A 144,179-nucleotide genomic window follows, 5' to 3' on the forward strand; every position below is an offset into this window, starting at 1 on the left:
TTGATGACATCATCATCCCTAACCTCCTTGATTAACTCCTAATTGCTTGCCTAATGACCGCTGATCTGTTATACGGTTCGCTTAACTTTCGTTCTCGTTTATCGTTTGAGGAATCATATCCGGGATCTTATCACTTGGGTTCCCCAAAACCTTCCTCAATATTTTATATTCCTTTTTATTATCCCCTCTTAAAATCCCTGAATTTAAATCCTATTTATCATGTTACCTTATACTCACTTCTTTCTGTATCTGGTGGATTTCCGGGAAAAATCAAAGTGTTCGGAATTGGATTCTAACGATCTTTACATACACTTATATACCATATAGAGTACTAATAAAATCTCAGAATATCAATAACAGAACCCCTACATAGTGTGGCATGAAAAGTTTTCTTATTCAGCATAATCAGCAAAATCATTATTCATAAGGGTTTCAAAAATTCCAAAAATTTGGGTTATTACACTATATGCCTTCCCAACAGCATATCCAACAATGATACCTTTATCAACTTTTGCATCAAACTTCCCATGCTGGTCAGCTTGATTCCTTAGAATATAACACTTGCATCCAAAGACATGAAAAAAGTAACATACAGTGTTGATAGCCTCGGCCCAGAAATAAGTTGGTAACTTTGATTCTTCTAGCATAGTCCTTGCAGCTTCAATTAATGATCTGTTCTTTCTCTCAACCACTCCATTTTGTTGTGGTGTCCTTGGAGCTTAGAACTCATGCATGATTCCATTTTCTCCATAAAACAATCTCATTGTAGAAGTCTTGAACTCAGTTCCATTTTCACTCTTCATTTTTCTAACTTTGAGATCAGTATTGTTGACTTGCTTCATGTGATTGATTATGATTTCACTTGCTTCATCCTTTGATTCAAGAAAATATGTCCATGAAAATTTAGAAAAATCATCTACAATCACTAGGCAATTTCTTATAAATTGACAATACATTGACTGGTCCAAATAAATCCATGTGTAGTAGTTGTAGTGGTTCATCAATTGTTGTTTCAAGCTTCCTTTTGAGTGATGCCTTTATTTGCTTTCATTTTTTACAAGCATCACATAGTCCATCTTTTGAAAATTTAACTTTAGGAATGCCTCTAACAAGGTCTTTCCTGACCAATTCATTCATTATCTTGAAGTTCAAATGAGATAGCTTCTTGTGCCATAGCCAACTTTCATCTTGACTTGTTTTGCTGAAAAGACAAGTGATTGAATCTGCATTTGTAGAGTTGAAGTCAGCTAAGTACACATTTCTTTTTCTTACTCCATCAACAACCACTTTGTTGTCCTTTGCAGGTCATAAAACAGGCTTCAGAATAAGGGGTAACTTAGTTGCCTTTGTCACATAGTTGGCTGACACTCAATAGATTGTGTTTGAGTTCATCAACTAGTGCAAGTTCATCAATGATGATATTCCCTTTTGAAATCAAGCCATATCTCATAGTATATCCTTTACTGTCATCTCCAAAGGTAATGCTAGGGCCAGCTCTTTCCTTGAACTCGGTGAAATGTCACTCAGTGGCTCACCATCTTCAAAGAGGAAGTGTTCATATTGTTCTATGAGCAGTTGCATCTTGTTTTCTCTTACTTGCTCAATTCCTTCACATAGCACTTGAACAGTGTCCGAAACATCCTTAGCAGTTTTACAGTTTATGACATTGTCAAACATGTCTTGATCAATACCATTGAACAAAATGTTCATGGAATTTTTGTCTTTATGAACTGCTTCAATATCTTCATAAGTCCATTCTGATTTAGGCTTTGAAATGGTCTACTCATTTCCAGTGGCATCTTCAACATCTGTTGCAACCCTTTGAGGAACATTAGGTCAATTTTCTATGCACTTGACATAGCTTTCATCTTGAGATAGTAGACGAAGGTGCATCTTCACTTTCCGGTGATGATAGTTGTCTTTTTCTAGAATTGGAATCTTCACTCCAACATCCTTCCTGCTCATGTTGCACTACAAAAACAGAGCAAAAGATATCACCATTTTAACATCGATCTGAAAAGCCACCGATGTTAACAGAATTTTTAACATCGCTTGATTTTTAAATGATGTTAAAAGATTTATAGACATCGATTTAAAACATGATTGTTGTCTAATCTCAATTTTTAAAAAACTAAAAAAAATGGATCCAATACAATTATATACGTTCCCCCTCTTTGAAAATTTTAATTTTCCCCGCCCAAAATTCTATTTCACTTTACCCCTTTCTTTTCCCCTCACTTCACTCCACCCCTCCCAACTCTCTCTCTCTCTCTTTATCCCTCGCTCTCGTCTTGCTCCCTCTTCAAGCCCTGAATTTAACCCTAATTTCATAACGCCCCCCATTCTAAGAATGTATAAACTGTAATTTCAATTAAATACAAATGGAGCAAAATTAGGTCAACGCACCTTCAATTTCTTGGTTTGCTTTCTAAAATTAGGTAAACTCGTCTTTAATTAACAAGATTGGGTAAAAAAATTTCATAGTTTGTATAAATTTTATTCTTTCTCTCAACAAATGTGGGAGTTTATTGAGTTCGGTAGTTGGTTTCTTCTATTAAGGTACGAACTCTATGTTTTTTTTCTATAAATTAAAAAGATTTATAAATATTTTTCACTTTTCCTTCATGTTATATAGAGTTTAAATAATTTCATTTCGGATCCTCATTTAACAGAAAGATACAAAAATAGGACAAGTTCAAGTTTTATCATTTAGTTTCAACTTATGTGAAGTGGTTATCAATACTGATCTTTGAAGTCACTACGCCATAAGTGCTCAAGTGCTATGCTCTTCTGTTGTTGCCTTATGCCCAAAAAGCGTTGCATTTTCAATAATGCATCACCAGGGGGCGTTACATCTGCGACCGTTACATTAGAGGCTTCATGCAACGCTTTTTGGGTGTCTACAGAACATCAATAAACATTTCCTAATAGATGTAATGCAACAGTAAATACATCAAATGCAACACCAAAAAGTGTTGCATCTGACATAAGATGGATATAAGACTCCACGTCAGCTGTGGGGCCCACATTAAGGCCACATCAGCAGTGGGCCCCACAGAAATGACACATCAGCATGAGTGATACGTGGATGCCACGTCATCAGTGGGCCCCAAAGAAGTACCAGGTCAGCAGTGGGCCCCACCAAAAATGCCACATAAGCAGTTGGGGCCCACATGCCATGTCAGCAGTGGTCCACATGCCACATCAGTGGTATGTAATACAACGCTTTTTCTCTTATTTTAGGACAGTAGAATATAATTTAAGGCAACACTTAAATGGTTAATGCAACACCATAATATCTGGTAAAAACAGTACTATTAATTTATAATACAACACCCAAATATCAAATGCAACGCTTTAATTAAAAATTTTGCAAGATAATGTTTGATAATTATATAAGCCCATGAAAATCATCCAACAACCATTCAACAATTCAACTAGCCATCCAACAACCATCATCCAACCCCAGTACAAGTTCCATACACAAAATACATCTAACTCCAACATCATACTAACTATTAAATTCATTACAAATTGTCCAATGTGCGAAAAAAGCACACAAAATCGAGTCTAACATTTAAAAGAAACGACAATCTCTAGATATTAGGTCCAGTGACATAAGGATAGTCTAAATTTCGGTGCCGCCTTGAGTAATAGGAGTACCGTTGTCATCTTGATCACTTGATGCAGTGGCACACAAGTCTCTAATGTCGAACTTAAGACTTGGATTAGCTTCACCTAGCTTTTTCAACATCAAAGACATATTCTCCTGCACTTTTTCGTTCCATTGGCCTCCAAATCAGCTTCAAGGTCTTGCTTTATTTTTGCAGACAACTTCTGCATATACTGGTCTGAAGGAGCAGCAAGAGTCGTGTCATTTATAGGTTTTTTACCCTTTCTTCCCACTAACCAATTTCGTTCATGAGGTTTACCATCATGGACAAGTGCATTGGCCTCAACAATGTTTTCAGCATTCACCAATTCCTGAACTTGCATCTAGAAGAAATGATTATATTAATATTTGAAGCCTAGCATGCACTCAAATGACAGAAGTATAATATAATATTATACTTACGTATTTTGTTCCCAGTTCTTCAGTATCTATCTTATAAGTTCTCCCTGGTTCTCGTTTATAGGTTTCCAAGTATGTTAGATATATTTGAGATGTCATGTCTAATATGTTTCATGTTTAGTTTTCAGATCTTAACAAACAAGAAATATCAGGACTTACTGGAATCAGTACTTACTGGAAGTCAGAAGATAGATATCAGAACTTCAGGTCATATCAGAACTTAAGTGCGGGAGGACTTATAGTTAAGGAAGGAAGCTGATTTCTAGGATAGAAGATCGAGACTAATACAAAAGAAGATATGCATGGAAAGAGTTCGAAGATAAGAAGACTTGTATAAGATATCTGATTGATATATTTGAGGAGACAAAATTATATTCCATATCAATTAGAAGTTATCTTGTAACTGTGTACTATATAAATACAGACATAGGTTTACACTATATGTGTTATCATTATCGAGAAGATCATACATTGTAACCTAGCAGCTCTTAGTGATATTTTTTTATCACTGAGAAAGAATAATTCCATTGTAATAGAGTTTATTCTATTGAATATATATGTTTACTGTTACTTGTGTTCGAAATCGATTTGATTGTAATAAATACTGTATTCAACCCCCTTCTACAGTGTTGTGTGACCTAACAATTGGTATAAGAGCTTATCTGTTAACACACATACAGTAAAGATCCAAAATAATCATGTTTGAAGAAGCAAAAACTCCAACCAAGCCCACTAAAACTGAAGAAACTCAAAAGATTCAAACCCACAGTCGATATGAGACTATTAGGGTTCCCATACTGAGACCTTCTGAGTATCCCATATGGAAAGTGAAGATGGCTATGTTTCTGGAAGCTACAGATCCAGAATATCTTGATAGAATTAATGAAGGACCACATAAGCCAACCAAGCTCTCTGTTGTAGTTGCAGATCAGCCAGCAAAGACCATACCAAAGGAGAAAAGTGAGTATACAGCTGAAGATATCTCATCCATTGCCAAGGATACAAAGGTAAGGCATTTGATACATAGTGCCATTGATAATGTCATGTCAAACAGGGTAATTCATTGCAAGACTGCAAAGGAGATATGGGATGCTTTAGAGACAAGATGCCAGGGAACTGATGCAATCAAGAAGAACAGGAGGACTATACTCACTCAAGAGTATGAGCACTTTGACTCAAAAGGTGATGAGTCATTAACTGACTTATATGACAGGTTTGTCAAACTCTTGAATGATCTGTCACTGGTGGATAAGGAATATGATCTTGAAGATTCAAATCTAAAATTTCTTTTAGCTCTTCCTGAAAGTTGGGATTTGAAGTCTACTACTATAAGAGACAACTATGCTCTTGATGAAACTACTCTTGATGAAATTTATGGCATCCTCAAGACTTATGAACTTGAGATGGATCAAAGGAGCAAGAGACATGGGAGAAAGTCAAGGACAATTGCTCTTAAGGCTGAGGAGGAATCCCCCAAAGTGGATGTCTCAAAGAAAGGCAAAGGAAAGGCTCTCATCATAAAGTCTCATTCAGAATCATCAAGTTCTGATGATGATGATTCAAAAACTGAAAGTTTACCTGAAATAGATGCTGATGAATAGATGATGAAATTTTGTGCGCTTATGGTGAAGGGCATTACAAAGATAGCCTACAGGAAATTCAGAAAGGGAAAGAAGTTGTCCAGGAAAGGTGGAAGTTCTGATAAGAAAGGGTTCAGAAAGTATGAAGGCAAAAGTGCAAAGTCTGACAGAGGAGACAACTCAAATGTCAAATGCTACAATTATGGTGAAAGAGGCCACATATCTCCTGATTGCAAGAAAAGAAAGTGTGACAAAGGTAAGGCACTTGTCACAAAGAAGAAAAGTTGGAAAGACTCTTCAGATTCTGAAAATGAGGTGAATTATGCTTTAATGGCAAATGCTGATGGCAGCCCTGAAACTGCTGAATCGAAGGTACTTCAAACAACTTATTCGTTTCATACTGATAATATTACTGAGTTGAGATTATATCTTAAAACCATGTTTATTAGTTACAGAGATCAAACTTTAACATGTGAAAGATTAACTTCTGAAAATCTTGCTTATAAGAAAAAAGAATGACTATTTAGAAAAGGAGTTAGTTATGTTCCATCAAACTCAGAAAGGAAGAGATGATGATTTTTATGTTAGAGATGAAGTGCTAAAATTGAATCAATCTCTAAAAATTGAGTTAGAAAAAGAAAGAGAAATTATCAGGACTTGGACTAACTCTGGCTGTACAACTCAGAATTTATTAAGTAGTGGAAACTAGAGAGAGGGCTTAGGTTATGGAGATGATAAAAGTGAAAAAGGAACAGAACAAATTGAGCCAATTGTTGTTAAACAAACTGCTAAGCCAAAGGTAAATCCTGTTAAGTTTGTAGCTAAAACTGTAAAGTCTAATTTTGAAAAAGATGAAAGAGTCTGTAGCAGAAGTTAAGGAAAAGTTAACTCCTGACAAATTAGAACAGGATAAACCAGCTGAAGTTAATATAGGCTTAATGACTAAGAAGCAGCTTAAGCAAAAGCTGAAATAAATAAGGAATGTCAACAAGGTAAAGGCAGCTAGGAAAAATAGGAATGGAAAGGAAGGTGTTAGTCCCTTAACAATGTAACAAGAATTACAAAAGGGGGGTTGAATGGAATTCTTGACATTTTTTCTTGAATAAAAATGTTCTAACTCAAATATATATATAAGTGTGAATTGATTAGCAGAATGCCGAATAGTTACTTGAAATGAATCAAAACACAAGTAATTAAAAACAAGAGTCTTTAAAAACTTTCTGGTGGATTTGAATGATTCCACCAGAGATATATAATATATATTGAGAGAACTCTGTGTGCAAAAAGCTCACAACTGCTTACAAAATGATAACAACTAAGAATAAGAGAAATGCTAAGAATGCAGCTTACAAATGTTTCTCTCCTTCTATCTAAGTTTCTTAGTTACAATTCTATTTGCTGCTTCTTGGTTTATATATCATGAGGATTACAAAGTAATAAGATAAGATAATAAAACAAAAACTATCAAGTCTAATATAATGCTACTTCATTACTTTATTCCAGCATCTTTGAATATCTTCATAATAAAATGGAAATGGCAATGCTTCTTTGTTCTCGAAAACCCAGACATTCCATTTGCATAAACTCGATGCATGTGACTGTGTTGTAATTATCAACAGATATTTGAATTCTTTATCCGTCGGGTTCATGATCATCCGTCGAGTTAATGATCATCTGTCGGGTTGTTGATCATTCGTCGAATTCATTGTTGGTTATCCGTCGGGTAGTAATCTGGCACTTGACTTCATTTCATTTATGCAGAATTACAATACATCATCTATGTACAATTAATCAACCTATTCTGCATATCTAGTTAAAGTCAACATGACTTAGGTACTACTATAGATTCTAAACAATGTGTATGCAGAAATATGCTACAGACTTATTGTTACATAAGCTACTAACTCGATGGATAATAAATCATCATCCGTCGGGACTATATTGAGTCATCCGTCGAACTACAATCCTTATCCGTCGAGTGCTACAAAATTCACTAAGTAAAATCTACCAAGGTGTTTTGTTAATGAAATCATCAAGTTCACAACATATACACAACAATCTCCCCCAATTTATGTCTACTGGAATTGTAGCCATAAATTAAGAGAAACTTGATGATAACAAAACACCCTAAAAATACAACTTTAAAAGAAAGTTGATAATACTGTAAAGTGCTTCAATTAACAAAATGTACAAAGTTTAGCTCACAGTCATTTTCAAGATGCTCATCTAGCCTGAGCAGATTTATCTAGTTCCTTGAAGGTCTGGATCTCTTTCCAAGCTTTCTGTTATTTTCTTCTATCTGATTCTGGAGCTGTCTGTGGAATTCCAGTTCATCAGATTCTGAGACACTTAACTTTTCTTGCATCTCCAAGAGAGTCTCATTGCTAGAGATGCTCAATTGGTCTTCTAATCTAAAAAATCTTCTCACTTCTTTGTCATCTTTGAACTCCATCAGCTAGTAGGGCCTTAGATGCACTCTTCTCCCTGTGTAAAGGATAATTAGAGTCTTTGGGAGTGCATCTTTAGCTCTAACACTCCTTAGTTCTTCAATTTTCTTTAGAACCAATCTTCTTGCAGTAACATTGAACCCAAAGTTCTTCTTGAAAGATGAATAAACCTTAATCAGTACAACTTGGCTTTCTTGAAGGATCCTGTGAAGTGGCCACTGAATCTCTTTTCCTCCCTTGTACTTGAACACTAACCTTTCAGGTAGGTTTTTGTATGCATTAATTCCTCTCACTTCATCTAGTTCATCTAGATAGAGGTTTAGATCAGAAAACTCCTTGATGTCACATAAATACAGGTGATCTCCCTTATTGGCTTTATATTGAGCTTTGACTAGAGATTTGGATTTGAGAGGTGACAACTTCACTTTCTTGACTGCTCTTGACTTTGTTCTTTTTGGCTTGCTAAGGATTGGCAAATTGAAGTCAGGAATTGGTATGTTCTCCCATTCTATTGGCTCATCCTAAGGCACAATAGGTTCACCATGAATGTTCCTTTAAGGATCCACCACCTTGATATCTTCAAATAGCACAAAGGGTTTTGATGCTTGAGTTGTAGTTGGAGTGGATTCCTTGGGAAACTGATTCTCCAATTCCTTATCAACAATGTCCAATTTCCTTTTGGTTCTTTTAGCCAATTCCTTGATTCTTGGAGCTTTCTTCTGTTGTTCAACTTGCTTCTTTGGATCTTGAGATTCAATGATTTCAGATGGCTGAGCAGAAATTTGTTGTGATGAATTTACAGCATGTAGCTTGGCCAAGATAGCAATTTACTATTTCTTTTATTTATCCTTTTTAGCATGTAGAGCAGCTTGCTTCTTTTCCTGCTTCAATCTAGCCTTTTCTTCTTTCTTTGCTTCAGCAAATTGAGGATGTCCAGCCACCACACAAATTTCTTTCCCATTCCTGAAAAATTTAGCAATTCTCTTTTTCAAAGCTGAATCAGCTAGATCTTTGTAGAAAGCAATTGACCTTGATAGAAGCTTCTTTTCATCAGGCTTAGGTGTCTCATACACAGTATCCAAAGGGTTCTTCAATGATGATTTTGGATAGTTCACCCTTGGTTTCAGAATTATTTTAGCCTTTGGAGATTTGATACAGGATGACTGTCCCCTTTCCAGATAGTTCATGCTCATCTCATTAAGAGAAATTTGCTTGACTTGAGAGTGATGGATGTCTGACTTTACTGGCTCCTTGACTAGTTCAAACTTCTTTTGTATATCCTCATCAATCTTCTCCCAGTTGATTGGACTCAACTTCTTCTTTTCAGCTGCTCTAAAGTTGGCTGCTGCTGCATTTATCAGATATATACTGTCCGTAACTGGTGGCTTTGAGATAGTAATTGAAGGCACTATTACTTTACTGATTTGAATTTGAAGCCTCTCCCCCTCACTTGGTCCTTTCTCCCCCTTTTTGTTATCATCAAGTTGAGTAGAGGAGGGGATTTGAGCAGCCACCAGTTTTTGAAGTAAATCTGTCTGTTGAGCTTGATGAAGATAAATTGCTGTTAAAGATGCTTCCATGGCTGACATTCTTGTATCCAAGGCATCTATCTTGTTTGTAAGATCAGAATTTTTCCTTAATTGCCTCTTGATGTCAAGCATTGTAGCTTCTGGAAGCTTAGAATCCATCTTTTCTGAAATGGCCTTCTTCATCTCCTCAATATCACCCTTGATGGTGTTTACATCCCTAGCATGTTGGAAACCTTGAATTTGTTGAAGTTGAAGAGAGGCTAGATGTGCCTGAAGGAGCTTCTTGGTGCCGGCATTTGTAGTGGTTTGAAAAGCAGTATTTGTCTGATTGATTAGTTGGATCAGGGTTGTCTTGAAGTAGTGCTCATCACAGTGCTTTATAAATGCCCATGATGGCATACCTGATCTTGAACTGGAACCTACTTCTCCCCCTATGTCCATTGCTTCATCTTCACTATCCCCACTTTCATCACCAAAAAAATCAGCAGAGCCACCAGTCTCATAATCCACATCACCAGCTGTAGAGGGCAAAGCTGTGATGGCATCCTTAGCTCTTATCATAGAATGTATGGTATGCACCAGATTGAGCATCATTTCTGCATTGTCATTGCCCTGTTCAGCTAGAAGTTGATAAGCTGGAACAGGGTGAGTAAATGCCTCAGCATCAAAGGAGGTGGAATCTATAACAACTTTAGGTTGCTGAGATAGTCCCTCCCTGTCTACATCCTGGACATTCATTGACTCACTAGCAATGACATCCATCCTTATAGCTCCAGTACCTGAATTTCTCTCATTTTCTCTCTTTTGTTGCATCAAGGTCTCACCTTGGCTCCCCACCCTCACCTTCACCATCTAAGGTGGGACTCATCTTACTCTCTTTTGCCAATCCTGAAGAAATGGATTGCATAATTTCACTCATTTCCTCTTCTTTTTCCTGGGAGCAACCCAGACTCTCACTCATAACACTCTTCTCTCTCAGTCCTAATAGTGACTGTACAACCACTAATTCTTCTGCACTTGAAATAAATAAAGTTTGAAGTGGTGCAGAGACACTCGACGGATGAGTGATATCCATCGGGAGAGTGGTTTTGCTATCCGACGGATAACTGCTGTTAAGCTTATCCGTCGGGATACAATCACTACTCGACGGATGAGCAATATCCATCAAGAGAGTAGAAATGAATGAACTAGGAATGGAAAATATTATGGACTCTGTGCTGATTGAAGATATTTTGGGCACAGATGATTCAACAGTTCCTGAAAGAATTGGCAAGTGAGCCAACAAATCATCTTAAAGATGATGCTCACTTGCACTAGATTTTGGCTTCCCCAACAAAGTTAAAGACGGGGAATCGAGAATTGATATGTTTATCATATCCACATCCAGAGAGTTTGTGGGTGAGTTTGGTGTTTGAGGTGCTTCTATTACTAGAGATTTTGGCTGTGACTTCATATTTATTGGAACCACATCAAACTGAATTTGTGAAGTTCCAGTGACTGTGTCTTTAGCACCAGTTTGCATAGTGTGTGTACCCTGTGCATCCCCAAGGGTTTTAAATTTCTTCTTTCTAGCATAAGTTGGGGTGAGCTTGTGTCCCTAACCCTCTTGGCCTGTGCTCTTGGTTGAGAGCTTTGTTCAATAACTACATCCTTTTGGGAGGATGCAGCTAGAAATGAACTTTTATCATTTTTAAGCACTACAGTTTGTTGGGAAACTGTAGTGTTGCTAGGCTGGGAACAACTCAACTCTCCATCCTTATCCTTAGGGTTTCTTTTATGTTCACCCCTTCCCTCGCCTGTCTTACCCACCTGAACACTCCCCTCTTTGGTTTTGGTGGATTTTGCAACTGGCATCTTTTGAGAGATACCAGAGGGGGCTTTCTTTATTTGGATTTTGAAATTTTTGCTTGTTTGGTAGCTTGGGTAGGCAACTATTGGGTCATTGACACAGTTGCCATAGCCACACTAGTACTCAAAGAAATTAGTAAGGTTGGAATAGTAGTAGGGATAGATGAACTTACCTCACTTACCTGAGGTGCTTCATTGCAGGAAAATAGAATAGTGGCACCTCCTTGTGATGATTGGCCCTGTTCAAATCTGCAATGATTCTTCTCTCTTGAACCCAACAATCTAATTTGTTGTTTGGGTTCTCAAGCACAATTTTTTCACAGAGGTGGTTAGCTAACATCATGAAAAATCTAGCATAATAAACACTTTTACCCCTCTTGTTTAACTCTCCTAATTTATAGCCCAACTCAAACAGAACAAGGTCACTAAAATTGAAATACTTATCTGTAACTAGCATGTAGAGCATGTTAAGCATGGAAATATTAACAGAATCAAAATTACTGACTTTACCTAGAAAAGACCTTTGTCACTATATCACACATAAAACTCCATTCTTTCCTAAGACCTAATCTCCTAATGTCACTCAACTTAGAGGTAGAAAGAGCATAGTTCATGGAATTAAGCATATTGATTATGTCAGTGTCAGTGTGTGGTGAGGTCACAGTGTTATCAGGAATCTTGAAACATGCTTTTATAACATCACTATTGATACATAATTCCTTACCTTTAATGGTGAGTATGATTGTCTTATCTGTTGAGTTGTATGTAGCAGTGGTCCACATCTCTTCAACAACTTCATAAAAGATTGTGGGTGATTCCAGCATGGCATAACTAAGCTTGCAATTCTTCACAAAGTCCATCATCTTGTGATAGTCACCAGATTGCTGAATACCCTTGTTTACCAGTGCAGTGAAATTGTTTTTCTCATAAATATACCCAGTTTGAGACATAATCTTGACAACGGGCGCCATTGTTAGAGAATAAGAGCTTCAAGAGAAAGAGTAAGTGCTTTGAAATAGAAAAAAATTGAAGCAGTTGATTTGAGAATGATAAAAGAAAAGTAATAGAAATTAAATAAGCTCTTATACTATCTCAAAAAATAACTGTTAATTAAAAATAATAAAGTAAAATAAAGTAACCAATGAAAATAGCCTAAAATAGCCGTTTAAAAATAAACTGTAAAAATTCTACCCATTATCCGTCGTGTCATGCTTACAAATTGTAAGTATACTCGATGGATAATGTTCAGGAAATTAACGGCTGAGATTAAGACAATTCGACGGATGAGGATAAACTGTTATCCGTCGAGTCATAAAATATTCCAGAATAATAATTGATTTTTATTTGAAAATAGTATACTGACGGATGATCAAACTCGATGTATAAAGATCATCCGTCGAGATGTAAATTTTGACTTAGCCAAAATTTCATCCAAGACTGAAAAATCAATTAAATTTCTGGCTGCATGTCAACTTGCAAATTGTCTCATATAGATTTAAGAATAATTAAGTATACCTAGCTCACTTACCAACCTTGAAAAGGTGGATTCATCCAGTGGCTTGGTAAAAATATCTGCATGCTGCTTCTCACTTGGAACAAAATATAGTTCCACAATACCATTCATTACATGTTCCCTAATGAAGTGGTACTTGATATCTATGTGCTTTGTCCTTGAATGTTGTACTAGATTTTCAGTGATGGCAATTGCACTTGTGTTGTCACAGAAAATAGGAATCCTTTCAACTTGCAAATGATAGTCTAGCAATTGATTTTTCATCCATAAAATCTGTGCACAGCAATTGTCAGCAGCAATATATTCAGCTTCAACTGTAGAAGTAGAAACTGAATTTTGCTTTTTACTGAACCAAGACACAAGCTTGTTTCCTAGAAATTGACAGGTTCCTGTTGTACTTTTTCTATCAATTCTACAACCTGCATAATTTGCATCTGAATAACCAGTTAGATCAAAACCAGAATCTCTAGGGTACCAAATGCCAAGTTTTGGTGTTCCCTTGAGATATCTGAAAGTTCTCTTAATAGCTATTAAGTAAGATTCTCTAGGATCAGCTTGAAATCTAGAACATAAACATGTAGCAAACTTTATATCTGGCCTACTAGCTGTTAAGTACAGAAGTGAGCCAACCATGCCCCTATAACTTGAAATATCCACAGACTTTTCAGTAGTGTTTAATTCAAGCTTAGTTGTAGTAGCCATGGGAGTTTTTGCAGATGTGCAATCCATTAGATCAAACTTCTTTAAAAGATCAAAATTGTATTTAGTTTGACTAATGAATATTCCATCACTAACTTGCTTAACTTGCAAACCAAGAAAGTAAGTTAGTTCTCCCATCATACTCATTTCATACTTACTTTGCATCAATTTGGCAAACTTTTTGCAAAGTTTCTCATCTGTAGGGCCAAAAATAATATCATCTAGATAAATTTGAACAAGTATACTAGAGCCATTAACATTTCTAAAGAATAAAGTTTATCTACAGTACCTCTTGTGAAATGATTTTCCAAAAGGAACTTTGATAAAGTGTCATACCAGGCTCTAGGTGCTTGCTTCAATCCATAACGTGCTTTCAAAAGATAATAGACATGTTCTGGAAAATTTGGATCTTGAAAACCAGGAGGTTGACTGACATAGACTTCCTCCTCCAAATCCCCATTCAGAAAGGCACTTTTGACATCCATTTGATAGACCTTGAAATTGGCATGGGCTGCATTGGCTAAGAAGATTCTGATGGCTTCAAGTCTTGCAACAGGAGCAAATGTTTCATCAAAATCTATTCCTTCTTGTTGACATAGCCCTGAGCAACGAATCTAGCTTTGTTTCTGACTACTATGCCATTTTCATCCATCTTGTTTCTGAATACCCATTTGGTGTCTATTGGATTCTTTCCTTTAGGCTTGGGCACCAGCTTCCATACATTATTCCTTTCAAATTGGTTTAGCTCCTCCTGCATAGCTAAAATCCAATCAGGATCCAACAAAGCTTCGTCTACCTTCTTTGGTTCTTCCTTGGAAAGAAAGCTGCTATATAGACATTCTTCTTGAGTTGCTCTCCTGGTTTGAACTCTAGAAGAAACATCACCAATTATTAGCTCAAAGGGGTGATCTTTTGTCCATTTTCTATATTGAGGTAGATTAGCTCTAGATGAAGAGGCCTCATTGTTGTTTTGATGTGTGATTGAGTTTTGATTGTTAGAAACTCCCCCTGAGTTTGTGGATCTTTGATTTAAGAAAGGGGAACTTTCTATAGGTGATCTATCTTGACTTCCTGCTCCTCTTGATAACCCGACGGATGGTGAATTTTGAGTACCGACGGATGAAGCAGGTTGCCTTCTGACGGATAAGGCAGATTGTCTCCCAACGGACGATACATTCTGCAATTCGACAGATGTTGAATTTTGTGCTTTATTGGTAGTAGATTTTTCTGCATTATCCTTTGATACTGTTTCTTGATCACTTTCATCATCACTGTCATCACTAACTATCTCCACATTATTGAATTTGAGGCTCTCATGGTAATCTCCATCTTGAAGTCCCTCAATCTTTTTATCATCAAACACAACATGTATTGATTCCACAACAATGTTGGTTCTTAGATTGCAGACTCTATATGCTTTACCAACAGCATATCCAACAAAAATTCCTTCATCTGCTTTAGCATCAAACTTCCCATTTTGATCAGTTTATTTTCTCAGAATATAGCATTTGCAGCCAAAGACATGAAGAAAATTTAGAGTTGGCTTCTTATTCTTGAACAATTGATAGGGAGTCATGCATCTTGCTTGATTAACCAGGGAAATATTCTGAGTGTAGCATGCAGTATTTACAGCTTTAGCCCAGAAATATGTTGGTAGTTTAGATTATTCAAGCATTGTCCTGGAAGCTTCAATAAGTGATATGTTCTTCCTTTCCACTACTTCATTCTGTTGTGGAGTTCTTGCTGCTGAAAACTCATGTAGAATCCCATTTTCCTCACAAAATGCTCTCATGACAGAATTCTTGAACTCAGTTCCATTGTCACTCCTGATTCTTCTAACCTTGAAATCAGGATGATTATTGACTTGCCTTATGTGATTGATGATGATTTCACTAGCCTCATCTTTAGACTTTAGGAAATATGTCCAAGAGAACTTTGAGAAATCATCTACAATTACTAGGCAAAATCTTTTCCTTGAGATGGACAACACATTGACTGGTCCAAACAAATCCATGTGTAGTAGTTGCAAAGGTTCTTCAATTGTTGAATCAAGTTTCTTCCTGAATGATGCTTTAATCTGCTTCCCTTTTTGGCAGGCATCACACAATCCATCCTTAGAAAACTCCACTAGAGGAATGCCTCTAACTAGTTCTTTCTTTACTAGCTCATTCATGGTCTTGAAGTTTAAATGGGATAGCTTCTTGTGCCATAGCCAACTTTCATCCTGACTTGCTTTACTGAGAAGACATGTAATAGATTCTGCATTAGATGAGTTGAAATCAGCTAGGTACACATTTCCTTTTCTCACACCAGTGAGAACCACTTTGTTGCTTCTTTTGTTAGTCACAACACAAGCTTCTGAGTTGAAAGTTACTGAGTTGCCTTTATCACAAAGCTGGTTGATGCTCAATAAATTGTGTTTGAGACGATCCACTAAGGCAACCTCCTCAATGATGACATTGTCCTTTGAAATCAAGCCATATCCCACAGTATAACCCTTGTTGTCATCTCCAAAAGTAATACTTTGGCCAGCTCTCTCCTTGAACTCTATGAGCAGGGTAGAATCACCAGTCATGTGTCTTGAACAACCACTATCCAAGTACCAAAGATTCTTTCTGTTTCCCTGCACACATCAAAATCAAATCAAGTTAATTTTGGTACCCAAGTTTCCTTGGGTCCTGCCTTGTTAGCTTTCTTTTTCTGTTTCTTAGGATTTATCTCATTTGACTTGGGGATATCAGATTCATCCTTAGTCATTTGAGTTGGGCCTTTGAAACCATTCATTGCAACAGAATTATCATGCATATTATAATCAACAGGGAATGGCATGTTATTAGTGAACATGTTATTCTGGTAAGGCATGCTAAATGGCATTTGTGGCATACTAAATGCAGCATAATAAGGATTAGGTGCAAATGGCGTATTAGCAAACTGTGCATTCATATTCTGTGTAGACATAGCATTCATAGGCATGGGAGGCATGTCATTCGTGTTGGGAAAGTGAGGTGGCACAGACATGGAAGTAGGCATGGCAGATTTACAATTAACAGACAAATGGTTTACACTACCACACTTGACACTGATTTTTCTAGGAGCATATTTATCAGGTGTGTAGTTATTGTGTATGTTAATCCCTACTTTACCATTTCTATTATTTTTCTTTTTAGCCTCTGTTTTTGCCACAATCTTTTCAAGTCTGTCACTTAACTGTTTGACAGTCATGTGACCAACATTAGCCTTTTTCCCTTTCTTAACTTGACTCGATTCTCCTGGAACAAAGTTCTTGGAAACAGATCCATACTTTTCATTTAACTTAACAAGTTTGGCTTTACTGATAGGCTTGCTAACAATCGACGGATGAGGATTTTCATCAGTCAACAGATAACCCTTTTGGTTATCCGACGGATGACCAAATTTGGTTACATCTGTTAGCACTCCATCCACCAAATTTGGTTCTAGTTTCTCCTTGTTCTTTTTCCAGGCTGCATCACAAAAGGACTCGATTCCTTGAACTTTGGTGATTTGAGCATGGACATCTCTAGATGTTTTCCATGCCTTAATCACCTCCTGTTCACGCTCGAGCTGCTCCTTCAAAATTTCTTCTTTCTTCAAGGACTCAGTTAATTCCTCCTTGGCAATCTTACACTCAATTCTTAATTTTTCAAAATCAATGAACTGAGACTCTAGCACATTATTTCTCTCACTTAAAAACAAATTGTTTTCTTTGATTTTAGCATTTTCTTTAGTAAGAGACTTAAGTGTAACACGCAAATAATATAACTCTGTAGACATGTCATTTATAGCATGATTACACTCAGCTTTAGATAAATGTGCATGGTTTGTAGTAATTACCTGATTACTTGAAGAACTTGTTTCTGTTTCATCAGACTTGGCCTTTAGGGCTAAATTGACATAGCTGACATCTTCATCTTCATCCAGACCATCTGTTGCTCAGTCATTTTCTTGTGTAATGAAATCCCTTTCCTTTTGTTTGAGTAGCTCAAAGTATTTTTGCTTATAATCCACAGGCTCAAACTTTTTCTTGCTGGAATATGACTTTCTACACTCACTGGCAAAAGTGCCCTGCCAAGCCACATTTGAAACATTTGAATTTTGATTTATCCACCATGTTTCTATTTGGATTGGCTGCTCCAAAGTTCTTTTTGAACTTGAGCTTGGCATATCTTCTGGAAAGAAATGCTAAATGTTCATCAATGTCTTCCATATCATCTTGGCTCAAAGAATCTTCACTTTCTATTGCAAACCCCTTGCCCTTGTTTTCACAGACCCTTGAAATTGATTCAACAGCTTCCATCTTCATCTCCTTCTCCTTCTCTAACTCAGGAACTAGTGCAATGGACCCTCCTTTCTTCTTTCCTCTCTCCATCCTCTCATCTTGCTCTATTTCAAGCTCATATGTTTTCAGGATGCCATACAGTCTCTCCAAAGTATACTCCTTATAGTCTTGGAGTCTTTTGTCTGATAGACCCTTCCATGCAACTTTGGAGCATTTAGCAGTTTTTGAAACCTACTAAAAATGTCAGGGAGTGACTCACTTTCTTCATTATGAAAATGCTCATATTGCTGAATCAGTAGTTGCATCTTGTTTTCTCTAACTTGCTCAGTGCCATCACAGATGATCTGTATTGTATCCTAAACATCCTTGGTAGTTTTGCAGTGTATAATGTTGTCAAACATATTACCATCAACTCCATTAAACAGGATATTCATGGCCTTTTTATCCTTCCTGACTTGTTCAATGTCAGGATCAGACCATTCATGCCTTGGCTTGGGGACATATGACTCATTTCCAGTTACAGCTCTTATTGGTACATGAGGCCCTCTTTCTATGCAATCCACATAGGCCTCATCTTGAGAAAGCAAGTGAAGATGCATCTTTACCTTCCAATGATGGTAATTATCTTTATCCAGAAAAGGAATCTTGAATCCAACATCCTTCTTGTTCATCTTGCTGTATTGTTTTGATCTTTAAACTCTTTGTTCTTCAAGAGCTTGCTCTGATACCAATTGTTAGTCCCTTAACAATGTAACAAGAATTACAGAAGTAGGGTTGAATGGAATTCTTGAAACTTTTTCTTGAATAAAAATGTTCTAACTCAAATATATATATAAGTATGAATTGATTAGCAGAATGCGGAATAGTTACTTGAAATGAATCAAAAGACAAGTAATTAAAAACAAGAGTCTTTAAAAACTTTCTGGTGGATATGAATGATTCCACCAGAGATATATAATATATATCGAGAGAACTCTGTGTGCAAAAAGCTCACAGCTGCTTACAAAATGATAACAACTAAGAATGAGAGAAATGCTAAGAATGTAGCTTACAAATGTTTCTCTCCTTCTATCTAAGTTTCTTAGTTACAATTCTATTTATTGCTTCTTGGTTTATATATCATGTTAGGTCACACACACACTGTAGAGGGGGTGAATACAGTGTAAAGTACAATCAAATCGAACTTTAATAACTCAAGTAACAGAAAACAAACTTTATTGAAATAATAAACTCTGTTACAGTATGGAACTGTTACCTCTCAGTGATGAACAAATATCACGAGAGCTGCTAGGGTTACAATTAATAATATTTTCGATAATGATAACACTTATAGTGTAAACCCTATGTCTGTGTTTATATACTACACAGTTACAAGATAATTGCTAATTGATATGGAATATAATTCTGCTTCCTAAAATATATCAATCAGATATCTTTTCTTCCAAGTATTCTATTCTTCATAGAATTCCTTCTTTATGCATATCTCTTTTTATGTTTATCTCGATCTTCTTTCCTTTAATCAGCTGATGTCCTTATCTGAACGTCCTTCAGTACTTAAGTTCTGATATCCATCTTCTGATGATTATCTCCTGATAATATAAGTACTGATATCCTTAAGTCCTGACTTCCAGTAAGTATTAATTTATCCTGTTTAAGTAAGATCTAAAAACTAAACATAAATCATATTAGCCATGACATTATCAAATATATCTAACAATCTCCCCCAACTTGTAAATTAGCATAATATACAAGTTTAACAGATATTTGATGATGTCAAAAACATTAAGTACAAATGCATGAGAATTAGACTAGATAACTACAACTTACAGTCCTTAAAACTTTACCAATCTTTAACTTCTGATAACAGCTTAAGTCTGTACAAATATCAGAATTTAATCAGTTGTAGATCTTGACTTGGCTTCATCTTCTGATCTCTCTAATGTCAGGAGTTGTTCTGAGATAGTTCTTCAACAAACATCTTTCAGCATATCTAAGTTCATCAATCATCCTCATATTAGCATCTTTAAGCTCTGCAGTGTCTTCACCAATTTGAAAGATTGCAGCCCTGAGATCATTAATCTTAGCTTTTTTTATATCCTGATCCAGTCTAATCAAATAAGCTCTATCAGACTCAAGATTGAATTCCACAGCCCTGTAACCCAGAATGGTAGTTATAATCTTAGCAGTGTTGGGCTTCATTTCAACTATATCACCCTTGTGATCTCTGTACTTTGGAACATATGTGCTGTCAGACTTAACAGAATAAAGCCTTTTCTGTCTCTGAATCTGATCCTTCAAATAGTTTGCAGCACTTCCTGTCAATCTGTCATTCACTTGAAGTAAGAATAGTACATGCTCCAATTCTTCAAAATACTTCAATGGAATGGAATTTTGCCTTATATGATAAACCCTACCGTCTGTCATGAAGTACAACAAGATGTGTTCTTTCAAGTAGGTATGGTAAACCATTTGTACAGATTCCAGTTGATTCAATCTCTCAGGATTTGCTCTAATACCTGGTTCACTCAAGGAAGTTGGATCATTGGTAGTGTTCTGTATTCTTCTTTCATCAACACTTCCCAATCTAGTTTTATCTCTTGCTTCCTTTCCAGTAACTACTCTTGCTTCAAAACCACTTGCAGCAGTCTTCAAAGGTTGAGTCTGTTTTGCTTTAGTGAATCCTGGTAGGAGTTTCTTTGATTTATCTTCTGATATCAAGTTAACTTGAGCTATGTCAGAGGTTACTTGCTTATTCGAAATATCAGAACTTACTGTCTCTTGACTCTGAACAACTTGAGCCATGTCAGAGGTTGTCTTAAAAACTTTTCTTGAAGTCAGAGCAAGATCATCCTTTTCATCAGTGATTTCTTCATTTACAGGAGGCACATAAACCTTGATAGGTTCACCAACTTTTTCTTTACCCTTGGATCTTGGATCTATCTGCGGTTGTGATTTAGCCAATGTTGCTTCAGTATTTGTCCTTTCTTTTATCACAATGCCTTTGAGTTTTGGAAGTGTCTTTTTACCAGAAGCTTCATATTTAGATGTGACTTTTTCTAATTTAAGTCTGGCTTCTTCTTCCATTAAACTCTCCAAGTCTATTCCTGGATTTTCCTGAAGAAATAACTGTCTTGACATTTCTTCATCAAGATCTAAAAGTTCATCAGAATTATCCTTTTACCAGTAGCAGAACTAATTCTTTTTCCAGTATCAGAACTTGTCCTGTGACTTGTGATTTCAGCTTTTCTTGATGAGAAACCTCTACCTTGACTATGACCTCTACCCATTCCAGAGTTTCCTTGGTCATCCCGTTCATCATCCTTCCCTTTTAGTGTCTTATCAGTCTTGCATTTGGACTTAATTACTTTCTCCCCCTTTTTGGTATCAGCAGGTAATAGAAGAGAGACAAGCAATTCCACTGAGGCTTGGATTTCACTAAGTTGAGATTGCTGAGAAGCTTGATTTTTCAGAATATCATCAATCTGAGCTTGTTGTTTCTCTTGAGTCTTCTCAATATAAGCAACTCGGTCAAAGGTAGGTTGCAAGAATTTTTTCTTGTCAATTTTCAGAATTTGTTCCTGTTTGATGAATTCTTCTTGAATCTTGTGTAGCTCTGCATGAGTAGTTGAATGGAGACCTTGTAGATGTTTAGTACTCAATGCAGTGACTCTAAGATGTGTTTTAAAATCATCAGTATTTAACATCTCATCAGCTTTTGTCAAGTGCTCAGCCAGATTCTTTGCAGATGGAACACAAGTAATTGAGTTCCATTCCTTAGTCCACTCCTGACTAGCAGGAGTTTCACTCCAAGGCACTGGTGCTTCTCTGGTAACAAACTTCTTAACAAGTTCAGATTTAAGAACTGTTTGTTGAGGGGCATGTCCTGAAGGACCTGCTTCATCAGTATCTGCTTGTAGAGCAGCATCACCAGTATCTCCAGCATTTGCAGCATCAGAACTTACAGAATCAGCATCTTCTGACAAAACAATAGTATGAGTAGCAATGGAAGCTTCAGCAGCATCCTCTAATTGCTGATTTGGTTCCAAGTTATGATCAACAACCATATCCTGATGCTCACCTATATTCTGATCATCAGCATCTAGATGCAGAGAATGTGTAGTAGATAATTCTGGAGTTTGAACAGCATCAGTAACAGGTGTAGTTGATGGATTAGTTGTTGTTGGAGCTTCTAAGTAAAGTACTTCAGGCACAACCAAGTTCTGGATATCAGTATCAGCACTTGTGCCTGGGTCAACAGGAAATACAGTCTTAGGAGACACAGATGGTGTGTTGGCCTTATCAGTAGCAGCTTCCTTAGTTGGTGTTAATGGAGAAGCAGTGGCTTTAGCAGATTCTGGTTCTTGTGAGATCAGAGATTCCTGATCTCCTTCCTTAGCTGCTGCTTCCTCATCATCTGAAACTGGCCTTTTTGCCCTCTATTTCTTGTATCTCTTTAAAGATATGGATTCCTTGGGAGTTTCATCAACAGTCATTCGTCTAAGCCTTTTGAGAATCCTAGATCCTCCAATTGCAGAATCCTTCTGAGAAGGAACTTTCTCAGCTTCTTTGACAACAGGTTCTGATGTAGAAACCTGTTCCTCACTGTCAGATTCATCTCTCAAAATAATGCTCCTTCTCTTCTGAGGTGTTTGAGGAACAGTCTTTGTCCTCTTAGGCTTGGAAGATGAAGGCTTCACAGTAGGTGCTGAGGATGAGGGTTGAGCTGTCTGTGAAGTGGAGAGATATGATTTGAGATATGTTCTGAGGGATGGTTGAGTAGTATGAGTGGTATGTTCTGTTGGTTGCTGTGGTGTTTGAGATGTGGTGGTAGGTTGGATATCAGGATAAACAGATCTGTAGGTGTCAGGATCAGCATTTACCAAGATCTGTTTTACAGACTGAGGAATCTGTAAAGGTCTAACCACTGTTTTCTTAAGATCAGCATTTACCAAATCATTAAAGGCTCATTTTGCAATTTTGAAAGGTGCAGTTAAGTCAGTGGTAGGTTGGGGTTCATCAGCACAACAAAAATTATATATAAGCTGACAAAATCTAGCAAAGTAAACAACATTCCTATCTTCTGTCATCCTATCCCCAATAAAACCTATCACCGCATTTGCCAAATCGAAATGAGTTTGGTTAATGAGTGCATACCCGATGTGCTGACTCATTATAGGGATTGCATCAAAGTTGGAACACTTATTTCCAAAAGCTTTAGTGATGCAGTCGAAGAAGAAACTCCATTCCTTTCTGATATGAGCCGGTTTCAACTGCCCAAGCTTTGCCAAACTCTGCTCATACCCCAAACTAGCCATTATTGCTTTAAGAGCTGATTCCTCCGGGGTTGAAAAAGTACATCCTTCTGGTAAATGTAGAGCCTTTCGAATTGTACCAGGAGTTACCACATGTGTAGAATCATCCACTTCGAAAACAATACTGGGAGTACCATGTGTACCACCATTATCAAAGTGCCCAGTCCGCCAAAACGTCATAACTTGTTGGCCGGAAAAGACGGAAGGTTGGGTCAATGCATACCCGATTTCACTGTGTGCAAGAAGATCTTGCACAAAATACAACTCATATGGAGCTTCAGCATGATCGAGAATTGCAGCATAGTTGTTTGGAACAAATTTAGCTCCACCAATGATCAAATCCTTAGGTGTCATGAGAAAAATCGAGATTCAAGAGTGCCTGTTAGGTGTTTGATAAAATGTCTAAATGAAAAACCAACGTCAGGAGTAGAAAGAGAGTAAAAGCAAATAGAGAGATAAAGTGTAAAAGTGAATAAAAGATTAGAAAATGAATAGTTAATGGGCACGGGAAAACAGTAATCATTACTTACGCACTTGCAGTTTTTCAAGGAAAAACCGTTCCACTTACCCAGTAATTCCATTAATCAAGGTAAATCAGTTTTAATTCAAAATTGAAACTGTTTCCACTTATTCAATTATTTTTCACTGCAACACCAATATTCTGAAGAAAAAATTCGAGTGAGAATGACCAAAATAAATCAAGGGAACAAGTACTGATAACATAAAATCAGAACTTAATTTAAATTTAAATTGTAATGGTCATCAAAATATGAATATTTATCAGAATTTATCAATGCATTTCAGAACATCTCAGAGACAAGAACTTGCAAAAAATGAAATTTTATTAATATATTAAGAGAATACATTCATGAAATTTAAATTACATCAGAACTTTTACAAGATTGTCCTAAGCTTCTAAACCTAACATCAACAGCCTTAGTCCTAGCTCAAGAAGCAGGGTAAGGCTGACGATGAAGAAAAACAGGAAGAAGAAAATAAATCATTTCTTCTTCCTACTCTCGACAAACAAAATAGCGAGTCAGATGATTCGCTCTTGCTGGCGGAGAGCTTCCAGCCTTTCCTCCTCCAATCGCTCCAGATGGCGATGGTAATCCATGTAGAAGAACAGGAGGTGGGTGAGTACCTCCTGGGGAACTGAGTCCCATATCTCAATAGGAATGGAAGTGACGTGCCATTCCTGCTGTCAGGCTTCATAGCTCAGCTCCATGTTTAATGTTTCATAGTTCAAAAACATATTGTAATTGACCATGGTGTTTTTGATATAAAGAAAATGAAGATGAGTTTGTGATAAAAGAGTTGATGTGAAGGCTGATGTGAAGTGGTTGTTTATATAGGCAAAAGAATGCCAGGAGACGCAAGGGAATTTAATGATGACAGGTCGAATTAATTCTACCTCGTCTCCCTAGACTGGGAAGATGAAAAAATAGTCATTGGAAGTGTAAGTCAGGGTTAATGCGCACAAGTAACAAGTAAAAATTACTGTACGTGTACGTGAACCACTATCCCTAATGATATTGATTGTTAATATTCTACCCTAACATGTTCTGATTTAAAATGAGACTGTTTTTAGATTTTATCCACAAATAAGTCAAGTAAAGGATCAGAATGTAATATCAGAACTTAGACTTATATCAGAACTTAACAGTTATCAGAACATAATTTCTTAACTCGAAAACTGAACGCCTATCTTAGTAAGTCCTCGCACAAATTCTGATTTAGATTCTTCAGAACTTAATCATCAGAACATGCAATCAAAACTTGTCCTCAGAATTTGTGCAATGTTGTAATATCCGGGATATATCATGTAATTATATTTGCTATTATATAATTATTATGTGTGTTCAGTATCTATTCTGTGAGCTAATTGTTAAGTGTTATCTGTACTTGAATATTCAAGAATAATATTAATTGAGTATTTTGATTTTTATATGTTCAAAATAAATTATAGATAATTGTCATATCTTCCTAATTATTTTTATGTTGGTTTATGGATTTATAAGAATCTTATGAAATTTCTAAAATCTTTTTCCGGGTAATTGAAATCTATTTTATAAAAACGGGAACCAACTGACGTCAACCGTTGTTACGTTTTTGGAACCCGAAACTCTTCCGAGAACTCCTTCCTAACCTAATTGTAATATTCCGAGCATATTCCATGTTTCGACTTTTTCGATCCGGCGTACGGTTTGTCCTGCGCGGGTCCCGGCGCAACATTTTCGATACAATATTCGTTTCGGTAAATCAATAAAACCCGTATTTTCGATAAACGGGAGCTTTTTATTAAACTGTCACAATTATCACTTCGTAATACGTGTAACTAGGCGCTGAGACCAAGATCGCAGTACAAATTGTACTGATTTGGATAATTATCCCAAAAACCGATACCGTTTGGATCAGTTTTTACAAATAAACGTACCGTTTTATATCTGGAATGATCCAACGGGATACTAATTTTCCGTAATTATAAATAGCCTTTTACCGTATTTTATTTCGTATCAAAATCAATTGCAGACAGATAATTATATAATTTTCAGAGAAAAACCCTAATTTCCTAAAACTGTTCTAAGAATCAAACAAGCATTTGGAGGTGTTATTGAATTCGGTTTGGAAAGCTCGAGTAACCAATCTGAAGGTCTTGAAGAGCTCTACCAGATTCTGTAATCCATACACCTGCAGAAATCAAGGTTATTTTTCTAAAAATTTATTTATTTTCGAATTTATTTTATTAAAAATATGAAATTTTTGTTCGGATGATTGTTTGTATGATTTGATGATTGCATGTTGTAGAGCTTGTTTTCCTGATGATTTTCATATGTCATACGTCTGATTTGGAGTTCAATAACATGTTCAAATTTAAGTTTGATTTTGGAATTTTAAAATTAGGGTTTATAACCCGTATGAATGTTCTTAATTGAAATTTGGGGGTTTCTTATTCTGTGATAGATTGATGTTGTGTTATAGTGGGTTGTGTTCTCTGTGAAATTTGTAATCTAGTCGTATAAGTTTCATGAACCAACGAGGTCTGTAGAGAAGGGAGTTGTGTTTTGAAGTTTTCCGATGTTCGCCGAAAACTGGAAAATTTCACGGCCAAATTCCGGCCAACTCAGGGATTGTTAGGTTGTTTTGATTGCATGGTTGTGTTCCTGGTAACCTGAGATGTGATCTGGAGATGTTGGTGGGGTGAGGACGCCGGGAACGTGTTCTCCGGCCACCCTTGTGTTTTCCGGCGACGGGGTGTAAAATTTGCAGTTTGGTCCCTGGACTTTTGGGGACGATACAGTTAGGTCCCTGAAGTTTTCAGACTTTGCAAATTTAGGATTCCTGTTTTAAAAATGTTTAAAAATCATATTTCCTATTTATTTTTATTATAAAAATTCATTTTTAATTTCTGAAAATTCTAAAAATTATTATTTTAATTACGAAAATTATTTTTAATTCACAAATAGATCTAAATTAATTAGTTAATTAATTTCAGTTAATTTCTAATTGATTTGTTGGTCAATTAATTCAAAAATTAATTGATTAATTGATTTAATTAATTATTAATTGATTTTAATTAATTATTTAATAAGATTTAATTATTTAAAAATGATTTAAAAATTCTGCAAAATAGTTTCGAGTTTTAAAATATTATTCTAAATTATTTCCCAGGCTCGATAATTATTCTAAAATTATTTCGGAGCCAGAATTGGCCAACCGAACCCTGTTTATTAACCCGAAATTGATCCAACGACCCGTTTTAATTCCGAAAAATGTTTTAAAAATTATTTTAAATACTAGAAAGCCTATTTATGATCCGAGACTTCTTTATAAATGATATATTATTGATTACATGATGTATTATATGCTATATGTGACTTGTTAATTGACTATCGGTCTATATATTCTGTGTTTACTTGATTATTGCATAACTTTCAATCCGTTAATCGGATTTGGGTAAAACGAAGGGTAGATAGAAGTATGTGTTGAATAGAATTCCATGAGTAAATTATTGATAGATGCTTATGATATGTAAGCAGAAGAGGCAAGGCGTAGGAAAGGGAAACAGTTAGTTGAGGAGTAAGACGATTGTGATTGGAAGCGAGTGCAGTGTAGTAAGCTAATATCAGGCAAGTATTCTGAACTTTCTCGAAATATTGTAATACGTAATAGTTTTGTTGATATTGCAAGTGCTTTGAAGCACTGAAACCTAAACTCTGATTCCAGTTATTGTTCTTGAGCCATGAACCTTATTCTTTCTAGACCATTGATTGTTGTATACCTAAACACTAATCTCAACTGTACGATATTACTCCACAAATACATGTAAACAAAATCCCAAACACTGAACTGAATTACTTATACATTCAATCATTGTATCCTATGCATTGAAAGCCTAAATCTTTGAAACCCTGAAATGTTGATTCCTTTGTTATCCAATTCTTTCATTACCCAGCATCCAAGCTTTTATATTGCCTTATTGATCCTTACCAGGATTGAAACCCTTTCATTGTTAAACATTTATTGTTGTTAATGATTTCGGTTATTGTTTATTATTGCATATTCTGTTATTATGTTAGAATTGGATTGTTTTTATAAAATTGTGGACCAGATTCGTGGTCAGACCATATAATGGTCAAGTTAGGCCAATGTGTGCCTTGGATCCAGTAGTTAGAGCAATGCTGTGTGCCTTGCTCAGGGTTAGTACGTGACTGATCAGCAGCCTAACCTTGGTTTTTAAATTAAAAGTATAATATCCAATTCTAAATCATAATCCAATGTTCACTTGATATCATAATCATATTCACCTGATGATCATTATTCTCAGTTTTGTCATTGTGACTTGCTGAGCTAGTTAGCTCATTTGTGCGATGTTGTTTATATTCTTTCCAGTTAAAAAGGAACCAATTGGTAAAAAAGATCCCCAGTCCAGCGCGAGAGCTAGGGGTTCGGGTTGAGAAAGCTGAGCTAGTAGGCTTCTTTTGGGATAATTTAAGTTTGTAAAAGTTTGTAATAATGTTTAATACTCAGTTTGAGTTTGAAATAGTTGGGATTTGATCGGTTTGTAATATATTAGTGTGTTTGGCTTGTGTGCATACTTCAACCTGTTGTGGTCCGTGGTGGTTGGTAAGTAGGGTCACTGCATATATTATTATTATCTTTATTATTGTTATAAGCAGGTTATAATTAAGGTGTGTGTGTGGACCCCAAACTTCTGACCCGGGTTTGGAGGGCGCCACATGTTTGGTATCAGAGCTACAGGTTATAAGTCACTGACACAAGCCTAGGTTGACGGGAATGGGTACAGGGGTAGGATTAGAAGTAAGGTATAGGATGATAGAACGTCGAGAGGTTGAGTGTTATGGTATACCCGGTATTAGTATAGTTGCGTCGTGGTACGAGATTCTTATATTACGATATGATTTCAGATAGCAGAGATGGCCGACTCTTTTATTCCCGTATCAGCTGATCACTCAGAGCCTTCTGTTGGAGCACCAGCATCGGATCCACGTCCTGTTATTCCACCAGTATTGGCTATTTAACCTCCACCGGTGTTGCAGCCCGTACCATTGCAGGCTATTCCACCTCCAGGCATGAGGCCACCTGTCAGAGGACCCCCACCTGCTGATTCAGGCTTTACTAGTCATTCAGTCACAAGAGTACCTTTCCAGTTCTCTTCCTATCCTGTCCCATATCATCAGTTTGAGGCTTGCCTTATGGAGCAACGATTCCTACAGGGTCAGATCCAGGAGTTATTGCATATCATACGTACCGGAGAGATGGGGAGTGGTGAGAGGCGACTTAGGGAGAGGCTCAAGGCATTTCGTAGAGCAGCTGCTGTGAGGATTGCTGAGGCTACACATGAGGACGTCACCCCTGATTTCCTAGTGGAGTGGGCTAAGTGTTTTCTAGAGGAGCTTGAGGAGATAGGAGGTCCAGATTTGCCATGAGCCAGAGATTTAGAGATGGAGATGCTGAGCAGTGTTGTTACGATTATGTAGTATATACAGTAGTGTGTAGTGTGTATCAGTAGACTTTTGAGTTGTATTTATAGACTAGCGATGTTGACGGGTGAGTAGGTTGTTGTACCCTTTTTGCTTTTACTTTCGAAGCGTCTTTACGCTTGTACTACCTAAAAACTTTTAATCTATATATCAGTACCTTTTTCCGTTCCAACACTGTCATTTACTTTATTGCATCTGTTTTACTTTACCTTATTTATTGCACCAGTATACCCTGTGATACCATGTACCCTGTTTTCCATAACTGTTTATATTCTGTAAAGAAGCATGCAATTTACTTGGTTACAACTATTTCAGAAAGAGATATTCCTATTTTACAAAACTTTTCTTTTATACAAAGATTTGATTCAAAAGCTAAATAAATTGATTGATTCTTTACAGAAAATGCCTCCCAGAAGAAATACCCGTACCAACACCCAAAATGAAGGAACCAACAACAACAACAATAACAACCAAGATGATACAAACCAGAATGTGAACCCAGGACCCTTGGACCCAGCAATAGCCCAGATTCTTCAAATCTTGGCCCAACAAACAGTTCACCTGGCACAACAACAGCAAAAACAGACCAATCCCCAGGTAACTTTCAAAACTTTTCAGGCAGTAAACCCACCAGAATTCAAGGGTTCCTTAGAACCAATTGAAGCAAATGTGTGGTTAAAGGAAATAGAGAAGGCATTTGCCTTGGTAAAAGTGAAAGAGGAGCAGAAGGTTGAATTTGCAAGTTACTATCTGAAGAATGAGGCCACCTATTGGTGGGAGATGGTGAAGATATTGGAAAGCACAGATGTTATTACTTGGGAAAGGTTTAAGGAATTGTTTTTAGAAAAGTATTTTCCTCAGTTTGTTCAGGATCAAATGGAGCTGAAGTTTTTAGAATTAAAGCAAGGGAACATGTCGGTAACAGATTATGAGGGGAAGTTTGAGGAATTGTCAAGGTATGTGTCGTCGTATGTTGATACTGATAGATAGAAAGCTAAGAGATTCCAGCAAGGCTTGAAGCCATGGATCAGAGGGAAGGTAGCTATTTTTGAATTGGATACCTATGTCGGGGTTGTACAGAAGGCTATGATCGCAGAGACAGAGAGTGAGATGTTCCAGAAAGATAAGGAAAGTAAGAAAAGGAAAGTTGAGGGAAGTGAGGGTCAGTCACAAACAGGGAAGTTTCCAAATTTTAAGAAGGGCAAGTTTCTTCCAGGGAGAAATTTTAATTTCAGGAGACAAAATGCAGGAGACGGAGGCTAGGGCAATCATCCAGCTAATGTGAATCAGCCAAATCAGTTGAGATTAACTTTTTTAGATTGTCAAGTATGTGGAAAGAAGCATGGAGGAGTTTGTAACAAGTTGAATGTGGTATGTTTTAAATGCAACCAGAAAGGGCACTACTCGAGGGAGTGCCGAAATCAGCCAGCAAGAGAGCCAGCAAATAAGGATCAGCCTATCCGGAATCCAGCAGTGAAGATTCCAGTCATTGGATTTACATGCTTTAAATGTGGGAAGCCAGGACATATGGCCAGGGATTGCAAGACACAAGCCCCAGTCAGTAATGCATTGAGGATTATGAGATCTACCCCAACAGTGAATGAGACTCCGAGGGCTAGAGTTTTTGACATGTCGGTGAAGGATGCGATCCAGGATACGGATGTCGTGGCAGGTACGCTTAATGTAAATTCTTTATGTGCCAAAGTGTTAATAGATTCGGGAGCAACTCGATCGTTTGTTTCACAAGATTTTGTTAGTAAGTTAAATTATCTAGTTGGGTATTTAAATGAAATAATGACTGTGGAATTAGCAAATCAAGAACGTGTAACTGTGAATCAAGTTTGTGGGAATTGTGAGATTGAGATTTCTGGTAGTAAGTTTTGTGTAGATTTGATACCGTTTAAGTTAGGAGAATTTGACGTTGTATTAGGGATGGATTGGTTATCTAAGCATGATGCTCAGATAGATTGTCGAAATAAGAAAGTAATGGTAAAAACGCCAGATGAAAGAATAGTAACGTTCAAGGGACAGAAGCAAGTAAAGAAGTTCTTAATGATGATTCAAGCCAAGAAGTTACTACGACAAGGATGTGAGCATTTTGTAGCATATGTGATCGACAGAAGTCAGGAGCCAGCAAAACTTGAAGATATTCCAATAGTGAATGAATTTCCAGACGTGTTTCCCGACAAATTACCAGGACTTCCTCCAGATAGAGAAATTGAATTTGCAATCGACTTAACACCTGGAACCGAACCAGTATCCAAAGCCCTGTATAGAATGGCGCCCGTTGAGATGAAAGAGTTAGCAAAGCAATTACAAGAGCTGTTAGAGAAAGGAGTAATCAGACCCAGCGTATCCCCGTGGGGTGCACCGGTATTATTTGTCAAGAAGAAAGATGGAAGCATGAGACTGTGCATCGACTATAGGGAGCTCAACAAGTTGACAATCAAGAATAAGTATCTGTTACCCAGAATTGATGATTTGTTTGACCAATTGAAGGGAGCCAAGTATTTCTCCAAAATCGATTTAAGATCGGGATATCATCAACTGAAGATCAAACCAGAAGATATACCAAAGACAGCTTTCAGAACAAGGTATGGGCATTATGAATTTCTAGTAATGTCTTTTGGATTGACCAACGCCCCAGCAGCATTTATGGACCTGATGAACAGAATTTTCAAGGAATATTTGGACAAGTTCATTATTGTATTTATAGACGATATTTTGATCTATTCAAAGACAGAAGAGGATCATGTGGAACATTTAAGGACAGTTTTGGAGATTTTAAGGAAAAAGAAGTTATATGCTAAATTGTCGAAGTGTGAGTTTTGGCTACAGGAAGTTCAGTTCTTAGGACATATAGTCAGTAATGAAGGGATCAAAGTGGACCCGGCAAAGATTGAGGCAATTACGAATTGGGAAAGACCGAGAACACCCACTGAGGTAAGAAGTTTCTTGGGATTGGCAGGATATTATCGATGATTCGTTCAGAATTTCTCAAGAATTGCAACACCATTGACAAAGCTTACATGAAAGAATGAAAAGTTTATATGGAATGACAAGTGCGAAGAAAGTTTTCAGGAATTAAAGCGGAGATTAATCACGGCACCTGTTTTGTCACTTCCAGATGATCAAGGGAATTTCGTAATTTATAGCAATGTTTCTTACAAAGGATTAGGATGTGTTCTTATGCAGCACGACAAGGTGATTGCATATGCGTCAAGGCAATTGAAACCACACGAACAGAAGTACCCTACTCATGATTTGGAGTTAGCAGCTATAGTTTTCGCTTTGAAGATTTGGAGACATTATTTGTATGGAGAAAAGTGTGAGATTTTCACGGATCATAAAAGTTTGAAATATATATTTACCCAGAAGGAACTTAATATGAGACAAAGGAGATGGTTAGAATTGATCAAGGATTATGATTGCTCGATTAATCATCATCCCGGTAAGGCGAACGTTGTAGCAGATGCGTTAAGTCGGAAGGAAAGGTTAAAGGTGTTATCCGTACCTGAAGAGATATATAAAGAATTTTAAAAATTGGAATTGGAAATTAGAATTTACAAGCCTGAGGAAGCAAAAGTGTACAGTATGATTTTCCAACCAGAATTATTGGAGAAAATAAAGAAATGCCAGAAAGAGGTAATGGATCAAGATATAAATAGTTTGGTAGGTGAGGAATTATGCACGCAACAAGATGATCAAGGTATTCTTAGGTTTTCTTCAAGAATTTGGATTCCACCAGTAATGGAGCTGAAAAATGAAATTTTACAAGAGGCACATAGTTCAAGATATTCCATCCATCCAGGGAGTACCAAAATGTACAGAGATTTAAAGAAGAATTATTGGTGGCCAGATATGAAGAGGGAAATTGCGGAATGGGTTAGCAAATGCTATACCTGTCAGAGAGTTAAAGCAGAGCATCAGAGACCAAGCGGATTGCTACAGCCATTAGAGATTCCAGAGTGGAAGTGGGAACATATTACCATGGATTTCATAGTTGGATTACCAAGGACAAGGGATAATCATGATACCATTTGGGTTATGGTAGATAGACTTACCAAGTCAGCTCATTTTCTGCCTATAAATGAAAGATTTTCGCTCGACAAGTTAGTTCATATGTACTTGAAAGAGATCGTAGTTCGTCATGGAGTTCCAGTGTCTATCGTATCTGATAGAGATCCAAGGTTTAATTCAAGATTCTGAAAGAGTTTTCAAGAATGTTTGGGAACAAGATTGAATATGTGTACGGCCTATCACCCCCAAACGGATGGCCAAAGTGAAAGAACGATCCAGATAATAGCGTACATGTTACGTGTTTGTGCTATTGATTTCAAAGGAAGTTGGGACGAGCATTTACCCCTGGTAGAGTTTGCTTATAACAACAGTTATCACGCCAGCATTGGGATGCCACCTTATGAAGCCCTTTATGGATGCAAATGTAGATCTCCAATATATTGGGACGAAGTAGGAGAACGCAAAATACTCGGACCCGAATTGGTACAGCAGACAAAGGAAGTTGTTGAAATTATCCAGAAAAGATTAATAGCCGCACAAGATCATCAAAGGAAATATGCAGACCAGTCAAGAAAAGACATGGAATTTGAAGAAGGAAGCTTGGTATTATTGAAAGTATCACCGTGGAAAGGACTAACGAGGTTTGGGAAGAAAGGGAAGCTAAACCCAAGATATGTCGGACCTTTTAAAATCCTAAAGCGTATTGGCAAAGTAGCTTACGAATTGGCGTTACCTCCGCACATGGAGCACATTCACAATGTTTTTCACATATCAATGCTTAAGAAATATAATCCAGACTCCAGGCATGTAATAGAATATGAGCCAATAGAGCTTCAAGCAGATTTGTCATATATAGAGAGCCCGGTAGAAGTTCTAGAAGAGAGAGAGAAAGTATTGAGAAATAAAGTGGTAAAGTTAGTAAGAGTATTATGGAGAAACCCAAAGGTTGAAGAGTCAACCTGGGAGTTAGAAAGTGATATGAGAGAAAAGTACCCTCATTTGTTTTCTTAGGAGATTCTGAGGACAGAATCCTTTTAAGGGGGGAAGGATGTAATATCCGGGATATATCGTGTAATTATCTTTGCTATTATATAATTATTATGTGTGTTCCGTATCTATTCTGTGAGCTAATTGTTAAGTGTTATCTGTACTTAAATATTCAAGAATAATATTAATTGAGTATTTTAATTTTTATATGTCCAAAATAAAATATAGATAATTGTCATATCTTCCTAATTATTTTTATGTTGGTTTATGGATTTATAAGAATTATATGAAATTTCTAAAATCTTTTTCCGGGTAATTAAAATCTATTTTATAAAAACGGGAACCAACCGACGTCAACCGTTGTTACGTTTTTGGAACCCGAAACTCTTCCGAGAACTCCTTCCTAACCTAATTATAATATTCCGAGCATATTCCATGTTTCGACTTTTTCGATCCGGCGTACGGTTTGTCCTGCGCGGGTCCCGGCGCAATATTTTCGATACAATATTCATTTCGGTAAATCAATAAAACCCGTATTTTCGATAAACGGGAGCTTTTTATTAAACTATCATAATTATCACTTCTTAATATGTGTAACTAGGCGCTAAGACCAAGACCGCAGTACAAATTGTACTGATTTGGATAATTATCCCGAAAACCGATACCGTTTGGATCAGTTTTTACAAATAAACGTACCGTTTTATATCTGGAATGATCCAACGTGATACTAATTTTCCGTAATTATAAATAGCCTTTTACCGTATTTTATTTCGTATCAAAATCAATTGCAGACAGATAATTATATAATTTTCAGAGAAAAACCCTAATTTCCTAAAACGGTTCTAAGAATCAAACAAGCATTTGGAGGTGTTATTGAATTCGGTTTGGAAAGCTCGAGTAACCAATCTGAAGGTCTTGAAGAGCTCTACCAGATTCTGTAATCCATACACCTGCAGAAATCAAGGTTATTTTTCTAAAAATTTATTTATTTTCGAATTTATTTTATTAAAAATATGAAATTTTTGTTCGGATGATTGTTTGTATGATTTGATGATTGCATGTTGTATAGCTTGTTTTCCTGATGATTTTCATATGTCATACGTCTGATTTGGAGTTCAATAACATGTTCAAATTTGAGTTTGATTTTCGAATTTTAAAATTAGGGTTTATAACCCGTATGAATGTTCTTAATTGAAATTTGGGGGTTTCTTATTCTGTGATAGATTGATGTTGTGTTATACTGGGTTGTGTTCTCTGTGAAATTTGCAATCTAGTCGTATAAGTTTCATGAACCAACGAGGTATGTAGAGAAGGGAGTTGTGTTTTGAAGTTTTCCGATGTTCGCCGGAAACTGGAAAATTTCACGGCCAAATTCCGGCCAACTCAGGGATTGTTAGGTTGTTTTGATTGCATGGTTGTGTTCCTGGTAACCTGTAGATGTGATCTGGAGGTGTTGGTGGGGTGAGGACGCCGGGAACGTATTCTCCGGCCACCCCTGTGTTTTCCGGCGACGGGGTGTAAAATTTGCAGTTTGGTCCCTGGACTTTTGGGGACGATACATTTAGGTCCCTGAAGTTTTCAGACTTTGCAAATTTAGGATTCCTGTTTTAAAAATGTTTAAAAATCATATTTTCTATTTATTTTTATTATAAAAATTCATTTTTAATTTCTGAAAATTCTAAAAATTATTATTTTAATTACGAAAATTATTTTTAATTCACAAATAGATCTAAATTAATTAGTTAATTAATTTCAGTTAATTTCTAATTAATTAGTTGGTCAATTAATTTGAAAATTAATTGATTAATTGATTTAATTAATTATTAATTGATTTTAATTAATTATTTAATTAGATTTAATTATTTAAAAATGATTTAAAAATTCTGGAAAATAGTTTCGAGTTTTAAAATATTATTCTAAATTATTTCCAAGGCTCGATAATTATTTTAAAATTATTTCGGAGCCAGAATTGGCCAACCGAACCCTGTTTATTAACCCGAAATTGATCCAACGACCCGTTTTAATTCCGAAAAATGTTTTAAAAATCATTTTAAATACCAGAAAGCCTATTTATGACCCGAGACTTCTTTATAAATGATATATTATTGATTACATGATGTATTATATGCTATATGTGACTTGTTAATTGACTATCGGTCTATATATTCTGTGTTTACTTGATTATTGCATAACTTTCAATCCGTTAATCGGATTTGGGTAAAACGAAGGGTAGATAGAAGTATGTGTTGAATAGAATTCCATGAGTAAATTATTGATAGATGCTTATGATATGTAAGCAGAAGAGGCAAGGCGTAGGAAAGGGAAACAGTTAGTTGAGGAGTAAGACGATTGTGATTGGAAGCGAGTGCAGTGTAGTAAGCTAATATCAGGCAAGTATTCCGAACTTTCTCGAAATATTGTAATACGTAATAGTTTTGTTGATATTGCAAGTGCTTTGAAGCACTGAAACCTAAACTCTGATTCCAGTTATTGTTCTTGAGCCATGAACCTTATTCTTTCTAGACCATTGATTGTTGTATACCTAAACACAAATCTCAAGTGTACGATATTACTCCACAAATACATGTAAACAAAATCCCAAACACTGAACTGAATTACTTATACATTCAATCATTGTATCCTATGCATTGAAAGCCCAAATCTTTGAAACCCTGAAATGTTGATTCCTTTGTTATCCAATTCTTTCATTACCCAGCATCCAAGCTTTTATATTGCCTTATTGATCCGTACCAGGATTGAAACCCTTTCATTGTTAAACATTTATTGTTGTTAATGATTTCGGTTATTGTTTATTATTGCATATTCTGTTATTATGTTAGAATTGGATTGGTTTTATAAAATTGTGGACCAGATTCGTGGTCAGACCATATAATGGTCAAGTTAGGCCAATGTGTGCCTTGGATCCAGTAGTTAGAGCAATGCTGTGTGCCTTGCTCGGGGTTAGTGCGTGACAGATCAGCAGCCTAACCTTGGTTTTTAAATTAAAAGTATAATATCCAATTCTAAATCATAATCCAATGTTCACTTGATATCATAATCATATTCACCTGATGATCATTATTCTCAGTTTTGTCATTGTGACTTGCTGAGCTAGTTAGCTCATTTGTGCGATGTTGTTTATATTCTTTCCAGTTAAAAAGGAACCAGTTGGTAAAAAGGATCCCCAGTCCAGCGCGAGAGCTAGGGGTTCGGGTTGAGAAAGCTGAGCTAGTAGGCTTCTTTTGGGATAATTTAAGTTTGTAAAAGTTTGTAATAATGTTTAATACTCAGTTTGAGTTTAAAATAGTTGGGATTTGATCGGTTTGTAATATATTAGTGTGTTTGGCTTGTGTGCATACTTTAACCTGTTGCGGTCCGTGGTGGTTGGTAAGTAGGGTCACTGCATATATTATTATTATCTTTATTATTGTTATAAGCAGGTTATAATTAAGGTGTGTGTGTGGACCCCAAACTTCTGACCCGGGTTTGGAGGGCGCCACAAATGTGACACAGAAACTGTTCATCTTAAAATAACATGGATCAGCACAGTTATTTTCATCATTCATATGGAGTGTTTAGTGTGTGCATTAAGCTAATTATCAGACAGAGAGTAAAGTCTGATTCACTTCAGTACATCTTAGAAATAAGGCATAACTAAAACTTTACTAAAAACCTGTCATTATTCTAAAACCTACTTTTGAATGAGTTCATGCTTGAGTCCACCTCAACTATTTTGTGCTAATTTTGTGCATCTTTTGAAAGTTCATTTTACAGTGGCTTCTCAGTGTAAGTGAGTCACGACTGCTTATCAGAATTTATGCTATTATCAGAGTATTTCTCCAGTAATCATAGAGTGTGAAAAGTCACCAAGAAAATATTTTGCTTTTCTGATGCATATTTACTTAATACCAGCAATGCACTTGGGTCGTTCCTTCCACATTTTTACTCTAGATCTCAAAGGAGTACCTGAATTTTAATCCTTGAATCTTTTCTTTTTCTTTTGATAAGAGAGGTTTATCAGCACTTAGTACATTCAATAGATTTACTAGCGTCAGAACTTAACAGATGAGAAGCATTATTCTAGTTTTTGACTTAGTAATAAGATAGACAAAGTGAACTCAACTAAGCTCAATATCAGAATTTGCTTGTGTCAAATAGATTTCCACAGAAATAATTACTTCTAACATTGGATCCCTAGTTTATTTAAGACTACTAGGTCAGCATCTAGCACAGGTATCCTCATAGGATTGAATAGTTACATAAACAGACATATCATTTTCAGAGTTTAGATACTTACATCAGACAACAGTCAGTAATTAAGCAAATTTTCAATTAAGCACAGAATACACAAAGAGAGTAATTTTTGTAAATACTGATCATAAAGTCTGATGCATCAGAACAAAACTAAGCAAATTTAGAGAAAGAACCTAAAACCATTCCAAGTTCATTTACCAATCTTGTAAAAGTAGCTTCACACAGTGGTTTTGTGAAGATATCTGCTAGTTGTTGATCTGTTGGAATAAAGTGCAATTCCACTGTACCTTCATCCACATGTTCCCTTATGAAGTGGTACCTAATGCTGATGTGCTTTGTCATTGAGTGTTGAACAGGATTACCTGTCATAGCAATAGCACTTTGATTATCACAGTAAATAGGGATTTTGAAATATGTTAACCCATAATCCAGTAACTGATTCTTCATCCAAAGAATCTGTGCACAACAGCTTCCTGAAGCAATGTACTCTGCTTCTGCAGTTGATGTGGAAATTGACTTTTGTTTCTTGCTAAACCAAGAAACCAATCTGCCTCCAAGAAATTGGCAGCTTCCACTTGTGCTTTTCCTGTCAATTTTGCAACCTGCAAAATCTGCATCTGAGTAACCTATTAGTTTAAAATCTGATTCTCTGGGATACCACAATCCCAGATCAGCTGTTCCCTTAAGATATTTGAATATTCTTTTCACAGCTGTTAAGTGAGGTTCTCTTGGATCTGCTTGAAATCTTGCACAAAGACAGGTAGCATACATGATATCAGGTCTACTAGCAGTTAGATAGAGTAGAGAGCCAATCATACCTCTGTAATCAGTAATATCTACTAATTTACCTGTATCCTTGTCCAGTTTTGTTGCAGTGGCCATGGGAGTGGATGCACTTGAACAATCTTGCATTCCAAATTTCTTCAGCAAGTTTCTGGTGTACTTAGTTTGATAAATAAAAGTGCCTTCTTCATTCTACTTGACTTGAAGGCCCAGAAAATAGCTAAGTTCCCCCATCATACTCATCTGATACATTGACTGCATCAGTTTGGCAAACTTTTTGCAAAGTCTGTCATTTGTAGATCCAAAAATGATATCATGAACATAAATCTGGACCAGAAGTAAGTCATTTCCATGGTTGAGGTAGAACAGTGTTTTATCTATAGTTCCTCTGTTAAATCCACTTTCCAGAAGAAACTGAGCTAAAGTCTCATACCATGCTCTAGGAGCTTGCTTAAGTCCATAAAGTGCTTTATTAAGCCTGTAGACATAATCTGGATATTTAGAATCTACAAAGCCTAGAGGTTGTTCAACATATACTTCTTCCTCCAATTCTCCATTAAGAAAAGTACTTTTCACATCCATTTGAAAGACAGTAAACTTTTTGTGAGCAGCATAAGCCAAAAATATCCTTATGGCTTCCAACCTAGCAACTGGTGCAAATGTTTCATCATAATCAATTCCCTCCTGTTGAGAATATCCTTTTACAACCAGCCTTGCCTTATTCCTTGTAATTATGCCATCACTATCAGTTTTGTTTCTGAATACCCACTTTGTACCAACAACAGATCTATTCTTTGGTCTTGGCACTAGGGTCCAGACTTTGTTTCTTTCAAATTCATTTAACTCTTCCTACATTGCTTGCACCCAATCAGCATCTTGAAGAGCTTCTTCCACTTTCTTTGGCTCAGTATGAGAAAGAAAAGAATTGTAAAGACATTTGTTTGAAGTACCTGTTCTAGTTCTGACACTTGCATCAGGATTTCCAATTATCAAATCAGGTGTATGTGATTAAGTCCACTTCCTTGCAGATGGAAGGTTTTCTCTAGAACTGGATGCTCCCCCATGATCCATGCTGTCTTCATTTTCATTTTCTGATGTTCCCCCTGAAACTATGCTCTCTGAGTTGGATTCTTCAGAATTTAGATTTTCAGAACTATCAGAACTTGGCTTATCAGAACTTGAAGAGCCAGATATATGTTCTGATGTTTCTTGAGATGTGGTAATATCTTGAGTATGCTCCCCTTGCATAGGTGTATCTTCCTTTGGCATAGTCACCACAGTTTCAATAACATCAGAGTTTAATCCATCAGAGTTTGCAGTATCAGGACTTAGATTGTCAGGATTATCAGTATCAGAATTTGAGTCTTTATTTTCAAATCTCAGCTGATCATGATCAATAAAATCTTCAAGTCCAGTAATCTTCTTGTCATCAAAAGAGACATTGATAGACTCCATGACCACTCTTGTTCTCAAGTTATAGACTCTGAAGGCTTTTGTGGAAAGTGGATATCCAACAAAGATTCCTTCATCAGCGTTTAGATCAAATTTGGATAGCTGTTCAGGATGAGTCTTAAGAACAAAACACTTGCATCCAAATACATGAAAATACTTCAGATTTGGCTTCTTTTTCTTCACCATCTCATATGGTGTCTTTCCTTGCTTGTTAATGAGTGTTGCATTTTGAGTAAAACAAGCAGTCTGCACAGCTTCAGCCCAGAAATAGGTTGGAAGCTTTGCTTCTTAAAGCATTGTACGTGCAGCTTCAATGAGAGTTCTATTCTTCCTTTCAACAACTCCATTTTACTGTGGAGTTCCAGGAGCAGAGTATTCCTGCTTAATTCCATGGTTTTTGCAGAACTCTTCCTTTATCAAATTCTTGAACTCAGTGCCATTATCACTCCTTATTGTCTTCACAGAATCTTTGACCAATTTATCCAGTTGTTTGACATGATCAATCAAGATAGATGCAGTTTCACTTTTTGTGTGCAAGAAATACACCCATGTGTATCTGGTGAACTCATCCACTATGACCATAGCATATTTCTTCTTTGCAATAGACATGACATTTACTGGACCAAATAGATCAACATGTAGAAGGTGATAAGGCTCAAGAATTGATGATTCAGTCTTGCTCTTGAATGAAGCTTTTCTTTGTTTGGCCTTCTGACAAGAATCACAAAGGCCATCAGGAGCAAATACTGACTTTGGTAGTCCTCTCACAAGATCTTTCTTGACCAACTCATTTATATTGTTGAAATTTAAATGAGAGAGTTTCTTGTGCTAATTCCAGCTTTCTTCAATTGATGCTCTACTCATCAGATAGATTGCAGAACCATCAGTACTTGTTGAAAGCTTAGCTTCATAAATGTTACCACGCCTGTATCCTTTCAGAACAACTTTACCTTCAGATTTACTCACATCTTCACAGTGTTCTTCAAAGAAATCAACATGATAACCTCTGTCACATATTTGACTTATACTCAGCAGATTGTGTTTAAGTCCTGAGACCAGAGCTACTTCTTTAATGATGACATTCCCAAGATTGATATTGCCATATCCCAATGTTTTTCCATTGTTGCCATCTCCATAAGAAACACTTGGGCCAGCTTTCTCCACAAAGTCTGATAGCAGGGCTTTATTTTCAGTCATATGTCCTGAATATCCACTGTCCAGAACTAGGATATTTTTCCTGTTGCCCTGCAATCACAAAGACCACTAATGATTAGTTTTAAGGACCCAGACTTGCTTGGATCCTTTGGCCTTATCAAGTTTGTTAACATTTGCAGCGGATTTAGCATCAGAGTTTATGTTAACATTTTTCTTATCAGAACTTACACTATCAGACTTTGAATCAGAATTTACACTAGAAGGAACAATGGAAACTTTCTTTATAGAAGGTTTTATTTGATAATAATCATAATACAAACTATGATATTCCTTACAAGTATAAATGGAATGCCATAAACTACCACAATGAAAACAAGGATTTTGTGGCTTATATCTAACAGACTGACTCTTAACTCCTGACTTTGAAGGTAAGGAGTTTATGTTCTTATTTTTCCTGCAAAAAAAGGCCAGATGGTTAGAACTTCCACAGTTATGACACGTTTTCCTAGGAGCTTTAGGAACAGGCTTATAATCATTGCTTTTATTCACACCTTCCTTTCCATTCCTATTTTTCCTAGGTGATTTTACCTTGTTTGCGTTTTTAACATCTTTCAGCTTATGCTTAAGCTGCTTCTTAGTCATTAAACCTATGTTTACTTCAGCTATCTTTTCCTGTTTAAGTTTGTCAGAAGTTAATCCCTCTTTCACTTCTGATTTCTCATTGTCAGACTTTACAGTTACAAAGTTAACAGGTTTTAACTTTGGCTTTTGCTTAACAACATGCTTAATTTCTACAGTTCCTTTATCATTCTTATCCTCTCCATAACCTAAGCCCTCTTTCCAATTTTCACTACTTAGCAAATTTTCAGTTGTTCTGCCAGAGTTAGTCCAAGTCCTGTTAATCTCTCTTTCCTTTTCTAACTCAGTTTTTAGAGATTCATTCATTTTTAGCACTTCATCCCTAACATAAAAAAGCATCATCTCTATCCTTCTGAGTTTGATGGAACATAACTAACTCTTTTTCTATGAAATCATTTCTTTTCTTAAAAGCAAGATTGTCAGAAGTTAATCTTTCACATGTTAAAGTTTGATCTCTATAACTAACAAACATGGTTTTAAGATATCTTCTCAACTCATTAATATCATCAGTATGAAAAGCATACGTAGTCTGAGGTACCTTTGATTCAGCAGCTTCAGAACTGCTTTCAGCACTTGCTTTATCAGCATTTGCCATCAAAGCATAATTCTCCTCACTTTCAGAGTCTGAGGTGTCTATCCAGCTTTTCTTCTTTGTGACAAGAGCCTTGCCTTTGTCACCCTTCACTTTCTTGCAATCAGGAGATATGTGGCCTTTCTCACCACAGTTATAGCACTTGACATTGGTATATCAGACTTTCCTCCTTTGCCCTCAGATCTTCTGAAATTCTTCTTATCAGAACTTGTGCCTTTCCTGGAAAACTTCTTTCCCTTCCTGAACTTCATGTATGCAATCTTTATGATCCCTTTCACCATAAGAGCACACAGCTTCATCATCTCCTCATCAGCATCAGTCTCAGGCAAGCTTTCAGAATCTGAGTCATCATCACTTTCAGAACTTGATGACTCAGTATCAAACTTTATGAAAAGAGCTTTACCCTTGTCTTTCCTTGAGGTAGCTGCCTTGGGGGATTCTTCTTCAGCCTTAAGAGCAACTATCCTTGACTTTCCTCCTTTCCTCTTGCTTCTTTGTTCCATCTCAAGTTCATGAGTCTTGAGCATTCCATAAATTTCATCAAGAGTTGTTTCATCAAGATTGTAGTTGTCTCTTATTGTTGTAGCCTTCAAATCCCAGCATTCAGGAAGAGCTAACATGAATTTAAGGTTTGAATCTTCAAGATCATACTCCTTATTAACCAGTGACAAATCATTCAAGAGTTTGACAAATCTATCATATAAATCAGTCAATGACTCATTAGCCTTTGAGTCAAAGTGTTCATACTCTTGAGTGAGTATTGTCTTCATGTTCTTTTTAATTGTATCAGTTCCCTGACACCTTGTTTCCAGAGCATCCCATATCTCCTTTGCAGTCTTGCAGTTAATTACCCTATTTGACATTACATTATCAATGGCACTATGCAGTAAGTGTCGTACCTTAGCATCCTTAGCAATTGATGCGATATCTTCAGCAGTATAATCACTCTTCTCCTTTGGTACAGTCTTTGCTGCTTTACCTGCAACTGCAACAGCGAGCTTGGTTGGTTTGTGAGGTCCTTCCTTGATTCTATCAAGATATTCTGGATCTGTGGCTTCCAAAAACATGGTCATCCTCACCTTCCATATGGCATATTCAGATGGTCTCAGTTTGGGAACTCTAATGGTCTCATACCGACTTTGAATTTGTGTCTTTGGAGGTTCTTCAGTTTTGGTAGGCTTAGTTGGAGTTTCTGTGTCAGACATGATTGTGTTTGGATCTTAAGCTATTTGTGCGTTAACAGATAGGCTCTGATACCACTTGTTAGGTCACACACACACTGTAGAGGGGATGAATACAGTGTAAAGTACAAGCAAATCGAACTTTAATAACTCAAGTAACAGAAAACAAACTTTATTGAAACAATAAACTCTGTTACAGTATGGAACTGTTACCTCTCAGTGATGAACAAATATCACGAGAGCTACTAGGGTTACAATTAATAATATTTTCGATAATGATAACACTTATAGTGTAAACCCTATGTCTGTGTTTATATACTATACAGTTACAAGATAATTGCTAATTGATATGGAATATAATCCTGCTTCCTAAAATATATCAATCAGATATCTTTTCTTCCAAGTATTCTATTCTTCATAGAATTCCTTCTTTATGCATATCTCTTCTTATATTTATCTCGATCTTCTTTCCTTTAATCAGCTGTTGTCCTTATCCGAACATCCTTCAGTACTTAAGTTCTGATATCCATCTTCTGATGATTATCTCCTGATAATATAAGTACTGATATCCTTAAGTCCTGACTTCCAGTAAGTACTGATTTATCCTGTTTAAGTAAGATCTGAAAACTAAACATAAATCATATTAGCCATGACATTATCAAATATATCTAACATATCACCAAGATTACAAAGTAATAAGACAAGATAATAAAATAAAAACAATCAAGTCTAATACAATGCTACTTCATTACTCTATTCCAGCATCTTTGAATATCTTCATAATAGCATGGAAATTGCAATGCTTCTTTGTTCTCGAAAACCCAGTTAAACAGGCTACCACATTTTATTTGCATACACTCGACGCATGTGACTGTGTTGTCATTGTCAACATATATTTGAATTCTTTATCCGTCGGGTTCATGATCATCCGTCGAGTTAATGATCATCCGTCGGGTTGTTGATCATTCGTCGAATTCATTGTTGATTATCCGTCGGGTAGTAATCTGGCACTTGACTTCATTTCATTTATGCAGAATTACAAGACATCATCTATGTATCATTAATTAACCTATTATGCATATCTAGTTAAAGTTAATATGACTTAGGTACTACTACAGATTCTAAACAATGTGTATGCAGAAATGTGCTACAGACTTATTGTTACATAAGCTAATAACTCAATGGATAATAAATCATCATCTGTCGGGACTATATTGAGTCATCCGTCGTACTACAATCCTTATCCGTCGAGTGCTACAAAATTCACTAAGTAAAATTTACCAAGGTGTTTTGTTAATGAAATCATCAAGTTCACAACATATACACACCAGAAGGTGTGAATAAAAGCAATAATTATACGTCTGTTCCTAATGCTCTTAGAAAGAAACGTTATAACTATGGAAACTCTAACCATCTTGCTTCTTTTTGCAGGAAGAATAAGAATATAAACTCTTTACCTCCTAAGTCAGGAGTTAAGAGTCAGTCTGTTAGGTTTAAGCCACAAAATCCTTATTTTCATTGTGGTAGTTTATGGAATTCCATTTATACTTGTAAGGAATATCATAGTTTGCACTATGATTATTATCAAATAAAACCTTCTTTGAAGAAAGTTACTTTAATTCCTTCTAGTGTAAAGTTTGATGCAAAGTCTGATATAAGTTCTAATAAACAACATGTTAGCATAAACTCTGATATTAAATCCGCTGCAAATGCTAACAAACTTAAAAAGGCCAAAGGATCCAAGCAAGTCTGGGTCCTTAAAACTAACCATTAGTGGTCTTTTTGATTGCAGAGCAACAGGAAAAACATCCTAGTACTGGATAGTGGATGTTCAAGACATATGACTGGAAATAAAGCCCCGCTCTCAGATTTGTGGAGAAAGTTGGCTTAGGAGTTTCTTATGGAGATGGCAACATAGGAAAAACTCTGGGATATGGCAATATTAATCTTGGGAATGTCATCATTGAATCAATAGCTCTTGTCTCAGGACTTATACACAATCTGCTAAGTGTGAGTCAAATCTGTGACAGAGGTTATCATGTGGATTTCTTTGAAGAAGACTTTGAAGTTGTAAGCAATTCTACAGGCAAAGTGGTTCTGAAAGGTTACATGCATGGTAACATTTATGAAGCCAGACTTTCAACAAGTTCTGATGGTTCTGTAATCTGTCTGTTGAGTAGAGCATCAATTGAAGAAAGCTGGAATTGGCACAAAAGACTCTCTCACTTAAACTTCAACAACATAAATGAGCTTGTAAAGAAAGATCTTGTGAGAGGACTGTCAAAATCAGTATTTGCTCCTGATGGCCTATGTGATTTATGTCAAAAGGCAAAACAAAAAAATCTTCTTTCAAGAGCAAAACTGAGTCATCAATTCTTGAGCCTTATCACCTACTGCATGTTGATCTATTTGGTCCAGTCAATGTCATGTCTATTGCAAAGAAGAAATATGCTATGGTTATAGTTGATGAGTTCACAAGGTATACTTGGGTGTATTTCTTGCACAAGAAGAATGAAACTACATCTACTCTAACTGATCATGTTAGACAACTGGATAAGTTGGTCAAAAATTCTGTCAAAATTATAAGAAGTGATAATGGCACTGAGTTCAAGAATTTAATCATGGAAGAGTTTTGCAAAGAGCATGGAATCAAACAGGAATTTTCTGCACCTGGAACTCCACAGCAAAATGGAGTTGTAGAAAGAAAGAACAGGACTCTTATTGAAGTTGCACGAACTATGCTTGATGAAGCAAAGCTACCAACCTACTTTTGGGCTGAAGCTGTGCAGACTGCTTGTTTTACACAGAATGCTACACTCATAAACAAGCAAGGAAAAACACCATATGAGATGGTGAAGAAAAAGAAGTCGAATCTGAAATACTTTCATGTATTTGGATATAAGTGTTTTGTTCTTAAGACTCATCCTGAACAGCTGTCAAAATTTGATCTAAAAGCTGATGAAGGAATTTTTGTTGGATATCCACTTTCCATAAAAGCCTTCAAAGTCTACAATTTAAGAACAAGGGTTGTCATGGAATCTATCAATGTATCTTTTGATGATAAGAAGCTTACTGGACTTGAAGATTTCAATGATCACGATCAGCTGAGATTTGAAAATGAAGAATTAAATTCTGATTCTTTAAATTCTGATGACTTATACTCTGACCCTGTAAGTACTGATGTCATTGAATCTATGGTAACAACTCCAAAGGAAATTGCACCTGTCCAGAGGGAGCAAGATGGAAATCCTACCACATCTCAAGACTCTCAAGAAGCATCAGAACCTGTCACTGGCTCTTCAAGCTCTGATTCATCTAGTTCTGATGAGCCAAATTCTGATAATTTTGGAAACTCTGATACTTCAAATCCAGAAGGATCCAAGTCATATTCAGAAGTCTTAAAGAGCATAACTACAGGGGGAGCATCATAAAATGCTGATGGAGATAGCATGGATCATGGGGGAGGATCCAGTTCTAGAAGTCAACTTCAATCTGTAAGAAAGTGGACCAAATCACATACACCTGACTTAATAATTGGAGATCCTGAAGCAGGTGTTAGAACTAGAACTGCAACATCAAATGAATGCCTATATCATTCTTTTCTATCTTAGACTGAACCAAAGAAAGTGCAAGAAGCTCTTCAAGATGCTGATTGGGTGCAAGCAATGCAGGAAGAGTTAAATGAATTTGAAAGAAATAAAGTATGGACCCTAGTGCGAAGACCAAAGAACAGATCCATTGTTGGCACAAAATGGGTGGTCAGAAACAAAAGTGACAGTGATGGCATAATTACAAGAAATAAAGCAAGCCTAGTTGCTAAAGGCTACTCTCAACATGAGGGTATTGATTATGATGAAACATTTGCACCAGTTGCTAGATTAGAAGCCATAAGAATCTTTTTGGCTTATACTGCTCATAAAAAGTTTAAAGTCCTTCAAATGGATGTAAAAAGTGCTTTTCTTAATGGAGAATTGGAAGAAGAGGTATATGTTGAACAACCTCCAGGCTTTGTAGATTCAAAATTTCCAAATCATGTCTACAGGCTTGATAAAGCACTTTATGGCCTTAAGCAAGCTCCTAGAGCATGGTATGAGACTTTAGCTCAATTCCTTCTAGAAAGTGGATTTCACAGAGGTACAATTGATAAAACACTGTTCTACCTCAACCATGGAAAGGACCTACTTTTGGTACAGATATATGTTGATGATATCATATTTGGTTCTACAAATGCCAAACTCTGTGAAAGGTTTATAAAACTAATGCAGTCAAGATATCAAATGAGTATGATGGGAGAACTCAATTACTTTATGGGACTTCAAGTCAAGCAAAATGAAGAAGGTACTTTTATCTGTCAATCCAAGTACACCAGAAATTTACTGAAGAAATTTAGAATGCAAGATTGTTCAACTGCATCCACTCTCATGGCCACTGCAACCAAGTTAGATAAAGATATTGGTTCATCAATAGATATTACTAAATACAGAGGTATGATTGGCTCTTTACTCTATTTAACTGCAAGTAGACCTGATATCATATATGCTACCTGTCTTTGTGCAATATTTCAGGCCGATCCAAGAGAACCTCACTTAATAGCTGTGAAAAGAATTCTCAAGTACCTCAAGGGTACAGCTGATCTAGGATTGTGTTATCCTAGAGAATCAGATTTTAACCTAATAGGTTACTCAGATGCAGATTTTGCAGGATGCAAAATAGACAGGAAAAGCACTAGTGGAAGCTGCCAATTTCTTGGAGGCAAATTGGTTTCTTGGTTTAGCAAGAAACAGAAGTCAATTTCCACATCAACTACAAAAGTAGAATATATTGCTGCAGGAAGCTGTTGTGCATAGATTCTTTAGATGAAGAATCAGTTACTGGATTATGGGTTATAATTTTCTAAAATACCTATTTATTGTGATAATCAAAGTGCTATTGCTATGACAGGCAATCCAGTTCAACACTCAATGACAAAGCACATCAGCATTAGGTACCATTTCATAAGGGAACATGTGATGGAAGGTACAGTGGAATTGCATTTTGCTCCAACAGATCAACAACTAGCAGATACCTTCACAAAACCACTATGTAAAGCTACCTTTACAAGACTGGTAAATGAACTTGGAATGGTTTCAGGTCTTTTCTCTAAATCTGCTTAGTTTTTGTTCTCATGCATCAGACTTTATGATCAGTGTTTACACATTGTCTTATCTTTATGTAATCTGTGCTTTAATTAAAATTCATTAAATACTGATTGTTATCTTATGTGGATCTATATACTCTGATAAGTGTTTTGAATGTTCTATGACTACTCAATCCAATAAGGATAATTGTGCCAGATGCTGACCTAGTAGTCTTTAACATACTAGAAATCCCATGTTTGAATTAGTTGTTTATGTGGAAACTCATTAACACAAGCAAATTCTGATATTGAGCTTAGTCAAGTTTACTTTGTGTATCTTATTACTAAGTCACAAACTAGATTCTTGCTTCTTATCTGTCAAATTCTGATGTCAGTAAATCTTAAGGATGAACCTAAATGCTGATAAGCCTCACCTATATGAAGAAAAGAAAAGAAAAAAAAGTCAGGTACTCCTTTGAGATCTAGAGTAAATATGTGGAAGGGAAGACCCAAGTGCATTGCTGGTATTAAGTAATATGCATTAGAAAAGAAAATAAATTTTTCTTGGTGACTTTTCACATTCTCTGATTATTGGAGAAATACTCTGATAATAGCATAAATTCTGATAAGAAGTTGTGACTCACTTACACTGAGAAGCCACTGTAAAAAAAGGAATTTCAAAAGATGCATAAAATGAGCACAAACAGTTGAGGTGGACTCTTGCATAAATTTGTTATATAGTAGACTTCATGATTGATGACAGATTATAAGCACTTTTCTTAGTTATGCCTTATTTCTAAGATGTACTGAAGTTTATCAGACTTTAATCTTTATCTGATATTCTGCTGAATGCACACACTATCACTCCATATGAATGATGAAAATTATTGTGGTGATTAAGTTGTTTTTGACAAACAGTTAAGTGTCATATGCATAAATTCTGAGGATAAGTTCTGATGGAAGTTCTGATAATTAAACTCTGAAGAAAACAAGTCAGTATTTGTATGAAGAATCACAGAAAAAGATATTCACTTTTTGAGTTGATAAGCCAAATTCTGATGATTGTTAAGTTCTGATAATAGTTAAGTTCTGATATTAAATCCTGATGGAATCTCTGATGCTTACGTGGAATTATTCTTTACTCGACTTATTTGTGGTAAATACTACACGGTCATATTTAATCAGAATATAATTAGGGGAGATAAAAACAGTCATAATCATTTGGGTTAGTGATAAACATGTTTGTCCTGAAAAACTGCATGTGAACGGTAATTATTGCTTATTTTCCGTGCCCATTAACTCCTGCTTTAACTTTTTACTGACTGTTCACACATTGCCAGGTGTAAATTGTCTGCCATGCTTCAAAAATTAACTGTTATCACATGGGCTGTATAAATAAGAGAGTTAAAAGATTTTCTAATATTTTACCTACTTTTCTTATTCTCTCATCTCTCTTATTTTCTCTCACCCACTAATATTCTCTGAAGCAGTTTTCTTACAGGCATTTTCACAAACACCTTTCAAGCAATCTATTTTCTCACTTAATTTCTTACAGAGATGGCACCAAAAGACTTGATTTTCAGTGGAGCTAAGTTTGTTCCTAACAACTACTCGTCTATTCTTAGCAAGGATGAAGCTCCATCGGAACTTCACTTTATTCAGGATTTCCTTGCTAATTCTGATATTGGGTATGCTTTGACCCAACTTGAAGCAATCTCTGGAACTCAAATGCTGGAGTTTTGGAGAAGTGGTGTATATGATGATGGTGGTGCTCATGGGTCCCCAAGTATCATCTTTACAACAGGGGAGGATGAGCATGTCGTGACTTTGGCTATAGTTCGCCAAGCATTACAACTACCTGAGAATTGCATTTATTCGACCGTTGAGGAGCCAGTTCTTCAATAGATGATGGCCAGTCTGGGGTATGAAAAGACATTGGAAAAGCTTGGTCAATTGAAGAGACCTTACATAAGGAGGGAATGGAGTTTCTTCTTTGACTGCATTACAAAGGCCTTCGCCAACAAATGTTCTAATTTCGATGCAATCCCTATAATCAGTCAACAAATCAGGTATGCTCTCATTAATCAAACTGATTTTGATTATGCAAGTGTTGTTTTAGGCTTTATTGGGGATAGGATGACAGAAGATAGGAATACTGTCTATTTTGCTAGATTCTGTCAGCTTATCTATAGTGTTTGTTGTTCTGATAAGCCCAAATTAGCCAGTGAATTAATTCCACCATTTAGACTAGCTAAAAGAGCTTTTAATGACTTATTATCTACTGATAATAAGAAGGATGTGTTAAGACCCCTCCAAATTCCTTTATCTATCAAACAAGCCTTAATAACCTATGATCTAGTTACATACACTGCACTATATCCTGATGTCCAACCATCTGAACCTCAACCATCAGCACCTACCACCACTACACAAACACCTCACACTTCTCAACCACAACCAAAACCAACTATCAGAACATACTTCAGACCAACACAATCATCTCCACCATCAGCATATACCATCAGGTCTTCATCTTCCAAACCTTCTAAGAGGGCAAAGTCTGTTCCTCAACCTCCACAAAAGCGAAGGAAGATGATTCTCAGAGATGAATCTGATAGTGAAGAGGAAACAATTGAAGCACAGGTTCATGCATCAGAACCTGTGATAGTTGAAGCTGAGAATGTTACTTCTCAGAAAGAAACAGCAGCTCAAAGTTCTGATACTTTGAAAAGAAAGAAATCTGCAAGTTTTGTTGCTGCTGAAACAACTCCTTCATTGGTAAGAAGATTGAAGAAAATGAAGGCTAGGAGGTATTTGTGAAAGAGATGTGTCCTAAGTCCAATCATGTATGATGATTTAGGAATAACTTTTATATAATCTGTTTTGATTTCATTGATATTAATAAAAGACTTATTTTGATTTTATTGCAGGCTTTATCTATTTAAGTATTTAAATAAGATATACCATAGTTTAGAGTAAAGCTTTTTATGGATTATGATGAGATCATAAAAATGAGACCTAAAAGATGATAACTCTAAACTTAAATATTTCCTGGTCGTAGGATTACTAACTGGTAATTAGTAATCCGCAAAGATCGGTACATATTATGCTTGCTTCATTATGAAGGATGTCTGTTCTCATAGACATTTGTGTGGTGACACGATAGCTAGTATGTAGGTGCTTATTATAGAATAAGTTCACTGAACATGACTCACACAGCTGAACAACTGATGGAGTTCACTCACGTGTAAGCAGTTGTTCACATAGTGATAGTTGTACAAGTATCCTTAGACTTGAGGTCATCATAGCCATCTTGTGTACACTGAATTATGCTTTGGTTTAGTTCTTAATCTCCAGGGATAATTATAAGGGCTCTACTGGGTATAGGAATTTGTACACGAAGATAGTGTATGATCAATAAAGGATCTACCCCTTCCAGTGAAGGAAGAGAATGTTCAATATTGATCCACTTATGCTAGTTCCGGAATCTCTGGCCAGAGTGAATGAAATTAGAAAGGAGTTTCTAATTTACATTAAATAGAACTAAGCATAGTGAATGGGAAAGCAAATGATTAAATAAGATAGGCTTGACACAAGTTCCATGCCTTGTATTTAATCGTGACATTGCAGGGTAGAAGGAATTGATTGTCACTGAATAGGTTCTTGGTATTCTAAGCAGTGAATTCGTATTATCCGGATAGTCGCGATATGCTGAGAAGTATCCCTCACGATGTAGAATAAATATGATTAATTTATTAATTAATCATATTTAATAAATTAGAAAATTTATTTAAATCTCATTAATTTAATTTACATTGAATTATAATATTATCATGAATTTTCCTCATTTCAACTTTTATGTTCCACATGAAACCATATTAACATTATATAAATTAGGCAGAGTACCCGAACTAATTCATCCCCCCAGTACTTCAAAAGCATTTTAAAATCTCCAAGTGGAATTGTGTCGGGCCTGTTCTCAATCCTTTCCTCATCAGTACTATATTTCCTATAATTTGTCTTTTTCATCATAGACTTATATCACCTCAAAGACTCATTAAGCGTGTGCATGATCCACTTATGCCCTTCTTCCAGAATAAAATACCCAGCCTACCATATATATATATGAAGAAATAAATCAGTTAATTTAAAAGCATAAATTAATATCGACTCAAGTTTTGATAATAAGTTCGGATGATGCAATAAGTAAACAAATAACAATAAATCCATTATAAGATAAGCTAAAACATAAATTTATATTACATACATGCTCGACCGTCATAGTAATAGCAAATTCACAAGTAAAAAAAATTACTAAAATGCCAACTAAAATTCACAAGTAAGTCTAAAATATATGCCTACTAAAATGCCAACTGAACTATATGTGATGTAGGGTGATAGAGATTTACCAAAGTATATTCCACCATTTGGTTCTTTAATTGAACAGGAACAACATGCCAGTTGATGTAAGTGAGAGATACATTATCCTTGGCTAGTGTTCCAAGAAAATTACTCAACTCCATCACAGTTTTATGCTCATCAGAAATTGGCTGACCCTCTTCATTCACAATGACCACTTTTTCATTAGGACCTCTGGCATTAACTCGGCTCATTTTTGACCGCCCTCTAGGCTTTCTTGGAGCTCGTACTTTGCATAAATACCAGGTTTATAGAAAATGAATACAAGTCAATGTATAACCTTACAAAAACTAATAGTGCAAAATATGTAAATAATCCAAAAACATGTACATATTTCAACTTCTTCGGTTTCCATCCCCTCTTAGCCTAGTTCAGGAATATTTTCCATTATTGGAGCTGCAAGATTTTGCTTTTGATGTTCACACATTGCTAAATAAGCAGCAACTGAACCAACTTCTTCATGATTGCCATAGTGTTTAAACATTTTCCTACATGTTGGCTTTAGAATTGGTGGATTAAATGAGCTAGTCGCTTCCCTGTTATTCCCATCTTTCTTAGGCTGCTTCTTTGTTGCAGTGACAATGACATCATCTGTAACTTGTTTATCATTTTGAACTACTACATTGGCTCACGATCGAGTTGTTGGTCTAGCTTCCCTGTTAGTTCCAACTTTCTTTGACTTGACAATTTTTTTTCTCTAAAATAAAAAATGATAGTTAGTACCAGAATGGAAAAATTACTTGCACTTGGTTCATATTATATTAATACAATTTAAGTATTTAAGAAGGAATTTTTCAATTTTGGATATATATGGTACCGATTGACTATCTATTATATGTTATCCAAAATAAATTCTATTTCTGTAAAAAATATGAAATTATCTCAAATGCGCTAGATATGATTCACAAATATAAAATCTATTTACAAGAAACACCCACAAATGACAATCACTTTAATATATTAATTTTTGGGAAATGCCTTTATTTTTTTAAAACTAACCCATCTTCCTCTGCTATGTACATCATGCTGCTTCATCCAATTGCCTTCCATACCCTCCCTAAGGTATAAAAATTTCATCTTTCCACCTTTTCGATCATGCCCTTTAAATTGTTGCTACATATCTAGATGGGATTTAACCCTCCTATTAAAAGTGGGCATGATAAAAGTAGGCATTGGGTATATTATGAATCGTATGAGAAATATGAATGATCTAGATGGGATTTAACCCTCCTAATTTAGGATTGATATTATTGGTCTCTTGTGTGAGCTAGACTATGAAATGCGTGGCCACGCTCAAATGTTAATTTGATATGATAGTCTACTCATTGATTAAGGAAACTTGGATTAAACTATGATGAGGATGACACATTACATGCTTCTAGTTTAATCTATAATATTTGGTTAAATGGATTATATTATATTGTACATTATTCACGAAAGGTTTAATCGATCACCGATTCAATTATTATTACTTGGGTAGCAATGATGTATTACTAGATACCACTCATTATTTACGATTTTAAATTAGATTTAAAATCCGTTGCCAACGTAATAATAACATATAGGGTCACACACAAAGAATGCTTGAAGGATTATTTAATTTAAATTGGATTTAAATTATATTAAAGTAATTCAAATTATTTATAATTTAATTAATTATGACTTAATTAATTAGATAAATATTAATATTCGAATATATTAATATTAATTACGAAATTTAGTTGTTAAATAATTAAGTGTGACTTAATTATTATACATATACAAATTTCGAATAAATAATAACTCCTAATAAGTTAAGAATTATAATTCCTATTATACTCTCTATATAATATCTCTTGTGTGGCTGATTTTGGATGCAAGATTTTTACAAAAACCCTAGCCACCAAGAGAGAAGATGGACAGAGCAAGAAGAAATGATCATGTGCTAGTACACATCTAATCCTTGCGTTCAAGCATTCGTGTGGATACCAATATAGCGTAGATCGCGAGAGCGGGATGCGTGGTGATTGAACAAGCTTTGGATCTACATTAGTCAACCAATTTGTAAAGCTTCTTAAGGTAAATATTTTGATCTACAAATTAAATATCTATTTTTTGCATGGATCCTGTGGTGGGTTTCGAAAATTCTGATTTTTCATAATTTTAATTACTGTTTCCGTTGCGTTATGTGCTCGAAACCCTTCAGAATAAGCATAAATTCCAAATTAATGTCTAGTGCCAAAAACCAAAGAGACAAATTGTAGAGTTTAAAGCATACTTTATTTCAGACTTTTATATTCATATTTCTTGATAAAATCTGCAGTATCTTTGAACAAAAGCTTTAACCCTGTCATCAATTTTCTTCAACTATATCTCTTCTAATCTGATCTTCAGGTTCTTCTCATATCCAGATTTATCTGACAGTTGATAGATAGCAGCCCTTAATTTTCTTATAAGAGTTCTTTCAATCATCAACTCCTTTAGTGTCACATATCAAGCTTTAGAACCATCAGGATTCATAGTTATGTGTCTCTGTATAAGAACATTTTCAATAACAGCTTCTTCTTTCTTCATGTTGACTTCTTGCCCTTTAAAATTTATGTATGTAGTAATATATGATCCAAAGTAATATTGACCATTATCCAGTATCTTTTTCTGATATTGGCAAGAATCATTTTTGACCATAACATTGAAATTTCATCTTCAACTCTTAGCAAATAGTGAATGTATTTTAATTCCTTTGTAGACATGATCAGCAGTTCATCAAGTGTAAAAACTTGAACTTGATCATTTTACAATAAAAGTAACTTCTGTTTAGGTTCAGAACCATCATGTTCGCCAAGAATAATCTTCACAGCTTCAAGTCTATCCAGATGATCAGCAGTTACTTTCTGACCAGGACTATCTTTAGCTTCATGATGTCCTATTCCAGCTCTTTTGAATGATTCAATCAACTTGAGATTCTAGGATTATACTAACCAAGACTACTTATCTTCCAAGGTATTAGAACCAGTTAAAACATTTATCCTTATTCCTTCAGAAATAAAGCTCAGTTTATCATTACAAATAAGATCAACAATATTTCTCCATTTATACTTATTCTCGATCTTTGGAAATACTTGAGCTTTCCTTTCTGCTCTTTCATGTAACATCTTCATATTTGTACTACTCCATATATCCCCTTCATATCTTCTAAGCATATTTTTGTACGCTTGATTTGCTTTGTCAACAATAATTCTGATTTTTCCTTCATATGCCCTTTCTTCTCTGTCAAAAGTCATTTCTTCTTCCTTGAAATTTTCAGCATTTAAGGCTTCAACATAAGCAGAAAGAATCTGTAAATCCACCTGAAATAGAATTTCTTCTTCTTTTTCAGTTTTAATAGAATCAGGAATTACTATAACTCTATCAGTGTTAGGAAAAGAATCATAACTTGTATCTTTGTTATCACGAATTGAATTGGAGTAACAAGAGCAGCTTCTAGATTAAATCCATGTGATCTACCATTAAAGACTTGAGTTGACTGTATAGTTTGCTTTTGAATTCTAGTTCCAGTTTGAACTATCACAGCATCAGAGGTCTTCTTTGCTTGCTTATCACATCATCATCAGAATTGGTATTTCTCCTCAAAACTGATTTAGGTTGACACTTTGTCTTTGGTACTCCCCCCTTTTTGGCATCTAGACTCTTTAGAAGAGAGAGAATAGCATCCAACTTAGAATTTGTTACATTCTGACTAGCTTTCAGAGCTGTCAGCTTCTCAGACATGTGATCTTGCTTAGCCTCCATGTTGAACATCCTCTTTATCAAGCCATTATGTTTGTTTGTTCCTTCAATAGTCACAAAAAGATTAGCAATCTCTTCTCTAAGATAAACATTATCTTGTTTGAGTACAGAGACAGAAGAATGAAATCCTTTGACTAAAACTTGTGTGGCCTTGATAGATGCTTTCATACCAGAATTAGAAACCAAATGAACAGCATGAGCAGCTAAAGTCTGAGCAGATTCCAGGGAGATCTTTTCACTTGGTAATCTCTAGGAGTGATTCCATTCATGAGCCCTATGAGGAGTAAGAGTAGGAGCATGACCAGATGATGAACTAAAATTAGACATTTTAGATGCTTCTATTCCAGCTTACAGAGAAGCATCATCGGGATTATCATCATCAGAATCATCAGACTCAGCATCATCACCAGAAGATTTCTCAAGAACATCAGAATCAGTATAAGGAACTATGTCTTTGAGCTTTAAATTAGGACTTGACTTAGAAGGCTTAGTTACCTGTGAAGATCCTAAAAGAAAAGAATCAGAAGTACCTAAATCTCTCTTTTCTTTTAAAGTGATCTCATTACTTCTCACACATATATTACTTTCAATAGTATTATTTAGCTCACTGTTTTCACTCTTTTCTACCTCTCCTTTTGTCAGTTCAAGAGACTGCCTCTCAATAATTTTGTTTTTCTCTAAATCTTTTCTCACAAACTCACTAGAAAGGCTCATGTCCCTAGAAAAAGAAGAAATAAGAGGTGGCAAAGAGGAGTGGTCTGTAGTTATATAAATAGAGGTATCCATATCAATAGATCTATTTATAATCATTATATCAGATAAAGTAGAGTGTAAAATATTTGTACCTTGAGCAGTAGAAACTATTGGTATGGCCTTGAGTGGTTGTACCAAGATGGCTTCTATAGAAGTACCCAGTACAACAGGATGTGTAGTGTCAGGAACAGCTGCATCAGGAATTATCCTTGAATTAGGAATGTGCTGTTTGTCAGGAGTTGACCCTATATGAGGATTTGTAAAGAAGTCTGCAACATAACTTTGAACTGTTGGTTCTTGTGTGACTTGAGGTGTAGAAGCTTCTTCAATCCTTTGAACTAAAGGTTATTGTGTGCTTTCTTCAAAAATAGGATCATTGATAATAACATCTAATTGAGCAATATGCTTCTAATGAGCTTTCGTGTCCTGTACTGTCTTTTGAATATCATCAGCCATAAAAATATGACTTTCTTGAGCAATGTCAAGAATAGTTAAAAGAATCTCAGTGCTTGCACCTACACTTTGTGCAGGTGGTTCTTGTGTAGCTTGGGCATTAACAAGTGCATCTTCACTTTGAGAAGATGGTTCTTGTGGACTGTACCCCTTTTATGGTGATTGAAGCTTGGTCTTTTTACGGAGATAAATTGTTGAAGTCTTTGATTTTTTCTTGACAGAATAGCTTTCTGAGCAATTTTAACAACTTTGGCTATTTGAGAATCAATAATTGTCTGATCAGGATTTGTCACTATCTTGTCAGGAATTGCTTGAGACCTGTCGGGATTTGACGATGACTTATCAGGATTTGTTGATTCCTAATCCAGAGAAATATCAGCCAATACATTAAGACCATATGTTTGCTTTGAAACCTTAGCAACTGTAATTGAAATTTGGTATTGTTCTACAATAGCACCAATATCCTCCACTGGTCTAGCAAGCATCTTGAACACAATTGGACCATCACTGTCACTTTCAGTGTCTGATGGCTCATCTACCAGCTTAAGACAAGTTGTAATCTTCATTATCTTTCTTCCTACATTCTCCTTGATGCTTGTTAATGAGGAAACATTTTTCTTCCTTAATCTACCTTGTTTCTCCAATGATTTAGGTGAATCTGAAATAATCTTTAGACCTGATTGTCTTTGAGACACACCAGTCTTAGCTATTTTCCTTGATTTTGCAACTGATTCTTTTTTAGAAGAACCAGAGTTAATAGAGTGTTTCGATTTAAGTGAAGAAAAATGAATACTGTGGTCAAGAATAGGGTTGGATGTGCCCTGTTCCATAGTGTAAGGATTTGGAAAACTGTACTTGTGAGGCATTTTGTTAGACAAAAACACCCACAATTCTCTTGGTATAACATTATATCTTTTCAAGTGAAAAAAAACTAGTATAAACAATACCATTTTTCTCATCAGTAAACACTGTGTAACATCATTTGATTCCTACTCAAAACCTGTGCTCTTGATCTTTACTTTAAATATTCAAATAACTTAAGAGTAATTAGTTGTGCACATGTGAAATATGTAATTTTAAGCATACAAATATGAAATCAAACAAGATTCACACATGCAAACATCAAGGGAAGATGAACAATCTTATTAGTTTGAACAAAAGAATAAGAAACAAAGGATTTCCATTAATAATAAGATTTGAGTACAAGAATGGAAATACAAAAGATTTTTAAAGAAGAAATTAATCCTAACTCCTAAAATCTAGACTATTCCTTCTTCGCGTCCTGCTCCCTGTGCATCGCTCGATGATGTAAGATGCGAGATATAGAGATTGCAAAAGAAATTATATTCTCTTGCAACTCTAGAGCTGCCAGACATTGTTGCTCTGCCAACTCAGCTTGGCGCTCTTCTTCAAGAAGGACTTCCATCGTGAAGAACTACAACTCGAGTTGATCATCCCAGGAGAGATGATCATACACCGACTCCGGAACTGCAGTCGGGTGAAACGTTTGACCACTGATCCAGCTTGTAATCTGAAAGGGTCAAAGTACATCCTTTCTTTCACTGGGTTGAAAACTGGAAGATATACTCCATTAATTCAGGTATAAAATTGTGGTTGATTCATGATTTTGATGAGCAAAAAGATTTAGGGTTGAGAAGAAAGTGAAGAGTTGTGTTTAGTAAAGAGTGAGTTATTTGTGAGATGAGTTGCGTGATTTTATAGAGGAGATGAGAGGAACTGAAGAGACTCTTTGTTAACCGTGTAATAATGAATACAACATGCATGAACTTAAGCGTATCTAGGCAAATAAAAGAAAGATCTCTTTACATACTCCTATTCCCAATATAAAACAAATACTGATGACAAATTTATCATGATTACTTCAAAGAGAATAAAACAAATGTGTAACAAATAAAATCACAAAAGAAATAATTTTACCATCCTTTTTAAGAAAAATCATGTCTTGTCCATCACTAGCTGAGATAAAGTTTCCAATCCAAAATCAAGAATTATTCCTGATTCTCCCACTCAGCATTTGCATTAATGAATTTAATAGCAAAATCAAGAATCTCTTCTCCACTTATCAATCTGTCAGAAATTGACAAATCATTAGTAATGTATACTACAAGATTAGTTCCATACGAAGCTCCCCATGTAACTGTGTTGTCAGTTCCTGATAGATTTACGTTGTTCCCCCTCAACTTGTGCATTGTCATAACCTTGACTTAATATCATCAGGATTTGCATTCTTTCCTGATTTAAGTTTTTCTGACTACAAGTGCAACCTTTTCATGAGTGCATTCTCTTCCAACTTTTATCTACTGGTGCTTTGGTTACCAGACAAGTTTCAGGACCATCAGTATTTGTATAAAGTTTGGCTTTATAGATGTTTCCATGTATGTAGGCTTTAAAAACAATCTTCTTTGTGATCTTATGAACTACTTCAAAATGATTGTCATAGAACACAACATAGAAACCTCTATCAGTAATTTGACTGATGCTCAACAGATTATGCTTCAATCCATCTACCAGAGCTACGTTTGAGATGACGACATTTCCAATGATTATATTGCCATATCCCAGTATTTTTCCTACATTTCCATCATCATAGGAAACCATTGGGCTAGACTTCTCCTCATATTCTGATAACAGGGATTCAGTTTCAGTCATATGTGTTGAACAGCCACTGTCCAAGAAAAGCACATTCTTCTTGTTTCCCTGTAATAAGAAATATGGAAATCAATTAGAATTTTTCAAAACCCACACTTGTTGAGTCCTTTTAGACATCTTATGTATTTTTTCATTAGAAGACTTCTTGTCGGGATTTAATCCATCAGGAATTATTCCATCAGGATTTGTCTTGACAGCTTTAACTTTGTAAGATGTATACACATTCAGTTTAGCAGTTCTATTTAAAACAGTAATTTTATTGAATTTTGACAAAGACCATAATTGTTGGGATACAAACTATGATAATTTTACCAGTGTAAATAGAATGCCAACTGCTACGACAATGAGAACAGGCATTTTGTGGTTTGTAAAGTATTGATCTACCACTAATATCAGACTCAGGAATCTTAGTTACTTTTTTTTAGGCTTCCTGTAATCAATAACAATATGATTAGTATCACCACAGTTAAAACAAGCGAGCATCAGGAATACACTTATAGTTGCTTGCCTTATTTATCCCTTATTTTCCATTTCTACCTCTCTTAGTCCTAGACTTGGGAGTCCTAGCAGTTAACTCACAAATTTTCTTGTCTAACTGACTTTTAGAAAGAATACCTATATTTTTGCTTTTCTTATCTTGTATTTTAGGCTCTTCTTTCCTTTTATCAGAGACTCTAGGTTCATCTTTTTTCTCATAAAAATTCTTAGAGGTAGAACTAATTTCATAGACAGACTTTACTCCATTTTCATCAGTTCTAACAAACTTAACATGAGTAGTGTTATTAATAGCCTTATTGATATTCCTATCAGTAAATTTATTATAATCGAGACGTTCTTTCCAATTTTTGTCATTGATGAAACTATGAACTTTATTTCCAGAAGTCATCCATGTTTTAAACACCTCTCTTTCTTTCTCAAGAACTTTCTCTAGTCTAGTATACTTAATGTTTATCTGAGTTTCATTATATTGGGCCTTCTTACATGCTTTTTCATTCGCATCCATGCATACTAACTCAGCTTCTAAGAAATCATTTCTTTCTCTAAGCTTTTTATTATCAACAATTAAATTGTCACATTCAATAGTCTTACTTTTAAAAGTGACATGCAAAGAGTATAAGAAATTTTTCAGTTCAGACATGTTATCACTATCTACAGGGAATATAACAGAAGGTACCTTATCAGTTCCTGAAGCATCCTCTCCATGAGTTTCCATGAGTGCATAACATTCATCATCATTGTCAGTTCCTAATGACTGCATCCAGTCTTTATTGGAGTTTGTTATGACCAAAGCCTTTCCAGTTGACTTGGGGCACTCAGAAGCCAGATGTCCCCTTTCATTGCATTTGTAACAAGTCACTTTGGTCTTGTCAAACTTCCTTCCCTTGGTGTATTGTCCATCATTCTTTCTGAACTTGCCTTTGCCATCACTAGAGTAATTTATGTTGAAACCACTTCTTCAGTGTAGTTTTTCAAACCTCATCCTTTAAAGCCTTTAACTAGCATTATAGCCATTTTGACAACTTGATGATCATTCTTCTCAGAATCCTCGTCAGTATCTGTGTCAGGATCTGATGAATCATCAGTATCTGACTCTTCCACCATGTTTCTTCTTATTGACCTCTCACTCATCTTTTCCTTGCCTTTCTGAGTCTCAGCATTGAGAACCGCAATCTTCATCCTCGGACCCATTCTATTCTTCCTTTGCTGGATCTCCAAGTCATGAGTTTTCAGCATCCTATACACTTCATCCAGCATCAAATTGTTCATATTCTTGCACAAGAATGGCTCTTCTATTCTTCTTGATTTCCATTGTACCTTGACACTGTGTCTCCAAGGCATCCCATATCTCCTTTGTAGTCTTGCAAGAAATCACTCTATTTGACATCACATTGTCCAAACTATTGTGCAGAATCCTGACTTCTGCATCCTTCAGCATTGAAGCCTTTTCAGGATCTGACCACTTTGATCTTTCTTTCCTGACATAGTGTTCAAGTGCATCTTAATAGCCACAATTTCCATAGGGTATGGAGGTCATGTTTTGATGATATCAACATATGTATCATCAATAGCTTCCAGGAACATCAACATCTTTACTCCCCATGTAGAGTAATCAGCTTTCTTCGGGATGGGAGTTTTCATGCTTACATACTTACTTCCAGACATCTTGACCATTGCAAATTAACAGGTAATTTGACCGCTCTGATACCACCTGTTTCCCAATAAAGTAATTATTTAAGGGGGTTGGATATAATTACTAAACAAATCGATGTATAGTAAAAGTAAAGTAAGAATAGATGAATCAAATAACAGTTTATATTGATCTTTAATAAACTGTTACAAAACTCTCTCAAGAATAATATTCTTAAGAGCTGCTAGGTTATGAGAAAACTCGATTTCCACACCACACCTGAAGTGTTAACCTATTCTGTGTTCATATACTACACAGCTACAATCAATCACAAGATATGTTACAGTATAATTCTACCACTTTCTATACATATCTAAATCAACTATGATTCTATAAATCAGCACCTTCTGATTTATCTCGCAGTTCTGACTTGTCATCCAAGTCATTCTCAACGGATAACTTGATTAACATATATATGTTATAGTTTCGACGGATATTCATATGTAGATATCAATTTATGACTGAATAGATTGTCAACGGATGATAATGAAACTTTTAATGGATAATCATATCCTGATAATTGATCATATCATGATTCTTCTGTTAGATACTGACGCCTTAATAAATCCTGATTCCTGACATAGACAGTTCCTAACAATGTGTAACAAATTTATTTACATAAGCTACTCCTTCAACGGATAGATAACTGTGGTTATCCGTTGAATGCTACAAAAGACACTTAATAAATCTACTTAAGGTGTTTTGGTGAATTATCATCAAGACTACAACATATTTCTAACAAAATATAAGTAATCAAGTTTTTGACTAGTTCAGAAAAAATAAATCAGGGTATAATAGAAAGTGGTTGTTGGGGTTCAGGATTTGGTTATGCTAATAAATCTAATTCTAATGATTTAGAAGAAAAGGAAACTGAGAAAATTAAACAAGTAAATACTAATAAGAAGGTAACACAAAACATCTCTCAGTAAAGACCTATTAAGTTTAATTTAAGTGCTGATGTTGTTAAGTCAATAAATGAAAAAGGGTCAACATCAGCATCTAAGTAAAACTTAAACACTGATAAATGTGAACAAGTTCATACCAAATCAATAAATGTTATTTTAATGACAAAGGAACAGCTTAAGCAACAGCTGAAGGAAGTCAAAAGGAAAAACAAGGAAAAATAGTCTAGAAAGAACAGAAATGGAAAAGTAGGTGTCAATAAGTAGAAAAAATATAAACCCATTCCTAATGCACCTAGAAAGGCATGTTTAAAATGTGGTAGTACTAATCATCTTGTTGTTGCTTGCAGGAAGAATAAAGGAATAAAAATTGTTCCTCCTAAATCAGAGTTTAGGAATAGAACAGTGAGATATAAACCACAAAATCCATGTTTTCATTGTGGTAGTGTTTGGCATTCAATTTACACATGTAAAGAGTATCACAGTTTGTATTATGATTATTATGAACATAAACCCTCTTTAAATAAAGTAAAAGTTGTCTATGAATGTGTAAACTCTAATATTAAAAATGTTAGCATAAACTCTGATGTAAATCTTCTGCTGCAAATGTTAACAAACTTAAAAAGGACAACGGATACAAGCAAGTTTTGGTCATTTAAAACACTAATTTATTGTTTATATGATTATAGGGTAACCGGAAATATTCTCTAGTTTTTTACAGTGGATGTTTAGGACATATGAATGGAAATAAATCCCTTCTATTAGAGTTTAAAGAGGATGCTAGCCCAAGTGTTTCTTATAGATATGGCAACTTAGGAAAAATTCTGGGATATGGCAAAATCAAACTTGGAAATGTCATCATTGAAAATGTGGCTCTAGTTGCAGGACTTAACAGTGCTAGTCAAAGGGATACACTCTTCTATTTCTTCTTTCAAAGATTCTAATATTGACTTGAAAGAAAAAGTTGTTGACCTTTCTGTAACTATCAAAGGCACAAATAAGCTCAATGGCTTGGTCAAGAGGATGATGAGTGTGGAATCTCAGCAAGAGCAAATGAATGGAAGATTGACCGTTATTGAAGCCAATCAACATGCAATAAATCAAAAACTGGATGCCATTTTCTCCTTGTTACAGGGTCTTGATGCCAAAAAGGGGGAAATGGTAGCAAAGACAAAATATGCACCTGAATCAGTATTGAGAAAAGATGATGTCAATCCTGATAATGATGGTAAAAATCAAGGTGTGGGGACCTCTGATGCTGTGATTGTTCAATCTAGAATTAGGATTCAAACTCAAACTCAAACCACACAGTCAACTCATATCTCTAAAGATGGTGAAAGGACTATAAGAACTCAAATAATAACTCATTCTCATATCCAAATGGAAAAGCAAACCTTATGTGCAATTCCTGATGAGCAAGAAGTGATTATTGAAAATCCTGATGATGCTCAGAGATTTTACAGGACCTTCAAAACCAAAGATGGAAATGGTGTCACTCTCTACCAAAAAGACAAAAAAGTTAAGGAGTTGTTTGATATGAGGACTCTCACTCACTTGGCTAATGAATTTCCTGACATATCACAGGAAGAAATGTTCAAACAGTAGGAGGAAATTCTCATTCAACTACAAATCAAGGTCCTTCTAGAGGAAGAGGAAGAGTTAGAGAATCTAGAAGTGGTAGGAGAGCTGGAAGAGGAAGGGATTATAAAAATGTTTAACAATTTGTTATTTCTTCTCAAAGAAGGACAAGATCAAGTGGGGTCAGGATTAAAGAAATACCCGAGACATCACATTCTCAGGCTCCAAAATGATCATTGATCCTACTCAGTCCTGTACCTAGATCAATAGAGGTACCAAATCTAAATATCTGCAGAGAAAAAAGTCAAGATGAAGTTGAAATACAGTTATTTAGAAGACCAAGATAAATGCAAATTGAAGCAGCTCCTGACAATACACGGGCAAAACCTGACACAGGAAATCCTGACATTGTAAATCTTGACAGTTCAGTTCCTGATCCTGACAGATGGTCAATTCCTAATGTTGTTTAACATGGAGAGGAAGTTGTCTTGGAGCATTTAAACCTTCAAATCTTGTCTTTTTATGTTGATTCTTGTAATGCTGAGATTGATAAAGAAGACAGAAGAGAAGAATGAAAAATCAGAATAACAGTCAACAGGGCTAATCAAGAATTCAGAAATATACTGTGGAGATCTGGAAGAGGTAGATGGAGAGTCACAAACCATAAATTACTTAAAGAAAATGATTCATTACTTTCCTGAAATTAAGCATAATTATAAATGGGAGAAGGTTGATAATTTGAATTGCTAGAAGGAAATGAACTTTGTTCCTGGAGGAGTAAGAGATGAAGGACTACCTAATCCTAGTGTTGTGGACAGAAATGATGATAAACCTTCTTGGTTGAGACATGCTCAAACTCTCAAATTGTCTGGACCACACACAAGAGCAGGAATTGGGCATCATGAAGCTGAACTGATAAATTCAAGATCAGGAAGTCACGGTTGATCATTTGGACAGTCTTAAAGCTATGAAAATCATTATTCATAAACATGATGGCTCAAAACCAAAACTGTTGATATTGCTTATGCTGCAAAGAGATCAAGTTCAAGTTCTTTCATATGATGAGTTGGTGATGATGTCAACCAAAGAACTCAAGTGCATACATTATCTATTGAGGGTTGAAAATCAAGCATCTAAAGAATGGTCAGAACTAATATTTTATGCCATCAAAAGAAGGATTCTTGACAAAAGATCACAGTATTTTGGACACTATGTTCCTACATACATGAATCTCGGATATCGGAAAGTGAACATAAGGAGGGGTGCAGCTGTATTTGAAACTTTGCTCACTTCAAGGAAATTAACTTTAAATCCTGATGGTCTAAAGTCTTGTTATATGATGCTGGATGAATTGATGTTAGAGAGGAATCTAATTGGAGGTCTGAGAGCTGCCATATATCAGTTATCTGAAGAACTAAATATGAAAGAAATTTGAAAAATTGGCTAAAGCAACTACTCTGGAAGAGGATATATGAAATAGTAAAGGAATTTGTTTATAGATACTTAAGAGTTTATCAAGAACAATGAAGATCAGCTTCTATAACTGAGTATGCTCTACAATCCTTGTATTCTATATTCTGTCTTTTTAATTTTGGTATTAGACATAACTATAAAATTCATGCTTATTCTACCAAGCATAAATTGGGGGAGATTGTTGGAAAATGTCTAAAGTTAGAAATAAGGATTTTCTGGGATCGGGATTTGTTAAGTCAATCAGTATCAGTCATATCCGTCAAGATTTTCTAAAGCGTCAGTATCTGCATGCAATCAGGATTTGCATCAGAATGAAGATTGTCGGGATATAACTTAATTACATGATAAATCAGAATTCACTGATTTATACAGTCCCAATATATGAGGAGTATTATATTTTCGGTTCCTGATTTATAGGATCGAAGTTATTGATTAGATATGTATAGAAATTAGATAAATCATATTGTAACATATCTTGTAATTGATAAAGATTAGCTTAATAGTTGTGTGATATATAACCACAGAATCGGTTATCTTTCAGAGTGTGCATTACTCGAGTATTTCATAACCTAGCAGCTCTCAAGAACACTATTTTTCTTGAGAGAGTTTTGTAACAGTTTATAGGAGATTTAATAAACTGTTATTTGATTCAACTATTCTTACTTTACTTTCTTGATATCGAATTATTTGATAATTTTATCCAACCCCCTTAAATAATTATCAATTACTAGATAACAATTATAAATTATACTTGAAGGTTGGTCGAGTAAAATATATATACGGCCTATTAGTAAACAACTTGACTCTGTATGACCTCGGCTCAGCTCGATTATTTGTGAGCAAATTCATGTTCTGCTCAGGATCAACTCATTTATTAACAAGCTGAACTTGGACATCAATTTATGTTCAGTAATTAAACTCGGCTAGACTTGTTTGAGAAAGAAGGTAAGCTCAACTCATTTCAGACAGAACTTGCGTGGGCTCTGTTCATTTGGAGTTCTAGAATTAGAGCATGCACGTAATATGTTCAGATGGCATACGCAATCTCATTTGTAATCATAATATCATATTATACAAGATTGAAACATTTTTAATCTATTTGCTAATGATTTTAATCTATGAGACTAAATATACCAAATTGATCAGTTGCTCTTCAATAGGGCTGTAATTTGAGTCGGTTGACTTGCGAGCTCGCCCAGATCGAACTCGTTTAAGTGATCTTGACTGGGCTTCTTTAGTTAGATGAGCCGAGTTCGGACAGAGGTTCCGACTCGTTTAATTTAACGAGCCGGCTTGACTCGACTCAAATGAAATTAAAAGAGCCATGTTCGGGTAGATATTGTAATATCTGGGATATATCGTGTAATTATTTTGTAAATAAATAAATATTATGCAAGTTCTGTATTTATTCTGTGAAGTATTTGTTAAGTGGTATATGTGTTTGGATGTTTAAAAATAATATCAATTGCGTATTTTAATTTTTATATGTCCTAAATAAAATATAGATAATTGTCATATCTTCATATTTATTTTTTTGTTGATTTATGATTTTATAGCAAATATATGGATTTTATAAATTCTTTTTTCGAGTATTTATAAACTATTTTATATAATCGGGAACCAGCCGACGTCACCCGTTTTTACATTTTTATAACCCGAAACTCTTCCGACAACTCCATCCTAACCTAATTGCAATATTCCGAGTATTTTCCATGTTTCGACTTTTTCGATCCGGCATATGGTTTGTCCTGCGCGGGTCCCGGCGCAATATTTTCGATACATTATTCATTTCGGTAAATCAATAAAACTTGTATTTTCGATAAACAGGATCTTTCTATTAAACTATTACAATTATCACCTCGTAATACGTGTAACCAGGCGCTGAGACCAAGACCGTAGTACAAATTGTACTTATTTGGATAATTATCCCGAAAACTTGTACCGTTTGGATCTGTTTTTATAAATAAATGTACCATTTTATATCCGGAATGATCCAACGGGATACTAATTTTTCGTAATTATAAATAGCCTTTACCGTATTTTATTTCGTATCGAAAATCATTTGCGAATAGTAATTATAGAATTTTCGAGAGAAAAACCCTAATTTCATAAAACCTTCTGAAAATCAAACTACAGTTTCAAGGTGTTATTTAAATTGGTTGGGAAAGTTGGAGTAAACAAAATGAAGGATTTGGAGTATACTTTCAGATTCCAGAACTTATTTTACTGCAGAAATCAAGGTTTAATTTCTATATTTTTCTTTATTTTCGAATTATTATGATTAAAATTATGAATTTTTTTTCGGATGATTGTTTGGATGATTTGATGATTGCATGTTGTAGAGCTTGTTTTCCTGATGATTTTCATATGTCATATGACTGATTTGGAGTTCAATAATATGTTCAAAATTGAGTTTAATTTTCGAATTCTAAAATTAGGGTTTATAACCCATATGAATGTTCTTAATTGAAATTTAGGGCTTTTTGATCTAGGGGTTATTAGATGTTGAAATATAGTGGGTTTTGTTCCTCATGAAATTTTCAATCGATTGATGTATAGCTCGTTAACAGACGATTCATGGTTTGAACAGAGTTGTGTTTTGAAATTTACGGTGAGTCACCGGAAACCGGTGAGCTTCCCGGCCAATTCTGGGAAGGGTTGTGTGTTTTGATTGCATGTACAAGTTGCTGGTAGCCTGTAGTTTAATTCTGGATAGTTTGGTGGCCTGAGGTGGCCGGAATCGTGTTCTCCGGCTACACTCCGGCGAGTCGATGGCGGGGGTTTGCAAAATTGCAAACAGGCCCCCGAACTTTTGAAGAAGAAACAGTTTAGTCCTTGTAGTTTCCAGAATTTTCAAAAATAGGATTCCCGTTTATAAATTATTTAAAAATCATATTTCTTATTTATTTTAATTATAAAAATTCATTTTTAATTTCTAAAAATTCCAAAAATTATTATTTTAATTTCAAAAATTATTTTTTAATTCAAAAATAAATCTGAATTAATTAGTTAATTAATTTTAGTTAATAATTAATTAGTTAAATTGTCAATAATTCAAAAATTAATTGATTAATTGATTTAATTAATTATTAATTGATTTTAATTAATTATTTAATTAGATTTAATTATTTATTAATAATATAAAAATTCCGAAAATAGTTTTGAGCTTTAAAATATTATTTTAAATTGTTTTCAAGGCTCGATAATTATTAGAAAATTATTTTGAAGCCAGATGTGGCCAACCGAACCCTGTTTATTGCTTTAAAATTTACCCAACGACCCATTTTAATTCCGAAAAATATTTTTAAAATCATATTAAATACCTGAAAGTCTGTTTATGACCCGAGACTTCTTTATAAATGGAATGTCATTGATTGTTTGACGTGTTACGTGTTATTTGTGACTTGTTGTTTGACTGTCGATCTATATGTTTAGTGTTTACTTGTTTTTAGCGTAACTTTCAATCCGTTAGTCGGATTTGGGTAAAACGAAGGGTAGATAGAAGTGTATACAGAATAGAATCGTATGAGTTGAGTATTGATAGATTCTTATGTTATATGAGCAGAAGAGGCAAGGCATAGGAAAGGGAAACAGATAGGTGAGGAGTAAGAGATTGTGATTGAAAATTGGTGAAGTATAGCAAGCTAGTACCAGGAAAGTGTTCTGAACTTTCTCGAGATATATTGTAGATGATTGATAGTCCTGTTTTATATTGCAAGTGCTTTGAAGCACAGAATCCTAAACCTTGATTCCAGCTATTGATCTTTGAGCCGTAAACCTTATTCTTTCTGAACCATTGATTGTTAAATCCCCAAATACGAAACACAGATATACGATACTACTCCATAAATACATGCAAACTAAATACCAAACACTGAATCAGATTGCTTACATATTCAAACCATTGTACCTTACGCTCCGAAAGACCAAATCCTTATAACCTTGAAACTTTGATTCTTTTGTTATCCATTTCTTTCACCATTTGATAGCCATATTTCATTTGTGAAGGTTGGAACCATCTCATTATTAGACATCCAATGTTGCTTATGAATTTGTTTACTGCTGTACATTATTTATTCTGTTATAATGTTAGATTTGGATTGTTTTATAAAATTGTGGACCAGATTCGTGGTCAGACCAGATTGGTGGTCAAGTTAGGCCAATGTGTGCCTTGGATCCAGTAATTAGAGCAGAGCTGTGTGCCTTGCTCGGGTTAGTGCGTGACTGATCAGTAGCCTAACCTTGGTTTTTAAAATAAAAATATAATATCCAATTCTAAATCATTATTCATTGTTCACTTGATATCATAACTCTTTTCACTTGATGGTCATTATTCTTAGTCTTGTCATTGTGACTTGCTGAGCTAGTTAGCTCATTTGTGCGATATTATTTATGTTCTTTTCCAGTTAAGAAGGAACTAGTTGGTAGCGAGGATCCCCAATCCAGTGCGAGAGCTAGGGGTCCAGGTTGATCAAGTTAAGCTAGCTGACAGCTTTTGAGATAGTTTGAGTTTGTAAAAGTTTGTAATAATGTTTAATATTTAGTTCTGAGTTTGAATAGTTAGGATTTGGACGTTTGTAATATAAAGTGTGTATGTGTGGCTTGTGTACATACTTTCACCTGTTGCGGTCCGTGGTAGTTGGTAAGTAGGGTCACAACATATTATTTTATCTTTATTATTATTATAAGCAGGTTATAAATAAGGTGTGTGTGTGGACCCGGAACTTCTAACCCGGGTTTGGAGGGCGTCACAGATATTTAGACTCGATTAAGTGTAAAATTAAACGAGCCGACTCACCCAACTCGTTAAAATAGGCTAGTTTAGCTAAACGAGCCGGCTTGACTCGTAAAAGTAAACGAGTTGGGTTCAGGTATAGGTTTAAGCTCGATTAGTTAAACGAGTCGGATCGGCTCGAATTACGTATGGTTCAAAACTCAGCTCGCTCGTCCAAAAACCAAGGATGATGGGTATCGGCTTATGCATTGACCTTTATTCTTGAATTTATATAAAATAAAAAAATAATTACTTTTTTCGAACATTTTTAGTATCATTTTAAAAAAATATTGAATTTATCTCTAAATACTTGTCATTCTTTGAAGCTAAATTTGACAAAGAAATTTCAAATATTATTCTTATAACCTTATTTTCAATCTTTGACTAAAATACAAATACAAAATAATTTAATATTTTTAAATTAAATATTAAGGTTAAAGAAAAAATTAATCATCCATCCAAGTTTCTTTAATGTGAATTATTTTTAAATGACTACTAAAATTAAGACAAATAATTTTTCAATCCAACGGTCAAAGTAAAAACACATGTCTCATCCTCAAAACACTTTTTTTATTACGCTTGTTTTATTAATATATAAATATCCTGCTTTACGTTGTAATGAATTATTACACCAATAGTAATTTTCTTAGGTTGATAAATACTATTTTCGAGAAAAAATGGAGGTGTACTTGGGCATGATTTACTTGTAGCGGCATTAATTTTTTTAAAACGTCTTATATTGGAATTTCATCCAACTTTTATCTACCCATTTGTTTAGTTTAAAGTTTGAACTATACATATACATCTTAACAAATAATATGAAGACAAATAGTCATGATATATGGTATTAAAAAATGAAATGAAAAATGTGAACAACAGATTAAAATGATTTAGGGTTTAGGACCCCAAACAAGCCTAAACCCTGATTAAAATGTGAACATTAATTTAATAATATTAATATTTTAAAATTTTAGACGATATTGCTCTAACAAAGTAGTAACTCACATGTTACCTTATCGACGAATGAGTATCTGGGCTGATAGTCCACTGAAAATTGGGTATCATGCATGATACTCCACTAGCAAAGGATTATCATTCTGATATCCCTTTGCTACTGGAGTATCAAACTATTACTCCACTGAAAATGAAGTATATGGTGGGTATTTTGGGTATTTTGGGTAGTTTAAAATTTTGGTGCATTTTTTAGGCAATGATTATTAAGTATGGTTATTTAGGGTATAAACCCATTGACAAAAGCAACCATAGATAAAATAGAAATTTTGCATGCAATAACAACTCCAAGAGTGCTTTAAAGTTTCAAAATTAAACCAATTTTAGTTCAAATTCACTCAATAATGAAGTAAATCTCGATATAAATTCAAGCCGATGAACAAAGTTGGTCCAAATTTCGACCAAACTATTCATCAGTCCAAATTTGGACCAATTTGAAAATATTTAATTTTAATTTGTTTTTATATATTTTATTAGTTAAAATTTTGATTTATGATATTTATAAATACAAGTAATAATTATTATTAATATTAATGATATTTGTGAAAATTTAATTAACATTGTTTTACTTTCACACTCTTATATTATTGTTCCACACCCTTTTCTTATATTTGATCATAATTATATTAATTTTGGTATTTCCACGTTCTTAGTTATTTGTATCATATGCATATTTTTAATTTAATATAATTATAAGTGAAATCAAATAAGCTAAATTTTGCGAGGAATCGAACCCAAGATTAGAGTGAGATTAGTTAATATAAGTACCAAAATTTGATACTATACTTATTATTAATAAAAATTATAAATATGTATCTTAATTTATATTAGTGTGTTAAAACCGTAAAATGAAAAGTCCACCACCTATTATGTTGAAAATTTATTCGCGTTCTAATTTTTTGTTTCATAACGTATTATAACTCTTTCTTAAAAAATTTTATATTATTACGTTATGATATTTTACAAGATTATGATAATTAATATCACATATATATTAAATTAATCATTTGAAAATCTCTTCTATATATAATAAGAGAACATGGTGATAATATTCATGAGATTAAAAAGTATTATTTAAATGACTAATTTACCCATGTACTTTAAATTTATATAAAAGAGGTTGTTGAGAGGAATTGAACCCGAGTCTTTACATTCACAAGCACATCACCTTACCACTACACCACACTTTTACTTAAGTTTTTTTATGATACACATAATATGTGAGTGTCGTAAATAACGACAATTTATTTAACTTTAAATATGATTACTAGAATATTTTTAGAGTTAGTTTTGAACAATTGAATTTGAGATATAAAAGTTAAGCATTATACATAAACGGATCATTCCCTTATTTATTAAATAATTTTTAATTTGAAAAGTATGTCTCATACATTTTTAATATATATTTTTAAATAAAAATAAATTGTACATATAATTAATTTTTTTATATGTTGAAAAGAGATAAACTTATATAAATAATATATATGTGTACTACATATTTAGATAAGTTATAATTAGTGTTTTTTGATTTATTTCGAATTCAAAATTAGAACTTGACCCATTTTTCAAAAAATACTCGAAATTTGATTAAATGATCTGCCCATAAATACCACATAATTACCGAATTTTAATTTAAATTACGAGTTCGACTAGAAAATCTTACCAACAAAGAAAAGTTTTGTGATATCTTATTTTGGTAAAAAAAATTATGTTTGAGGTTTTTATAAAATCAAGTCAATTGATAATATGTATCAAAATTACTAGCTTCAAAATCAGAATTTTTACCCATTTTAAAAAAATACTCGAAATTTGATTACATGACCCAGCCGAAAATACATCATCACTATCTAGGTTTAATAAATTTAAATTACGAGCTCGAAGAGAATATCTTACCAATAAGGATAAATTTTATAATATCTTATATTAAAAAATTAATATTTCTAAGATCTTTATACGATCAATTCAATTGATATTATGTATCAAAATTACTAACTGGTTGGTTTTACATTATTACATCTGGAACTTGCCCCAATATTTAAATAAATTCAAAATTCGACATGAGATGTCACAAGCTCCGTTAAAACTATGAACATATACTAAATTGATTTATTTATTAATGTTTCACTTTAAAAAAATTAGGTTTAAAATACTATTCAATGATGGTGAATTTATAAAGAGGTGCTCCTAAAGTCCCATTTTTTTCATTCTCTTTAGAAAAATTAAACTACAACTATAAAGTAAAAGTAATAATTTTCATTAACATGTTATTTGAAAAATGGTAAGACAATTGATGCTTCTTCATAAAAAATAATTTTTTATTACATTATTTAATTAAATCTATATTTATATATAAATATTTATGAGACAAATCCTAAATTTTATATTATTCAATTTGATACGGTTATTATAAGTAACCATATACATAAAGTCCCTATTTTTTGTGGATTTCTGGAGTCCAAAATCCTAACTTTATATTAAAACCCAATCTTATGGTTCATTTTTTCTAGTTTCTAATAATTTAAAAACTAAAATAATAAACTACATTGTTAGGAAATGAATAACACAGAGGGGGGGTGAATGTATTTTTTCTGTTTTGAAGCTTTTCTTGAGCTTTTTATGGTTGAATAAAGTAAATTAAATCTTGTAGTGCAATATGTTACTGCAGAAATTAAACATGCAATAATAAAGAACACAGATCTTTCAAAACTCACTTAATTTTATATTAAAATTAAGAATGTTTTGATACAAAATTTCTAGGCTCTTTGTTAATAAAGAGCTTAGCTTCTCCTTGAGAGTGTTACAAGATTTTCTTTTCTGAATTGTTACTACTGACTAAATGACCAGTGTTAACTTTATAATTTAGTTAACTGCTGGTTTACACAGTGTACAATAAGGCATGCTATTAACTTTAGTAAACTGTCACTTGTCATTTCCATTTTAGGAAAAGTGTATCTTCAATTTCTGTCTTAGCATATCTTAGCATCCTGAGTTTACTTTGATCTTCATTTGTCAGTTAATCTTCACCATTGATCTTGGACATCCTTCAAGCTACTTTTTGTAGACTTGTTAATCCAGCTGTTTGGATTGTTTGTTGATTGTAAATCTTGGATATTGAACTGGTCTGGAAATTGTAATTTGAGATTTTGCCTCGAGATCTCCATTTGGTCTATAGAGAACTTGACATCTCGATAAGTATATTGGCTTATCGAGATCTCTAGTACTCCATAATAAATTTGACTTGTGGAGGTCTCTAAATTTTCTATAGGAGAATTTGGTTTGTTGAGATCTCTAGTCTTCATATCTTCACTTTGACTTATCGATATCTCTGAGTTCTCTAGTGGCTTATTGACTTATCGATAACTCGAAGTTCTCTAGTCAAATTTGACTTGTCGATAACTCAGAGTTCTCTAGTGAATTTTGGCTTATCGATATCTCTGATTTCTCTAGTCAAATTTGACTTGTCGATAACTCAGAGTTCTCTAGTGAATTTCGGCTTATCGATATCTCTGAGTTCTCTAGTGGAATTTGACTTATCGATAACTCAGAGTTCTCTAATAAATGTGGATTGTTGATAACTCTGAGTTCTCTAGTGAAGAAATGACTTGTCGATATCTCCAATATTCATGTCTTCAATTTGGCTTGTCGATATCTCTCTGTGAGTCCTCTATAAGCTTTTCTGACTTCTCGATATGTCATTTGGAGTTCTCGAGTGACTTCTTTATAACATTAAATCTGTGACTTGTAGAGATCTTTGACTTAGAGTATTTTTATCCAAGCAGATTTATTCAACTCCAAGCTTCTTCATAATTCTTCTGAGGCATGATCTTCTTGATCTTCTTCCAGATAGAATCCTTAGGCTTGATACTGTTTAAACAAAAAGACTCCAGTCTACTCTTTTACATTTTTACAGACTTTAATTATTACAAGTACAAATGCAAACTAAGATTATAATACAACTTACTTTGGGTTGTCAATTTGACTTAGTCTTGTTAAAGTACAGGCATGTCTTGCACAACAATCTCCCCCAATTTGTGAGAAGATTGCTTAACACAAATTCATGCTTGTTAACAAGAATAACCCCAAGTTAAAAAAAATGGAAAATGAAATTAATACATAAAGCTTGATATAATTACAACTTCTAAACATTAGGAGATTTACAAAGTTTAATGGTTACAAGTATTAGGTAAAGACAGTTTTTGTATCTGCTTCTTCTCTAAGGAGATCCTTTAAGTGATCAAGAATTTCAAGTTCTTCTATAATAGGTGTTCCACTTAGAGCTTCTACAAGTTTTTTTCTTGCTACCTTCGGATAACCACTGTCTAGTAAATTAATCCTAAATTTTGAGAATCTATCAGCTTTAATATTTAGAAATTTCCCATCCTTAGAGATTCTTCTCATACTTTTGGCCTTGAGCTCTTCTGATCTCTACATCTCCATTTCTTCATCATACTTCCTCCTTCTCTCTTCAGATTCAACCTCATTTCTTTTTCTTGTTTCTTCCCTTTCAATCAACCATTCAGCTAGAACTGATCTCCATGCCCTTGTAGCAGTATCTTTGTCCTTTAGCAAACTTATCATTCTCTTAATTTCTCTGGGAGAAAGAGAATTCATTAAATCACATCCAAGGAAGGTGAAAGACCCATCTTCATAGTAGATTCTAACTTCCTTTAGAGATACAACCCAGACTCTAACTATTTCTTCAGCTAGATGTTGGAAATAATCTTCATATGAGATGCACCAATTTATAGGTAGAAAGTCACTTTGCTTGAAGCAGTTCTAGATGGCCCTTTCAGTAACTTCAACTTTTTCAGTAGACTTGGCCTTCTTAGGTTTTCTCCCAAAAGTCTTGAAATGAGTTTTAAGTGATGGTTTGACAAAAGGTAGGACTGAGATTTTCTTTAGAGATGTTTGGCTTGTAGTGATTAGAATTTTTTAGGAAAGAGTTAGCAATTTGCTTGAATAGAAATTTAGGCTTTGAGGTTTGAGGTGGTCTGATGTTTAAGATAGTTGATGTTGAAGATTGAGCTGAGGTTTGGGCTGGTCGTGTTTGGATTTTTAGGGTTTGCTGTGGTACTGAGCCATCATGATTCTTTTTACTCCTCCTCTCACTTCTTTTCTTTTGTTAGTCCCTTAACAATGTAGCAAGAATTACAGAAGGGGGGTTGAATGGAATTCTTGAACCTTTTTCTTGAAATAAAAATGTTCGACTCGATTATAGATATATTTGTTTTGATTAGCACAATGCGGAATATAAACTTAATTGAATCAAAACATAAGTAATTAAAAACAAGAGTCTTTAAAAACTTTCTGGTGGATTTAAACAATTCCACCATAGATATATATAATATATTGAGAGGACTCTGTGTGCAGAAATGCTCACAGCTGCTTACAAATGGAACTACTGAGAATACAGGAAATGCTAAAATTCTGCTTACAAAGATTTCTCTGTTTTTCTGTTTTTCAGCTATCTCAGTTATTTTTTCTATTTGCTACTCTCTTGGTTTATATAATACCAAGATTACAAAGTCAAAAAGACTGAACAAATATAAAATCTAACAGTCTTAAGCTTTGCTGCTTTTCGTCCTCTATTACCCAGTTAATGGGCTTCCACAGTGTGTTTGTATACATCTCGACGGCTGTGTGTCAGCTTTCACTGTTCAACTGTTGTTTGAATTCTTCGTATGATCATCCGTCGACTTTCAGAATATTCGTTGATGATTTAATTGATCATCCGTCGACTTCTTTATTAAACATCCGCTGATAGTCATTTGATCATCCGTCGATGGCTTTGTTAATCATCCGTTGGTAGCTATTTTGGCACTTGACTCTATTTCACTTATGCAGAATTACAAGACATCATTTATGTACAATTAATCAACCTATTCTGTATATCTAGTTAAAGTCAACATGACTTATATGCTACTACAGATTCTATACAAAGGTGTATACATAACTGTGCTACAAACTTATTATTACATAAGCTACTCACTCGATGGATAATGAGTTAATCATCCGTCGGGACTATAATGAGTTATCCGTCGGGACTATAATTCTTATCCGTCGAGTGCTACATAATTTCACTAAGTAAAATCTACTTAGATGTTTTGTTTATGAAATCATCAAGTACACAACATATGCACAACAATCTCCCCCAATTTATGTCTACTGGAATTGTAGCCATAAATTAAGAGATACTTGATGATAACAAAACATCCTGAACATACATCTTTAAAGATAAGTAGATAAACTGAAAGTGCTTCAATTAAACAAAATGTACAAGGTTTGGCTCACAGTCAATTCAAGATGCTCCTCTAGCCTGAGCAGATTTTTCTAGTTCCTTGAAGGTCTGGATCTTCTTCCAAGCTTTCTGTTATTTTCTTCAATTTGATTCTGGAGCTGCCTGTGGAATTCTAGTTCATCAGATTCTGAGAGATCTAGCTTTTCTTGCATTTCCAAGAGAGTCTCATTGCTAGAGATACTCAATTGGTCTTCTAATCTGAAGAATCTTCTTACACCTTTGTCATCCATGAATTCCATCAGCCAGTAGGGCCATAGATGCACTCTTCTCCCTGTGTATGGGATGATTAGAGTCTTTGGGAGTGCATCTTTAGCTCTAACACTCCTCAGCTCTTCAATCTTCTTCAATACTAGTCTTCTTGCAGTTACATTGAACCCAAAGTTTTTCTTGAAGGATGAATAGACTTTAATCAGCACAGCTTGGCTTTCTTGAAGAATCCTGTGAAGTGGCCACTGAATCTCCCTTCCTCCTTTATACTTGAACACCAACCTTTCAGGTAGGTTTTTGTATGCATCAATTGCCCTTACTTCATCCAGTTCATCCAGATAAAGGTTTAGATCTGAAAATTCTTTGATGTCACACAAGTACAAGTAGTCTCCCCTGTTGACCTTGGGTTGAGCTTTAACTACTGACTTGGATTTGAGAGGTGACAGCTTCACTTTCTTGACTGCCCTTGACTTTGTCCTTTTTGGCTTGCTAAGGATTGGTAAGTTGAAGTCAGGAATTGGTATTTTATCCCACTCTATTAGCTCATCCTTTGGCATAATAGGTTCACCATGTATGTTTCTGTAGGGATCCACCACCCTTATGTCTTCAAATACCATAGAGGGCTTTGATGCTTGAGTTGTAGCTTGAGTGGATTTCTTAGGAAATTGATCTTCCAATTCCTTGTCAACAACATCCAGTTTCCTTTTTGTTCTTCTAGCCAATTCTTTCTTTTTTAGGGATTTCTTCTGTTCTTCAATCTTCTTCTTTGATTCAGCAGCTTTAGATGGTTGAGAGGGAATTTGTTGAGAAGAATTCGCAGCCTGTAGCTTGGCCAAGATAGCAATATGTTCTTTCTTTTGTTTAGACTTCTTTGCATCTAGAGCAGCTTGCCTCTTTTCCTACTTTAATCTGGCTTTTTCTTCTTTCTTTGCATGAGCAAATTGTGGATGTCCAGCTACCACACAAATTTCCTTTTTCAGCAACTTTCAAATTTGCTGCTGCTGCATTAATTAGATCTATACCATCTGCAACTGTTGGCTTGGAGATTGTAATTGAAGGTACAATTACTTTGCTGATTTGTACTTGAAGTTTCTCCCCCTCAGTTGGTCCTTTCTCCCCCTTACTTGACTCTCTCTCCCCCTTTTTGTTATCATCAAGTTGAGGAGTTAGGCATTGTGCTTTAGCCAGTTGCATAAGAAGATTTGTCTGAGTTTGTTGATTTTGAAGAAGGATAGCCACTGAATTCTCAATAACTTGAACTCTGTTTTCCAGCTTGGCTAGCTTCTTTTCAGAATCTGATTCTCTCCTTAATCTCAGTAGTAGATCTTGCATGGTACCATATGGCATTACTGAATCCAGCTTCTCAGAATTGTATGTCTTCAAGTCAGCTATATCTTTTTTTAGTTCATCCACACTCATATTCTGTCTTAAGTGCTGGATCTTCATGAGATATAGAGAGTCTAGGTGAGCTTGAAGAATAGCTTTGGTACCAGCATCTGAAGTCTCCTGAAGGGCCTTTTGAATAGCCACCACTTGCTTGACCAAAGACACATCAAATTGTCCTGGTGTAAATTCCTTTGTCCATGCCCATCCAGGTAAATTTAAAACAGAACTTGGGCCTTCATCTCCCCCTAAGTTCATGCTTCCATCCAAAGAAACAGAGTCATCATCATTAGAATTTACTCCAAATTCTTCAGATGGCTCACCAGCTTGAGAAGGCATCCTATTGACAGCAGCTTTATCTCTTTGAAGAGATTCTGAGGTGTGTACTAAATTCAAAGTCTGTTATGCCTCCACATTGCCCTGAGCAGCCAACAATTGATAGGCTGACACAGGATGAGTAAAAGTGTCAGCATCCAAGGAAATGTTATCAATTTCAGTTTTGTAATGTTGCTGAAATTGTCTTCCCTTTTCAGCATCATCCACAATCATTGACTCACTAGCAATGGCTGGATCCATCCTTATTTCTCCTATACCTGCCTTTCTCTCATAATCTCTCTTTTGTTGCATCAGGGTCTCATCCTGGCTCCCCACCCTCACACCCTCACCTTCACCTACTAAGGTGGGACTCCTCTCACTCACTTTTGCCAATCCTGAATAAATGGATTGCTGAGATTCACTCTTTTCCTCTCCTTTTACCTGGGAGCAACCCAGCCTCTCACTCAATGCACTCTCCTCTCTCAGTCCTAAGAGTGACTGTATTACCACTAAATCCTCTACACTAGAAATTATTGAAGTTTGAAGTTGTGCAGAGATACTCGACGGATAAGTGATATCCATCGGGTGAGTGGTAAAGCTATCCGACGGATAACTGCTGTTAAGCTTATCCGTCGGGATACATTCACTACTCGACAGATGAGCAATATCCATCGAGAGAGTAGAAATGAATGAGGTGGGAAGAGAAACTATTGTTAACTCTGTGTTGATTGAAGTTATTTGAGGCACAGATGTCACAATAGTATCTGAAAGAATTGGCAAGTGAGCCAACAAATCATCTAAAAGATGATGCTCACTTGCACTAGATTTTGGCTTCCCCAACAGAGTTAAAGAAGGGGAATCAGGAATTGAAGTGTTTATCATATCCACTTCCAGAGAGTTTGTTGGTGAGTATGGTGTTTAAGAGGCTTCTATTATAAGAGATTTTGGTTGTGACTCCACATTTATTGGAGCCATATCAATCTGAATTTGAGAAAGTGCAGGGACAGTGTCTTTAGCACCAGTTTGCACTTTGTGTGTGCCCTGTGCATCCCCAGCTGTTTTGGATTTCTTCTTTCTTGTGTAAGTTTGGGGTGAGCTTGTGTCCCTAACCCTTTTGGCCTGTGCTCTTGGTTGAGAGCTTTGTTCAATAGCCACATCCTTTTGGGAGGATGCAGCTAGAAGTGAGCTTTAGTCCTTTTTAAGCACTGCAGTTTGTTGGGAAACTGCAGTGTGGCTAGGCTGGGATTCACTCAACTCTCCAACCTTATCCTTGGGGTTTCTTTGATGTTAACCCCTTCCCTCACCTAACTGACCCTCCTTCACACTCCCCTCTTTGGCTTTGGTAGATTTTTCAACTGGTACCTTTTGAGAGATACCAGAGGGGGTTTTCTTTGACTTGGATTTAGAAATTGTAGTTGATTTGACAGCTTTGGTAGGCAACTGTTTGGTCATTGTCATAGTTGCCATAGCTACTCCTGAACTCAAAGAAATTGAGGAGATTGGAATAGTTGAGGGTATGGATGAACTTACCTCACTTACCTGAGGTGTCTGCATTACAGGAAAGTAGAACATTGGCACATCCCTATGATGGTTGGCTCTGTTCAAATCTGCAATGATTCTTCTCTCTTGAACCCAACAAGCTAATTTGTTGTTTGAGTTCTCAAGTACAATCTCTTGACAAAGATGGTTAGCCAATATCATGAAAAATCTAGCATAATATACAGTCTTTCCCCTTTTGGCTAACTCACCTAGTTTAAAACCTAACTCATACAAGACAAGGTCACTGAAATTGTAAAATTTATCTGTAACTAGCATGTATAGCATGTTAAGCATGGAAATGTTCACAGAATCAAAATTACTGACTTTTCCAGAGAAAACTTTAGTCACAACATCACACATGAAACTCCATTCCTTCCTAAGACCTAATCTTCTAATCTCACTTAGCTTAGTAATAGGAAGTGCATAATGCATGGAATTAAGCATATTGATAATATCAGTGTCAGTGTGAGGTGAAGTTACATTATCATCAGGAATTTTGAAACATGCTTTTATCACATCACTATTGATACGGAACTCATTACCTTTGATAGTTAGAGTGATGGTTTTGTCAGTAGAGTTGTAGATTGCAGTGGTCCACATCTCTTCAACAACTTCACAGTAAATTGTGGGTGATTCAAGCATGGCATAACTTAACTTGCAGTTCTTCACGAAGTCCATTATCTTGTGATAGTCTTCTGATTGCTGAATACCCTTATTGACCAAAGCAGTGAAGTTGTTCTTCTCATAAATGAACCCAGTCTGAGACATGATCTTTACTACAGGTGTCATTGTTAATGAATGAAAGCTTGAAGAGAAAGAGGACATTTGCTTGAGAGAGAATAAAATAAAAGCAGTTGAATTTGAGAATGATAAAAGAAAATAATTGGAATGAAATAAGCTTTTATACTTCCTCAAAAACAATGGATGAAAATAATAAAGAAAAGTAAATTACCCAATAGAAAATTGCCTAAATTAGCCGTTTAAAAATAAACTGTACAAATTCCACCCATTATCCGTCGTGTAATGCTTACAAACTGTAAGTATACTCGATGGATAATGTTCAGGGAATTAATGGTTAAGATTCAGACACTTCGACGGATGAGGATAAACTGTTATCCGTCGAGTTTTAAAAGATTCCAGAAAAGTAATTAATTTTTATTTGCACATAGTATATCGACGGATGACTCAACTCGATGGATAATGGTCATCCATCGAGATGCAAATTTTGACTTAGCCAAAATTTCACTCATGACCAAAAATCAGTTAAATTTCTGGCTACATATCAACTTGCAAAATAACTCAGATAGATTAAAGAGTAATTAAGCATACCTAACTCACTTACCAACCTAGAAAAGGTGGATTCATCCAGTGGCTTGGTAAATATATCTGCAAGTTGCTTCTCACTTGGAACAAAATGTAACTCTACAGTACCATTCATTACATGTTCCCTTATGAAATGGTACTTGATGTCTATGTGCTTTGTCCTTGAATGTTGCACTGTATTTTCAGTGATAGCAATTGCACTTGTGTTATCACAGAAAATAGGAATCCTCTCAACTTACAAACCATAGTCTAGCAATTGATTTTTCATCCATAAAATCTGTGCACAGCAACTGCCAGCAGCAATATATTCAGCTTTAACTATAGAAGTAGAAACTGAATTTTGCTTTTTACTGAACCAGGACACAAGCTTGTTTCCTAGAAATTGACAAGTTCCTGTTGTGCTTTTTCTGTCAATTATGCAACCTACATAATCTGCATCTGAATAACCAGTTAGATCAAAACCAGAATCTCTAGGATACCAAATGCCAAGTTTTGGTGTTCCCTTGAGATATCTGAAAATTCTCTTAATAGCTATCAAGTGAGACTCTCTAGGATCAGCCTGAAATCTAGCACATAAACATGTAGCAAACATTATATCTGGCCTACTGGCTGTTAAGTACAGAAGTGAGCCAACCATGCCTCTATAGCTTGAAATATCCACAGACTTTTCAGTAGTGTTTAGTTCAAGCTTAGTTGCAGTGGCCATGGGAGTTTTTGCAGATGTGCAATCCATTAGATCAAACTTCTTTAAAAGATCAAAAATATATTTAGTTTGACTAATGAATATTCCATCACTAACTTGCTTAACTTGTAAACCAAGAAAGTAAGTTAGTTCTCCCATCATACTCATTTCATACTTACTTTGCATCAGTTTGGCAAACTTTTTACAAAGTTTCTCATCTGTAGAGCCAAAAATAATATCATCTACATAAATTTGAACAAGTATGGTAGAGCCATTAACATTTCTGAAAAATAAAGTTTTATCTACGGTACCTCTTGTAAAGTGATTTTCCAAAAGGAACTTTGATAAAGTGTCATACCAGGCTCTAGGTGCTTGCTTCAGTCCATAAAGTGCTTTCAGTAGATAATAGACATACTCTGGAAAATTTGGATCTTCAAAGCCAGGAGGTTGACTAACATACACTTCTTCCTCCAAATCTCCATTCAGAAAGGCACTTTTGACATCCATTTGATAGACTTTGAAATTGGCATGGGCTGCATAGGCTAAGAAGATTCTGATGGCTTCAAGTCTTGCAACAGGAGCAAATGTTTCATTAAAATCTATTCCTTCTTGCTGGAAATAGCTTTTAGCAACCAATCTGGCTTTGTTCCTTACTACTATGCCATTTTCATCCATCTTGTTTCTGAATACCCATTTGGTGTCTATTGGATTCTTTCCTTTAGGCTTGGGTACCAGCTTTCATACTTTATTCCTTTCAAATTGGTTTAGCTCCTCCTGCATAGCTAAAATCCAATCAGGATCTAACAAGGCTTCTTCTACCTTCTTTGGTTCTTCCTTTGACAGAAAGCTGATGTATAGACATTCTTCTTGAGTTGCTCTCTTGGTTTGAACTCTAGAAGAAACATCATCAATAATCAGTTCAAAGGGGTGATCTTTTGTCCATTTCCTTGGTTGAGGTAGATTAGCTCTAGATGAAGAGACCTCAATGTTGTCTTGATGTGTGATTGAGTTTTGATTGCTAGAAACTCCCCCTGAGTTTGTGGATCTTTGATTTGAGAAAGGGGTACTTTCTATGGGTGATCTGCCTTGACTTCCTGCTCCTTTTGATAACCCGACGGATGGCGAATTTTGAGTACCGACGGATGAGGCAGGTTGTCTACCGACGGATGAAGCATTTTGTAACTCGATGGATGTTGAGTTTTGTGCTTCATTGGTGGTAGATTTGTCTGCATTATCCTTAGACACTATTTCTTGATCACTTTCATCATCACTTCCATCACTGACCATCTCAACTTGTCGAATTTGAGGCTCTCATGGTAATCTCCATCTTTCAGTCCTTCAATCGTTTTATCATCAAACATAACATGTATAGATTCCACAACAATGTTGGTTCTTAGATTGTAGACTCTATATGCTTTACCAAAAGCATATCCACCAAAAATTCCTTCATCTGCTTTAGCATCAAACTTCCCATTTTGATCAGTTTGATTTCTCAGAATATAGCATTTACAGCCAAAGACATGAAGAAAGTTTAGAGTAGGCTTCTTGTTCTTGAACAATTGATAAGGAGTCATGCATCTTGCTTGATTAATTAGAGAGATGTTCTGAGTGTAGCATACAGTGTTTACAGCTTCAGCCCAGAAATAAGTTGGTAATTTTGATTCTTCAAGCATTGTCCTTGCAGCTTTAATAAGAGATCTGTTCTTTCTTTCCACTACTCCATTCTGTTGTGGAGTCCCTGCTGCTGAAAACTCATGCAAGATCCCATTTTCCTCACAAAATGCTCTCATGACATAGTTCTTGAACTCAGTTCCATTGTCACTCCTGATTCTTCTAACTTTGAAATCAGGATGATTGTTAACTTGCCTTATGTGATTGATGATGATTTCACTAGCCTCATCTTTAGACGTTAGGAAATATGTCCAAGAGAACTTTGAGAAATCATCTACAATTACTAGGCAAAATCTTTTCTTTGAAATTGATAATACATTGACTGGTCCAAACAAATCCATGTGAAGCAATTGCAGAGGCTCTTCAATTGCTGAATCAAGTTTCTTCCTGAATGATGTTTTGATCTGCTTCCCTTTTTGGCAGGCATCACACAGTCCATCCTTTGAAAACTCCACTAGAGGAATGCCTCTTACTAGTTCTTTCTTTACCAGCTCATTCATGGTCTTGAAGTTTAAATGGGATAGCTTCTTGTGCCATAGCCAACTTTTATCTTGACTTACTTTACTGAGTAGACAAGTTACAGATTCTTCTTTAGTTGAGTTGAAGTCAGCCAGGTACACATTTCCTCTTCTCACACCAGTGAGAACCACTTTGTTGTTTTGATTGTTAGTCACAACACAGGCTTCTTTGTTGAAGGTTACTGAGTTGCCTTTGTCACAAAGCTGGCTGATACTCAACAAATTGTGTTTGAGACCATCCACTAAGGCAACCTCTTCAATGATGACATTGTCCTTTGAAATCAAGCCATATCCCACAGTATAACCTTTATTGTCATCTCCAAAAGTAATGCTTGGGCCAACTCTTTCCTTAAACTCTGTGAGCAGGGTAGAATCACCAGTCATGTGTCTTGAACAGCCACTATCCAAGTACCAAAGATTCTTTCTGTTTCCCTGATTGCTTGAGGAACTTGTCTCTGTTTCATCAGACTTGGCCATTAGGGCTAGATTGACATAGCTGACATCTTCATCTTCATCCAAACCATCAGCTGCCCAGTCATTCTCTTGTGTAATGAAAGCCCTTTCCTTTTGTTTGAGTAGATCAAAGTATTTTTGCTTATAATCCACAGACTCAAACCTTTTCTTACTGGAATCTGACTTTCTACACTCATTTGCAAAATGCCCTGCCAAGCCACATTTGAAACATTTGAATTTTGACTTATCCACCATGTTTCTATTTGGCTTGGCTGCTCCAAAGTTCTTCTTGAACTTGAGCTTGGCAAATCTTCTTGAAAGAAATGCTAGGTGCTCATCAATGTCCTCCATGTCATCTTGGCTCAATGAATCTTCACTTTCAGCTAGCCCCTTACCCTTATTCTCACAGACCTTTGAAGTTCATTCTACAGCTTCCATCTTCACTTCCTTCTCCTTTTCCAGATCAGCAACTAGTGCAATGGATCCTCATTTCTTCTTTCCTCTCTCCATTCTTTCATCATGCTCTATCTCAAGCTCATAGGTCTTCAGAATGCCATACAGTCTCTCCAAAGTAAACTCCTTATAATCTTGTGAGTTTCTCAATGAGACTGTCATTGATTTCCATCCCTTTGGAAGAGGTCTGAGAAATTTCAGATTGGAGTCTTTAGTCTGATAGACTCTTCCATGCAACTTAAGAGCATTTAGTAATTTTTGGAATCTACTAAAAATGTCAGTGGGTGACTCACTTTCTTCATTATGAAAGTGCTCATATTGCTGAATCAGGAGCTGCAATTTATTTTCTCTTACTTGCTCAGTGCCATCACAAATTATCTGTATTGTGTCCCAAACTTCCTTGGTAGTTTTGCAGTTGATGATGTTATCAAACATATCTGCATCAACACCATTGAACAGAATATTCATGGCCTTTTTATCTTTCCTGACTTGTTCAATGTCAGGATCAGACCATTCATGCCTTGGCTTTGGAACAGATGGTTCATTTCCTGTTGCAGCTCTCATTGGAACATGAGGGCCTCTTTCTATGCAGTCCACATAGGCCTCATCTTCAGAAAGCATATGAAGATGCATCTTTACCTTCCAATGATGGTAATTATCTTTATCAAGAAAAGGAATCTTGACACCAACATCTTTCTTGTTCATCTTGCTGAATTGTTTTGATCTTTAAACTCTTTGTAGATTAAGAGCTTGCTCTGATACCAATTGTTAGTCCCTTAATAATGTAGCAAGAATTACAGAAGGGGGGTTGAATGGAATTCTTGAACCTTTTTCTTGAAATAAAAATGTTCGACTCGATTATAGATATATTTGTTTTGATTAGCACAATGCGGAATGTAAACTTAATTGAATCAAAACATAAGTAATTAAAAACAAGAGTCTTTAAAAACTTTCTGGTGGATTTAAACAATTCCACCAGAGATATATATAATATATCGAGAGGACTCTGTGTGCAGAAATGCTCACAGCTGCTTACAAATGGAACTACTGAGAATACAGGAAATGCTAAAGATTCTGCTTACAAAGATTTCTCTGTTTTTGTGTTTTTCAGCTATCTCAGTTATTTTTCTATTTGCTACTCTCTTGGTTTATATAATACCAAGATTACAAAGTCAAAAAGACTGAACAAATATAAAATCTAACAGTCTTAAGCTTTGCTGCTTTTCATCCTCTATTACCCAGTTAATGGGCTTGCACAGTGTGTTTGTATACATCTCGACGGCTGTGTGTCAGCTTTCACTGTTCAACTGCTGTTTGAATTCTTCATATGATCATCCGTCGACTTTCAAAATATCCGTTGATGATTTAATTGATCATCCGTCGACTGCTTTATTAAACATCCGTTGATAGTCATTTGATCATCCGTCGATGGCTTTGTTAATCATCCGTCGGTAGCTATTTTCACACTTGACTCTATTTCATTTATGCAGAATTACAAGATATCATTTATGTACAATTAATCAACCTATTCTGCATATCTAGTTAAAGTCAACATGACTTATATGCTACTACAGATTCTATACAAAGGTGTATACATAACTGTGCTACAAACTTATTATTACATAAGCTACTCACTCGATGGATAATGAGTTAATCATCCGTCGGGACTATAATGAGTTATCCGTCGGGACTATAATTCTTATCCGTCGAGTGCTACATAATTTCACTAAGTAAAATCTACTTAGATATTTTGTTTATGAAATCATCAAGTACACAACATATGCACAACATCTTTTTCTCCTCATCCTTTTTGTCTTCACCTTTCTTCTTTTCATCTTTACTGCCAGTTGCTTTAGAGGCTTGACTTGGATTTGATCTAAAAGGATTTTGCTTGTCATCCTTCTGCTCATCATCATCCTCATCTTTCCTTAGATTATACTGAGTGTTTGGCAACATGGTGTCAGGATTCAAGAGATACATGTCCAAGTTTTTATCATTTTAACATCCTCGGGCTTCTTGTTCTTTCTATGCTTAAAGTCAGACTGCAATGTCATGATCAGCCTCATGTTTGATCTAACACAGTGTTTGGGAACAATGAGATGCCTTGCTTGACTTGTTATTGGACCGACATAAACTACTCCTTTGTGTGGATGTAGATAGGCTTCTGGGAAAGCTACTATATGTGCCTTTTTGAGCTCTTGGAGTAGTTGAGTGTCTTCTTGAATTACTGGATTTACTCTGTAAATCATTACATTCAATTCATATGCTCTTAAGGTTTGAAGATATGGAAGAGTCACCTGGAGACATCTGTCCACACCACCATCATTGATGTTCATGACAATCCTTTTCTCTAGGAAGTTATCAACTTTCACCACCACTGCTCTTATAAAATTGATGTTTTTGCCCAAAGATTTCTTGCAAGCCATATAGTTGTGTTGTAGAGATACTCTTAGTTCTGCAAGAAGGTCATTGAATTCTTGATCTTGATTAGGTCCTTCTGCAGCCCTTAGTAGTCTTTCTTTGCCAACATCAACTTGAGCACCTGAGCTTTGTCCCACCTGAGCTTTGTCTTTAGATTGTGTCTTAGCATCCCTAGATTTTGAAATCCTAGCCTCAATCTCCCCCTTAGTCTTGGAAACAGGCATGAGTAGGGGAGTTGAAATTTCTGACCTAATTTTTTCAGGTCAAGCAGGCAGAGAAATGTTAAGCTTCCCCATGATGGCCCCCAAAGTAATAGAATTCTGCATTTGAAGGTGCTTGTGGGAGTCCACCAGTGTCTGGATGTCAGTTTGTTGACTCTTGACTAGAGAAGTCAAGGCTTGGAGTTGTGTTGTGAGAGTGGCATTAGAAGTCTACAATTCTGAGACTTGATTTTGGAGAGACTGGATTTGCAGATTTGTGGAAGTGGAGCAAGGATGATAAGAGCTAGTAGATGTTGAGGTGCCAAAATTTTCTTCTACATCCTGCTTGATGCCTTCCATAAGCAAAGTTGAGGGCTCATATCTACTTTGGTGAAGTTGGTCCAGCTTGACCTTTTTGTCATTGAAATGAGTAATTTGCTGCTGGACAACTGTATGAAGAGAGATGAATGATTGTTTGAAATTTTTGACTTCCTTTTCAATGGTAGTGAGACCCATCATTGACATTTGATTAGCAAAATGCTTGAATTTAGAAGTGATCTGTACTTGAGATGGTATAATCTCATCCATTTTCTCCTTCACCAGCTTCCTGATTTTGTCTTCATGACCAGTTATCTTGACTTCAAGAGCTTTACCAAAAAGATGAAATGCTTTGAGCTGAGCTTTATACACTTCTGTAACTGCATCATATACATTTTGTGGAGTCAAGGGCTTTGCATTGCTTCCCAGAATAGTGATGTATTCTTCCCTAAATCTGGCCAAGACTTGATCCATCTTTAATACAAAGTCCTGAGAGAGCCATGCATCCACATTTCCATCTTTTTCTACATCATTTACAATTTTCTCTTTTTTCTTCTCAACTTCTTCATTGTATGTAAGAATGATAGGTTGATATTCTTGATTGCTCATGCTTGAAGTCAGTAGATGCTGTGAAATGGTTTCCAGTCTAGAAATCTGCTCAACTAGTAGATCATCTACAGATGTGGGTTGAGAGCTAGATTATTGTAGCCAGTGAGATAGAATGTGTGGTTGTTGAAGTTGTGAAGTGGATGGTTATAGTGAAGAATCAGAACCACCTGTGACTGAAGTCACAGTTTGACTCACAGATTGCTATATATATTTGAACAGTTGTTGTTCCTCACATAAAGTGGGAACCTCCAATTGAATTGGAGGGGATTTGACTGGGTTACTATCATGTGCACCAGTCTCAAACCCTTGTGCTTCTTGCAAAGCACTGTCACTTGAATGTGATAAACTTGCCCCCCCCCATAGCAGGATCATTGGAAATTATACTCCTAGCATCAACTGCCAAAGCAATTTCTGTTAGGGTTTTGAGGGGAGTTGTTCCTTCATGAGGAACCTCCAATTGAATTGGAGAGGATTTAGATAGCTCCTCCTCAGGAGTACTACCCTCAAACCTTACAGTCTGTAAAGACTGATTTGCACATGAAGGTACATTTGAGACATCCATGGGGTCTTCAGTAAAAACTGATAAATCCCCCATGTGTTTGATGGTGTCATCAAGGTCTACCCCAGCTAGTAGCCTCTCACCATCTAAATGTAGTGTCTGGGTGGTGAGCAAGGTTTCTTGAACCAAGTCACTTGATTTAGCTTGCACTTGAGAAATGGATTCAAGTGCTGTAGGTAGAGAAGAAATTTGAGAGAGTAAAGAGTGTTGCTCAGATGTGAGTGTTGGCAGATCCCCCTTATTGGATGAGGGAGATTCAAGAGATGTGCTCTTACTGTGTGTGCCATCCTTACTTCTCATACCACACACTTGAATTGCTTCAGGTGCAGGCTGTGCAGACTCTGTACTGGATGCATTGGGGTGAATGCTCTTTTCAATAGACACACCCTGTTGAGAGGATGTATCTAGAGTCTGTTTAGTCTCCATTTTTACAACTACATCCTGTTGGGAGAATACAGAGGTGGCTTGAGTGGTCAGCTCAGATTTCTTAATCTTCTTTGAACTTTTGACCAAGGATGACTCAGCTTCTATTTGATCCTCACCACTCTCAGTTATAACTGCTAAGGTTACCCCATTTCTCTTCTTTTTACTCACCTCATCCTTTTGTGAAGATTAGGTGGTTGTTTTCCTAACTTTTACAGGTTTTGAAGGAATGGTTTCAGCTTAGGAAGATCTATGTGGGTGTTCCTATGTTTCTACTTCCACAGGTTTAGGGATCATAGCTGTGCTAGATTGTACATTTCACCTCATGTCAGGCGTTGGGTAAGGGTAAGGGAGTAAACGAGCCAAACTGTTCGTGAGCTACTCGAGCTCAGCTCGTAAAAAAATTGAATTCTGCTCCAAAATAATCGAGCCGAGCTCGAGCTCGAGCTTTTCTAATTTTTAACCGAGCTCAAGCTTCAAATTATTCGGCTCGTAAGGTTCGCAACCCTTATCGAGCCTCTATTATTTTTTAATTTTTTTTATTATAAAATTTTTTTTATGTAAATATTTAATATTTTTTATATATTATTTATTTTTATCGAGTCGAACTCGAGCCGAACCGATCATATCTCGAATTTTTATTAATATTTAGTGAATGAATTCGAGCTTTCAAGCTGAACTCGAGCCTACCGAACCTTTTACGAGTCGAGCTTCGAACTTGAAATTAAAGGCTCGGTCGAGCTCGAGCCAGAACTATTTTAATCGAGCTCGAGCCGAGCCTGGCAGGTTTTCGGCTCGGCTCGGCTCGACTCGATTACACCCCTAGGTAAGGGTAAGTCCTAAATCTCTCCAACATAATTAAAGTGATTTTCAGACTTACATGTACCTTATTCTTTGTAGTAAGTGAACCAAATATTATTTTGGACACTTGCTTATAATTGCCTATTTTTGTGCTATCTATACCATTTAATAAATGTATGTCTGCTACTTTATGATTTAAAGTGGACATAATAAATCTAGGAAAGAAAATTTCCTTACCTCTAGCTGACAGGGGCATTGTTGGCCTGGTTGCAAGTTCTTCCAGGATCAATAGACCAACATTCAAGTGTCCGTTGTGGATAATTGAGTACACCAGCTTTTGCACCACACTTGAGATGTTGTCATACCCTGTCTTCCTGCATGTGAAGGCCCTCACCACAAAATCAAAGATAAAGGACCACTCCTTCCTTAGATTTGTTATGTTCAAGCTTGATAGGTTGATTCTTCCACCATAGTTGATGAAGTCCATAAACTCAGTCAGTTCATTAGGAGTTGGTACCTCCACCAAATTTTCAGTTGGCAGCCCTCACATCTTGTTCATTGAACTCTATTATTTGGCCTCCAATTGTGCATGTCACCACCATAGAGAGAGAGTTGTCATTCATATCATTCCTCACTACTGCTGTAGTCCAGAATTTATGCAGAACATCCAGATATAGAACATGATTTGCAGTCAAATCTCCTGCAAGATAAGATTCAGCCAAAAGTTTCGCAAACCCCTTGAAGCTGTCAGGAGCTTGATTAGCATCAGTAAAAGCGAGGTAGTTTGTTCATTTCTCTGGGATAGTTGCTCTAACAATGTTTTGTGCCATTGTTGTTTAGTGAGTGTTAATGGGTGAGAAGAATTTTTGAGAAAGGAGTAAAAACGAGAGAGAAATTGATTTTGGATTGGAAGCTAGGTCACTTGAGATCTCGAAAGTTGTAACTATGTATATGTATCGAGATGTCTGGGTATTTATAGTAGAAGCAAATGACTTGTCGAGAACTCAAAAATAGACGTTTGACATTTTTCTATCGAGAATTCATTTTAAGAAAGAAATTACATATCGAGAAGTCATTTTAAATTACTCTTATAGAGAACTAAAAATTGACTTATCGAGACGTCAAATAAATACCCAGTTTGTCCAAAAATGGACTGAATTAATTCGAACTTTTATTTGAATAAATTTAAAATAAAATTAGAATAAATTTGCCAAAAGTATTTTACCAAAATAATTTATTAAGTTAAATTATTTCAGTTCTGAGTTATTGAGAAGTCTAAAAATTATACTTGTAAAGAACTCTGTGAATTAACACTACTAGAGAACTCTACAAGGACTTATCGATAAGTCATAATAAAGCTTATCGAGAAGTCGGTAAATTGACTTATCGAGAACTCACTCGAGAAGTCTTAAAATGACTTGTCGATAAGTCAGTTAGACTTATCGAGAACTCAGCTCTCTATATACTTTTGAACACTTTAATTATGCCTTTTGTTAATTTTACATATTAAGGATGTAAATTAACAACTGAGTAGTTTACTTAGAATTTGAAAAATTCCAAGCTGAATTTTTTTTTTGAAAAATAAATATGCCGAGATTTCTGAAATATTTATAATTCATATATCAGTTAATTTCCAATTAAATTAAATTAATTTTGATTTACCGGAAATTAATCTGCTGCAACACATAAGCTGAGTTCTTGCCTTAGGATGAAGAATTAAGCATTCCAATTTCACCTACAAGTCTAGTGAAAGTTGCTTCATCCAAAGGTTTAGTAAAAATGTCAGCTAATTGTTTTTCTGTTGGAACAAAAATGAGCTCAACGGTACCATTTGTAATAACCCCAATTTTTGGGAAATTTTTGAAACCCTTATGAATAGTGTTTTTGCTGAATGAGAAAACTTTTCATGCCACACTATGTAGGGGTTCTAATATGGATATTCTGAGATTTTATTAGTACTTTATATGGGATATAAGTGTATGTAAAGATCGTCAGAATCCAAATCCGAACACTTTGATTTTTCCCGGAAATTCACAAGATACGGAGAGAATTGAGTATAAGGTAACAGGATAAAAAGGATTTAAATTAAAGGATTATAGGAGAGGATCATAAAAGGAATATAATATATTGAGAAAGGTTAAGGGAACCTAAGTAATAAGATCCCGGGTATGATCCCTCAAACGATAAACGAGAACGAAAGATAAGCGAACCGTAAAACAAATAAGTGACCAAGAGACAAGTTTGTACAAGAAGCCAGGGATTGTGACATCATCAAACCACAAGGTGTGGACAAGTGGGAGCATTATGACATGTGCAAGGTGACATAAGCATGACATGGGAAGGAAGGAGGTGTGGTGGCTTTGTAACCACACAAATTCAAGGGCAAGAAGGTAATTGACTAAAACAAGCACAAAAACCAAGCAACCAAGCCAAGTAAAATCATTTTCATCAAAAATCAAAAGCAACCAAGGCTTTGTTCTTCATTGCTCACGGCTTTTCACTATTCAAAAGGCAAGAGAATTCAAAAAATTCAAGATCCAAGCTTCCTAAATTGGTGAGTAAATTCCCTAATCATCTTCATGCTTAGTTAGGGCTATATCATGAGTTTAAGCCATCAATTCCTTCTCAATCTTCTTCATTTAATCAAAGAAGAAGACAATGAATAGTGTTTTCAAGTTTTTTTAACTTGAACTTTTCTTGGTTTTCTTGAAGATCCAAGCATTCTTAAGACTTCTCCAAGCTTCTTAAGGCTTCCTAGCTCCACCCACCACTTCAAGGAAGGTATACCATCTCCAAACCCTAGATTCCTATATAGTATAAGATGATTTTGATTAGTGGGTTGATATTGTAGCTTGTTGTTATGATTTAGAGTTTGGGATTTGGAATGGTAGTGAAATGGAATGGTAATTGTTGTGGTTTTGATATAAAGGAACTTAAGTATGATTAAAGTTAAGTTTAAGCATAAGTATGAATGATTAAATTGAATTGGTTGGGGTTGTTATGATGTGATGAGGATGGATGTTGGTTGTATGTTGGATTTGAGGTTGAATTGGGTTGTGATTGTGGGTTGATTGTGAGATGATTTGGAGTTGTTTAAAATTGGGTAATCGCGTAAACATAGCCGTCGTAACGTCCGATTTTCTTTAGACTGTTTTTGTGCATAGCATTAGGACCCGAGAACCCCCTGCTAGATTATGACCACTGCCATGTTTAGATAGCTCATGTTACGAGCTTCGTTTTGATATGTAGTTCGTTCGATTCCGATGCACGGTTTAGGAGAAACGACCGTTTTAAGTAACGGCGTTTCGCGAACGAAACTTTTCCCCTCGCCTTACTTTGAAACATAGGTTAAAGACCAAAAAGGGTTAATTAATGTATGAAACATTTATGGTAAGTGTGTTAGGCAGTTGGTAAGACACTCGCGAAGGAATCGCCTTAAAACTCGTAAAGGTTAAATTATTAAAAATGGTGGAGCCGAGGGTACCCGGGTGACTTAAGCGAATTAGTGAGCGCAAAACAAGCGTTAGAGTCTAAGTTAGTTAAAGTATAGATTTACAAGTGACTTTGGTTTAATTCCAACTTACTTGTTGTTTATAGGTTACCAGACTCGTCCCGAGCCATTCGTAACCCCAGTCGCTCAGGCAAGTATTCTATCCGTTATACTGTTGTTGTGATGAATACACTTGTATATGCATTATCTTGCGATAGATGCATGTTGGTTATTTAGCAAACTCTTGCGATATATTGTAGCATGTGATATGGTATATATGCATGCCTGTTTCATATTCTTGAAATATATATCTGTTGGTTCAGTTGATAATACCTATGCTAGAGGATAGCGGTATCTTGCATATACCCTTAGTATAGGGACCCAAAGGTGAAAATATTTTCTAAAACCGGGAGTCGAGGATCCCGAGTAATCTTGTATATATGGATATGGATATATATATATATATATATATATATATTTATATATATATATATGGTTATAGTTTTCCAAACTATTAATCGAATAAGGTTTATTCGATAACTTTAAACTTTATTTTATTATTGAATATTATTTGAATATTCATTTGAGGATGTATGACTCCTTTATTTTATTTAATGAATATTATTTATAATATTCATTCGAGGTATTATGACTCAGCTTATTTTATTTATTGAATATTATTTGAATATTCATTTGAGGATCTATGACTCCGATTATGTGCTGTAATATATTCTTTATTTTATTAAAGAATAAGGTGTTAATAATCAAACTTATTTTCGATTATTCAAATAAAGATAATACTTTCATATAAGTATATCTTTGGTTATTTAATACTCGTTTCAAGTATAAGTTTTAATACTTCTACTTCAATTATTTTTATAAAGATTATTCTTTATGGGAATATTATTTAAATAATAATATTCAGTCATTTTCTAAATATTCTGGGGACTGATTTACTTCATTAAATCAGCCTTACTCCAAACACTCTTTGAAGTGTTTTCGAGTCTTCAAAATGATTTTTAAAAGTCAGAGCGGATCCCAAAACTCATTTTTATATTTAAGATCTTCCTTTTAAGGGGATTTAAATACTCGCTCAAAACCTGGGGAATCCGGCTCTGTGGTGTATTTTATATTCGCAACAAGGTTGCAGATTTGGTAAATGAATTGATTACTTGCCCAACGTTCGGGAAGTAAGCCCCTCTCATTGAGTCGGCATAAGCGACAGGCCGGGGTACGGTCTATTATTGTGTAAGTGGCTCAGTGGGAGTCCATCAAATGCATAAGTGGCTGAGTGGCAGTCCAGCATAGGTCTTAATTATGACCAGGGTGATGACCAGTGGGGAATTCGTCCATCTACTAGTAGAAAAGGTTACTTATTGGTATCTTTGCCTGATCAGCAAGATATCGGGTTTATGCCAAAATTCTTTTCCTTTCCAAAATTCATTGGATGTTTTAAACTCTGTTCATACTTTACATAACAGAGGTTCCAGGAAATGTTTAAGAGATATATATATGTGGATATATATATATCGGGACTAAATAAAGTATCTCGTAACTTTATTTCATTCAATAATATTTCAAAGATTGAATCTATTCAAGTCTTATCTTGTGGTCTCATCAGTGGGATGAACTTTTGAAACTGATTATAACTTGAATGGTGGTAGTTCAAGTAGTATTGGGAAAGATATAAGTATATTGGGGTATTTGGTAACCTCATCTTTTAAACTTATATCTAATTAATAATTGTCTTATGAATGACAAAGATTTTCAGAAAAACGTTGAGACAAGGTTAGATATATGAGATCACCTTGCAACGATATTTTTATACAGTTATACACTGGGATTTTGTGTATATTATGCATGGAAGAAGACTTCCAATATTTTGAAAAGTATATATGTATATATACTGAATATTTTGCGACTTCATCGCATTAAGATATCAAACTTGGTTCATTTCTTTTGACCAAGACTTTCATGAGTATTATGAGTAGGCTCATATATTGTAAATCATTATACATATTATTTTGGTGGGCTTGCTGCTCACCCTTACTTTATTTCTTCATCACACAACAACAGTTAGGAAAGATGGCCAGACTCCAGCAGACCCAGCGTAAGCGCGTGGGAAGCGTCCCGCGTCTTCCCGTTGATGTTGTAGCTGCTATAGCTGCAGAGGTAGATCTATTGTAGATCAGACCATCTACTTTTGAGAATCAATTATGTATAATTATAACTTGTGGCAGATAATGGCAATTAACTGTAAATTTATCAAGTAATCATTTTGGGTTGTAATAACTTTTAAATTGTGGATTCAAAGACTTGTACTTATTTAAATTTCATCTCTGAGACTATAACGGGTTGTGGTGTGTGTTAGTGTGGGGTCACAGCATAAGGTCATTTATTATTAATTAAGTGAAGTGATATTGTGGAAAGAAAGACCGTGACGACCCGGATCCCCGACCCCGGATCTGGGGGTGTTACAGAAATGGTATCAGAGCTAAGCGTTATAAACCTCAGAGATGATGGGACGTTAAGATAATAAGTTCACTAAGATAATAAGAACTCTTGCCAAGTTCATAGTCGGACTACCTAACGTAGTACTGACAGTTAAAACCCTTATGGGAACCCTTATAAATATCGTGATAGGAGCGTAGTTCGTTATCGTATATGGTAGCCGGACTCCGAACCCTGAGGTTGAGGAGCAACATCGCGATGATATTTTATTACTAATTGGAGATTGGATTGTGGATCCGATAGAGTGTCCTAATGCAGGACCGGATGATGTTGATATTGAGGATTTAGCGGTTGAGGATGTTGTCCTAGAAGGGATAGTTGTTGAGGAGGATCCCATGGAGGATCCTGACAGGATTGGATAAAGGACCACTGATGAATTGATGACCATGGTTTGGTCGACTACCAGAGGTAGGATTGGCCGGTCACTACCGTAGGTTCGTTCAAGTTGTAAAGATAGTAGCCCCTTTAACGCGGCTTACTCGTAAGACTGAGAAGTTTGAATGGACAGAGAAATGCGAGAACAGCTTTCAAGAACTGAAGCAGAGGTTGGTGATGGCCCCTATGCTGGCGTTGCCGGATGGAAAAAGGAGATTTTGTGATTTGTAAGTGACGCTTCACATAAGGAATTAGGGTGCTTCTTAGCACAGCAAGATAATCGCGTCTGCGTCAAGACAATTAAGGTAATATGAAATTCGATATCCCTGCCCATGAGCTTAGGCTCGTGGCAATAGTTTTACCCTAAAGATTGGAGGCACTACTTGTATGGAGAGAAGTGCGAGAATTACCTAAGCCATAAGTGCTCTAGTACATTCTTACGTAGAAAGAGCTCAACAGACGCCAGAGGAGGCGGTTAGAGCTAATCAAGAATTATGATTGGGAGATTCTTTATCATTCGGGGAAAGCCAATATGGTGGCTGATGCCCTTAGTAAAAAGGAGAGACTCAAGATGATAATGTCTTTTGGAGAGTTTATAAGAGATTTTGAGAAAATGGAAATAGTAGTGAAGGTAACCGGAGCCGGTACCGAAAAGCTGTTTGAGATAGCAATACAACCCGAATTATTGGAAAAGATCATATTGTGCCAGAAAAAGTTATGAGTGAAGGCAGAGAGCCAACAAATAAATATGAGATTAATACCGAGAAAGATGATAAGGGAATAATGAGGTATTCCTATAGAATTTGGGTTCCGAAAGTTCAAGAGCGTAAGGATGAGAACTTAGATGAGAGCCATAGTTTGAGGAATAAGATTTAGAGCAAACCCTGAACGTGATAGTCAGGGAGGTCGCCATCAAGATAGAAGGAACCCATAACATAATGAAGTGGAAAATGAGGATTTTAACGTATAAGATAACCCCAAGTATGGGAGAAGGATGAAACATTTCATACTAAGGAAACAGAAAGTCGAGTAAGGAAAGGAGACCCGAGACGGTACTCCTATACGATAATTTATAGACCAGTATAGACAGAACTTAGACTATTATCCCCAACCACCACCCTGAGGAAACAATGTGGTGTGAAATTCTTTCATAACCTTTAAATCGCTAAGCTCTCAGAGTTCCAAGGAACAGGCTGACCCAGCCGAGGCAAGAGCCTGGCTAAAGGAAATATAGGAATCATTTGAGATTCTAAATGATTGATGAACCACAAAAGACTATTTTTGTCACTTACCCTCCTAAGAGAGAGACCACCCGCTGGTGAAAGGCCAAGGAAGGCACGGAGCAAGAGATTATAATAAACTGATTTAAGTTCAGTCAATTGTTTTCAGGAAAGTACTTCCCAAGGTTATGGAGATAGTGTAAAAGCTTTAGAGCCAGAACAAAGGCAGACAAGTATGATAAATTATGAATCTAAGTTGTAAAAGTTGTCAAGATTCGTTCTGAGGACACGAATCCAGAATGACGGGATGTTTGAAATCAATGCTTATATTGTGATTGATTTGTGAAATAATGATAAGAGAAAAGGAAAATAAAAAGAAACTGAAGTGGAAAGGAATATAAAGGCAATAGAGTTTGAGGAATGATAAGGGAGTTGGGTATGAGGAAACCCTAAAGACTCATAGCAATAGAAATAGAAAAGCATGTAATCGTCAGGATGATGATCCACCATGAGTAAAAATTGCTGGGTGAAGGCATAAGAGATACATATATTGTACCCCCTTTAAGTTGGGAGGATTCGAGGAAACCTTGAGATAGTTCGAAGGATAAATATTGAGACACGGATAGACTGAGGAGACAAGAAAGTAAGAAATCAGGAAAAATTGGATGAAGGAAGTGACCTTCAATAATGTGAAATGTAAGACCGGTGGCTCGATACCCAGAAAGGGAGACGCCAGGTATGAGGGATATCCCAACATTGAGATGACTGTTGAGATAAACAACAAAAGTAAATAAGGAACTGTTAAGAAGAGGTTCATGTTGAACATGACCAATATCTTCCAGAACATCCATGTTATCATTACCAAATCAGGAAAGAAAAGCGGATGACCGTTGTTATCTTTTGGAGGCCATATGGATTGACCTCAATTTGAATAAGGATGCTATTATGAAGTTAGGTATAGACTATCGAGGTGGGAATGATGAATAAGATAATCTATCAAGGATATATGACTTGATTTATCCATGGAAGGATGCATGTACCTTTTAAAGGTGGAATTAAGGATAGAACATTGGTAACTTAAAATGAATCCTAGGGGACTGCATAAAGGTTGGCATGTCACCCTTAATAGGGACAGTATGAGTTTTGACAGTATGATTGGGAAAGGGTTAAGGTAACAACAACCTTTAAGAATCAGTGGAGAAATTTTGCAGAAGTATATAGACAATGGTTCTACTATTAGTAAATGGTATTGTGATATGCCCTGTATCTAGGGAATACAGGAGGAACGATTGAAGGATAACCTTAGAGGTTTTACAAGGAGAAAGGTAATATTCAAAATTCTCAAGAATAAAAATGTTGATAAAGGAAATATGACATAATTATAATGTTGCCAAGTGGGGCACGTGTTAAACCACGAGAAAGTATGGATCGAACCAGTAATGGTCGAAATTGTTCAGGGCAATTAGGACTTAAGATAAAAAAAAAATGTTGTAAGTATGATTGAGAGTCAGTCTTGACAGTGATTAGCCTCTAAAGACCGAGGCAATAACTTATGGAAAAATGGTGATATTTTTTTTCCCATCTGATTTTAAGGAAAACATCTTCACTCAAGCAGTGATCGGAAATAAGGTAGAAAATTTATTTGGAGGTGGTTAAAATGACATTGACTGTAAGGAAATTTTACTATCAGGAAAGGCCAAAGAGGTGGCCGACACTTTAAGGGTAAGAGGATAATTATAGGCGCGTGTGCCAAACGAATACAGTGATGATGGTTAAAAATGTGAAGGTTGAATTATGGTTTGGAAGATTGACATTCCTTCTGATGACTGTGCAATACCCAACCGTAATAGTAGTTGGTAAAGGTTTAATTCGTGTAATCGCCATGAACGGGCTATCTATCTTAGAAGGTCCTATCTTGAGATAAGCCAGGACCATGTTTCAAAAAGGACTAGATGAACCCTTGAGTTAATTCTTCTATTTAGGGCGTATGATTAAGAATAGTATTAACCTGCTATCGTTGCTTTGATTGAAACTCTTCTACACTTTTATCTGCTTCATGTCATGTATGTATGTTAGGATCAGGAGTGTTCTTCATGAATTGTGATTGGTGGTTATGTTAACTCCTTAGAAGGATTTGATACGACATGTATGGACTCGGTATGGTTAGATATTAAGATTTCATGGAACGTGAATGACTACAGTAGGTCAATGGTGGACCATAGTAAGGCAGCAATGATTCTGTGAGTAATGAGCTGATTACAACCGTGAAAGTTGTATTGGAATGGGTGTTGAGATTGAGTACCACTAATCGGGTCGTGGTAGTGTATAAGTTATCATTGATAGACTAATTAAGTAGAGTATCTACCTAGTGAATTATTATTCTTTCTTATCAATAAGAGAGTCGTATTATTATACGAGGAAGGTTGCGGTGCGATCATAGAATTCTAGTAACGATGATGTATAGAATAAGATCCCAGATTCGATTTTCGATGTCGAGGGAGTTTCAAAGGTGATTGTGTATAAGCTCGAGGAAGAGCATGGGTCCATAGAATGATGGACGGGATAGCAAAAATATTTAGGCACGTGAAATGCGATGCTATAACACTTGATGTTGATATAAATACATATATGTTTTGTTCTTCTATGACAAACCTCTATAGTTCAGAGGTAGATTCCAAGCCAGATATTTTATGGCAATAAATTTTTTATATGAATATACAATTCTCTTCAATTCGTTCTTTTCTCTTCTTTTCATTTCATGTAAGCTGAGAAGAACAACCCTTCCAGAAGGGGAGGTATTGCCGAATGACTATCTATCTGTGTGATAGAAGCCTAGTAGGATACCAACTATTGTTTAATTGCTTGTCAAGTACTAAAGGCTGGCCACCTTCTGTACTAACTATGCGAGATAACAAGTGTTCATGATCATAGTGATCTCTCAATAAATTCTTTTACTTCTATATGAAGGATTAAGCTTTCGAAAATAGAAACAGCTAAAAAAAAGGAGTAATAAAGTGGTGGTAGTATGCGGAATGGGAACACATTCGTGATACTAAGGTTGACGTGGTTATTAAAAGGTTACAGAACGCTAACAAGCAAAAGTATAACCCGTATAATATTAGGAACGGAAGGTAGTAGCGATTACGAACTGGAAAAGAATGGGTATTGAGAAGCAGAAGCTCTAATGATAAAAGCTATAATGAGAGTCTGTGCAATAGACTTGAAAGAATTTGGAATGATCACTTAATTCGGATTGAGTTATCTTACGATAATAGATCATATGTCATTATCGAGATGTCGCCTTATGAGATCCTTGAGGGAAGACAATGTCGATCTCCCTTATGTTAGGATGAAGTTGTAGAGCGCAAGATGCTCGGACCCGCAGTAGTCCAAAGGACCAAGGATATGATAGATCTAATCAGAGGACGGCTGGTAGTAACCCAAGATGGACATGATAAGTATGTTGATTTGACACGAAAGGATAAAGAGTATGAAATAGGGGACCTAGTAATGTTATAGGTATCCCTTGGAAAGGATTGATGAGGTTCGGAAAGAAAGAAAAGCTAAGTCTACAATTTGTTGGACCCTTGGATATATTAGGACGTTTGGGAAGTTAGCATATGAGCTAACCCTACCCCCGAACCTGTAGCAAGTTCATAACGTGTTCCACGTATCAATGTTAAGGAAGTGTATTCGGATGCCAGATAAATAGAGGCATATGAGCGCATAGATATGCAACCAGACGTAACCTATATGGAGCAACCAGGAAGGGTATAAAGTAAAAAGGAACGAGTGCTTAGGAGAAGGGTTATCAAACTAGTAAGAGTTTGATGGTAGAACCACAATGTGGGAAAATTTACTCGAGAGTTAGAAAGTGCAATGCTAAGAGAGTATCCCTATTCACTTTCTATCTGATTCCGGGACGGAATCCTTTTAAGGAGGGGAGACTGTAATAACCCCAATTTTTGGGAAATTTTTGAAACCCTTATGAATAGTGTTTTTGCTGAATGAGAAAACTTTTCATGCCACACTATGTAGGGGTTCTAATATGGATATTCTGAGATTTTATTAGTACTTTATATGGGATATAAGTGTATGTAAAGATCGTCAGAATCCAAATCCGAACACTTTGATTTTTCCCGGAAATTCACAAGATACGGAGAGAATTGAGTATAAGGTAACAGGATAAAAAGGATTTAAATTAAAGGATTATAGGAGAGGATCATAAAAGGAATATAATATATTGAGAAAGGTTAAGGGAACCTAAGTAATAAGATCCCGGGTATGATCCCTCAAACGATAAACGAGAACGAAAGATAAGCGAACCGTAAAACAAATAAGTGACCAAGAGACAAGTTTGTACAAGAAGCCAGGGATTGTGACATCATCAAACCACAAGGTGTGGACAAGTGGGAGCATTATGACATGTGCAAGGTGACATAAGCATGACATGGGAAGGAAGGAGGTGTGGTGGCTTTGTAACCACACAAATTCAAGGGCAAGAAGGTAATTGACTAAAACAAGCACAAAAACCAAGCAACCAAGCCAAGTAAAATCATTTTCATCAAAAATCAAAAGCAACCAAGGCTTTGTTCTTCATTGCTCACGGCTTTTCACTATTCAAAAGGCAAGAGAATTCAAAAAATTCAAGATCCAAGCTTCCTAAATTGGCGAGTAAATTCCCTAATCATCTTCATGCTTAGTTAGGGCTATATCATGAGTTTAAGCCATCAATTCCTTCTCAATCTTCTTCATTTAATCAAAGAAGAAGACAATGAATAGTGTTTTCAAGTTTTTTTAACTTGAACTTTTCTTGGTTTTCTTGAAGATCCAAGCATTCTTAAGACTTCTCCAAGCTTCTTAAGGCTTCCTAGCTCCACCCACCACTTCAAGGAAGGTATACCATCTCCAAACCCTAGATTCCTATATAGTATAAGATGATTTTGATTAGTGGGTTGATATTGTAGCTTGTTGTTATGATTTAGAGTTTGGGATTTGGAATGGTAGTGAAATGGAATGGTAATTGTTGTGGTTTTGATATAAAGGAACTTAAGTATGATTAAAGTTAAGTTTAAGCATAAGTATGAATGATTAAATTGAATTGGTTGGGGTTGTTATGATGTGATGAGGATGGATGTTGGTTGTATGTTGGATTTGAGGTTGAATTGGGTTGTGATTGTGGGTTGATTGTGAGATGATTTGGAGTTGTTTAAAATTGGGTAATCGCGTAAACATAGCCGTCGTAACGTCCGATTTTCTTTAGACTGTTTTTGTGCATAGCATTAGGACCCGAGAACCCCCTGCTAGATTATGACCACTGCCATGTTTAGATAGCTCATGTTACGAGCTTCGTTTTGATATGTAGTTCGTTCGATTCCGATGCACGGTTTAGGAGAAACGACCGTTTTAAGTAACGGCGTTTCGCGAACGAAACTTTTCCCCTCGCCTTACTTTGAAACATAGGTTAAAGACCAAAAAGGGTTAATTAATGTATGAAACATTTATGGTAAGTGTGTTAGGCAGTTGGTAAGACACTCGCGAAGGAATCGCCTTAAAACTCGTAAAGGTTAAATTATTAAAAATGGTGGAGCCGAGGGTACCCGGGTGACTTAAGCGAATTAGTGAGCGCAAAACAAGCGTTAGAGTCTAAGTTAGTTAAAGTATAGATTTACAAGTGACTTTGGTTTAATTCCAACTTACTTGTTGTTTATAGGTTACCAGACTCGTCCCGAGCCATTCGTAACCCCAGTCGCTCAGGCAAGTATTCTATCCGTTATACTGTTGTTGTGATGAATACACTTGTATATGCATTATCTTGCGATAGATGCATGTTGGTTATTTAGCAAACTCTTGCGATATATTGTAGCATGTGATATGGTATATATGCATGCCTGTTTCATATTCTTGAAATATATATCTGTTGGTTCAGTTGATAATACATATGCTAGAGGATAGCGGTATCTTGCATATACCCTTAGTATAGGGACCCAAAGGTGAAAATATTTTCTAAAACCGGGAGTCGAGGATCCCGAGTAATCTTGTATATATGGATATGGATATATATATATATATATATATATTTATATATATATATATGGTTATAGTTTTCCAAACTATTAATCGAATAAGGTTTATTCGATAACTTTAAACTTTATTTTATTATTGAATATTATTTGAATATTCATTTGAGGATGTATGACTCCTTTATTTTATTTAATGAATATTATTTATAATATTCATTCGAGGTATTATGACTCAGCTTATTTTATTTATTGAATATTATTTGAATATTCATTTGAGGATCTATGACTCCGATTATGTGCTGTAATATATTCTTTATTTTATTAAAGAATAAGGTGTTAATAATCAAACTTATTTTCGATTATTCAAATAAAGATAATACTTTCATATAAGTATATCTTTGGTTATTTAATACTCGTTTCAAGTATAAGTTTTAATACTTCTACTTCAATTATTTTTATAAAGATTATTCTTTATGGGAATATTATTTAAATAATAATATTCAGTCATTTTCTAAATATTCTGGGGACTGATTTACTTCATTAAATCAGCCTTACTCCAAACACTCTTTGAAGTGTTTTCGAGTCTTCAAAATGATTTTTAAAAGTCAGAGCGGATCCCAAAACTCATTTTTATATTTAAGATCTTCCTTTTAAGGGGATTTAAATACTCGCTCAAAACCTGGGGAATCCGGCTCTGTGGTGTATTTTATATTCGCAACAAGGTTGCAGATTTGGTAAATGAATTGATTACTTGCCCAACGTTCGGGAAGTAAGCCCCTCTCATTGAGTCGGCATAAGCGACAGGCCGGGGTACGGTCTATTATTGTGTAAGTGGCTCAGTGGGAGTCCATCAAATGCATAAGTGGCTGAGTGGCAGTCCAGCATAGGTCTTAATTATGACCAGGGTGATGACCAGTGGGGAATTCGTCCATCTACTAGTAGAAAAGGTTACTTATTGGTATCTTTGCCTGATCAGCAAGATATCGGGTTTATGCCAAAATTCTTTTCCTTTCCAAAATTCATTGGATGTTTTAAACTCTGTTCATACTTTACATAACAGAGGTTCCAGGAAATGTTTAAGAGATATATATATGTGGATATATATATATCGGGACTAAATAAAGTATCTCGTAACTTTATTTCATTCAATAATATTTCAAAGATTGAATCTATTCAAGTCTTATCTTGTGGTCTCATCAGTGGGATGAACTTTTGAAACTGATTATAACTTGAATGGTGGTAGTTCAAGTAGTATTGGGAAAGATATAAGTATATTGGGGTATTTGGTAACCTCATCTTTTAAACTTATATCTAATTAATAATTGTCTTATGAATGACAAAGATTTTCAGAAAAACGTTGAGACAAGGTTAGATATATGAGATCACCTTGCAACGATATTTTTATACAGTTATACACTGGGATTTTGTGTATATTATGCATGGAAGAAGACTTCCAATATTTTGAAAAGTATATATGTATATATACTGAATATTTTGCGACTTCATCGCATTAAGATATCAAACTTGGTTCATTTCTTTTGACCAAGACTTTCATGAGTATTATGAGTAGGCTCATATATTGTAAATCATTATACATATTATTTTGGTGGGCTTGCTGCTCACCCTTACTTTATTTCTTCATCACACAACAACAGTTAGGAAAGATGGCCAGACTCCAGCAGACCCAGCGTAAGCGCGTGGGAAGCGTCCCGCGTCTTCCCGTTGATGTTGTAGCTGCTATAGCTGCAGAGGTAGATCTATTGTAGATCAGACCATCTACTTTTGAGAATCAATTATGTATAATTATAACTTGTGGCAGATAATGGCAATTAACTGTAAATTTATCAAGTAATCATTTTGGGTTGTAATAACTTTTAAATTGTGGATTCAAAGACTTGTACTTATTTAAATTTCATCTCTGAGACTATAACGGGTTGTGGTGTGTGTTAGTGTGGGGTCACAGCATAAGGTCATTTATTATTAATTAAGTGAAGTGATATTGTGGAAAGAAAGACCGTGACGACCCGGATCCCCGACCCCGGATCTGGGGGTGTTACACCATTTGTAGCATGTTCTCTAATAAAATGGTACCTTACATCAATATGCTTTGTTCTAGAATGATTAACTGGATTAGCCACTACAGATATAGCACTAGTATTATCACACATGATAGGAATTTTGTGTAACACTAGGCCATAATCTATTAGCTGATTTCTAATCCAAAGCACTTGAGCACAACAACTTCCTGCAGCTATGTATTCAGCCTCAACTGTAGAAGTTGATACAGATTGTTGTTTCTTGCTATAATAGGATACAAGTCTTTGTCCAAGAATTTGAGAGCTTTCACTAGTACTCTTTATATCAACCCTGCATCCAGCAAAATCTGCATCTGTGTAACCAACAGCTTCAAAATCAGTTCCCCTAGGATACCATAATCCCAAGTTTGGAGTCCCCTTCAAATATCTGAAAATCCTCTTCACAGCCATCAAATGTGATTCTTTTGGATTGGATTGAAATCTTGCACATAGACATGTTACAAACATGATGTCTGGTCTACTTGCAGTTAAGTAAAGCAATGATCCAATCATTCCTCTATATCTTGAAATATCTACACTTTTGCCTTTTCTATCTTCATCCAACTTTGTTGCTATAGACATAGGTGTAAAAGCAGGTGAACAATCAACCATACCAAACTTTTTCAATAAGTCCTTGACATACTTAGTTTGGCTGATGAAGATCTCATCACTTCTTTGGCTGACTTGTAGTCCAAGAAATTAACTTAATTCCCCCATCATACTCATTTCATATTCACTCTTGTTAGTCCCTTAACAATATAGCAAGAATTACAGGGGGGGTTGAATGGAATTCTTGAACCTTTTTCTTGATATAAAAATGTTCAACTCGATTATAAATATATTTGTTTTGATTAGCACAATGCGGAATGTGAACTTAATTGATTCAAAACATAAGTAATTAAAAACAGGAGTCTTTAAAAACTTTCTGGTGGATTTAAACAATTTCACCAGAGATATATATAATATATCGAGAGGACTCTGTGTGCAGAAATGCTCACAGCTGCTTACAAATGGAACTACTGAGAATACAGGAAATGCTAAGGATTCTGCTTACAAAGATTTCTCTGTTTTTATGTTTTTCAGCTATCTCAGTTATTTTTCTATTTTCTACTCTCTTGGTTTATATAATACCAAGATTACAAAGTCAAAAAAACTGAACAAATATAAAATCTAACAGTCTTAAGTTTTGCTGCTTTTCATCCTCTATTACCCAGTTAATGGGCTTCCACAGTATGTTTGTATACATCTCGATGGTTGTGTGTCAGCTTTCACTATTCAACTGCTGTTTGAATTCTTCATATGATCATCCGTCGACTTTCAGAACATCCGTTGATGATTTAATTGATCATCCGTCGACTGCTATATTAAACATCCGTTGATAGTCATTTGATCATCCGTCGATGGATTTGTTAATCATCCGTCGGTAGCTATTTTGGCACTTGACTCTATTTCACTTATGCAGAATTATAAGACATTGTTTTTGTACAATTAATCAACCTATTCTGCATATCTAGTTAAAGTCAACATGACTTATATGCTACTACATATTCTATACAAAGGTGCATACATAACTGTGCTACAAACTTATTGTTACATAAGCTACTCACTCGATGGATAATAAGTTAATCATACGTCGGGACTATAATGAGTTATCCGTCGGGACTATAATTCTTATCCGTCGAGTGCTACATAATTTCACTAAGTAAAATCTACTTAGATGTTTTGTTTATGAAATCATCAAGTACACAACTTATACACAACAATCTCCCCCAATTTATGTCTACTGGAATTGTAGCGATAAATTAAGAGATACTTGATGATAACAAAACATCCTGAACATATATCTTTAAAGATAAGTAGATAAAACTGAAAGTGCTTCAATTAATTAAAATGAACAAGGTTTGGCTCACAGTCAATTCAAGATGCTCCTCTAGCCTGAGCAGATTTTTCTAGTTCCTTGATGGTCTGGATCTTCTTCCAAGCTTTTTGTTATTTTCTTCAATTTGATTTTGGAGCTGCCTGTGGAATTCTAGTTCATCAGATTCTGAGAGATCTAGCTTTTCTTGCATTTACAAGAGAGTCTCATTGCTAGAGATACTCAATTGGTCTTCTAATCTGAAGAATCTTCTTACACCTTTGTCATCCATGAATTTCATCAGCCAGTAGGGCCTTAGATGCACTCTTCTCCCTGTGTATGGGATGATTAGAGTCTTTGGGAGTGCATCTTTAGCTCTAACACTCCTCAACTCTTCAATCTTCTTCAATACTAGGCTTCTTGCAGTTACATTGAACCTAAAGTTTTTCTTGAAGGATGAATAGACTTTAATTAGCACATCTTGGCTTTCTTGAAGAATCCTGTGAAATGGCCATTGAATCTCCCTTCCTCCTTTGTACTTGAACACCAACCTTTCAGGTAGGTTTCTGTATGAAATAATTGCCCTTACTTCATCCAGTTCATCCAGATAAAGATTTAGATCTGGAAATTCTTTGATGTCGCACAAGTACAAGTAGTCTCCCCTGTTGACCTTGGGTTGAGCTTTAACTACTGACTTGGATTTAAGAGGTGACAGCTTCACTTTCTTGACTGCCCTTGACTTTGTCCTTTTTTGCTTGCTAAGGATTGGTAAGTTGAAGTCAGGAATTGGTATTTTATCCCACTCTATTGGCTCATCCTTTGGCACAATAGGTTCACCATGTATGTTCCTATAGGGATCCACCAACCTTATGTCTTCAAATACCACAGAGGGCTTTGATGCTTGAATTGTAGCTTGAGTGGATTCCTTAGGAAATTGATCTTCCAATTCCTTGTCAACAACATCCAGTTTCTTTTTGTTCTTCTAGCCAATTCTTTCTTCCTTGGGGATTTCTTCTGTTCTTCAATTTTCTTCTTTGATTCAGCAGCTTCAGATGGTTGAGAGGGAATTTGTTGAGAAGAGTTTACAGCCTGTAGCTTGGCCAAGATAGCAATTTGTTCTTTCTTTTGTTTAGACTTCTTTGCATCTAGAGCAGCTTGCCTCTTTTCCTGCTTTAATCTGGATTTTTCTTCTTTCTTTGCTTGAGCAAATTGTGGATGTCCAGCTACCACACAAATTTCCTTTCCATTTCTGAATATCTTAGCAATTCTCCTTTTTGAAGCTGAATCAGCTGGATCTTTATAGAAGACAATAGATCTTGACAGAAGCTTCTTTTCATCAGGCTTGGGTGTCTCATAAACAGTGTCCATAGGGTTCTTCCAAGATGATTTTGGATGATTTGCCCTTGGTTTAAGAATTGTTTCAGCCTTTGTTGACTTGATGCAGGAAGATTGTCCTTTTTCCAGATAGTTCATGCTCATCTCATTCACACTGATTGGCTTGACATGAGAGTGGTGGATGGCTGACTGAACTGGCTCCTTGACTAGTTCAAACGTTTTCTGTATCTCCTCATCAATCTTATTCCAGTTGATCAAACTCAACTTTCCTTTTTCAGCAACTTTCAAATTTGTTGCTGCTGCTTTAATTAGATCTATACCATCTGCAACTGTTGGCTTGGAGACTGTAATTGAAGGTACAATTACTTTGATGATTTGTACTTGAAGTTTCTCCCCCTCAGTTGGTCCTTTCTCCCCCTTACTTGATTCTCTCCCCCCTTTTTGTTATCATCAAGTTGAGGAGTTAGGCCTTGTGCTTTAGCCAGTTGCATGAGAAGATTTGTCTGAGTCTGTTGATTTTGAAGAAGGATAGCCACTGAATTCTCAATAACTTGAACTCTGTTTTCCAGCTTGGCTAGCTTCTTTTCAGAGTCTGATTCTCTCCTCAATCTTAGTAGTAGATCTTGCATGGTACCATATGGTATTACTGAATCCAGCTTCTCAGAATTGTTTGTCTTCAAGTCAGCTATATCTCTTTTTAGTTCATCCACACTCATATTATGTCTTAAGTGCTGGATCTTTATGAGATGTAGAGAGTCTAGGTGAGCTTGAAGAATAGCCTTGGTACCAGCATCTGAAGTTTCCTGAAGGGCCTTTTGAATAGCCATCACTTGCTTGACCAAAGATACATCAAATTGTCTTGGTGTAAATTTCTTTGACCATGCCCATCCAGGTAAATTTAAAACAGAACTTGGGCCTTCATCTCCCCCTAAGTTCATGCTTCCATCCAAAGAAACAGAGTCATCATCATTAGAATTTACTCCAAATTCTTCAGTTGGCTCACCAGCTTGAGAAGGCATCCTATTGACAGTAGCTTTATCTCTTTGAAGAGATTCTGAGGTGTGTACTAGATTCAAGTTCTGTTCTGCCTCCACATTGCCCTGAGCAGCAAACAATTGATAGGCTGACACAAGATGAGTAAAAGTGTCAACATCCAAGGAAATGTTATCAATTTCAGCTTTGTAATGTTGCTGAAATTGTCTTCCCTTTTCAGCATCATCCACAATCATTGACTCACTAGCAATGGCTATATCCGCCCTTATTTCTCCTGTACCTGCCTTTCTCCCATAATCTCTCTTTTGTTGCATTAGGGTCTCACCCTGGCTCCCCACCCTCACACCCTCACCTTCACCTACTAAGGTGGGACTCCTCTCACTCACTTTTGCCAATGCTGAATAAATGGATTGCTGAGATTCACTCTTTTCCTCTCCTTTTGCCTGGGAGCAACCCAGCCTCTCACTCAATGCACTCTCCTCTCTCAGTCCTAAGAGTGATTGTATTACCACTAAGTCTTCTGCACTAGAAATAATTGAAGTTTGAAGTTGTGCAGAGACACTCGACGGATAAGTGATATCCATCGGGTGAGTGGTAAAGCTATCCGACGGATAACTGCTGTTAAGCTTATCCGTCGGGATACAATCACTACTCGACGGATGAGCAATATCCATCGAGAGAGTAGAAATGAATGAGGTGGGAAGAGAAACTATTGTTGACTCTGTGTTGATTGAAGTTATTTGAGGCACAGATGTCACAATAGTATCTGAAAGAATTGGCTAGTGAGCCAACAAATCATCTAAAAGATGATGCTCACTTGCACTAGATTTTTGCTTCCCCAACAGAGTTAAAGAAGGGGAATCAGGAATTGAAGTGTTTATCATATCCACTTCTAGAGAGTTTGTTGGTGAGTATGGTGTTTCAGAGGCTTCTATTATAAGAGATTTTGGCTGTGACTCCACATTTATTGGAGCCACATCAATCTGAATTTGAGAAAGTGCAGGGAGTGTGTCTTTAGCACCAGTTTGCACTGTGTGTGCCCTGTGCATCCCCAGTTATTTTGGATTTCTTCTTTCTTGTGTAAGTTTGGGGTGAGCTTGTGTCCCTAACCCTTTTGGCCTGTGCTCTTGGCTAAGAGCTTTGTTCAATAGCCACATCCTTTTGGGAGGATGCAGCTAGAAGTGAGCTTTTGTTCTTTTTAAGCACCGCAGTTTGTTGGGAACCTTTTACCTGTAGCCCTATTAAAATCAGTTCGGATTTTGCTTGCGATTGCTGCTTACTACGACTATGAGATCTGGCAATTAGCCAGATGGTTTTCTTTCCAAGAGAAATGAAAACCTAGTGTGTAAGCTGCTGCGAACCATATGTGGTTTAAAGCAAGCTTCTCGTAGATGGAACATCCGTTTTGATGAGACAATCAAAGAATTTGGTTTTATGAAAAACGTAGATGAACCACGTGTCTACAAAAGGGTTAGTGGGAGCCCGATAACATTTCTTGTGTTGTATTGAATTAGAGTTGACACACATAACAACATAGCAGACCCACTCACAAAGCTACTTTATGAAAGTCACTTTGATCGTCATAAAGACAAGATGGGTATTAGATACCAGAGTGATTGGCTTTAGTACAAGTGGTATATTGAAAGGAATATGTCCTAAGTCCAATCATGAATTAGGATTTAGGAATAACTTTTTTGTAATCTGTTTTGATTTCATTGATATTAATAAAAGACTTTTTTTGTTTTTATTACGGGCTCTATCTATTTAAGTGTTTAAATAAGATATACCATAGTTTAGAGTAAAGCTTTTTATGGATTATGATGAGATCATAATAGTGAGACCTAAAAGATGATAACTCTAAATTTAAATAGTTCCTGATCATAGGATTACTAACTGGTAATTAATAATCCGCAAAGATCGGTACATACTATGCTTGCTTCATTATGAAGGATGTCTGTTCTCATAGACATTTGTGTGGTGATACTATAGCTAGTATGTAGGTGCTTATTATAGAATAAGTTCATTGAACATGACTCGCAAAGCTGAACAACTGATGGAGTTCACTCACGTGTGAGCAGTTGTTCACATAGTGATAGTTGTACAAGTATCCTTAGACTTGAGGTCATCATAGTCATCTTGTGTACACTGAACTATGCTTTGGTTTAGTTCTTAGTCTCCAGGGACAATTATTAGGGCTCTACTGGGTATAGGAATTTGTACACGAAGATAGTGTATGATCAATAAAGGATCTACCCCTTCCAGTGAAGGAAGAGAATGTTCAAGGCTGATCCACTTATGCTAGTTCAGGAATCTCTGGCCAGAGTGAATGAAATTAGAAAGGAGTTTCTAATTTGCATAGAACTAAGCATAGTAAATGGTAAGCAAGTGATTAAATTAGATAGGCTTGACACGAGATCCATGCCTTGTATTTAATCAGGACATTGTAGGGTAGAAGGAGTTTATTGTACGGTAACTATTCACTGAATAGGTTCTTGGTATTCTAAGCAGTGAATTCGTATTATCCGGATAGTCGCGATATGCTGAGAAGTATCCCTCACGATGTAGAATAAATATGATTAATTAATTAATCATATTTAATAAATTGGAGAATTTATATAAATAATGATAAAATAGTTTTATTATTATTTATTTCTACTACCGGCTTAATATTGAACCTACAGGGTCACACCATAAAAGGAGAATGATTTAATGATGGAGGAATTAATTAATAATGGCTGATAATTATTTATTTATGAAATAAATAATTAATTGGCAAATTTAATAATTGATTAAATGAGATTTAATTGATTATAAATTAATTAAGAAAAGTTCTTAATATTATTAATTAAGAATTTAATTTTTGGAAATTAAATCAAGAGAGAGAATTATTTATAAAGTGTTTAGAAAAAGGATTAATAATTAAAAGGTGTTTTAATTATTAATAAGAATAATAAATGGGTTAATAATAATAATAATATTTTATGGGAAAATTTCAGCTGAAAATTTTGCCTATAAATATACTATTATAAACCCTATTTTGATTCTAACCCGAACCCAAAAGTTTTTAGAAAACCTAATTCTCTCCACCTCCTCCTCCTTAGCGTCGTTTTCTTGATGGATACCGGTGGAGTGCTTCACGTTTGAGGAGCAGCTGCTAAGGATCTCCGATCGTTGCTTTTGGATCGTTATTAAAGGTTAGTAATCGATTCATATGTTTTAATCATGATTTATATGTTTTTATTTGGATTTTATATGTGTAAAAGTGTTTTACCATGCCTCCGCTGCGATATACATCCAACAATGGTATCAGAGCATAGGTTGTATGCATATAGATCTGTGGTAAAAATTTTAGAATTTTATGTGCTTGTGTGAATTAAATATGATTTTTACAAGTTATATCATGGATTAATTTTGTCTTATGAGAAATCGTTTCTCAGAATAATTTTGAATGTTAATCTGGGTTCTACAAGTGTTGTAGATCGTCTGGGTATTTTTTTCATAATTTTATGATGTATAGATTTTTTATTATGAATTTTTGAAGTTGTTGCAATTAAATTTATAATTAAATAATCATATATATATATATATAAATTGTAAGTATATATATTATGCATCTGCTGCTATTTGTCTGCTGTGATGTTACTGCTGCACGGATAAAGAAGAAGACAGAGAAGGATGGCGGCACGCTGTTCGAGAAAGACTGTCAAGCGGCTGCTGCAGGCGCGTGTGGCGCACGCGCGCGGGGGGGTGGGGGGTGTCGCACATTCCGGGAATGCGTTACACCCTGTGGCGCATTCACGGAATGCGTTACACCTTTTAATGGCTTAAAAGGGTTGTAACGCATCACCGGAATGCGTTACAGAGCTAGTAACGCGTTCCTGTAATGCGTTACAGCCCGACTATCCACATTAAATTTGATTTTTTGGGAGTTTCGTAACTCCGTTTTGGGCGTGCAATATATCGTTGGATTCATTTTTCCGAGACGGATCTAATGGAGTGATCAAATGTTTTAGTTTATATAAAAGTTTTGAACTGTTTATATTTCCGAAAGTGTTTTAAAGCTATTTTTTGACTGTTTTAATAGCTTTTAAATGCTTCATGTGATACATAGAGATGTATAATGCTTAGACCAATATGCTAGATGATGTAACATGCCTACCTTGACATTTATTCATGTTTATATATGTGATATATGCTTAGTTTATCATGCGATAATAGATTTAGGTGAACTTAAATGAACATAAGGCGCTTGTTAGACAATCTAGTATAGTGAAATTGTTTCATAACCTTAATAATAATATTATGAATACAATCATGAGATTCTTATGTTTATGAAACACGTAATTGAATATGAATTTTCAATATTGAGAGAAAGGATGATTCTGTCAACAACAGATTTCTATCTGTAAGAAAGGGTTATTAAGTGACGCCTCTTGACAATGCTCCACCCGATCTGGGAATCATCTGATTATTGATTATTGATTTGAAATATTTAATTTAAAAGGAAGAATCTCTTTATAATATGATTATGATTGTAACGTAATATAATCCCTCTAAAATTAAATAATATCAAGTAGTAATTGGCCAATGACACAATGGGCTTGTGTCGGTCATAGCCTTCCAACATGATAGAAAAGTAGTTCTTATTTTTGAATCATTGTCGGTTCGTGCTACAGCCGAGGGCTTTGATTTTGAAATAAGAAATACATGTCTATTACATAGAGATGTGTACATTGAATAAGAATTTAAAGGTCGGTACGTGCCACAGCCGTGGGCCTTTGGGGACTGATTCAAATGTACTGAATGTTGGGTTAGACTTGACTTAGAATATTGAGTTTGTCGTGCCACAGCCGTGACTCAATTATTCAAGAGGCTAAAGTTTGATTAGGGAATAACATAAGATGTAATTGACAAGAGTTGTCTGCCTATTGAACATTACATGGCGGTTCGTGCTACAGCCGGGGTTGTGTAATGGAATGTAGGATCCCTATTCCCACTAGCATTATGAATGCTTAATTTTTCACGTAGGGGGTTGAATAAATTAGATAAACTAGTGGGAGCCACTTATGAATAAAGACCCGATTCATATAGTGTTTTAAAATGAAATCGAATATTTGCTAAGTGTTGTTATGTGTTTATCATTTACAGATTTACAATATACATTATGTCTTCTGCACTATCACTCAGGAGCATACTAGATGCTCACAAGTTGACTGGTCCTAATTATGTTGACTGGCTTCGAAACTTGAGAATTGTTCTCAGGATTGAGAAGCTGGAATACATGATTGACTCACCTAAGCCTACTGAACCTGCTAGTGATGCACATAATGATGAACATGTTGTGTATCATAAGTGGGTAGATGATGCAAATGTTGCTCAATACATCATGCTAGCTTCCATGAACATTGAGCTACAGAAGCAACATGAGCATATGGATACTCACACTATCCTCATGCATCTACAAGAGTTGTATGATGTGGCAGGGAGGACAGCTCGATATGAGATATCGAAGGAGCTGTTCGGTTGTAGGATGTCTGAGGGATCATCTGTGTAATAACCCCAATTTTAGAGAACTTTTGAAACCCTTATGAATAGTGTTTTTGCTGAACGAGAAAACTTTTCATGCCACGCTATGTAGGGGTTCTGTTATTGATCTTATGGGATATTATTAGTACTCTATGTGGTATATAAGTGTATGTAAAGATCGTCAGAATCCAATTCCGAACACTTTGATTTTTCCCGGAAATCCACAAGATACGGAGAGAATTGAGTATAAGGTAACAGGATAAAAAGGATTGAAATTAAAGGATTATAGGAGAGGATCATAAAAGGAATATAATATATTGAGAAAGGTTAAGGGAACCTAAGTAATAAGATCCCGGGTATGATCCCTCAAACGATAAACGAGAACGAAAGATAAGCGAACCGTAAAACAAATAAGTGACCAAGAGACAAGCTTGTACAAGAAGCCAGGGATTGTGACATCATCAAACCACAAGGTGTGGACAAGTGGGAGCATAATGACATGTGCAAGGTGACACAAGCATGACATAGAAGGGAAGGAAGTGTGGTTGAATTATAACCACACAAAATCAAGGTTAATTAAGTCATTAACCAAAAACAACACAAAAATCAACCAACCAAGCAAATCATTTCATTTTCATCAAACAAAACACAAAAATATCTTCTTCCCAAGCTAGCTCTCGGCCCATTTCTTAAAATTTGAAGATCCAAGCTCCACCACTTACTATTTAGCAAGGTAATTATCTAAGCTTCCCCATGGATAGTTACATACTTCCTATAAGTTTAAGCTTCTAATTCCAAGCCAATATTTTTCTATAAATCAAGGAAGAAGATGGTGAATAGTAACCTTCAAGAAATAACTTTAGTTTTCTTGGATTTTTATGAAAGATTAAGGTTATACAAGCAAGGATCAAGGTTCTTTTAGGCATTCAAAGCTCTTGGGTTGTGTTAGGAAGCTTCAAGGAGGTATAAACAACTTTCACCTTTAACTTATAGTTTGAACTTTGAGTTTTGATGAGTTTATGGATGGATTAATGTATATATAGAAATATCCATGTATGTATAGCAAGATCCATGTATGATAGATGGTTTGGTTGGATTTGTGGTGATTTTGGATATGAATCTTGGTTAATGGTTAATGAATCTTAAGTTATGGTTAGTAGATCATGTTTGTGGTTGAATAAGTTGGAAAACCTTGAGATTATGGACTGAATTTGCCTTGATATAAGTTGTGTTTGATGTATTGATGATGGTTGGGTGGTTTGTAGTGAATTGGTAAAGAATTGGAGTGGTATAAATATTGGTAATCGCGTAAACATAGCCGTCGTAATGTCCGATTTTCTTTGGACTGTTTTTGTGCATAGTATTAGGACCCGAGAACCCCCTGCTAGATTATGACCACTGCCATGTTGAGATAGCTCATGTTACGAGCTTCGTTTTGATATGTAGTTCGTTCGATTCCGATGCACGGTTTAGGAGAAACGACCGTTTCAAGTAACGGCGTTTCGCGAACGAAACTTTTCCCCTCGCCTTACTTTGAAATGTAGGTTAAAGACCGAAAAGGGTTAATTAATGCATGAAACATTTATGGTAAGTGTTTTAGGCAGTTGGTAAGTCACTCGCGAAGGAATCGCTTTAAAACTCGTAAAGGTTAAATTATTAAAAATGGTGGAGCCGAGGGTACCCGAGTGACTTAAGCGAATCAGTGAGCGCAAAACAAGCGTTAGAGTCTAAGTTAGTTAAAGTATAGATTCACAAGTGACTTTGGTTTAATTCCAACTTACTTGTTGTTTATAGGTTACCAGACTCGTCCCGAGCCATTCGTAACCCCCAGTCGCTCAGGCAAGTATTCTATCCGTTATACTGTTGTTGTGATGTATACATTTGTATATGCATGATCTTGCGATAAATGCATATTGGTTATTTAGCAAATTCTTGCGATATATTGTAGCATGTGATATGGTATATATGCATGCCTGTTTCATATTCTTGAAATATATCTGTTGGTTCAGTTGATAATACCTATGCTAGAGGATAGCGGTAACTTGCATATACCCTTAGTATAGGGACCCAAAGGTGAAAATATTTTCTAAAACCGGGAGTCGAGGATCCCGAGTAGATTTTGTATATATGGATATGGATATATATATATATATATATATATATTTATATATATATATGGTTATAGTTTTCCAAACTATTAATCGAATAAGGTTTATTCGATAACTTTAACTTTATTTATTTATTTGAATATTATTTCGAATATTATTTGAGGGCTTATGACTCTTTTATATTATTATTGAATATTATTTGAATATTCATTCGAGGGCTTATGACTCTTTTATATATTATTATTGAATATTATTTGAATATTCATTCGAGGGCTTATGACTCAGTTTATATTATTTAATGAATATTATTTGAATATTCATTTGAGGATCTATGACTCCGATTATTTGCTGAAATATATTCTTTATTTCATTAGAGAATAAACTGTTAATAATCAAACTTATTTTCGATTATTCAAATAAAGATAATACTTTCATATAAGTATATCTTTGGTTATTTAATACTCGTTTCAAGTATAAGTTTTAATACTTCTACTTCAATTATTTTTATAAAAGATTATTCTTTATGGGAATATTATTTAAATAATAATATTCAGTCATTTTCTAAATATTCTGGGGACTGATTTACTTCATTAAATCAGCTTTACTCCAAACACTCTTTAAAGTGTTTTCGAGTCTTCAAAATGATTTTTAAAGTCAGAGCGGATCCCAAAACGCATTTTTATATTTAAGATCTTCCTTTTTAAGGGGATTTAAATACTCGCTCAAAACCTGGGGAATCCGGCTCTGTGGTGTATTTTATATTCGCAACGGGGTTGCAGTTTTGGTAAATGAATTGATTACTTGCCCAACGTTCGGGAAGTAAGCCCATCTAATTGAGTCGGCATAAGCGACAGGCCGGGGTACGGTCTATTATTGTGTAAGTGGCTGGGTGGCAGTCCATCAACGCGTGAGGGGCCGGGGTACGGTCTAGCGCGAGGTCCTAATGCGGCCAGGGTGATGACCGGTGAGGAATTCATCCATCTACAGTAGAAAAGGTTACTTATTGGTATCTTTGCCTGATCAGCAAGATATCGGGTTTATGCCAAAATTCTTTTCCTTTCCAAAATTCATTGGATGTTTCAAACTCTGTTCATACTTTGCATAACAGAGGTTCCAGGAAATGTTTAAAGGGATATATATATGTGGATATATATATATATCGGGGCTAAATAAAGTATCTCATAACTTTTTCATTCAATAATATTTCAAAGATTGAATCTATTCAAGTCTTATCTTGTGGTCTCATCAGTGGGATGAACTTTTGAAATTGATTATAACTTGAACGGTGGTAGTTCAAGTAGTATTTGGGAATGATATAAGTGTAGTGAAGTATTTGGTAACTTCATCTTTTAAACTTATATCTAATTAATAATTGTCTTATGAATGACAAAGATTTTCAGAAAAACGTTGAGACAAGGTTAGATATATGAGATCACCTTGCAACGATATTTTTTATATACAGTTATACACTGGGACTTTGTGTATATTATGCATGGAAGAGGACTTCCAATATTTTGAAAAGTATATATGTATATATATATACTGAATATTTTGCGACTTCATCGCATTAAGTTATCAACTTGGTTCATTTCTTTTGACCAAGACTTTCATGAGTATTATGAGTAGACTCATATACTGTAAATAATTATGCATATTATTTTGGTGGGCTTGCTGCTCACCCTTGCTTTCTTCTTTCATCACACAACATCAGATAGACAAGATGAACCGGACCAAGCTCCCGATTCGCAAGAGGTTAGAAAACGTTCGGCAGTCTTCTGGAAGCGTTGATGCTGTTGTAGCTGAGGTAGGAACTACCAATAGGCTAGGCTTTCAACTTTTGATGTACCAGACTTATGTATAATATGAATTGTAATAATGGAAAATAAAATGTAAATCTATTCAGAAAACCTTTTAAGGTGTATTGGCAGATAATTGTGGAATATAATTACTTGTGGTTATATTTTTTTGATGTTCATCTCTGAGACTATAACGGGTTGTGGTGTGTGTTAGTGTGGGGTCACAGCATAAGGTTATTTTTATTAAGTAAGTGAAGTGGTATTGTGGAATGAAAGACCGTGACGACTCGGATCCCCGACCCCGGATCTGGGGGTGTTACAGAAATGGTATCAGAGCTAAGCGTTATAAACCTCAGAGATGATGGGACGTTAAGATAATAAGTTCACTAAGATAATAAGAACTCTTGCCAAGTTCATAGTCGGACTACCTAACGTAGTACTGACAGTTAAAACCCTTATGGGAACCCTTATAAATGTAGCGATAGAAGCGTAGTTCGTTATCGTATATGGTAGCGAGACTCCGAACCCTGAAGTTGAGGAACATCAACGCGATGATGTTTTATTACTAATTGGAGATCAGATTGTGGATCCAATAGAGCGTCCTAACGCAGGACCGGATGATGTTGATATTGAGGATGTAGCGGTTGAGGATGTTGTCCTAGAAGGGATAGTTGCTGAGGAGGATCCCATGGAGGATTCTGACGAGATTGGATAAAGGACCACTGATGAATTGATGACCCTGGTTGGGTCGACTACCAGAGGTAGGATTGGCCGGTCACTACCAGAGGTTCGTTCAAGTTTGTAAAGATAGTAGCCCCTTTAACGTGGCTTACTCATAAGACTGAGAAGTTTGAATAGACAGAGAAATGCGAGAACAACTTTTAAGAACTGAAGCAAAGGTTGGTGACGGCCCCTATGTTGGCGTTGCCGGATGGAAAAAGGAGATTTTGTGATTTGTAAGTGACGCTTCGCATAAGGAATTAGGGTGCTTCTTAGCGCAGCAAGATAATCGCGTCTGCGTCAAGACAATTAAGGTAATATGAAATTCGATATCCCCGCCCATGAGCTTAGGCTCGTTGCAATAGTTTTACCCTAAAGATTGGAGGCACTACTTGTATGGAGAGAAGTGCGAGAATTACCTAAGCCATAAGTGCTCTAGTACATTTTCACGTCACAAAGAGCTCAACATATGCCAGAAGAGGCAGTTAGAGCTAACCAAGAATAATGATTGGGAGATTCTTTATCATTCGGGGAAAGCCAATATGGTGGCTGATGCCCTTAGTAAAAAGGAGAGACTCAAGATGATAATGCCTTTTGGAGAGTTTATAAGAGATTTTGAGAAAATGGAAATAGAAGTGAAGGTAACCGGAGCCGGTACCGAAAAGCTGTTTGAGATTGCAATACAGCCCGAATTATTGGAAAAGATCATATTGTGCCAGAAAAAGTTATGAATGAAGGTAGAGAGCCAACAATTAGATAAAAGATTAATATCGAGAAAGATGATAAGGGAATAATGAGGTATTCCTATAGAATTTGGGTTCCGAAAGTTCAAGAGTGTAAGGATGAGAACTTAGATGAGAGCCATAGTTGAGGAATAAGATTTAGAGCAAACCCTGAACGCGATAGTCAGGGAGGTCGCCATCAAGATAGAAGGAACCCATGACATAATGGAGTGGAAAATGAGGATTTTAAATTAAAAGATGACCCCGATTATGGGGAGTAGGATGAAACATTTCATAATAAGGAAACAGAAAGTCGAGTAAGGAAAGGAGACCCGAGACGGTACTCCTATACGGCAATTCATAGACCTGTCTAGACAGAACTTAGACTATTATCCCCAACCACCACTCTGAGGAGACAGTGCGGTGGGAAATTCTTTCATGACCTTTAAGTCGCTAAGCTCTCAGAGTTCCAAGGAACAAGCTGACCCAGTCGAGGCAAGAGCCTGGCTAAAGGAAATAGATGAATCATTTGAGATTCTAAATGATTGACGAACCACAAAAGACTGTTTTATCACTTACCCTCCTAAGAGAGAGGCCACCCGCTGGTGAAAGGCCAAGGAAGGCACGGAGCAAGAGATTATAATAAACTGATTAAAGTTCAGTCAATTGTTTTCAGGAAGGTACTGCCCAAAGTTATGGAGATAGCGTAAAAGCTTTAGAGCCAGAACAAAGGCGGACGAGTATGATGAATTGTGAATCTAAGTTGTAAAAAGTTGTCAAGATTCGTTCTAAGGACACGAATCCAGAATGACGGGACGTTTGAAATCTATGCTTATGTTGTGTTGGTTCATGAATTAATGATAAGAGAAAGGAAAATAAAAAGGAATTGAAGTGGAAAGGAATATAAAGGCATTAGAGTTTGAGGAATGATAAGGGAGTTGGGTATGAGGAAACCCTAAAGACTCGTAGCAATAGAAATAGAAAAGTATGCCTTCGTCAGGATGAGGGTGATTCACCATGAGTTAAATTGATGGTTGAAGGAATAAGAGATACATATATTTTATCCCCTGTAAGTTGGGAGGATTTGAGGAAAACTTGAGATAGTTCGAAGGTTAAATATGAGACGCGGATAGGCTGAGGAGACAAGGAAGTAAGAAATTAGGAAAATTGGATGAAGGAAGTAACCTTCAAGAATGTGAAGTGTAAGATCGGTGGCTTGATACCCAGAAAGGGAGACGCCAGATATGAGAGATATCCCAACATTGAGGTGACTGTTGAGAAACAACAAAAGTAAATAAGGAATTATTAAGAAGAAGTTCACGTTGAACACGACCAATATCTTCCAGAACATCCTTGTTATCGTTACCAAATTAGGCAAGATAAGCGGATGACCATTGTTATCTTTTGGAGGCCATATGGATTGACCTCAATTTGAATAAGGATGCTATTATGAAATTAGGTATCGACTATCGAGGTGGGAATGATGAATAAGATAATCTATCAAGGATATATGACTTGATTTATCCATGGAAGGATGCAGGTACCTTTTAAAGGTGGAATTAAGGATAGAACATCGGTAACTTAAAATGAATCCTAAGGGGAATGCATAAAGGTTGGCATTTCACCCTTAGTAGGGATAGTATGAGTTTGACAGTATGAATTGGGAAGGATTAAGGTATTAACAACCTTTAAGGATCAATGGAGAAATTTTTTTCAGAAGTATATAGACTATGGTTCTAGTATTAGTAAATGGTATTTTGATATACCCTGTACCTAGGGAGTACCGAATGAAGAATTTAAGAATAACCTTAGAGGTTTTACAAGGAGAAAGGTAATATCCAAAATTCTCAAGAATAGAAATGATGATAAAGGAAATATGACGTAATTATGATGTTGCCAAGTGGGGCACGTGTTAAACCACGAGAAAGTATGGATCGAACCAGTAAAGGTTGAAATTGTCAGGGCAATTAGGGCCTAGGATAAAAGATGTTCTAAGTATGATTGAGAGTCAGTCGTGACAGTGATTAACCTCTAAAGATTGAGGCAATAACTTATGGAAAAATGGTGATATTTTTTTTTTACTCATCAGATTTTAAGGAAAACATCTTCACAAAAGCAGTGATTGAAATAAGGTAGAAAATTTATTTGGAGGTGGTTAAAATGACATTGACTATAAGGAAATTTTAATATCAGGAAAGGCCAAAGAGGTGGCCGACACTTTAAAGGTAAGAGGATAATTATAGGCGCTTGTGCCAGAGGAATACAGTGATGATGGTTAAAACTGTGAAGGTTGTATTATGGTTTGGAAGATTGACATTCCTTCTGATGACTGTGCAATACCCAACCATAATAGTAGTTGGTAAAAGTTTAATTCGTGTAATCGCCATGAACGGGCTATCTATCTTAGGAGGTCCTATCTTGGGATAAGCCAGGACCATGTTTCCAAAAGGACTAGACGAACCTTTGAGTTAAGTCTTCTATTTAAGGCATATGATTAAGAATCGTATTAACCTGCTATCGTTGCTTTGAGCGAAACTCTTCTGCAATTTTATCTGCTTCATGTCATGTATGTATGTCAGAATCAGGAGTGTACTCCATGAATCAAGAATGGTGATTATGTTAACTCCTTAGAAGAATTAGATACGACATATATGGACTCCGTATGGTTAGATATTAAGATTTCATGGAAAGTGAATGATGACAGTAGGTCAGTGGTGGACCATAGTAAGGCAGCAATGATTCTGCGAGTAATGAGCTGATTACAACCATGAGAGTTGTATTGGAATGGGTGTTGAGATTGAGCACCACTAATCGGGTCGTGGTAGTGTATAAGTTATCATTGATAGACTAATTAAGTAGAGTATCTACCTAGTGAATTATTATTCTTTCTTATCAATAGAGAGTCGTATTATTATACGAGGAAGGTTGCGGTGCAAGCATAGAATTCAAGTAACGATGATGTCTAGAATGAGATCCCAGATTCGATTTTCGATGTCGAGGGAGTTTCAAAGGTGATTGTGTATAAGCTCGAGGAAGAGCATGGGTCCATAGAATGATGGACGGGATAGCGAAAATATTTAGGCACGTGAAATGCGATGCTATAATACTTGATGTTGATATAAATACATATATGTTTTGTTCTCCTATGACAAACCTCTATAGTTCAGAGGTAGGTTCCAAGCCAGATATTTTGTGGCAGTATATTTTTTTCATATATACAATTCTCTTCAGTTCGTTCTTTTCTCTTCTTTTCATTTCATGTAAGCTGAGAAGAACAACCCTTCCAAAAGGGGAGGTATTGCCGAATGACTATCTATCTGTGTGATAGAAGCCGAGTAGGATACCAGCTATTGTTTAATTGCTTGTCAAGTACTAAAGGCTGGCCACCTTCTGTACTAACTATGCAATATAACAAGTGTTCATGATCATAGTGATCTCTCAACAAATTCCTTTACTTCTATTTGATTGATCAAATTTTGGAAAATAGAAACAACTGAAAAAGGAGTAATAAAGTGGTGGTAGTATGCGGAATGGGAACACGTTCGTGATACTAAGGTTGACGTGGTTATTAAAAGGTTATAGAACGCTAACGAGCAAAAGTATAACCAGTATAATATTAGGAACGGAAGGTGATAGCGATTACGAACTGGAAAAGAATGGGTATTGAGAAGCAAGAGCTCTAATGATTGGAAGCTATGATGAGAGTCTGTGTAATAGACTTGAAAGAATTTGGAATGATCACTTAATTCGGATTGAGTTATCTTACGACAATAGATCATATGTCACTATCGAGATGTCGCCTTATGAGATCCTTGAAGGAAGACAATGTCGATCTCCCTTATGTTAGGATGAAGTTGTAGAGCGCAAGATGCTCGGACCCGCAGTAGTCCAAAGGACCAAGGGTATGATAGATCTAATCAGAGGACGGCTGGTAGTAGCCCAAGATGGACATGATAAGTATGTTGATTTGACACGAAAGGATAAAGAGTATGAAATAGGGGACCTATAATGTTATAGGTATCCCTTGGAAAGGATTGATGAGGTTCGGAAAGGAAGGAAAGCTAAGTCTACAATTTGTTGGACCCTTGGATATATTAAGACGTTTGGGAAGTTAGCATATAAGCTAGCCCTAACCCCGAATATGTAGCAAGTTCATAACGTGTTCCACGTATCAATGTTAAGGAAGTGTAATTCGGATGCCAGTCAAATAGGGGCATATGAGCGCATAGATATGCAACCCGACGTAACCTATATGGAGCAACCAGGAAGGGTTATAGAGTGAAAAGGAACAAGTGCTTAGGAGAAGGATTATCAAACTAGGCAGAGTTTGGTGGTAGAACCACAATGTGGAAAATTGACTCGAGAGTTAGAAAGTGTAATGCTAAGAAAGTATCCCCATTTGTTTTCTATCTGATTCCGGGACGGAATCCTTTTAAGGAGGGGAGACTGTAATAACCCCAATTTTTGAGAACTTTTGAAACCCTTATGAATAGTGTTTTTGCTGAACGAGAAAACTTTTCATGCCACGCTATGTAGGGGTTCTGTTATTGATCTTATGGGATATTATTAGTACTCTATGTGGTATATAAGTGTATGTAAAGATCGTCAGAATCCAATTCCGAACACTTTGATTTTTCCCGGAAATCCACAAGATACGGAGAGAATTGAGTATAAGGTAACAGGATAAAAAGAATTGAAATTAAAGGATTATAGGAGAGGATCATAAAAGGAATATAATATATTGAGAAAGGTTAAGGGAACCTAAGTAATAAGATCCCGGGTATGATCCCTCAAACGATAAACGAGAACGAAAGATAAGCGAACCGTAAAACAAATAAGTGACCAAGAGACAAGCTTGTACAAGAAGCCAGGGATTGTGACATCATCAAACCACAAGGTGTGGACAAGTGGGAGCATAATGACATGTGCAAGGTGACACAAGCATGACATAGAAGGGAAGGAAGTGTGGTTGAATTATAACCACACAAAATCAAGGTTAATTAAGTCATTAACCAAAAACAACACAAAAATCAACCAACCAAGCAAATCATTTCATTTTCATCAAACAAAACACAAAAATATCTTCTTCCCAAGCTAGCTCTCGGCCCATTTCTTAAAATTTGAAGATCCAAGCTCCACCACTTACTATTTAGCAAGGTAATTATCTAAGCTTCCCCATGGATAGTTACATACTTCCTATAAGTTTAAGCTTCTAATTCCAAGCCAATATTTTTCTATAAATCAAGGAAGAAGATGGTGAATAGTAACCTTCAAGAAATAACTTTAGTTTTCTTGGATTTTTATGAAAGATTAAGGTTATACAAGCAAGGATCAAGGTTCTTTTAGGCATTCAAAGCTCTTGGGTTGTGTTAGGAAGCTTCAAGGAGGTATAAACAACTTTCACCTTTAACTTATAGTTTGAACTTTGAGTTTTGATGAGTTTATGGATGGATTAATGTATATATAGAAATATCCATGTATGTATAGCAAGATCCATGTATGATAGATGGTTTGGTTGGATTTGTGGTGATTTTGGATATGAATCTTGGTTAATGGTTAATGAATCTTAAGTTATGGTTAGTAGATCATGTTTGTGGTTGAATAAGTTGGAAAACCTTGAGATTATGGACTGAATTTGCCTTGATATAAGTTGTGTTTGATGTATTGATGATGGTTGGGTGGTTTGTAGTGAATTGGTAAAGAATTGGAGTGGTATAAATATTGGTAATCGCGTAAACATAGCCGTCGTAATGTCCAATTTTCTTTGGACTGTTTTTGTGCATAGTATTAGGACCCGAGAACCCCCTGCTAGATTATGACCACTGCCATGTTTAGATAGCTCATGTTACGAGCTTCGTTTTGATATGTAGTTCGTTCGATTCCGATGCACGGTTTAGGAGAAACGACCGTTTCAAGTAACGGCGTTTCGCGAACGAAACTTTTCCCCTCGCCTTACTTTGAAATGTAGGTTAAAGACCGAAAAGGGTTAATTAATGCATGAAACATTTATGGTAAGTGTTTTAGGCAGTTGGTAAGTCACTCGCGAAGGAATCGCTTTAAAACTCGTAAAGGTTAAATTATTAAAAATGGTGGAGCCGAGGGTACCCGAGTGACTTAAGCGAATCAGTGAGCGCAAAACAAGCGTTAGAGTCTAAGTTAGTTAAAGTATAGATTCACAAGTGACTTTGGTTTAATTCCAACTTACTTGTTGTTTATAGGTTACCAGACTCGTCCCGAGCCATTCGTAACCCCCAGTCGCTCAGGCAAGTATTCTATCCGTTATACTGTTATTGTGATGTATACATTTGTATATGCATGATCTTGCGATAAATGCATATTGGTTATTTAGCAAATTCTTGCGATATATTGTAGCATGTGATATGGTATATATGCATGCCTGTTTCATATTCTTGAAATATATCTGTTGGTTCAGTTGATAATACCTATGCTAGAGGATAGCGGTAACTTGCATATACCCTTAGTATAGGGACCCAAAGGTGAAAATATTTTCTAAAACCGGGAGTCGAGGATCCCGAGTAGATTTTGTATATATGGATATGGATATATATATATATATATTTATATATATATATGGTTATAGTTTTCCAAACTATTAATCGAATAAGGTTTATTCGATAACTTTAACTTTATTTATTTATTTGAATATTATTTCGAATATTATTTGAGGGCTTATGACTCTTTTATATTATTATTGAATATTATTTGAATATTCATTCGAGGGCTTATGACTCTTTTATATATTATTATTGAATATTATTTGAATATTCATTCGAGGGCTTATGACTCAGTTTATATTATTTAATGAATATTATTTGAATATTCATTTGAGGATCTATGACTCCGATTATTTGCTGAAATATATTCTTTATTTCATTAGAGAATAAACTGTTAATAATCAAACTTATTTTCGATTATTCAAATAAAGATAATACTTTCATATAAGTATATCTTTGGTTATTTAATACTCGTTTCAAGTATAAGTTTTAATACTTCTACTTCAATTATTTTTATAAAAGATTATTCTTTATGGGAATATTATTTAAATAATAATATTCAGTCATTTTCTAAATATTCTGGGGACTGATTTACTTCATTAAATCAGCTTTACTCCAAACACTCTTTAAAGTGTTTTCGAGTCTTCAAAATGATTTTTAAAGTCAGAGCGGATCCCAAAACGCATTTTTATATTTAAGATCTTCCTTTTTAAGGGGATTTAAATACTCGCTCAAAACCTGGGGAATCCGGCTCTGTGGTGTATTTTATATTCGCAACGGGGTTGCAGTTTTGGTAAATGAATTGATTACTTGCCCAACGTTCGGGAAGTAAGCCCATCTAATTGAGTCGGTATAAGCGACAGGCCGGGGTACGGTCTATTATTGTGTAAGTGGCTGGGTGGCAGTCCATCAACGCGTGAGGGGCCGGGGTACGGTCTAGCGCGAGGTCCTAATGCGGCCAGGGTGATGACCGGTGAGGAATTCATCCATCTACAGTAGAAAAGGTTACTTATTGGTATCTTTGCCTGATCAGCAAGATATCGGGTTTATGCCAAAATTCTTTTCCTTTCCAAAATTCATTGGATGTTTCAAACTCTGTTCATACTTTGCATAACAGAGGTTCCAGGAAATGTTTAAAGGGATATATATATGTGGATATATATATATCGGGGCTAAATAAAGTATCTCATAACTTTTTCATTCAATAATATTTCAAAGATTGAATCTATTCAAGTCTTATCTTGTGGTCTCATCAGTGGGATGAACTTTTGAAATTGATTATAACTTGAACGGTGGTAGTTCAAGTAGTATTTGGGAATGATATAAGTGTAGTGAAGTATTTGGTAACTTCATCTTTTAAACTTATATCTAATTAATAATTGTCTTATGAATGACAAAGATTTTCAGAAAAACGTTGAGACAAGGTTAGATATATGAGATCACCTTGCAACGATATTTTTTATATACAGTTATACACTGGGACTTTGTGTATATTATGCATGGAAGAGGACTTCCAATATTTTGAAAAGTATATATGTATATATATACTGAATATTTTGCGACTTCATCGCATTAAGTTATCAACTTGGTTCATTTCTTTTGACCAAGACTTTCATGAGTATTATGAGTAGACTCATATACTGTAAATAATTATGCATATTATTTTGGTGGGCTTGCTTCTCACCCTTGCTTTCTTCTTTCATCACACAACATCAGATAGACAAGATGAACCGGACCAAGCTCCCGATTCGCAAGAGGTTAGAAAACGTTCGGCAGTCTTCTGGAAGCGTTGATGCTGCTGTAGCTGAGGTAGGAACTACCAATAGGCTAGGCTTTCAACTTTTGATGTACCAGACTTATGTATAATATGAATTGTAATAATGGCAAATAAAATGTAAATCTATTCAGAAAACCTTTTAAGGTGTATTGGCAGATAATTGTGGAATATAATTACTTGTGGTTATATTTTTTTGATGTTCATCTCTGAGACTATAACGGGTTGTGGTGTGTGTTAGTGTGGGGTCACAGCATAAGGTTATTTTTATTAAGTAAGTGAAGTGGTATTGTGGAATGAAAGACCGTGACGACTCGGATCCCCGACCCCGGATCTGGGGGTGTTACAATCTGTGAATGACCATGTACTTAAGATGATCAATTTGATTGAACGTCTTGGACAACTTGGTTTTGCCATGGATGGGGAGCTGAGCCAAGACTTGGTCTTGCAATCGCTTCCGAGTTCGTTCTCGCAGTTTGTTGTGAACTTTCACATGAATAAGTTGGATGTCAGCCTACCTGAACTCCACAACATGTTGAAGACTGCGGAATCGAATTTTTCCCCTAAGGAGAGTTTTGTTCTTCTAATTGATGAAGGTTCCGATCCTAAGAAAAGGAAGAGGAACCCTTCCAAGAAGAAGAAAGTAGGTGAGAAAATGCCGGTTCCACCAAAAGCTGAAGACCCCAAGAGCAAAGTTGTTTGCTTTCACTGTAACAAGGTGGGGCACTGGAAGAGGAACTGCAAGGTTTACCTTGCAGAATTGAAGAAGAAGAAGGGTAGTGAGACTACCGCTTCTGATTCAGGTATGTTCATGATAGAAGTGAATATGTCATTAAATCAAATTTTTACTTGGGTATTAGATACCGCCTGTGGTTCTCATATCTGTAATTTGTTGCAGGGACTAAGGAGAAGTAGGACTCTTGAGGAAGAGGAGGTGATTCTACTGATGGGAAATGGAGCAAGAGTTACTGCTGAAGATGTAGAATCATTTCATTTACATATGCCTACAGGCAAGACTAATGTTTTTTTAAATAATTGTTATTTTGTTCCCTCGATTGTGAGGAATATTATTTCTATTCCCATGTTAGACTTGGCTGGATTTTCATTTATTATTGAGAATAATGAATGTTCTATTCTTAGAGATAATATTCTTTATGGACGTGGTACTTTAAATAATGGTCTGTATAATTATGACATAATTTACTTCAGATTGAACAAACTAATAAAAGAAAAGGGATGATGAAAATCTCACTTCATTGTGGCACTGCAGTCTCCATTTAGTAGACATGGAGAGAGGGCTGCAAATTTGCTAGGAATGGTACACACAGATGTATGTGGACCAATGTCTACGCAAGCCATAAGTGGATTTTTCATACTTCATTACTTTTATAGATGATAGATCTAGATTCGGATATGTGTTTGATGAAACACAAGTCTGAAGCCTTTGAAAAGTTCAAAGAGTATAAGTATGAAGTGGAGAAACAAACCAAACATAGTATTATAATTCTTCGATTAGATCGACGTGGTGAATACTTTAATGGAGAGTTTCTGGATTATCTCAAAGTAAATGGTATAGTCTCCCAGTGGACGCCTCCAGATTGGTATCTGAAAGGAGAAATCAAACTTTGTTAGACATAGTTCGGTCCATGATGAGCTATGCAAATCTTCCAGTATTCCTATGGGGTTATGCATTGGAAACCTCAACATATTTACTGAATAAGGTGCCTTCCAAATCTGTTCCTCAAACTCCGTATGAGATATGGAAAGAAAGGAAATCGAGTCTTAAACACGTTAAGATTTGGGGATGTCCAGCTTATATCAAGAAAGTTGACCCAGATAAGCTGGAATCTCGATCCGTAAAATGTAGTTTTGTGGGATATCCTAAAGAGACTTTAGGGTATTACTTTTACACCAATCATCGGGTGTTTGTCTCCAGACATGCTACCTTCTTGGAAAAGGAGTTTATCCTTGAAGGAAACAGTGGGAGCAAAATTGAACTTGATGAAGTTCAAGAAGCACAAACTACTACGGATCAAGTGGAAACACCTGTTCTGACTGAACAACCTTCTGTGGAACAGCCCATTCGTAGGTCAGGGAGAGTGTCTCGCCAACCTGAGAGGTAATATGGCCTTGTCATTGAGAATGACAATGAGTTGTCGATCATTGATGATGACGACCCTGTGACCTATAATGAGGCTATGAGTAGTATTGACTCAGAGAAATGGCATAGTGCCATGAAATTCGGAATGAAATCTATGTATACTGGATATAAAAGAATGATTAGAGCAGATAGCCAGGTGGAGACCTTTAAGGCCAGGCTTTTGGCAAAAGGATTCAAACAAAGGCAATGGATTGACTTTGATGAAACCTTTTACCTGTAGCCCTGTTAAAATCAGTTCAGATTTTGCTTGCGATTGCTGCTTACTACGACTATGAAATCTGGCAATTAGCCAGATGGTTTTCTTTCCAAGAGAAATGAAAACCTAGTATGTAAGCTGCTACGAACCATATGTGGTTTAAAGCAAGCTTCTCGTAGATGGAACATCCGTTTTGATGAGACAATCAAAGAGTTTGGTTTTATGAAAAACGTAGATGAACCATGTGTCTACAAAAGGGTTAGTGGGAGCGCGATAACATTTCTTGTGTTGTATTGAATTAGAGTTGACACACATAACAACATAGAAGACCCACTCACAAAGCTACTTTATGAAAGTCACTTTGATCGTCATAAAGACAAGATGGGTATTAGATACCAGAGTGATTGGCTTTAGTACAAGTGGGAGATTGAAAGGAATATGTCCTAAGTCCAATCATGAATTAGGATTTAGGAATAACTTTTATGTAATCTGTTTTGATTTCATTGATATAATTAAAAGACTTTTTTTGTTTTTATTACGGGCTCTATCTATTTAAGTGTTTAAATAAGATATACCATAGTTTAGAGTAAAGCTTTTTATGGATTATGATGAGATCATAATGGTGAGACCTAAAAGATGATAACTCTAAACTTAAATAGTTCCTGATCATAGGATTACTAACTGGTAATTAATAATCTGCAAAGATCGGTACATACTATGCTTGCTTCATTATGAAGGATGTCTGTTCTCATAGACATTTGTGTGGTGACACTATAGCTAGTATGTAGGTGCTTATTATAGAATAAGTTCACTGAACATGACTCGCACAGCTGAACAACTGATGGAGTTCACGCACGTGTCAGCAGTTGTTCACATAGTGATAGTTGTACAAGTATCCTTAGACTTGAGGTCATCATAGTCATCTTGTGTACACTGAACTATGCTTTGGTTTAGTTCTTAGCCTCCAGGGACAATTATTAGGGCTCTACTGGGTATAGGAATTTGTACACGAAGATAGTGTATGATCAATAAAGGATCTACCCCTTCCAGTGAAGGAAGAGAATGTTCAAGGCTGATCCACTTATGCTAGTTCAGGAATCTCTGGCCAGAGTGAATGAAATTAGAAAGGAGTTTCTAATTTGCATAGAACTAAGCATAGTAAATGGTAAGCAAGTGATTAAATTAGATAGGCTTGACACGAGATCCATGCCTTGTATTTAATCAGGACATTGTAGGGTAGAAGGAGTTTATTGTACGGTAACTATTCACTGAATAGGTTCTTGGTATTCTAAGCAGTGAATTCGTATTATCCGGATAGTCGCGATATGCTGAGAAGTATCCCTCACGATGTAGAATAAATATGATTAATTAATTAATCATATTTAATAAATTGGAGAATTTATATAAATAATGATAAAATAGTTTTATTATTATTTATTTCTACTACCGGCTTAATATTGAACCTACAGGGTCACACCATAAAAGGAGAATGATTTAATGATGGAGGAATTAATTAATAATGGCTGATAATTATTTATTTATGAAATAAATAATTAATTGGCAAATTTAATAATTGATTAAATGAGATTTAATTGATTATAAATTAATTAAGAAAAGTTCTTAATATTATTAATTAAGAATTTAATTTTTGGAAATTAAATCAAGAGAGAGAATTATTTATAAAGTGTTTAGAAAAAGGATTAATAATTAAAAGGTGTTTTAATTATTAATAAGAATAATAAATGGGTTAATAATAATAATAATATTTTATGGGAAAATTTCAGCTGAAAATTTTGCCTATAAATATACTATTATAAACCCTATTTTGTAACTAACCCGAACCCAAAAGTTTTTAGAAAACCTAATTCTCTCCACCTCCTCCTCCTCCTCCTTAACGTCGTTTTTTTGGTGGATACCGGTGGAGTGCTTCACGTTTGAGGAGCAGCTGCTAAGGATCTCCGATCGTTGCTTTTGGATCGCTATTAAAGGTTAGTAATCGATTCATATGTTTTAATCATGATTTATATGCTTTTATTTGGATTTTATATGTGTAAAAGTGTTTTACCATGCCTCCGCTGCGATATAAATCCAACACAAGTGCCATTGTTAGAGAATGAAAGCTTGAAGAAAAAGAGGATATTTACTTGAGAGAGAATAAAATAAAAGCAGTTGAATTTGAGAATGATAAAACAAAATAATTGGAATGAAATAAGCTTTTATACTATCTCAAAAATAATGGATGAAGATATTTAAGAAAAGTAAATTACCCAATAGAAATTGCCTAAAATAGCCGTTTAAATTTTGATTTAGCCAAAATTTCATCCATGACTAAAAATCAGTTAAATTTCTGGCTACATTTCAACTTGCAAAATAACTCAGATAAATTCAAGAGTAATTAAGCATACCTAACTCACTTACCAACCTTGAAAAGGTGGATTCATCTAGTGGCTTGGTAAAGATATCTGCAAGTTGCTTCTCACTTGGAACAAAATGTAACTCTACAGTACCATTCATTACATGTTCCCTTATGAAATGGTACTTGATGTCTATGTGCTTTGTCCTTGAATGTTGCACTGGATTTTCAGTGATGGCAATCGCACTTGTGTTATCACAGAAAATAGGAATCCTTTCAACTTGCAAACCATAGTCTAGCAATTGATTTTTCATCCATAAAATCTGTGCACAGCAACTGCCAGCAACAATATATTCAGCTTCAGCTGTAGAAGTAGAAATTGAATTTTGCTTTTTACTGAACTAGGACACAAGCTTGTCTCCTAAAAATTGACAGGTTCCTGTTGTGCTCTTTCTATCAATTCTGCAACCTGCATAATCTGCATCTGAATAACCAGTTAGATCAAAACCAGAATCTCTAGGGTACCAAATGCCAAGTTTTGGTGTTCCCTTGAGATATCTGAAAATTCTCTTAATAGCTATCAAGTGAGATTCTCTAGGATCAGCCTGAAATCTAGCACATAAACATGTAGCAAACATTATATGTGGCCTACTAGCTGTTAAGTACAGAAGTGAGCCAACCATGCCTCTATAGCTTGAAATATCCACAGACTTTTCAGTAGTGTTTAATTCAAGCTTAGTTGCATTGACCATGGGAGTTTTTGCAGATGTACAATCCATTAGATCAAATTTCTTTAAAAGATCAAAAATATATTTAGTTTGACTAATGAATATTCCATCACTAACTTGTTTAACTTGTAAACCAAGAAAGTAAGTTAGTTCTCTCATCATACTCATTTTATACTTACTCTACATCAGTTTGGAAAACTTTTTACAAAGTTTCTCATCTGTAGAGCCAAAAATAATATCATCTACATAAATTTGAACAAGTATGGTAGAGCCATTAACATTTCTGAAAAATAAAGTTTTATCTACAGTACCTCTTGTAAAGTGATTTTCCAAAGGGAACTTTGATAAAGTGTCATACCAGGCTCTAGGTGCTTGCTTCAGTCCATAAAGTGCTTTCAGTAGATAATAGACATACTCTGGAAAATTTGGATCTTCAAAGCCAGGAGGTTGACTAACATACACTTCTTCCGCCAAATCTCCATTCAGAAAGGCACTTTTGACATCCATTTGATAGACCTTGAAATTGGCATGGGCTGCATAGGCTAAGAAGATTCTGATGGCTTCAAGTCTTGCAACAGGAGCAAAAGTTTCATCAAAATCTATTCCTTCTTGCTGGCAATAGCCTTTAGCAACCAATCTGGCTTTGTTCCTTACTACTATGCCATTTTCATCCATCTTGTTTCTGAATACCCATTTGGTGTCTATTGGATTCTTTCCTTTAGGCTTGGGTACCAGCTTCCAAACTTTATTCCTTTCAAATTGGTTTAGCTCCTCCTGCATAGCTAAAATCCAATCAGGATCTAATAACGCTTCTTCTACCTTCTTTGGTTCTTCCTTTGACAGAAAGCTGCTGTATAGACATTCTTCCTGAGTTGCTCTTCTTGTCTGAACTCTAGAAGAAACATCACCAATAATCAGTTCAAAGGGGTGATCTTTTTTCCATTTCCTTGGTTGAGGTAGATTAGCTCTAGATGAAGAGACCTCAATGTTGTCTTGATGTGTGATTGAGTTTTGATTGCTAGAAACTCCCCCTGAGTTTGTGGATCTTTGATTTGAGAAAGGGGTACTTTCTATGGGTGATCTGCCTTGACTTTCTGCTCCCTTTGATAACCCGACGGATGGTGAATTTTGAGTACTGACGGATGAGGCAGGTTGTCTACCGACGGATAACACAGATTGCCTTCCGACGGATGAAGCATTATGTAACTCGACGGATGTTGAGTTTTGTGCTTTATTAGTGGTAGATTTGTCTGCATTATCCTTAGACACTATTTCTTGATCATTCTCATCATCACTTTCATCACTGACCATCTCAACATTGTCGAATTTGAGGCTCTCATGATAATCTCCATCTTTCAGTCCTTCAATCTTTCTATCATCAAACATAACATGTATAGATTCCACAACAATGTTGGTTCTTAGATTGTAGACTCTATATGTTTTACCAACAGCATATCCAACAAAAATTCCTTCATCTGCTTTAGCATCAAACTTCCCATTTTGATCAGTTTGATTTCTCAGAATATAGCATTTACAGCCAAAGACATGAAGAAAATTTAGAGTTGGCTTCTTGTTCTTGAACAATTGATAAGGAGTCATGCATCTTGCTTGATTAATCAGAGAGATGTTCTGAGTGTAGCATGCAGTGTTTACAGCTTCAGCCCAGAAATATGTTGGTAATTTTGATTCTTCAAGCATTGTCCTTACAGCTTCAATAGGTGATCTGTTCTTCCTTTCCACTATTCCATTCTGTTGTGGAGTCCTTGCTGCTGAAAACTCATGCAAGATCCCATTTTCCTCACAAAATGCTCTCATGACAAAGTTATTGAACTCAGTTCCATTGTCACTCCTGATTCTTCTAACTTTGAAATCAGGATGATTGTTAACTTGCCTTATGTGATTGATGATGATTTCACTAGCCTCATCTTTAGACTTTAGGAAATATGTCCAAGAGAACTTTGAGAAATCATCTACATTTACCAGGCAAAATCTTTTCTTTGAAATTGATAATACATTGACTAGTCCAAACAAATCCATGTGAAGCAGTTGCAGAGTCTCTTCAATTGCTGAATCAAGTTCTTTCTTTACCAGCTCATTCATGGTCTTGAAGTTTAAATGGGATAGCTTCTTGTGCCATAGCCAACTTTCATCTTGACTTGCTTTACTGAAAAGACAAGTTACAGATTCTGCTTTAGTGGAGTTAAAGTCAGCTAGGTACACATTTCCTCTTCTCACACCAGTGAGAATCACTTTCTTGTTTTGATTGTTAGTCACAACACAGGCTTCTTTGTTGAAGGTTACTGAGTTAACTTTGTCACAAAGCTGGCTGATACTCAACAGATTGTGTTTGAGACCATCCACTAAGGCAACCTCTTCAATGATGACATTGTCCTTTGAAATCAAGCCATATCCCACAGTATAACCTTTGCTGTCATCTCCAAAGGTAATACTTGGGCCAGCTCTTTCCTTAAACTCTGTGAGCAGGGTAGAATCACCAGTCATGTGTCTTGAATAGCCACTATCCAAGTACCAAAGATTCTTTCTGTTTCGCTGCACACATCAAAATCAAATCAAGTTGATTTTGGTACCCAAGTTTCCTTGGGTCCTGCCTTGTTAGCTTTCTTCTTCTGTTTCTTAGGTCTTAACTCGTTTAACTTAGGAATTTCAGATTCTTCCTTAGTCATTTGGGTTGGTCCTTTGAAACCATTTAATGCAACAGAATTATCATGCATATTATGGCTAACAGGAAATGACATGCTTGGTGCAAACATGTTATTCCAGTAAGGCATGCTAAATGGCATTTAAGGCATATTGTATGCAGCATAATATGGATTAGGTGCAAATGGCATATTAGCAAACTGTGCATTTATGTTCTGTGTAGGCATAGCATTAACAGGCATGGGAGGCATGGCATTCATGTTAGGAAATTGAGGCTGAACAGACATGGGAGTAGGCATGGCAGATTTGCAATTAACAGATAAATGATTTACACTACCACACTTGACACAGATTTTTCTAGGGGCATATTTATCAGGTGTGTAGTTATTGTGTTTGTTAATCCCTACTTTACCATTCCTATTGTTTTTCTTTTTAGTTCTGTTTTTACCTCTATTTTCTCAAGTCTGTCACTAAACTGTTTGACAGTCATGTGACCAACATTTGCCTTTTTCCCTTTCTTAGCTTGACTTGACTCTCCTGAAACAAAGTTCTTGGAAACAGACCCATACTTATCATTTAGCTTGATTAATTTGGCTTTGCTAATGGGTTTGCTTACAGCCGACGGATGAGGATTTTTATCATTCGACGGATAACACTTTTTGTTATCCGACGGATAGTCCTCATCATCCGTCGAGTCTACATCTGTCAGCAACCCATCTACCAAAATAGGTTCTAGTTTCTCTTTATTCTTTTTCCAGGCTTCATCACAAAAAGACTCAATTCCTTGAACTTTAGTGATTTGAGCATGAACATCCCTGGATGTTTTCCATGCTTTAATCACCTCTTGTTCACGCTCGAGCTGCTTCTTCAAAATTTCTTCCTTTTTCAAGGACTCGGTTAATTCCTCCTTGGCAATCTTACACTCAATTTTTAGTTTCTCAAACTCAACAAACTGAGACTCAAGCACATTATTCCTCTCACTTAAAAACAAGTTGTTTTCTTTTGATTTTAGCATTTTCTTTAGTGAGAGACTTAAGTGTAACACGTAAATGATACAATTTTGTAGACATGTCATTTATTGCATCATTACACTCAGCTTTAGATAAATGTGCAAGGTTTGTAGTGATTACCTGATTTCTTGAGGAACTTGTCTCTGTTTCATCAGACTTGGCCATTAGGGCTAGATTGACATAGCTGACATCTTCATCTTCATCCAAACCATCAGCTGCCCAGTCATTCTCTTGTGTAATAAAAGCCCTTTCCTTCTGTTTGAGTAGATCAAAGTATTTTTGCTTATAATCCACAGACTCAAACATTTTCTTACTGGAATCTGACTTTCTACACTCATTTGCAAAATGCCCTGCCAAGCCACATTTGAAACATTTGAATTTTGACTTATCCACCATGTTTCTATTTGGCTTGGCTGCTCCAAAGTTCTTCTTGAACTTGAGCTTGGCAAATCTTCTTGAAAGAAATGCTAGGTGCTCATCAATATCCTCCATGTCATCTTGGCTCAATGAATCTTCACTTTCTGCAGCTAGCCCCTTACCCTTATTCTCACAGACCTTTGAAGTTGATTCTATAGCTTCCATCTTCACTTCCTTCTCCTTTTCTAGATCAGCAACTAGTGCAATGGATCCTCCTTTCTTCTTTCCTCTCTCCATTCTTTCATCCTGCTCTATCTCAAGCTCATAGGTCTTCAGAATGCCATACAGTCTCTCCGAAGTAAACTCCTTATAATCTTGTGAGTTTCTCAATGAGACTGTCATTGGTTTCCATTCCTCTGGAAAAGATCTGAGAAATTTCAGATTTGAGTCTTTAGTCTGATAGACTCTTCCATGCAACTTAAGAGCATTTAGTAGTTTTTGGAATCTACTAAAAATGTCAGTGAGTGACTCACTTTCTTCATTGTGAAAATGCTCATATTGTTGAATCAGGAGTTGCATTTTATTTTCTCTTACTTGCTCAGTGCCATCACAAATTATCTGTATTGTGTCCCAAACTTCCTTGGTAGTTTTGCAGTTGATGATGTTATCAAACATGTTTGCATCAACACCATTGAACAGAATGTTCATGGCCTTTTTATCTTTCCTGACTTGTTCAATGTCAAGATCAGACCATTCATGCCTTGGCTTTGGAACAGATGGCTCGTTTCCTGTTGCAGCTCTCATTGGAACATGAGGGCCTCTTTCTATGCAGTCCACATAGGCCTCATCTTGAGAAAGCATATGAAGATGCATCTTTGCCTTCCAATGATGATAATTATCTTTATCAAGAAAAGGAATCTTGACTCCAACATCTTTCTTGTTCATCTTGCTGAATTGTTTTGATCTTTAAACTCTTTGTAGATTAAGAGCTTGCTCTGATACCAATTGTTAGTCCTTTAACAATATAGCAAGAATTACAGAAGGGGGGTTGAATGGAATTCTTGAACCTTTTTCTTGAAATTAAAATGTTCAACTCGATTATAGATATATTTGTTTTGATTAACACAATGCGGAATGTGAACTTAATTGATTCAAAACATAAGTAATTAAAAACAGGAGTCTTTAAAAACTTTCTGGTGGATTTAAACAATTCCACCAGAGATATATATAATATATCGAGAGGACTCTGTGTGCAGAAATGCTCACATCTGCTTACAAATGGAACTACTGAGAATACAGGAAATGTTAAGGATGTGTTTTTCAGCTATCTCAGTTATTTTTCCAATTTGCTACTCTCTTGGTTTATATAATACCAAGATTACAAAGTTAAAAAAACTGAACAAATATAAAATCTAACAGTCTTAAGCTTTGCTGCTTTTCATCCTCTATTACCCAGTTAATGGGCTTCCACAGTGTGTTTGTATACATCTCGACGACTGTGTGTCAGCTTTCACTGTTCAACTGCTATTTGAATTCTTCATATGATCATCCGTCGACTTTCAGAACATCCATTGATGATTTAATTGATCATCCGTCGACTGCTATATTAAACATCCGTTGATAGTCGTTTGATCATCCGTCGATGGCTTTGTTAATCATCCGTCGGTAGCTATTTTGGCACTTGACTCTATTTCACTTATGCAAAATTACAAGACATCGTTTATGTATAATTAATCAACCTATTTTGCATATCTAGTTAAAGTCAACATGACTTATATGCTACTACAGATTCTATATAAAGGTGCATAATAACTGTGGTACAAACTTATTGTTACATAAGCTTCTCACTCGATGGATAATAAGTTAATCATCCGTCGGGATTATAGTGAGTTATCCGTCGGGACTATAATTCTTATCCGTCGAGTGCTACATAATTTCACTAAGTAAAATCTACTTAGATGTTTTGTTTATGAAATCATCAAGTACACAACTTATGCACAACAACTCTGCATAAGATTAGAAAATCTTTGGCAAAGTT

Source organism: Apium graveolens, chromosome 4, assembly GCF_009905375.1.
Source record: "Apium graveolens cultivar Ventura chromosome 4, ASM990537v1, whole genome shotgun sequence".
NCBI classification, from domain to species: Eukaryota; Viridiplantae; Streptophyta; class Magnoliopsida; order Apiales; family Apiaceae; genus Apium; species Apium graveolens.